The sequence below is a fragment of the Pygocentrus nattereri genome, chromosome 1 (assembly GCF_015220715.1).
Source record: "Pygocentrus nattereri isolate fPygNat1 chromosome 1, fPygNat1.pri, whole genome shotgun sequence".
NCBI classification, from domain to species: Eukaryota; Metazoa; Chordata; class Actinopteri; order Characiformes; family Serrasalmidae; genus Pygocentrus; species Pygocentrus nattereri.
Window position 1 is genome coordinate 6,367,204 of NC_051211.1, and position 109,411 is coordinate 6,476,614.

Consider the following 109,411-nt stretch of genomic DNA (forward strand, 5'->3'; position numbering starts at 1 on the left):
TAAAACAATTACTTACTCTGTCAATATTTTTATTTGATTACGTCAAAAATCTGACTTAAAATAACTTTAAAACAAACTTCAATAATTCTTGAATTTATTCCTTTTGGAAATCCAATATTCGAGCACTCATTGTCCATTTTTTCAGCTCAACTTACTGTATAGGAGCTCTTTGTAGTTCTCCAGTTACAGACTGTAGTCCATCTGTTTCTCTGTATATGTTGCACTGCTGTGGCTGATTCACCACGTCAGTGTTACTGCAGTGCTGAGAAGGATCCACCACCCAAATAGCATCTGTTCTGTGGGGGTCCTGACTATTAAAGAACAGGGTAAAGGGGGGCTAACAAAGTATCAGAGAAACAGTTGAACTACAGTGTGTACTATAAGATTGTGTAATGTGCACACACACACATATACACTGCTCAAAAAAATAAAGGGAACACTCAAATAACACATCCTAGATCTGAATGAATGAAATATTCTCATTGAATACTTTGTTCTGTACAAAGTTTAATGTGCTGACAACAAAATCATAAAAATCATCAATGGAAATCAAATTTATTAACCAGTGGAGGCCTGGATTTGGAGTCACACACAAAATTAAAGTGGAAACACACACGACAGGCTGATCCAACTTTGATGTAATGTCCTTAAACAAGTCAAAATGAGGCTCAGTATTGTGTGTGGCCTCCACGTGCCTGTATGACCTCCCTACAACGCCTGGGCAGCGCCTGATGAGGTGGCGGATGGTCTCCTGAGGGATCTCCTCCCAGACCTGGACTAAAGCATCCGACAGCTCCTGGATAGTCTGTGGTGCAACATGGCGTTGGTGGATGGAGCGAGACCTGATGTCCCAGATGTGCTCAATCGGATTCAGGTCTGGGGAACGGGCAGGCCAGTCCATAGCTTCAATGCCTTCATCTTGCAGGAACTGCTGACACACTCCAGCCACATGAGGTCTAGCATTGTCCTGCATTAGGAGGAACCCAGGGCCAAACCGCACCAGCATATGGTCTCACAAGGGGTCTGAAGATCTCATCTCGGTACCTAATGGCAGTCAGGCTACCTCTGGCGAGCACATGGAGGGCTGTGTGGCCCTCCAAAGAAATGCCACCCTCTGCTGGAGGTCATTGTGCAGGGCTCTGTCAGTGCTCCTCCTGTTCCTCCTTGCACAAAGGCGGAGGTAGCGGTCCTGCTGCTGGGTTGTTGCCCTCCTACAGCCTCCTCCACGTCTCCTGGTGTACCGGCCTGTCTCCTGGTAGCACCTCCAGGCTCTGGACACTACGCTGACAGACACAGCAAACCTTCTTGCCACAGCTCGCATTGATGTGCCGCCCTGGATGAGCTGCACTACCTCAGCCACTTGTGTGGGTTGTAGAGTCCGTCTCCTGCTACTACGAGTGTGAAAGCACCACCAACATTCAAAAGGGACCAAAACATCAGCCAGAAAGCAGAAAGGTACTGAGAAGTGGTCTGTGGTCCCACCTGCAGGACCACTACTTTATTGAGTGTGTCTTGCTAATTGGCAGTAATTTCCACCTGTTGTCTGTTCCATTTGCACAACAGCTGTGAAACTGATTGTCAGTCAGTGTTGCTTCCTAAGTGGACAGTTTGATTTCACAGACGTTTGATTTACTTGGAGTTATATTGTGTTGTTTAAGTGTTCCCTTTATTTTTTTGAGCAGTGTATATATATATATATATATATATATATATATATATATACACACACTGATATATACACTGTGTAGTTGTATATAGCTGAAATGACTATGAAATTGGAATTGAAACAGTGAGGATCAGTGAGTCAGGTATAAAGTTTTTTAAAGTTTCTGTGTGCTTTACGAAGATGTGTGGGAACTGTAGTCTTAAAGTATTCTGAATCTGTTGCTTTTTGATTACTGTACTTGAATGTGTTACTGAATACATTTAGGACATTGTCTAAGCTGCTTGTCCTCCTGGGACGGGGGGAAGGCGGTCCTGGAGACTGGAGTCAGTCATTGGGCAGAAGACAGAAATGCAAACACAGACATACACGTCGCCTGACTGCATGTCTTTGGACTGTGGGAGGAAACTGGAGCACCCGGAGGAATCCCACACAGACACGGGAGGAACAGAAGGGACTCTGTCGCCCAGCAGTCTGGGAACTGAACCCAGGCCCTACTTGCTGTGAGGTGACAGCAAAACCCACTGTGAGTGAGTGAATGAATGAATGAATGAACAAGTAAGTAAGTAAACAAATAAACACACACACACACACATGGTTGGATAGTGTTGTGGGTAACACCTCTACCTTCTACGCTGTAGACTGGGGATCAACCCCCGCTTGAATAAGCATCCTACACCATACCAGTAAGACTCCTTGGGCAAGACTCCTAACATTACCGTCACCTACCTGTGTACAAAATGATCAAATTGAGAGTGTCTGCCAAATGCCGTAAATATCTGTATATATGTCGATCAGGCATAGCATTATTACCAACTTCTCATTGATCCACTCGTACCAGCACAACACACACTAACACACCACCACCACATCAGTGTTACTGCAGTGCTGAGAATGATCCACCACCCAAATAATACCTGCTCTGTGAGGGTCCATGGGGGTCCTGACCACTGAAAAACAGGATAACAGAGTATCGGAGAAACAGATGGACTACAGTCTGTAACTGTAGAACTACAGAGTGCAGCTATACAGTAAGTGGAGCTGATAAGATGGACAATGAGTGTAGAAACGAGGAGGTGGTCAGAATGTTATGACTGATCAGTGTGTGTGTGTGTGTCTGTGTGTGTGTGTGTCTGTGTGTAATGTACAAACTTGACAGCTGTTTTGAAAAATGTAGTATATATTCCCTTTAATATGGGATTCAGCTTGTGTAACTCTTTTGTCCTCAGTTGTTGTTGAACTCTCTGTCCCTCTGCATGTCTATGTTACATTGTTCAATAAACAAAACTATTATTCTATGATTTTGCTGCATAAAAGTACCCATGAGTCAGTGACGCGCCTCTGAAAGTCCAAAAGAAAAAGCGTGTGAGCTTCGTTAGCGCGTCTGGTTAGCTGCTCTAGCGTCGTTAGGAGTGTAAAGCTTTGCATCGTCCAAAAAAAGAAAAGATTAGTTTCATTAGTTTGTTGAACGTGTGGGACGCCTCGACAGCTGAGTGTTTGGGAGTCAAATCGGTCGTTTCCACGGTAACAGGATCCGCTGTGGGCGGAGTCAGGGAGAGAGAGAGAGAGAGAGAGAGAGAGAGAGAGAGAGAGAGAGAGAGACAGAGAGAGGCTCTTACCTCCCGCTGCGAGCAGACAGCCTCCACATCAGACACCTGCAGGAGTGACCAGTGACTGGGAGCCGTTAGAGAGTCACTCAGCGTTCAGGGTCTCGTTGTGGTCAGACTATGTTCTGAGATGTCCGAAGGTGCTGGTTTGGGCGCCGGGAGCGCTCAGCGGCTGCTGCAGCTCAGTCTGAGGGCAGAATGGATCGCACTCGAACAAACACTCAAAGCCTTGGACAAGGGAGACCCAGACATCAGCCAAGTGGACGAGGTGAGTCTGGTGCATTCAGTTGTATGGAGCAGTTGACTGAAAGGGGAATTCCACCGACTTTTCAAATTTTCTGCACACTTCAGTCCTTGAGACGTAAACAGAGTGATTCAGAGTGGTTTGGTGTGGAACAGGTCATTGTAGAGAAACTTACTGACTGCTTTCTTTGCAGTGGCGGTGATAGGAACCAGGGGTCGCCATGTCTATGGTCATTTTATTTACTATGCCAAAGCCACCCCGTGAGCCTTCACCTGCTTGCTGGAGTAATATGTAATGTTGAAGATGGTAAAAAAGTCATAAACCTGAAAAAATAAGTTTTCTTTGGGGACTGTTTTGCCATCAGGAAGCATAGATCTAAATATATCTAAATATTTCATCGAATAACTTTCTGTGAGGGAGCTTTTAGAGATGGACGTCTTGTTCCTGTCACCACCACTGTGAACAAATCTGACTCAAAGTTTCTCTAGAACCGAGCGTTTCACACCAAACCACTCCGAATCACTTTGTTTACATCTTAAACATTTAATTGCGTAAAATTTTTGAAAATCTGACGGAGTTCCTCTTTAGGTAGGAATGAACTGATGTGGGAACTGTGCGCCGATGCTGATGTGTTGATGTTTATGTCTGTACCTGCTGGGACTAAATGAACTTGGATCAGCGTCGGGGAGATTATGGTTTTGCTCTGTAGGGTTACATATAAATTAATCAAATGCAGACATGTATGCTCAGTAGCTGAGCCTCCTCTAATGTTCTGCTGCTCCAGCATACACAAGAATACGCCATCCAGTTGTTAGTTTGAAATGTCTGTCAGATAGAAACATCAGCCCTATGCTGATTTTTTAAGAAAGCCATTATTTGCAGATCCCGTTTTTAAATTCTGATACTATGATTCAAGTGTCCTTAGATTTAAGCTATAATGAACAGCTGCCTTACAAGTAGCAAGGAATCTGCTTACAAACAGAGAGGAATGCAGATTAGCAACATTTAGTCTAAATAAACCTTAATAGGTCTATGCTTGTATCCAAAATCTACAAAAACAAAGTAAAAGTTGTAAATTGACTGTTAGTACCATAAATTAGTGTCGTTTAGTCTAAATAAACCTTAATAAGTCTATGCTTGTATCCAAAATCCCCAAAAACAAAGCCAAAGTTGTAAATTGACTAAGTTAGTACCATAAATTAGTGTCGTTTAGTCTAAATAAACCTTAATAGGTCTATGCTTGTATCCAAAATCCCCAAAAACCAAGCCAATTTAGTACCATAAATTAGTATAATTTAGTCCAAATAAACCTTAATAAGTCTATGCTACTATCCAAACTGGACTGAAACTATGTTGGTTTTATAAATTTGTGCAATTAAGTCTATATAAACATCCTTGACTGAACTTTGACTATGTTAATGTCATAAATAAGTCTAGTATCCAAAACTGCACTGGTAAGTTGGTGTTATAAGTTATAGTCATTTTGTATAAATAAACCTGAATATTTCCAGGCTGGTATCCAAAACAAAAAACTGAAAACTGGAATTTAACAAAGTCAGTGTCTTAAATTAGTGCCATACGGTCTAAATAATGCTAAATAAGTCCATACTGGTACCCAAAAATGGACTTTGACTGTGTCAGTGACATAAATAAGTGTCATTTAGTCACAATAACCTGCATAAATCCAGGCTAATATCAATAGCTGGACTTTGACTAAATGAGTTTCGTAACTTAATGTCATTTAATCAAAAATAAACCAAAAGAATGTATATGATGGTAACCAAAACCAAAACAAAAGTTAGGCAGCTGTGTACTTCAGTTTTGCTTGCCTCTAACTGCACTGACTTCACTGAAGTGCTGCTATTTCTGCCTCTTTCTTTAAGGAGTCAGGCTTGAGCCTTATGATGATTGCGGTACGAGAGAACCGTCTTGCTATAGTGGAGAGGCTTCTGGAGCTGGGGGTCAGTCCTGGAGAAAAAGCTAAGGTGAGACTGGTTCATTGGCTGCGTCCAAAATAACATCTTATGCTTATGCTATATAGGTTGGTAACCCAAGTATTAAGAAGAGCCATTTTGGCCCCTCGAGAAATCAAACCACTTTGTTAGCCTCAACATTTTATGTCCGTTTTACCATCTTGGCTGTAAATACGTCTCAGTATGTGCTGCCAGCATAGCCTAAAAATAAAAACGCAGACTTACTTTGCTCTGCTTTGAGCTTTAGCTCAGCTACAGCCACTTTTCTCACATCTCCAGCAGGAAACTTTTCAACAACAGTAGATTCGTTTCTCGTAAAATGTCTCTAAACATTAGATTTTGTACGAGGTCAAAGTCAGCTTGCCTTCACCAGCTTCACCACCTTAAATGAAGTTTAAATTGCATTACAAATTAACTGCCGCAACTTTTTAGGTGGAACGGAAAAATTCAAATAATAAGCTGATTCAGCTTCGCGCGTTTTAGTGTTTGACAGTTTCTCGATGCAGATTAAACATATCAGGAAACCAGCTGGAGTGATTATAGCTGTAAATAAGTCTTCATCTAAAATCTTTTTCTTTGCCTTTTCGTTAGCCGCTAGCTAGGCGAGACTTGTCTGCATTGCTATGGTGACCAGCAGTCTACGCGCCAACCCTTAGGGTTAAAGAGTGAAATAGCAGTTCTACATGAGCTCCAGCATTGAAGAGCATTTATTGTTATAACTGTGTTGAAAGATCAGCAGAGCTTTATTTTACTGTAAAGGAGGATTAATTTATTTTTCCCTAAAAATCTGATTCAGCTGTGGAGCCTCAACAGGCCAGCAAAAGAGCCACGTGCAGCTCTGGAGCCGCCTGTTGCTGACCCCTGTTTTACTGAACACACATGCACTTAATTATCAGGTAATTAAGTGATTTAATGGAAACAGCCTTTGAGGGGAAACTAAGCATCAGTCAGAGCATCTTTGTGAAGGAGCGAGTGCCCAGTTTTTAATCCACTGCACCTGTAAACACACCAGTACTTCCAATGTACATACTGACGCCCTCCAATGCAAACCGTAGGTGGACATTTATCACTGATGATTGTTCTGCTGTGCAAAAGCTCTCAGCACTCTCAGGCAAAAGGGGAGACCTTAACCCTCGTGTGGTGTTTTCAATGTTTGCCAAAAGAAAAAATCTGATTTATTATTATTTCAACCTCAGATTCTTGGCCTTTGCGCATTTTCGGCGAAGAACATATAAAATAACCCAGTTTCAGTGACTCCACACTGTTCACCCCCCACACATTTATATTACACATGTGGTGGTGGGCTGAACCTGCGGGGAATAAAAGAGTGGAAGTGCTCTGTCCTTCACTGTGTTCTCCTCCTACGTGGTCTGCTGTTAGTGTGTGTGTGTCTGTGCCTGTGCGTGTATGTGTTTGTATATGTGTGGGTGGAGAACATGGAGAGGCTGCTGACTGGCTACAGCTGCTAAAGGCGAACCTACGCTGAACAGTTGTGATATTTTGGTATTTGTAACGTTTGTAACTTGTAAAATCTGGTATTTGTACATCAATTTCTGTGGTTGTATTGATATAAACAACCAGTAAAGCAGTGGGTCCACCAGACCACTGAGTAACAAACACATCACCACCACACAAAGGTTAAAAGCTCCCTCACAGAAAGTTATTAAGCACTACAATAATGCAGTTTGATATTTGAAACATTGTTTTACAGTACTTTTGAGATGCTTTTGGCCTAAAATATATATTTTTTTCAAATCAGTTCATGGGTGAGAGGTACTGCAGGGCAAACCAGTCTCCAGAGAAAGCATTTTCCTTTGTTTTTCAGGTATTAACCACAAACACAATGACCATGTTTGTGTTGTAGACATAAAATATGCCAAAGTTTGTCCTCTGTAGAGGACGTGTACTTTGACTAGGTGTACCCAAACTTTTGCATATGGCTCTTTATGTAGGGTAAAGGTCAGCAACCTCGCTGCCGGGCTTTAGTTAAAGTTAGGGCATCATTCGCTTTCAGGGGGGGGGCAGTTATTTATCATCGACCACCTCTAATTCTTCAGTGACATGAAGTCAGCTGAAGTCAGATATTTGTCGGCTTTTTGTTGAAATTTTCCCATTCCACCTTAAATGGTGTAGCATTTCTGATGCCATTTAAGGAGGAACAGGGAATTTAGCCAGCTAGCTACTGAGACAGTAGCAAACTACTAGCATTTTTCTATGCTTGTGTAACGGTGGGGAGCGATGAGGCGGACGCACGTGCTGAGATAAGCGACTTTTGTTAAGGGCAAATCCAGGGTCATGGTCAAAACGGTTCAAATAGCCAACACAGAGAGAATGGGGGTCAGATATGACAAAGGAACACAGAAATCCAAATACTTCACACCAAACAAATATTAAACATAATCAAACGACAAAGAGTTCAAAGACCTGCAAACACACAGGGGAAAACACAGGGCTTAAATACATGAGGGCTAACAAGAGACAACAGGGCTCAGGTAGAAACAGGTGGGAATAATCAGGGGCGGAGTAACCAAACAAGGGGCCGGACTAAGATCAAAACAAAAAGCACATGAACCAGACTGGGAGGGGCCAATCGTGACAGCTTGTTATGAAGAAAAGGATCCTTATACATTTCAATGACATTAAACTAAGATAATACAATGATTGTCGTATTTTTAATCAAAGAAAATACTCGTTTTTTGGGGGGGGGGTTTGTCGCTTGTGCTGTGCTGCGCTTGTTTTTTTCTCTTAACGCTGTTTGGAGTGAGTCTCTGAAAATCCTCCGTTTGGAGGCCATGTAGCCTTAACACTTCACCCCACCCTTCTATCTCACTTGAAATCGAGACACCCTACCACTAGACATGAACGCGCATAACGGAGGGCCGAGGGCTAAGTGGTAGGGCTGAGGGGTGGAATGGGAAAGGATGAACCACCTCATATAAAACCACTGAATGACTTTGTTTGACTTCCCCTTTAGGTGTCTAGGCTTGTCTTTATTTGAATGCTCAATAAATAAATGCTGCCTACTCGTGTCTCCAGCATAGCAGTGATGCCCATAATTATATAGCGTTTCTGCGTATCATCAGGGTGTCCAAAGCACCAGCATGAGCAGGTTCAGAACAACAGCCAGTGTGTGTTAATGGGTAGACCCCATTAGCCCCCACTAGAAAGGGGGGCTGGTGGCAGTCTGGGAAAAGGTCATTTGCTTAGAAGGGTGGAAGACTTAACGAGAGTGGTGAGCTTTAATGCCGACCTTTACAGTGGAACCTCGCTGGGATGCCTCGTCCTCTTTTGTGTTGAACACCAGCGACCCTAACCTGGACCATTTCCAGCCACTAAAATCAGCAAGGATGTTGGCAACATGAGTCAAGAATGCTCTTAACAGTTTGTTTTGATCATTCTGTAAAAAATGTTGTACTACCTAGCAAGTTGTATTACACAGACACTATGTGGAAGGGGAATCCCACCCATTTGTCAAAATATTTGCTGAATTAATTGAGATGTAAACATATTCAGAGTGGTTTGATGTGAAATGGTTCACTACAGAGAAACATTCAGGCTCAGATTTCTTTACAGTGGCGGCGATAGGAACCAAAGGTCACCATGTCTGTGGAAACGTCCACTTCTAGGGACAGTTGTGAGCTGGAGGTTAGGGAACTGGCCCTGTGACCGGAAGGTTGCTGGTTTGATCCCCAGCGCTGACAATACATGAGTGAGAGGTCCTTGAGCAAGACACCTAACCCCCCTCTGGTCCCCGGGTGCTGTGGATAGGGCTGCCCACCGCTTTGGGCACACTGCCCCCTAGTGTGTGTATGTGGTGTTTCACTTCATGGATGGGTTAAATGTGGAGGTGAAATTTCCCTGTTTGTGGGAATAATAAATATCACATAAACTTTTCTGTCTCTCCATAGGGGTCACGGTTGTTACACACAAGAAAGGTAACACCGGAGACATTTTTGCTGCAGAGCATCAGACCACATGTTGTCAGTCATGGGTTGTCCACTAGCATGGAGTATGAGTGTGGATTTGAGTATGTCTGGGGCAGTCTGCCGATTTTTATATGACTCAAAGAGCCAATCGGGAATAAGCAAGGAAATATCTTCACACTGTAAAGCAAAATGCATTTTTGTGATTGGTTCAGAGATAATTTTAAAAATAGCCGTTGCTTGCATTGTGCTTGGGGGGGCAAAGACACAATTTGGGGGGGGGGGCAATGCCCCCCTCAGCCCCCCCTAGCGCCGGCCCTGGATAGCAACCAGATGTCCAAAAGCTGCCTCACTGGAAGGTATTACATCAAATGACTATGAATGCGCCTTCATTAATAATAAGTTATTCATGGCAGATTGGTGCATATAGAGCATTGTGAGGCAAAATAGTCCCCAGAAAAAAAACTCCTTTTACCATCATCATTCGTAAAAAGCTCAGAAGACACGTGCAGGTTCTCTGGTGGTTTTGGTTAGTAAATAAAGTGGCTGTATTTTGTTGTTGTAGACATGGCAACCCCTGGTTCCTATCACCACCACTGTAAAGAAGCCTGAGTCTCTGTTATGAACCATGTAACTTCACTCTAAATTACATTCTCAACAATGTAATTAGGCAGAAATTCTTAGAAATCATAGGATTTCTCCATTAAACGCCTATGAAAATGAACCATATGTGAACCATTAGGCTGTAAAATTGGTTTTGCAAGCACGTGTCGCTGCTCTAGAGGGTATAAAACCACTTTCCTTGTGATTAGGAAAGTACAGGGGTTACGATATCTGTGGGACGTCTATGAAACTTTTCAAAGTGGAACGTTTTTTCTGGATGAATGCAGACAGCTCCGTTTTATAGGAGCAAACCGGAGGGTGGTCTAACAGAGCGGTTTGGAACAGACAATTATACACTTGCTTCTATATTAAGACCATCGATTTATGCAATTTAAGTGCAGTACTCACAGATGCGGATTCAGGAGCCACACTTGTGAATGGCCATCATTAGTTTCTGCTTCATCATCAGAACATTTGATATGAGAACATTTGATGCTAGAGTGGTGTGCCTGAAAGCAATCTGACTCATGTGAGTCATTTCAATCAGAAGCATTTTAGTGAGGCAGCTAATGGAGGGTATCAGAGAATCTGCTACTCTGGATTGGCCACTGGGGGACAATTAGAGGAATATTAGACTCAGGAAATGAGAATTAGCCACTATTACAGAAGTCATAATCAAAGTGTTTGCTATAGAGGACTGAGGTCTGTTTACAGCATCTTATGAAGAGTGGACCAATAAAAATGCTCCAGAATTACTTGGAATAAAATCTCTTTACATAAACTTGCATTGAAAGCCAAGAATGTTTTAGTCTTCTCCTGTAAAAGGACCATTTTATAGATCATTTTTTTAATTATATACATGCTTTTGTTGTGTTTTTTTTTCTGTTTTTTTTTTTTTTTTGGATAGCGACAATATTAAGCTCTATTTTTAATCACATCACCATCCAGTTATTGATGTGTATGGTGCAAGTTCAGGGGACGTACCCCCTCCACGTTTGGAACTGATTAATCATAATTTTGAGGGTCGCGGGATGCTTCTTAAAAAAATTGCATGGCCACAAAAGTTACAAAAATGCTGTCAAATATGAATTATTATAAACAGTGAGAGGAAACAAGTAATAAGACATCTTTCTTTTTGTTATTTACTGCTCGTCTGCTGCGTATAACTGCGTATCACTGTTTGTGGAAGAAAACCATCCATCCATCCATTTTCTAAGCTTCTCCATCAGGGTCACGGGGGGGTGCCGGAGCCTATCCCAGCAGTCTTCGGGTAGAAGGCAGGATACACCCTGGACAGGTCGCCAGTCCATCGCAGGGCAGACAGACAGACACAGACAGTCACTCACACACTCACACCTAGGGGCAATTTAGCATGTCCAATTGGCCTGACTGCATGTCTTTGGACTGTGGGAGCAAACCGGAGAACCCGGAGGAAACCCACGCAGACACGGGGAGAACATGCAAACTCCACACAGAGAGGACCCTGAGGAAGAAAACCTCATGTCTCCAATTTGGTCACTTTACAGGAGAAGGAAAAACCTTCTTTACTTTTAATGGAAGTCAATGGAACCAGAATTTTTTACAAGTCATTTTAGGCCGTTTCTTTTGATCTATCCTGCATGTAATTTATAGACACTGTAAAGGCCAACAGGCATTTTCAAATTATGTTAAGAACCGAAAATCTGCAAAAGTGGAGATACAAGGTTCTCTTCCGACAGCAGCGTTGTTCAACCGTGTATATAAATATATATATATATATATATATATATATATATATATATATATATATATATATAAAAAAAACCAATTGCTGGACATTTGGTTTAGTAATATTGGAAAGTTCATGGACGGAAGATGTTTTAAGTGTTTTTTTTTTTGGGGCTGTATAGTTTGTTACACATCATGGCCACTCACTAACCTGGCTGCTTTAAGCTGCACGCAAACAGCACATGAAGCAGTTCTAAAAAATGCAAGTGGCGAGTTTATTTATATAGCTTTTTTTACAACAGGTGTTGTCACAAAGCAGCTTTACAGAAAAGTCCAGGTCCAAGCCCCCATGAGCGTCGCTAGTGGCAAAAAAAAAGAGTAGGAGGAAGAAACCTTGAGAGGAACCAAGACTGAAAAGGGAGGAACCAAGACTCCTGTGATCAACACCGGAGAGTAAACAGCATTTGTGTAAAGTATTATAGTACAAGACGGGGAAAACAGGCAGAGCAATGTTTAATTAGATTAGTTTTACTTTACGCAGCTGCAGCAGCATCAGGACGATCAGTTCATGAGGGTGAGGTTTACATAGCGTTGTACAGCATGAAGCTCAATGGTGGTCAAAGCCGGTGCAGAAGGCTGGCGAGCACTGGGCACCTGACCAAGGCAGAAGAATCAACAGTATCAGACGCACAAGATGGGCAGCTGTTCAACTCGGCAAAGAAAAGAAAACACACAGAGAGTTAGTTCTGTAAAGAGTGACTGATCACGGCTTACAGTATTCAAGTTGCATTCAACTAAATATCTAGATTGACCATAATTGTCTTTCACTCTAAACTGCTTTAATCCTAACCCTAACCTTAACCTCAACCCAAAGCCCAAGCCCAACCCTCACTCTGGTCCTACCCCTAAACCTGGCCCAAATCCTAACCCCAACCCCACCACTGTTTAGAATCAACTTTCAACAGAAAGAGATAGTTAGATAGTTAGAAAGATAGTTTGTTGACAATGTGAACATGTGGCTAATCTGTAGAGGACTATAGGACCATGATTCTCAGTGTATTGCTCAAGCAAACAGTTCAAGGATTTTCTTTCATTGTATCTGACATCAAATTGTCTCTGCGTGAAAACTTTGTCTAGCTTTCAGGTGTGAGCACGTCCTCTCCAGCATAACCTTGCCAAAGGACGCCTTTGCGATGACTGTGCCCTCTGACTGGCATCCCCTCTCAGTCCATGAATTTACTGGGTCTAAATAAAAGTTCCAACACAGTTCTGCCAGTGTTTTGATCCCGAGCCACTAGAGCAAAGAGCAGAGCACTGGTCGAAGCTTTCGGTGTATTTAAATGTGCTTTATAAATAAATTTGACATTGACATTGACTTTGACTATTGATAACATTCATTTCTTTTGAGGACATAACGCCAACGTTACTTCAGAAAATATCGGGAATCTTTTTTGCTCGCTGTCACTCACCGTTGTTGCTTGGATGTGTGGATGTGGCTTATTGGTTTAGGAGAACACATCCCTACTAAAACTCTGGTTCTACTCATTCTACACTTAATTTACGTTGTCAAATATTTTGATTAGATTTTTAAAGTTTACAGTCACTGTTGAGTGTGAGGAGCTGCAGCCTGCAGCCACCATAGTGGGCAGCCCTCCCCCCCTCCCCCCCCAGAAACATTGGAAGTAATTCAGCTTGTCATCTTTATAAAAAAGAAGGGTTGCATATATGATCACAAGAACACAAACTCCACAGTGAAGTATGGTGGTGGGAGCATCATGATATGGAGCTGTTTTGCTACAAACAGTACTGCAGCATTAAAAGAAATACTGAATTTCCTCAGTCTCCTTTATTAAACCTTCAAATCGTTGCTTATACCTATCAATCCATACATTTTATTCATATTTATAAATTTGAAGTGGATATATATGCACTTGAAGTGTACTGAGTGCAGATAATAGTGTCTGAAGACACTGTAGCTGCCAGTTGTTCTCATAGGAGTCTAATTAAAGGCTGAAATAGATTGTAGATTGTATTTTTTGTTAGTGATAGACAGTAAGACATGCTGACCGGCCCTGCCTGTATGTTACAAATGGAACTGTTGCTTTAATGTTTTTTACTGGACTATTTGTTGACTTATACAACAGCAGTTTTTAATAATATTTCATATTTATTCTTAATTACATCACATTTTATGTCTTTGATGTATGCTGCTCAAATATTTAAGCAAATCACACTAAGAATCATGACACTGTCACGATTGGCCCCTCCCAGACCTCCATGTGATTTTGTTTACCTCTGCTCTTGTCCATGTGCTGCCTTGTATTGATTCTTCCCTGTTCTGCCCCCTTGTTTCTAGACTCCGCCCTTGATTGTTTCCACCTGTGTCTTGTTTACCTCGTTGTTCTTGTATTTAAGCCCTGTGTTTTCCCTTGTTAGTTGCTTGTCTTTGTATGGTGTTGTTTCTTTTTGTAGTGTCCCTATGATCTCTCTGTGTTGGCTCTATGACCCAGGACTCTTTAGACCCTGATTATGGATTTGCCCCTAATAAATCTCTCTTCCCTCAGCATATGCGTCCGTCTCATCATCGCTCCCCCACGTTACAGACACAGTGGTAACAAAAAACACTGCATTTTAAATGACATTCAAATTTAATTTGTATCTGTGTGACATTCCTGCTAATCAGATTTTTTTCCATTGTTTTAATAATTACATAAAACGCATTCGATGTCAAGTGAATAACTTTAATTGTAGGTGCACAATGCCTAGTTTTACATTTGATTTGCTGTGTATGATCTGTAGTCTCCTGACATTAGCCCCCACCAACATTTCAGACCATATTTTTCTTCCAGTATAGGAGTCATATTAGAAAAGCAATGTTGAATGCGCAAAAACGTGACGATGCAGATGCCAAATTTCATCAAGCAGCATCTGTGAGATCTCACGCTTTTCTCCCACAAGTTAATGGCAAGACCCCCAGCTATGAACAGCATGTGGCACAACTGGAGCCATGCACTGCTGTGTGTTTTTCCTGGATGCTGCTTCTCTTTGTAATTATTGGATCCACTGCCAGTCATTTTGAAGCAAATTACCATAATAGGTAAAAGTCTTTATGGAAACTTAGATTTCCATCCCGCTCTGTTCACTTTGGAGACGTATCATCTCAAGCCCTAAGAAGCAGGAGACTCACTTTCTCTGGCTGCTAGGAATACCATAGGATACCATGCCAGGCTGTGCCTTCGAGCTCCGTGGCTTCCTTGGCATGCAAGAGCCCATTGGATGAGAAAAGCAGAGTAGATTATTTTTCTGTAAAGCATGGCCAGCTGCCCTTTTCTCAGTCTGGACTTACACTTTATGTCCAAAAGTATTCAGACTCCCTTGAATTCAGCAATTTGGTGCACTCGCTGATGCAGGCATTCGACTGTAAATGAACAGCATGTATAATGTACATAGAAAAGTACTGACCAGTAAAATGGGACACTGTGAAGCAGCCACGATTGAGCCTCAGGTCACCATGCTTAACTCTTGTGTGTTGTGGATGTGTTTGTTACTCAGTGGTCTGGTGACCCACCACATTTTTTTTAATGAATACAGCCATAACAATTTATGTAAAAATACCAATGTTTAATATATCACAAGTGGCCAGCGTAGGGTTCTCCTTTAGCAGCTGTAGCCAGTCAGCAGCCTGCATGTTGTCCACCCTCACACACACACATACACAAATAGCAGGCCTTGTGGGAGGAGAACCAAGTGAAGGAGAGAGCATCTCCACACTTTTACTCCCTGCGGGTTCAGCCCAGCACCACATGTGTAATATAAACGTGTGGGGGGGTGAACAGAGTGAAGGCACAGAAAATGAGCAAAGGCCAAGGAACCTGAGGTTGAAATAATATTAAATCAACTCATTTTTGTCTTTTGGTAAACATTGAAAATGAGGTTAATGTGTTGGCTAGAGAGCTATAAAGGCACCCAGCACTGGGCTGTGGAGCAGTGGAACTGTGTTCTCTGGAGTGCTGGCGCTCCATTCAATACCTTTAGGATGAGTTGGAGTGATTCAGAACTAAACATCCAACATCAGTCCCTGACCTCACTAATGCTCCATCAAATCCTTACAGCAGTGTTCCAAGGACAGCTCTAAAGTCAGAGAACTCCCTTCATTTGTTATATTTTCAGTTAAAATAGTCATTAAGTATTATACATTCATATTTCAGGAGGTATTTCTAAGGACATTAGATATAATATAATATAATATAATATAATATAATATAATATAATATAATATAATATAATAGTTTTGCATAAGAAATGAGAAAGTCAATGAAAAATTTGTGAACAAACAGGTGATTTTTGGAAAAAATGATCCTTACAACCCCCTAGAAGACCTGTTAGACACCAAAACTGTCCTCATCAGATAAACAGCACTTAAAGCTTTCAATCTTTGAGAAAGGAGAAAATCAAGCTGCTGTAGATCTGAAAACATCCACATCCATCCTCCCACTGTGAGAAGACTCAGCGCTATGGGTCTGAAAGGATGTGTAGCTGTTCAAGAAGAGTCCAGACCTCAGTGTCACTGAACGTGTTTAGATGAGAAGGTGAGAAGCAGAAAATGCAACCAGCTTTCTGTGAAATGTGTTGCTTTCAATGCTGAACATGCCACTCATAGATAGGAAGAGTTTTTCTTTTTGATGCCTGCTGCTAACAAGGAGAGCAACCACCTTTCCTAGCAGCCAATCAACACATTGATGCTGAGAGCTAAACGATCGTCTTCAAATTACACTGCGAGTGGCAATCATCGGGTCCAAGCACTAAACCCCTTACACACTCAGTATAGGCATGTTCAATATATACTGGCCGGAGTTCCTCTAATCAAATTTAAAAGTTGTAGAATTAATTTTAGAATTTATAAGCAGATGCCCAAATGTGTATACATTGACCTCATGGTAAGCAATAGGTTTTTAACAAAGTGTAAATATGAAAGCAGGACAATATATATGATGAACGGTGATATGATTAATTTAATCAATCTATTGCAATGACTTCATTCTTTGTTTTTCAGGAATTCAGGAAAAAAGTGTCAATACAATTTTCAACACAGTGCTCACTTTAGGTCGGCAAACCTTTGCACCCCCTACAGAGCATTGTTTTCTTGTTTGTTTTGCTTGCAAGTTTTCATGTCTGATTATGTTCATTTTTAAATGATTAACCTCTTAATTAGGTATTTTACTATATCTGCGACTGAATCATAGTGAATAATATATGGTGTAAGTAGAGTACTTAATGTTTAACAACATGTTCTCTTCTTAACAAAAACATCGCCAATTCCAATGAAGTTGGGACGTTGTGTAAAACATAAATAAAACCAGAATACGATGATTTGCAAATCCTTTTCAACCTATATTCAATTGAATACACTAGAAAGACAAGATATTTAATGTTCAAATGGATAAACTTTATTGTTTTTTGCAAATATTCACTTATGTTGAATTTGATGCAAGTAAGCGGCAAGGCAGAACAACATTGAATGTCCATGACCTTCGATCCCTCAGGCGGCACTGCATTAAAAACCCACATCATTCTGTAACGGATATTCCCACATGGGCTCAGGAACACTTCAGAAAACCACTGTCAGTGAACACAGTTCGTCGCTCCATCTACAAGTGCAAGTTAAAACTCTGCCATGCAAAGCGAAGCCACATATCAACACCACCCAGAAACGCCGCCGGCTTCTCTGTGTTGAGAATTTATTTGTTAGGCAGAGAATTTACTTAGAACACATGATTTAAAATACTAGTTAAAGCAACATTCATAAGTTAGTGTTAAGATTAACAGTTCATGTGTCAGATATGTTAATAGATTAAAAGGAGACTGTAGGTCAGTTTATTTGGGAATGTACATAGGAAATGGACTTCATTACCCACGGGACATTGCGCGTGTTACGTTATACACGCAGTGATTCTTGAGGGGCGGCGGCTATTTTTTCTGTTGTTAAGGATGCAGACATTTCAGGCCAACCTCCCGCTGTAAATATGTTAAGGTTTTCATTTCAGTAAACAGTTCAAACGAAATGACGTCTCACTTCATTATTCCAGTCGCCAACACGATTAGTTAGAACAATTTTTGGTGCCGAAACGCGGGAAGTAGAACAAGATGGCTGACGAAGAGAGTGAAGAGAGACCACTCGTAGCGGAGCAAGGAGAAAGGGCGACATGGAAACGTCGGACGATTCGGAGCTCCACTATGCGACTGATTAACCAGATTGATGTTGAATTGCGAAAGGAAGATGAACAGAGGGATCTCAACCGTGTGCGGGAGATGTTAGCAGTGTTGTTGGCAAAGGAGGACAGTTTGCGTGAGCTGGACAACATAGTGGAGGAAAACACTTCACTGGAAGACGTGGAGGCGGAGATTGAACTCGCAGAAGGGTACAGAGATCGCGTCATTGAGATAAAAACGTGTGCTCATCGAGTGATCAGCGAGACTGTGAGTAACCCCCCGCCTACTCGTCAAAGTGATGCTAGTAGTGCAAATAAACAGACAGTGAGACTGCCGAAGTTACAAATTGACAAATTCAACGGAGATGTAAGCTCATGGCAGGAATTTTGGAGCCAGTATGAGACTGCTATTCATAACAACAGTGCACTCTGCAAGAAAGAGAAGTTTACCTACCTGAAAACTTATCTTACTGGAACAGCTGCAAAGTCAGTAGCAGGGCTCACACTGACAGACAGTAATTATGATGCTGCAACTGATTTACTTCAAAAAAGATTTGGAAGGAAAGACCTCATTGTAAATGCTCACATGTCAAAGCTACTGAATCTCACTCCTGTAAAGAAATCCTCTGATGTCACTGCCTTAAGACAGTTGTATGATGAATGTGAAGTTCAAACCAGAAGCCTAGAATCATTAGGAGTGGTATCAGACACCTATGGTGGAATGTTATGCCCAATATTGCTCCAGATGATGCCAGATGACATGGCTCTTGAATACAGCCGTCAAAGAGGTGACAACGATGAGTGGAAAGTGGCTGATGTGCTTAAATTCCTTCAGACAGAGGTTCAGACTCGAGAGAGAACTGTACAAATGATGAAATCATTTAATCAGAGAGAAAACCAGTTCACCAACAAACTAAACAGTAAGTCACATTCATCTAGTGACATGAAAGTAAAGAAACCAAACATGACATCTGCAGCTTCGCTACACGTTACTGAACAGAAAGTAAACAATTGCTTGTTTTGTGATAGTGCTGAACATAAAGCTGAGAAATGTCCAGACCACGATGTACCAGCACGCAAAGGAAAACTGAAGAAGCTAGGCAGGTGCTTTGTGTGTCTAGGGTCCAAACGCATTGCCAAGTTCTGCAAGACGAAGGGCGTGTCATGTGCCACATGTGGTGGCAGGCATCATGCAGCCGTTTGTGAGAAAAATCTGGCACCCCCACCTGATGTGTCGACCAACAGAGACACACTCATAACCTCAGTAATTCCCCAAGCAGAGAAACAGAGAACACAGTGTTGCTACAGACCACCAAGGCATGGGCCATAGGACCCACAAGCAGGAAGATGGTCCGCTGCTTGTTAGATGGAGGCAGTCAGGGGAGTTTCGTGCATAAGAATGTAGTGAAGGAGCTACAGCTACCTGTTACCAGACAAGGAACGCTTACTCTTCACACATTTGGCTCCTCTACTCCAACGACGGTTAGTCGCAACATAGTGAAGCTCAGCTTGGAGAATGTGTGGGATAAGCAGCAGAGAATCGAAATAGAAGCTGTTGTGACCCCACAAGTGTGCACAGCACTGATGAAGGTTCCAGGTGAACACATACAGAAAGAGATGAAAAGAAGAGGTCTTCAATTAGCTGACTGTGATGGAGATGATAAACCTGGACTTTCTGTGCTAATTGGCTCTGATTATTACTGGCCGATAGTGTCAGGCCGAGTTGAAAGTCTGACCAAGAGCCTAGTGGCACTAGAGAGCACATTTGGATGGGCAGTACAAGGCCCAATGGCAGTGTCCAGCATGACAGAGTCAACGTGCATGAACATACTGCTCCGCAACGATGCACAGATGGACAAACAACTGCATGCATTCTGGGAGCTCGAGTCCCTGGGCATCACAAGTGAGAAGCCTGAGAGCCCAAAGGATGCGGAGGCATTGCAGCGGTTTGAAGAAACCTCCATTCTCAAAGATGGGCGTTACGAAGTGGAGTTGCCATGGCGACAAGATCATCCACCACTTCAAGACAACTACCGCATAGCCAAAAGGAGACTGGAGAGTTTAAAAAGGAAACTAAGCAAAGATGTCACACTGTACAGCAGATACAACGAAGTCGTGGAAGACTACCTAAAGCAAGGAATGGCTGAGGATGTGCCAAAGGAGCGTGTATCACTGCAGGACAGTCAGACATACTACTTACCCCATCATGCTGTACTGAGGGAAGACAAGGCGACAACAAAACTGCGAGTTGTATTTGACGCTTCATCCCACGAAGAGGGAAGTCCCTCACTGAACGACTGTCTCTTAACCGGTCCCAATCTGAATCCAGATCTGATGAGTGTCTTGATCAAGTTTAGACTGCATGAAGTTGCTTATATTGCAGACATTAAGAAAGCTTTTCTGCAGATTTCACTCACAGAAACAGATCGGGACGCCATAAGATTCCTGTGGTTCACAGGGCCACCAACACAGGAGAAGGACATGAAGCTGCGCATGCTCAGAATGACGAGGGTGGTGTTTGGAGCTTCGTCAAGCCCATTCCTACTCGCAGCCACCATTAGGAGGCATCTGAGACAGTACGAATTAGAACACCCGAAGGTGTTAGAAATAATCAGATCCTCACTGTATGTGGATGACTTTATTTCAAGTTCAAGTGAGGCGACAGAGGCCTACACAGTGACAAAAACGGCCAAGAACATAATGTATGAAGCAGGCATGGAGCTATGCAAATGGATGACGAACTCTTCTGTGCTCAAAGAAAAATGGCAGGAAGGCTCGATGGATTGCGCTGCTCAGCAAGAACCACCCGGGTCCATTCTGAAGGTGCTGGGCTTGGTGTGGAGACCGGCCACTGATGACTTTGTGTTCGACCTCAGAGGGCTGCTAGATATTCTGAAGGAAAGAGAAAACACAAAACGAAGTGTTCTGCAGTCTTCTGCTCGAATCTTTGACCCATTGGGATTTTTGACAGCCTTCACGATTAGGATCAAGTGCATGTTCCAAGAGATGTGGGAGAGAGGGCTCCAGTGGAACGAGGAGCTGCCACCTGATCTGACAAAGAAGTGGCAACAGTGGTGTTCAGAGCTCCCTCAACTGCACGAGGTGTCAATCCCACGATGGTACAAAACTACAGCAGAGCAACCAAGTGCTAAAGCTACATGTATTCTGTGATTCGAGCGAAAGACCTTACAGTGCAGTCGCTTACATCGAAGGAGAATCAAGGGAAGGAGAAGTGACCATAAGCCTGGTCGCATCCAAGTCCAGAGTGGCCCCGCTTAAAAGAATGACCCTGCCACGACTGGAGCTGATGGGTGCTGTGATAGCAGCCAGGTTGGGGAACACACTCATGAAAGCGCTGCAGCTAGACAAGACACAACTCAGACTGTGGACAGAGTCAATGATAGTTCTGCACTGGATCTGCAGCTCTGCTCATAAGTGGAAACAGTTTGTAGCGAATAGAGTCACCGAAATCCAGACTCTAACCGACCCACAGTCCTGGTCTCACTGCAAGGGGAAACTTAACCCAGCTGACCTTCCCACCAGAGGTCTAACTGTACGAGACCTGAAGCAGAGCACATTGTGGTGGAATGGACCTTGTGTTCTAATGACAGCTGATCACTCAGAGTACTCAGGAAGATGTTCAGGTAGAGGAGGTTAAATCTGAACTCCGATCCAAATACCAGATTGCGGTACAGGCTGTTCAGCAAGAGCCAGACTTCCTAAGTCCTGCCTTATGTCTAGAGAAGTACAGCAAACTAAAAACAGTGCTCCGAGTGACAGCCTGGATCAAGAGATTCATCACCAACTCACGCTCAAGATCCAAAGTGAGTGGTGAACTGACAGCGGAAGAGCTGAATGAAGCAGAAATTTATTGGACGAAGGTGATTCAGCGAGAGAGTTTCAGCTCCGAAATGGATCTGCTGATAGCAGGGAAATGCCCCAACACTGACTCCAGAATACGAGAGCTCAGACCATTTCTGGATGAAGATGCGTTGCTTAGTGTTGGAGGACGGCTACAACATTCTGATCTCTCTTACAGAGAAAAACACCCCTGGATTTTGCCCAGCAAACACAAATACACAGAGATGGTGGTGCAGAATCAACATGAGCAAATATGCCATGCAGGTGTACAAGACACTTTAGTGCAGACTAGAGAGAAATATTGGATTCTTAAGGCACGGCAGGTAGTAAGGAAGGTGGTGTCCGGATGTGTATTTTGCAGGAAATTCAAAGCAAAGCCTGGACAACAGACTACTGCACCGTTGCCAAGGGACAGAATAACAGAATCACCACCTTTCGCGGTTGCCGGCGTGGACTTCGCCGGGCCACTCTATGTGAAGATCCAGAACTCTATGGCGAAGGCATACATAGCACTGTTCACGTGTGCTGTAACCAGAGCAGTCCACTTAGAGTTGGTCTCAGACATGTCCACGGAGCACTTCTTACTAGCTCTGAAACGATTCATCTCCAGAAGAGGATTATGTAAGGTGATCTATTCAGATAATGCCAAGACGTTTAAGAGAGCAGATCAAGATCTGAAGGAGCTCTGGCAACGAATTAATGATCCACAACTACGAGAGTTCTTCTCAGAGAAGGGCATCACCTGGCGGTTCATCGCTGAAAGAGCAGCCTGGTGGGGCGGGTTCTGGGAGCGGCTTGTTAGATCAGTCAAAATCATCCTCAGAAAGGTGCTTGGCAGAGCTAAACTCAACTTTGAAGAGATGTGCACCATGCTGACCGAAGCTGAAGCCATAATAAATTCAAGACCGCTCACTTATGTGCCCAATGATGTGGACCAGCCAGAGCCACTGACCCCTGCCCACTTCTTGGTGGGTCAGAGACTGACGTGCTTGCCTCCTAAGTCATTTCCAGCTGAGATCAACCATCAAACAGCCAATAAGGAGGAGATGACCAAGAGGTGGCGCTACAGACAACGACTCGTGACCAACTTCTGGAACCACTGGCAGAAGGAATATCTGCTGGATATGAAGTCAGCCCGTCGCTGCGACACCCCACAGCCTTCTTCGCTGAAGATTGGCGATGTTGCACTCATCGGAGAAGACAACGCCCCCAGGCAGAGCTGGAAGCTGGGGAAAATCGAAGAGCTGTTTCCTGGTCATGATGGCCGGGTGAGGTCGTGTGCAGTCCGCACCAGCACAGGGACTGTTCTGCGGAGGCCCATCCAGCTTTTGTATCCTTTGGAAATAGTATAAACAGTAGTTTATGGGGGGAGGATGTTGAGAATTTATTTGTTAGGCAGAGAATTTACTTAGAACACATGATTTAAAATACTAGTTAAAGCAACATTCATAAGTTAGTGTTAAGATTAACAGTTCATGTGTCAGATATGTTAATAGATTAAAAGGAGACTGTAGGTCAGTTTATTTGGGAATGTACATAGGAAATGGACTTCATTACCCACGGGACATTGCGCGTGTTACGTTATACACGCAGTGATTCTTGAGGGGCGGCGGCTATTTTTTCTGTTGTTAAGGATGCAGACATTTCAGGCCAACCTCCCGCTGTAAATATGTTAAGGTTTTCATTTCAGTAAACAGTTGAAACGAAATGACGTCTCACTTCATTATTCCAGTCGCCAACACGATTAGTTAGAACACTCTGGGCCCGAGCTCATCTGAGATGGAGTGACGCAAAGTGGAAAAGTGTCCTGTGGTCTGACGAGTCCACACTTCAAAGTGTTTTTGGAAATCATGGACGTCGTGCCCTCCAGGCCAAAGAGGAAAAGGACTGTCCTATTACGTTCTGCACGTGTTACAACAGCGTGGCTTCGTAGTAAAAGAGTGTGGGTACTAGACTGGCCTGCCTGCAGTCCAGACCTGTCTCCCACTGAAAATGTGTGGCACATTATGAAGCGCAAAATACGACAGTGGAGACCCCGGACTGTTGAGCAACTGAAGTTGTACATCAAGCAAGAATGGGAAAGAATTCCACCTTCAAAGCTTCAATAATTAGTGTCCTCAGTTCCCAAACACTTACTGAGTGTTGTTAAAAGGAAAGGTGATGTAACACAGTGGGAAACACGCCCCTGTCCCAACTTCTTTGGAACGTGCTGCAGGCATCAAATTCAAAATGAGTGAATATTTGCAAAAAACAATAAAGTTTATCCGTTTGAACATTATATATCTTGTCTTTGTGGTGTATTCAATTGAATATAGATTGAAAAGGATTTGCAAATCATTGTATTCTGTTTTTATTTATGTTTTACGCAACGTCCCACCTTCATTGGAATTGGGGTTGTATATTTGGAAATATGAGATAATTATGGAGCTTTTTGAACTTGAATGCTTTTTTTATCCCCTCAACAAAAACTAGGGCCCTATTTTAAAAATTGAATTGCCACTGCTTGTTTATGAACACTGATGATAGAGAGCACAAGCAAATTGGCCAAGCTCTGTTTTTAATAAGACTGAGGTAGAAACGTGTATACTGAGGAGGATGAATGAGGGGGAAATCCCAAAGCTCAATAAAGGGTGCATTTTGCTGAGTGATGTTTTAGGTGGTCTGCGGTTGGCATTCTCACCAGCTCTCCTGCCCAAACCACATTCACCATCACTGATGTTGGCATGGTAACCCTGCTGGAATGCTCTCATGGAGAGGCTCAGCCTCTGCTTACCCTTCATAAATGGCTTAGATTGCATTTCAGTCCGGCAGTTGATCCATAGCACCTATTTATCAGGCTTCTCTGGACTGTATTTGACAGCAATGTAGCAAGATCATCTTACAAAGATTTCTGGGTGTTTTCTCTGTGGTTCACCTCACTATGAAGTTATATAAGTGAGTGAGTATACCTTTAGTGTTATAAATCATGAAAAGTGAAGTTCTACTGAGAAAATAATCAGAGTGAGACTTCCATTACATTACATTAAGGCACCACCTGCTTAGAGTAGCTTCAGAATCTGGGAATGTTTGAATATAGTCTAGTTACATATATCTGCCGTTTTAGTCTACAGCAGTTTAGCTCCATGCTTTTACACTGAAGTTATAAGGAGTGGTTCAGCCTGAATAATAGAGGGTGGCCAATTAGAACAGAGTTCAGTCACATATATTGGCAGGGTTGGAATGTATCAAAATACAAGTATTTGGAATATGTATTCAGAATCCAGAAATCAAGTACTGAGCTCTGTAAAGCCTGATTAGACTGATAAATCAATGTGATCGGGTATTAATCTCAGTGTTACTGAGCTCTGCTAAAGCCTGAGTAGACTGATAAATCAATGTGATGATCAGTTATTAATCTCAGTGTTACTGAGCTCTGATAAAGCCTGAGTAGACTGATAAATCAATGTGATCAGTTATTAATCTCAGTGTTACTGAGCTCTGCTAAAGCCTGAGTAGACTGATAAATCAATGTGATCGGGTATTAATCTCAGTGTTACTGAGCTCTGCTAAAGCCTGATTAGACTGATAAATCAATGTGATCGGTTATTAATCTCAGTGTTACTGAGCTCTGCTAAAGCCTGAGTAGACTGATAAATCAATGTGATCGGTTATTAATCTCAGCGTTACTGAGCTCTGCTAAAGCCTGAGTAGACTGATAAATCAATGTGATGATCAGTTATTAATCTCAGTGTTACTGAGCTCTGCTAAAGCCTGAGTAGACTGATAAATCAATGTGATCAGTTATTAATCTCAGTGTTACTGAGCTCTGCTAAAGTCTGAGTAGACTGATAAATCAATGTGATCAGTTATTAATCTGTGTTACTGAGCTCTGCTAAAGCCTGAGTAGACTGATAAATCAATGTGATCAGTTATTAATCTCAGCGTTACTGAGCTCTGCTAAAGCCTGAGTAGACTGATAAATCAATGTAATGACCATTTATTCATCTCAGCATTACTAAGCTTAGCATCCGCAGGGGGATGATGGAATTTTATGAGGGATAAGCTGAATATCAGTGTTGTACTGGACTGCATGCATTATGTGACACATTATATATGTCATCAACTGAAAATCATAAAGCTAACCACTTTATAGTCAAATTTGCCATATTCTGTCATTGTTATATGAGAAATTGTTTGCTTAGTTCACGAAACGGCAGTGAGATTATGGGAGCAGCCTAAGAAAGCCTAAATAATAGTGAGAATTTTAAGTAACTTTTTGCAAGAAAGATTCTTAACATTCATAAAAGCTAACATAGTGAGATATTATTATTTCATGGAAAATGTACTATTATTTTAGTACATTTTCCATTACATTTTCATATATCATATAAGACATTTTCAAATTATTAAAACAAATAATAAGAAGATTGAAAAAAATGACACAGATTTGATCTGGCAGTAATGCTATCAAATGATGACATCAATAAGCAGAAAGTAGAGCTTTAATCAGGCCTGAATTTTTGGTCTGTACCTGAATACAACCTGAGAATTTTCTGTCCGAGCCTGACCCGAACCAACACACACCATAACATTTTGACTCTGAATCCGACCCAGGCCTGACCAAACTGACCCAGCCTAAACCTGACATAAGAACAACAAAATACTATCCACAAATAACATGCCATGGTGAAAATGACCAGTTGTCCAAAATTGAGCTTATATCCTACTTTAACAAATGAAACATTAAACATTACTTTTAAACGTTAAACGTTACTTTTGAACATCCTGAACCTTTTTTAATCTGGATAAATCACACTCCACGGTTCTCGCACTACACATTCCCACTTTGACATATCATCTGTAGTAATATAAAGGATAAGACTTGTTTTCTCTAGCTGTTGGGAATCAGGATGGCATGTCTGGCCGTGCCTTGGCTTCCCTTGCACACTCAGACTCATGGAATGAGAAAAGCAGAGTAGATTCTTTTACTGTTAAAGCATGGCCAGCTGCCCTGTTCCCAGACTGGACGTATGCATTTGAGAATCAGGATGCCATGTCTGGCTGTGCCTGCAGACTCCATGGCCTGTCTGTTAGGGCAATATACACTTTATTTCCCAAAGTATTCACTCACCCATCCAAATCATTTGAATTCAGGTGTTCCAGTCACTTCCATGGCCACAGGTGTATAAAGCCGAGCCCCTAGGCCTGCAGACTGCTTCTACAGACATTAGAGCTCTCAGGAGCTCAGGGAATTCCAGCGTGGTACCGTGATTGGACACCACCTGTGGAACAAGTCCAGTCATGGAATTTCCTCACTACTAAATATTCCACAGTCAACTGTCAGTGGGATTATAACAAAGTGGAAGCGATTGGGAACGACAGCAACTCAGCCACGAAGTGGTCGGCCACGTAAAATGACAGAGCGGGGTCAGCAGATGTTGAGTCAATCGCTAGAGACCTCCAAATTTTAGTGAAGCAGTCTGCAGGCCTATGTGCTTGGATTTATACATCTGTGGCCATGGAAGTGATTGGAACACCTGAATTCAATGATTTGGATGGGCGAGTGAATACTTTTGGAAATAAAGTGTGTGTATATACATATATATTATATATATATAAAACCTTTATATATGTTTCCTTCAAATAAAGTGTAAGCTGGCACTTTGACATGGTGCCATTTAAGGTAAATAAAGGGTTAGTGTAGCTCCCTATAATAAGGATGGCTAGCAAACCTTCCACTTTTACAAGAGACTTAGTCACCCTAGGTCACACCACTGGAATGTCTGTTATGAGTGTGAGTGAGGTCCTACAGTCAGTATGCATCAAGTATCCAGTCGGCTTTGAAAAACAAACTGCAGATATGTTGGCAAAAGCATTTGCGTGATAACTGATACTCTTTCCGCCAAAAGCAATCATGCACAACTTCTGCAGACGCTGAATGACCATAACTGAACTGCATGGAGCTGAAAAAGAGGGAAGAAAGACTGAACAGTAGCAGGAATAGGACAGGTACCACTTTATCACACATACAATATGTTAAAAAAAACACAGTGGTTATTTTAACAGTTCCTAATATGTCATAGATCACACTTCATTCATTTCAAAACTTCAAAAATTCACAGAAGCCTCAATAACTTAATATCATTTGCAATTCTTCAGTATTTATTGTGTCCACCCTTTTATCTTTATTTCAACTTCCGTTTTTTCAGGCGACTCACTTTCAGTTTCTCAAAGAAATCTGAAGCCACACCTCCACAGTTCAGTCTTAGAAGTTGGTTTAGTATTTTCTGCTTCTCTCGATTCAAGTATCCCCAAAACACAGTTAGTGAGGTCTGGAGTGGTCTGTCCATTGTTCTGAGAACACCAGCAGCTTCTTTTCCTTTTCTCAGTGAGGTTCTTCTTGAACAGCTACACATCCTTTCAGACCCGTAGCGCTGAGTCATCTTCTCACAGTGGTAGGATGGACAGAAACTCCTGTGGATGTTTGCAGATCTGAAGCAGCTTGATTTTCTCCTCTCTCTCAGAGATGAAAGCTTTCAGTGCTGTTTATCTGGTGGGAGCAGTTTGGTGTCTTCCAGGTGGTTGTTAGGAGTCACATTTTCTCTATATCTCTTATAGCTTTTAATCATTTATTTCATTTTGGGAAAGTCTTGTTTTTTTTTTTCCTTTGGGCTCTACCCTTCCTTATGTAAGCAAATTATCTATCTATCTATCTATCTATCTATCTATCTATCTATCTATCTATCTATCTATCTATCTATCTATCTATCTATCTATCTGTCTCCCTACCTTCCTTCTACTATAACACATAGGATACACCCATCCAGAGTTCTGAGGTTTCTCTGTTTTTGTGTTGTACAGGACGGCAGGACTGCTCTACACATCGCTGCTGCCCACTCCAAAGACGACCTTGTGAAACTCCTGGCAAGAAAAGTAGATCCCAACAGTCCTGGAGGGGTGAGATCCCCCTCGTCCATTCATCAACTTTTATTTCTCTGCACACTCCTTTGTCCTTGTCCATCTCTCTGGCCTTCTTCTTTTTTCTCCTCTTTTTTTCGTTTTGTCTGTATGTTTGTTCACTGTGCTGGTAAGAAACGGGCACTGGAAAGTAATGCTTTATATTTACTTCATTCAAATGTCTGCATCATTTCCACGTTAATAAAAAATGTGTGCATTATGTCAAAATCTTGTCGTTACTTTTAGCAGTAATTATGTTGATTGTATTGTATTCAGTAATAATGTACACTATTGTAAATTCAATGCATTACTTTTTTCAGCATGTTCCTCTTTAATTGCTTGTTCTTTACTCTTTCTTGCAGTTTCTCTCTCTCTCTCTTCTCTTTTTTTGGTCACTGCCAGAAGACTCTCTTCACACTGAGAAAAACCTGTGAAGGATAGGATTCCAGCAGCTTTGTGTCATTGACCATTTCTTTACAGTTAAACACAGGCTGTAACTGAGCCTGTTATTAGATACAGTAGGTTTTGGCAGACAGCTCATAGAAGCTCTTTGATTGACAGCAACTTCTAACTGCTAAGGAGGCAAAAGAAGTTCTTTTCTTTGTTTGTAGTCAGGTTATGCTTAGAGTCATTTCTGGTGTTCATATGCACCGTTTTACAGCTTTGATTTAAAACATTGACGGACTGAAAATTATCATTTTTGCATTCATAAGACGTGTTTAAAAAATGAGGAAACTCAGAGAAAGAGAGTGCAGGGAGGGAACTAAGCAGGGGGTGGGTGACGGGTCATGTACAATGGGTCACTCAAACGGGACCTGCATGCAAAACGAATGGCGGGAAAAGTGCCGCCGAATCACCAGGCCAGACATTCTTATTCCTCACACAGGCAACTGCAGGGGGCGCTTTTTAAAATAATAATACTAATCATCGTGGGCAAATGTTTGGCCATCCCTGGTGAAATTAGGTGTTTTGTTGATTTTCTAACTGAAAATAAGTGAACACAAAGACAGTGAACACACCTCTGCACATTGTAACAAACAATCACAGTTTATTTGCTGAATTTAACATAATGGGGGGAAAATAAAATAGAAATGAGGCCAGTTCAAAAGGTAAGGCACATTTTATACGATATGTTTACAATATGTTAAACTTCACAAATAAGTAGAAATTTTGCGTTAAAAATTGAAAAATCAGGGATTTTGAACTTAAATTTTAGAAATGCATTTTACAATTAAGAAAGACCAAAAAAATTTGTGACATGTAAACTAAAGAAGAAATAGTCTGTACTATTTTTAGGATGCTGTCAAAATTTAAGCTTTAAGGGCCAAAAGTTGCGGAGTCCATTCAGCTAGAGTACAGAAAACAGACACACCACCAAATGCAACCTTGTTTCCAAGGATGTTGTGCAAAATGTCAATAAAAACAAAATGCAATGATGTGAAAATAATGTAATCCCTGTATTTAGTAGAGAATAGTACAGAGACAACATATCACATGTTGAAATTAAGTTTAATAGTTTTTTTAAGTATATATGCCCACTTTGAATTTAAAGCCAGCAAGACTTTTCAAAAACGTTGGTACAGGGGCATGTTCATCACTATAACCTCTTTTTTTAAATGAGGAGACCAACTGCTGTAGTTTTGAAAATTATGTCTTTTAATTCTTGCTTGATGTGAGATTTAAGCTGCTCAACAGGGGTCTCCTTTGTCATATTTTTGTTTCATAATGTGCCAAATGTTCCCAATGGGTGACAGATCTCGACTGCAGGCCGGCAGAATGCCATTGCAGAATGTGGCTTGACATAGTCTTGCAGAAATAAGCAAGGCCTTCCCTGAAAAAGACGTCATCTGGATGGCAGCATATGTTGCTCTGAAACCTGTATATATCATTCAGCATTAATGGTGCCTTCACAGATGTGCAAGTCACCCATGCCATGTGTGCTAATGCACCCCCAGACGATCACCAATACTGGGTTTTGAACTGTGTGCAAAAAAAATCCAGAAATGCGAATTCATACTTGTTGATACAGAGTGTAAACTGAATGCGAATGCGACTAATTCTGTAACAAATTACAGAATAAATGATTGGAACTCGGATGTTTAACAAAACAATAATAGCTCGCCTCCTGTAAGAGTTAAAGGCATTGATCTTGCTCAGCCTTTCAGTTTCTCTTGTCTTTAAACTTCAGCCCAAGTCCCAGCTGCCCCTGCACTACGCTGCCTCTCGCCCCACTGGTTCCCCTGCAGCTGTGCAGACGCTGCTCAAACTCTCCAACAAGGAGGCTCGCCTAACTCCAGACAAGGTAAAGCACTTACTATACTGCCATGAACTGTCTGAGCCGCTGGTCTGTTCCCAGGCCTGAATCTAATTACAACATAACCCAACCCTTCCGCACTGCCTCTAATAGCTTCTGCTTGGTCGAATCAGCCGCATTTGCAAATTAATTTTTAATTCTAGGAGGAAAATGTGGCTTCTTAAAGGGTGTTGTGATTAAATAAGGGGTTTGGTTATAGAAATGTGTTGGAGTGTGTTAGTGGAAAAGAATGAGAGAGGTCTAATTTTCTCGAGACTGATTTAAGTCCATAATGTCTTGTGAATTCTTCTACATAAGCTAAGCCCTACTTGAGGGAATTGCTAACTGTAGTGGTCCTACCTCCATTCAACAGTTAGTAGGCCAAAAATATCTAGCTATATATCCATGTTTTCCAAGTAAGGTATACAATTTTCCCCTTACCCCAAATTAATATGATCAACCAAGGCGTCTATTTAAAAATTGACAAGCGTGTGGATTAAATTCCGGCGGGGTTGCAACCCATATTGGGTAGGAGGGTTATGCTTTACAGATTGATAGTATTGTTTTCTGCCTTTAGCTACATTGTGTAAAAAAAAAAATCACTGTAAAATTACAGTAAATTACTGGCTGCTGCTGAACCATGTTAACAGTACATAGCAGTAAAAAATGACTGTATGCTGGGACTCCACAGTCATCAGAAGCACATGATTGCTGTCTTCTACTTAAGCTGTAATTAAATTACAAAAAAGGAATCTTCTGGATTTGTACATAGCAACTGTAAAGGCAATGCAGCTCAGTCGCCAGTAATTTACTGTAAATTTGCATATGTAAAAATGACTTAATTATAGACACTGTGTGGTAAAATTATGTTCTGTGTAGGCACAGAATCTTAAATATGTATTTTTAAATGCAATTTTAATTTTGGGGTAGTTGTGGGCTGGAGGTTAGGGAACCAGCCTCGTGATCTGAAAGTCGCCGGTTCAATCCCCAGAGCCGACAGCACGTGACTGAGGTGTCCTTGAGCAAGACACCTAACCCCCAACTGCTCCCTGGGCACTGCAGATTGGGCTGCCCACCGCTCCGGGCAAGTGTGCTCACTGCCCCCTAGTGTGTGTGTGCTCACTAGAGTGTATGTGGTGTTTCACTTCGCGGATGGGTTAATTTCCCCTTTGTGGGACTAATAAGGTTTCACTTAATCTTAATTTTGCTTGTAATTTGCACAAACATGAGCAACGACTAAAATCTGGCACAAAAATGGTTCTATATAGAACGATCACACTCACGGTTGACTCACTTGGCATGAATAAAGGGTTCTTTGCCCCTTAAAATGGTTGAAGAAAGTGCTCTAGATAGTTCTATATAAAACCAGTTCTTCTGTTTTAAGAAGCTTGTATCATAACAATAGCAGAATCCTTTTTGGTGCTATTAGGACCGCTTTTCCAAAAAGTCCTATATAGAACCGTGCACCACACGTTCTCCATCAAGTCTGAAGAACCATTTCACAATGCAAAGAATCCTTTAATCATGCCAAGGGTTCTTTGAGTGTTCACAGTTCTGTACAGAACCATTTTCCTTTACTGAAGTCGTGGCCACGACTTAATTATCTCATTTCCACGCTTTACTAAGTCGTGGCCACGCATTAGGATTGCATGCCCACTCCTTACTAAGCCGTGGCTGCACATTGGGATCTCATCCCCACACCTTACTAAATCGTGGCCATGCATTAGGATCTCTTGGCCTCACCTTACTAAGTCATGGCCATGCATTAGGATCTCACCCTCACCTTACTAAATCGTGGCCATGCATTAGGATCTCAAAAAGGTTCTATATAGAACCATGTACCACACATTCTCCATCAAGTCTGAAGAACCATTTCACAATGCAAAGAATCCTTTAATCATGCCAAGGGTTCTTTGAGTGTTCACAGTTCCATACAGAACCATTTTCTTTAAAGACCCCTTGAAGAAAAGATGTTTTTCAGAGTGTACGGAGCAAATTAGTGGCGTATAAGATTCTGTTACTCGTTAGCTACATTAGCCTTGTAGTATTTTTGCCAACACCAAGCGAGTCTTGGCTGGTGGGCTGTATTTGGGGGGAAAATTGTATGTATTTGATTTCTCATCAAATTACTTCAGCTGTGTTTATGGCTGTATGGCTAAGTGATTAGTCAGCAGAGGAGGTTCAGTGTCATATACAGAGCTTTTTTTCTGTATGTTCTCTGGCTTTGGCGTACTGTGGCTTTTTGCTGTGAGATCAAATGAACAGTGTTTCATTGTTTCCACTTCTCTGTCTTTTCCTCATCCAGGATGGCTGCGTTCCGCTGCTCCTGGCTGTCGAGGCGGGAAATGTTGGAATCGTTAAGGAGCTCCTCTCGGGCCAAACAGAGCCCCAACTCCACGCTCAGAGAACAGTAAGGCCGGCGAAGTGTCACAGAGAGCCTCGCGCCCAGAGATCACTTTATTCCCCTCAGATATAAGTGAAGTCAAGTGTGTGCATCATTGTCCATCAGGTATGAAGCCCTTGTAATGGAAGGCGCCTGAGGAGATAAAATAGATGTTTTTAATAACAACTTTTATTGATTTTCCACTCTGTACTGAGTCATACTGGTGTTAAATGAGTTAACCCCATCAAATGAGCAGATCTGCCTGAAAAGATTTGACCTTTGGTGATGAACAGCTGTTTTCTTCTCAGGACGGGCTGTAGTCGCGTATAAAAAGGCTTTCTGAATCACATTCAGTTACGATGAGGTGACGCTGCCGGCATAGTTCACAAGCACGTTATAAACAATGGTTTTACGTCAATGGAATAACGGATCGACGCTCGGTGTAATGTGTTGGAAAGCAACGTTTACCAAACCACTGAATTCTGGGATTGGTGTGTGGTTTTGAAGAGTAATATCACTCTTGCTTTTCAGTTTATGGCTTCATACTGGGTGAGTGATGAAGTTGCCTCCCGAGCCGTGGGAATCTAACACTTGTACCGCCTTCTTAGAGGAAAAATAAAACGATTCGGATTTGACTGTAAATGTTTCAAATGGCATGCAGTTAAATATCTATTCAGTGGTGATTATAAAAATCTTCAGTATGTTTTCATAGATCTCTTTCTTGGTGCATCCCATCAGCCCTCAGCCAGAGTTCTGGTCGTTGTGTTGTAGCCTGTGTGTTTGCTTTCGAGGTTTACGGATTTTCGGTCAAGGCTGCCTTGTGGCCTTGGTGACACTTTTACTACCGGAATAAAGAGCTGAATAAATGTATTTATTTGTTTATTATAAAGAGGTTTATATAGCACAGTATTATTTAAAAGTAAACTAGCTTTTCAGGGTGTTCACTGGAGGCGTACGCATTGGAGAAGGTACAACAGATGAAAATAGTCCAGGGACTAATGACCTGGTGAAAAAATCCGTTTTTTCTGATCATTATTGTGATTGTACAGAGCCCCACTGGCGACATCCTGTACAAATAAAAATAATGCACCTTGCTAAGTTGTGGCCATGACTTAATTATCCCATTCCCACACCTTACTAAGTCATGGCCACAGCTTGATTATCTCCTTCCCACACCTTACTAAGCTATGTCCATGACTTAATTATCTCATTCTCATGCCTTACTAAGTCATGGCCATGATTTAATTCTCATTCCCACACCTTACTAAGTCATGGCCACAACTTGATTATCTCCTTCCCAGACCTTACTAAGTCATGTCCATGACTTAATTATCTCATTCTTATGCCTTACTAAGTCATGGCCATGACTTAATTCTCATTCCCACACCTTCCTAAGTCATGGCCACGCATTAGGATCTTATCCCAACACCCTACTAAGTTGTGGCCATGACTTAATTATTCCATTCCCACACATTACTAAATCATGGACATGACTTATCTCATTCCCACGCCTTACTCAGTCATGGCCATTACTTAATTATCTCATTCTCATGCCTTACTAAGTCATGGCCATGACTTAATTCTCATTCCCACACCTTACTAAGTCATGGTCACAACTTGATTATCTCATCCCAACGCCCTACTAAGTCTTGGCCATTACTTAATTATTTCATTCCCGTGCCTTACTAAGTCGTGGCCATTACTTATTTCATTCCCATGCATAAATGCATTTATTTTCCTGTTTTTCACCGAAAAGATCAACACATCCATTTTTCAAGGCTTGAGGCTTGAACACTGAATGTGGCTCACAAGACTGCCAGTTCATGAACTCCATCCTTCCTGCATTAAAACGTTATGAAAACTTTGAATGATGTAGGTTAGAAATAAAATACCCTTAAGACTGATAACTGTTCAGCCCTAATCAGATCAGTTTACAGGGAAATCTTACAGTGACTCAGCATTAAAGCAGCAGGTCTTCATGTCTAATAAGACAAAGGTTTGAGGTAGCGCTACAGGACGGCAGGGAGGCAGACCCAAGTTCAGGGAGGAAAAGCTGTGAGAAAAGGCCTTAAATGAATTTATTGAGGTGATGGAGTGTGAATTTGGTGATTGTGCACGTCGGCACTGAGGGGGCTCAGTGCCAGGCTCCGATGTACTAACATGTACTAAGTACTAAGTACTGGTATACTAAGTACGCGGATGTACTGATTGGCGGTCTGATGAGTTATTCAAGTTGTTCAAGCCTTCTTTTGTGTATTAAATTTATTTGTGAGGCAATTTCTCTCTTTTATTCTCTCTTTTCTTTTCGCTTCAGTTCCCACCTAGGCTAATTTCAACCCTCTACAAAGGTGTGACAAAGGGCTGCTGTTTGGAACAGCCTTAAGCAGAGGAGTCCACAGGTGTGCCAGGTTGGGCCTAATCAGCCCAAGAGCTTCTGGAAATTGGAGTTCCCTGAACTTATGGCACTTTGCCGCTGTTGCCCTCTGCTGGCAGCCACCAGTGCAGGCTGGGCCCTTACAGCTAGGAAGACTGCCCTTAAGATGAGCGTGTGCTAAAACACAGAAGCTAGTCAGACCAACTTAAGATGCTGAGGAGGACATGGCATCTTTTACCTGGGATCTTTTAGCAGCAACCCCTCCCCGCCCTCCCATGGCTGAGAATCATTGGTTTGAACACTGTGTGCTTTTTCGGTCATTTGATAATTAATACTAAGTGCCCCCTGGGGGATTTAAAAGGCATAGCATTGACTTGGAAATCTGCTATTTGCTACATTTGTACGTTAATCATTTACTTAAAAGTTGGAATATATCTGGAAATTAGACTAAAAACAAGGGGAACATGTCATTTGTGATCCCATCTGACAGCCTTTGTGTGAAGTTGATCATATTGCTGAACTGAAATAGGTGAACAGGTCTGCTGGAGTCTAACCGCTGACTGTATTCTGCTCATAGGGAAGCGGAGACACAGCTCTGCATATCTGCTGCCGACGGAAGGATGTTGAAATGGCCAAAGTGCTGATGGAGTTCGGCTCAAGTCTTGATTCCCAAAATGTAAGAAGGCAGTGTTCACAGACACAGAGTCTATACACAGTCTCACACTTAAGACCCAATTTTTCCAAATGGCTTATCAGACAGATTAAATTCATTCATTATTAGTTACTTAATAAAGCTTTACTTGAGATTTCACTTTGGTCACTTTGATTTGACCGTAGGGGGGATAACGCGGAGGGATTTGTGTTGCTGAGAGGTGTGTATTTGGCTTTGACTGGCATCAGAACTGTTTGCATAATTTAAGCTTTGAGATGGAAATAGTCATTCAGAAAGGCCTGAAGTGAAATGGTTATTGTGGAGAAACTTACTGACCTACTGATTTCTTTACAGTGGTGGTGATAGGAACCAGGGGTCACAATGTCTACAACACAAATATTGCCATTTTATTCACTTTCCAAAACCACCAGTGAACCTACACATCTTCTGTATGCTGATGATGATAAAAGACAGATTAGTCTGAGAGAATGTGTAACTTGTCACCAGAAATCAGACGCTCGCGGACTGAAAGCACAAAGAAGACTTTACTCGTAGAAGTAGAGGCATAAAACGTAGTCAGACAACAGGCCTGGGTCAGTTCCATAAGGCAGAGCAGAGTAACTAGGGCAACCATAAACGATGAGGGCTGTAGAAATGTATTGCTCTGTACGGTGTTTAGTGTTGTGTTCTATGTCATTATATTCAGTATTGTGCATCCTCATTATTGTTTTTTTTAATTAATATAGCCATAAAAATGTATATAAAAATACCAATGTTTAAAAATATCAGCGTAAGGTTCAGCAGCTGTAGCCAGTCAGCAGCCAGTCCATGTTGTCCACCCTCACACACACACACACGCAACAATGGTTAATTATGGAAAACATGGTGGAATTCCCCTTCAATAAAATGCATTAGAGGTGAGCTGTCTGGTCTGGTATTTCATTCTTACAGGATGCAGGACAGACTCCTCTTCACATAGCGGCCTGGGAGGGCGATGAGGCAATGCTGAAGTTTTTCTACCAGAGCAAAGCTAACCCCAACATCGCAGATAAGGTGGGGTTGAAGACATATTCCTTATTGAGGCATAATAAACGTTTCGTATTCACAGACATAGCCCAGCCTACGCTGTCCAGGAGTTTTGGGGTTTTCCGGAATGACCATAACACATTAAATGCCATACAGATCTTTTTTGTAGACAGCTTTGTTGTTCTGATATCTGCTCTTCTGAGAAGGCTTCACATTTACATTGCTGTGAGGATTGGATTGAGCATTAGTGAGGTCAGATACGGGATGTTGGATGGTCACTTCTGGATCACTCCAACTCATCCCAAAGGTATTGGATGGAGCACCCCCCCCCCCCCCCCTTTTGCCAGTCAATTCATTTCTATTGACATTACAAGCTGTATTTGCACAATTGAATGCTAGTGTTACAGGTGGGTGCAACTGCTAGTATTACAGCCTGGAATAACTTGGAATTCTCGGTAAAGTTACAGCTTTAAGACCCTATATGTTTTCAAAGATCATTTATCTTCTGTCACACTTCTCCAGATGGATAGGTCCCCTCTGCACATCGCAGCAGAGCGAGGTCACACCAACGTGGTTGAGATCCTCACTGAGAAATTCAAGTCCAATGTGTTGGCAAGAACTAAGGTCAGTGTCTTATAGTCTGTTAACAGGTTGAATGTACAATACTTGGTTGTTGCCTACAAATTCCGTCTCTCTGGTGCAGGACGGGAGCACACTACTGCACATTGCATCCCAGTGCGGTCATCCAGAGACTGCTCTCACATTCCTAAAGAAAGGAGTTCCTTTACACATGCCAAACAAGGTACTGCAGCTTCATGGTCTTCCAAGACTGGCTGATATATTTTCTATACTGGAACATCCAGTGTTGGAATTATAACAGAACGTTATAAGGTGGGAAAAGTGGGTTCAGCAGCTAGTTGGACGTGAAGGTACTCCAACACATCGAACGCAACATGTATAAATATCAAACTTGGGTGGAATTAAAGGGCCTGTGTCTTACATTTACGTGCTTTATATGTTTTACCCTCAATAATATAATCTGTTACATAAAGTCAGTATTTATTTTTGCGTGAGCATTTTCTAGTGTATCTAGGTTGTTGTTGTTACTGTGCCTTTAAGGCTGATATGTGCATTGGTTATCCTGTATTATACCTCATTCAAAAAGCAGTCTGGACTGAAACGTTCCTTATATCTTCAGCATGATTGGGCAAGTCTAAACTGCTGTAGGCTGAAGACAGATATGTGTAAATGCGCATCACAAATACATGAACATGATATCAAAACGGGCTGCCTTTGTGGCTCACTTTTCATCTGAGGACTATACGGGCTTGGTCGATGGTATGTTCTGAAACTTTGTTGAAACATTCTTTATATACTGTATGAATCGTTTATTCTAAACAGAAAACAAGGCAAAGTGAGTGTTCCGTGAAATGGCCCATTAAAAATGACTAGTTTGTTGGCTTCATAGTATCTAGGGCCTGATCTAGTTTTCTTGATTCTTCATTTTGGTGTAGCCTCTTAAACTTCTTGGAACCACCGGTGGTTCCAAAACGCACCTCATCATATTCTTCATAACTTTCCTATTTCATAAGCTACATTCAGAAGCTGGGCGTCGTTATGAAGCTGTAACTGTTTTCTTTCCAGTCTAATAGACGGTGATGTCATTTTAAACCCTTATAATAGAAGAAGCTGAACCGAAAGTCGACCCGTTTTTCCACAAATCTGGGCTATAAACTATAAACAGACGGCGTCTCTTCAGTGATAAACTCTGTAAAAATGATTTTTATAAAATAACACAAAGAGCGTCCGAGATTTTTGGCGTTCAGCAGTAAATTGTAAGCATGTAGCGATATGTGTGATCATAACACATTCTGTTAATTTGAGGGGAGCTTTTACGAAATAAATAAGTAAATAAAATAAAAATGTACATTTAATTCTTGCAGGTACTGAATAATTTGCCTTACGATTTGGGCATGTAAACTCAGGTGGACAAACCAAAATATACCCTGGAGAATAAGTGGTTAAAAGAACAGTTAACATCACGAAAAATGAAATAAATAGTTTCTTTTCTGGAAAATGTGGTTTGTATTGGATTAACTTGTTCAATGCTGTGGAACAATCAAACCTGACAAGCTATGTCAGACTTTCTTTTAGCATAGAGTAGCAAATCTCAGGAAGCACCGGTTCATTGACTTTATTAATGCAAGCTTAAGCTCTTATATGAGGTCCAAAACTTTTATTACACATTTCTATAAATTGACAATAACTTGGCCAGTTTGCCTTGTAGCCCATATAGTTACTGAATAGGTTTTATGTTGTAATATATATAAACAGGATTTGAATGGGGTGAAATATCTCCACATAATGTGTGCTACATTTAATAAAATATCATGTTACTCTGATTTGTTATTGTTGTGTTATTTCTGGTAGTCAGGTGCGGTGTGCCTGCATGCGGCTGCAAAGCGGGGCCACGCAGCTGTAGTGAAGTCTCTGCTCCTGAAGGGGGCGCATGTGGACGCCACCACTAAAGACGGCCAGACAGCGCTTCACATCGCTGTGCAGAACTGCAAGCCTCAGGTGGTGCAGATGCTGCTGGGCTTCGGAGCACAGGTGCAGCTCAGAGGGGGAAAGGTAACCAGACACCTGACACCTGTCGAGTCAACTCAACTGAGTTCACCCAGCACAAACTTCGTAGTTTAGTCGAAAGTTCCCTTAATGTTCAGTTTTAGATATAAGGTATAAAGGTAAACAATATTAAATTTGTTCTCTTACTCAGTTGTCCCACCAGCTGGAACCCAATCCATCACACAGTCACCCATCAGGCCATTTTCTCCTCCTGGGCTCCAGATATTGACAGCTGGGGCTTTGCTGGGCTTCAAACTCACAAGTTCCTGATGCTGAATGGATTATTGGACAGTTGCACATGTGACACTGCTAGTTTTCAAAGTTTAAATAGCAAATATTTTCTACAGTGCATTCAACATTTGAGGATATGAAATCTGAGTGATTCAAAATTTTGACTCCAACAGGAGATTCTGAGTTTGAACCCCAATTGTGTAGCCATTCATAAGTGGGAGCCCTGGTGGAGAAAATGCCTGATGGGATTGTGTGATGGAAAGAGTAGCAGGGTAATTGAGTCAAAAATTAAATTCTGTAGCATTTACCAAACTGATATGCAGAACTGAAAAATTAAGAAAACTTTTTTAGTTATTTTGGGTAAACTCTAATGTTTTACATTTATGGCATTTGGCTGACGCTCTTATCCAGAGCAACTTCCAATTTGATTGTTTTACACAGGTAGGAGAAGGTGGTATTAGGAGTCTTGCCCAAGGACTCTTATTGGTGTAGTGTAGGGTCTTTACCCAGGCAGGGGATTGAACCCCAGTCTACAGTGTAGAAGGCAGAGGTGTTACCCACTACACTAACCAACCACAGTGTTCTTCCGGGTTCTCCTCCCGTGCCTAACACGCTCCAGGACTCCATCTCCCAGAATTCCTATTACCATGATGTCACCCCTTCCACCAGTCACAGGCCTCTGCCCCTAATGCAGCACACCTGTGTTCATTTGCTTCAGGCTTTAAAAGGATCCTGGTTTGCTCTCTTCTTTGTGAGGTATTGCTGCTCTACTGGTTTACTGAGCATTTCTCTTCTGATTCCATGACTAGTGAACTGAACACATCACCTGTTTTTTTGGACTGTTTCTCTTTTGGATTTGCCCTTTTGGTCTTGTGTTTTTGTATTTTCTGTTTTTTTGTACCTTTTGCCTGTCTTTGGATTCTGATTTTGGATTTACCCTGACTCCTTTCTCCCAAGTGCTCTCACATTAAACCAACTTTCGTTTTTAAGATCCGTGAGCGTCTTTCTGTGCTTGTTCAGTTTTACAGTAATCAGTTACCTTATTCATAATACAGCATCCAGAAAAATCTGAAAACACATAATTAACAGGAAAGATCAAATGTTTCAGTGTTCACCCTTTACATTTAGCTTCCATTCTCTTCAGGAGACTTGCTTTAAGTATTTCAAAGAAATCGGCAGGAATATTTTACACCTCCAATTTTCCAATTTCTACACGCGTTCAGTGAGTCTGTGATGTTGAAGTCTGGATTTTGGGGTGGTCAGTCTATTGTTCAGAGAACACCAGCAGCTTATTTGTTTGATTTACAATTCTCCTAGATCTGAAGCAAGAGTGAAAGCTTTAAGTGCTGTTTATCTGATGCTTACATTTTGGTGGTCGATCAGGTCTTGCATGGTTGTTAGGAGTTATATTTTCTCTGTGGCTCAAGTTTTGTAAACTCCTGTTTTTGCGCTTATTATTCATTATATCCTGGATGTCTTTTGCGTCTAATCATCTCTTCAGAAATATCACCAGAGTTATGAATTGCTTGTCAAAGAATCACAGTACTCATATTTCAGGTGATCCTGTGTCCTGTGTGTAGGACTTGGAGACACCTCTGCATGTAGCAGCCAGAGTGAAGGAGGGGGAAAAAGTGGCAGAGATGCTGCTGAAGAGTGGAGCTGAGGTCAACGCAGAGCAGGAGGTCAGAATAAAACTGTCCTGTGTAATTTTCATTTTCCTGGTTCTCAGCCTTGGCTCTGGAATAACCATGTCCTGCATATTTATATACAATATATTGTATACGCTATAGGTATTTAGTCACCCATCCAAATCACTGAATTCAGGTGTATTAAGCCGAGCCCCTAGGCCTGCAGACTGCTTCTACAGGCATTAGTGAAAGAATGGGTCGCTCTCAGGAGCTCAGTGAATTCCAGCGTGGTACCGTGATCAGACGCCACCTGTGCAATAAGTCCAGTCGTGAAATTTCCTCACTACTAAATATTCCACAGTCAACTGTCGGTGGTATTATAACAAAGTGGAAGTGATTGGGAACGACAGCAACTCACCCACAAAGTGGTCAGCCATGTAAAATGACAGAGCAGGGTCAGCGGATGCTGAGGGGCATAGTGAGCAGAGGTCACCAACTTTCTGCAGAGTCAATCACTACAGACCTCCAAACTTCATGTGGCCTTCAGATCAGCTCAAGAACAGCGTAGAGAGCTTCATGGAATGGGTTTCCATGGCCGAGCAGCTGCATCCAAGCCTTACATCACCAAGCGCAATGCAAAGCGTGGGATGCAGTGGTGTAAAGCGCCGCCACTGGACTCTAGAGTGACCTGTTCTCTGGAGTGACCAATCACGCTTCTCCATCTGGCAATCCAATGGATGACTCTGGGTTTGGTGGTTGCCAGGAGACGGTACTTGTCTGACTGCATTGTGCCGAGTGTAAAGTTTGGTGGAGGGGGGATCATGGTGTGGGGTTGTTTTTCAGGAGTTGGGCTCGGCCCCTTAGTTCCAGTGAAAGGAACTCTTAATGCTTCAGCACCAAGAGATTTTGGACAATTTCATGTTCCCAACTTTGTGGGAACAGTTTGGGGACGGCCCCTTCCTGTTCCAACATGACTGCGAACCAGTGCACAAAGCAGGTCTATAAAGACATGGATGAGCAAGTTTGGTGTGGAAGAATTTGATTGGCCTGCACAGAATCCTGACCTCAACCTGATAGAACACCTTTGGGATGAATTAGAGTGGAGACTGCAAGCCAGGCCTCCATGTCCAACATCAGGGTCTGACCTCGCAAATGTGCTTCTGGAAGAACGGTCAAAAATTCCCATAAACACACTCCTAACCCTTGTGGAAAGCCTTCCCAGAATAGCTGAAGCTGTTATAGCTGCAAAGGGTGGGCCAACATCATATTAAACCCTATGGATTAAGAATGGGATATCACTCGAGTTCATTTGTGTGTGAAGGCAGACGAGCGAATACTTCTGGCAATATAATGTATATTTCCAGATGTTACCTATCAACCAATTTATAAGCCCATCCTGAGAAGAAGTGAGTGAGTTAGAGCAGGGAAAACATTAATGCAGGACAGGGGTGTTTCAGGGTCAACTGCTATCCAGCTGTGCACTACAGTCCTCCACAGGCCACATTTTTGTTACAGCTATTGCACCTGAACCATTTATTCCTATATTGTCTATTGGGAGCTGGACCTAAGCAAACATGTAGGTAACAGTAGGCTGTTTCCACTGTGTTCACTATCTTGTCCACTATGTTTTCCTGGCCCAGAATGGTGAGACTGCAATGCATGTGGCAGCACGTCATGGAGCCCTGCAGATGATGAGAGCTCTGATAGAGGAGGGAGCCGACCTCACCTGGAGGTCCAAGGTAAGCAGTTACGTTCTTCAGAGGTCTGGCTCCAACCACCACCGCTGTTAACAATTCTGAGTGATAAGTTTCTCTAAAACAGAGCATTTGACATCAAACACATGAAAAGTGGAGTCAAGAAGTTGAGAGTTTAACCTGTCGACTCAAATATCCACTGTTCATCAGAAAAATCAGCAACATGGGGCATTTATGCTTGTGCACAGGACAGGGGAAAGTGAGGGGCAACATGTAAAGAAGAAACAGCCAAAGAGGAGAAGATTTAAAGAAAACATCTTGAGAAAAAAAGTTTTTAGATCAGGCCCAGAGAAGGTGCCAGTGTTTCTAGATCTGTTTATATATGGCGCTTTCTTTGCATGGTTAGATTTGACTTGCATTTGCAGATGCAGCAACAAACTGTCATCGTAAACAGTGTTTTTCAGAAGTGTTCCTGAGACCATAGCAGTGATTTCCACTTCAGAATCATGTCTGTTTTTAATGCAGTGCCCTTGAGAGCCCAAAGATCATGTCAGGCCAGTATTGGTTTTTGGCCTTTTCCCTTGCATACGGAGATTTCTCTGGATTCCAGCAAAGTTTTAATGTTATTATCTACCGTAGATGATGAAATCTCCAAGTTCTTTGCTATTTTATGTTGAGAAACGTTATTCTTGAATTGTTGCAGTATTTCATGGTGCAGTCTTTCACAGAGTGGTGGACCCCTCCTCGTCTTTACTTCTGAAAGACTCCACTGCTCTGGGATGCTCTTCACATATCCAATCATGTTACTGACTTGTTGCCAGTTGACCTAATCAGCTGTGAAATGTTCCACCAGATTTTTTTTGCATTATACAACTTTACCAGTCTTTTCTCGCTCCTGTCCCAACTTTTGTGAACATGTTGCTGGCATCAAACTCCAAATGTGCACATATATTTTTCCTTTTTTCTAGAATTTCCCAGTTTTCAAAATTTAATATGTTAATATGTAATTTAAATTATTTGCACATATTGCATTCTTTTTATGTACCTGTTGCTCAGCATACCAGCTTTTGTGAAAGCGGCGTTGTGTAACCAATGTGGACAAGCGCACACACACACACTACTCTGGTGGCAGATTTTGATGACTTAAAGGAAACAAAGTCTGTGAATGAATTGCCAACAAGACATCAGTTAAGACAGGATTAAAAAGTCAGAGGATGGCTTAGAATCAGGCAGCGCATCTATAAAGGCTTTTATCATGTGTCTGTGTTTCTGTATGTGTTCAGGCAGGAGAGAACCCACTACATGTTGCAGTGCGTCACTGCCATGCCCACATGGTGGAGGCGATCTTAAACTATCTGACCAACGAGAGGAGCAGAGAAGAGGCGGAGCTCTGTGTATGTCAGGAGAACCAGGTCAGCCCTGAGAGGAATGTGAAAATGTGGAAAAGTTTCTAGCAATTAAAAGAATACACACACACACACACACACACATTCTCTAAGCCGCTTCTCCCTCAGCATTTGGGGGTTGCTGGAGCCTATCCCAGCAGTCATTGGGCAGAAGGCAGGATACACCCTGGACAAAAGTCTAATTTGCCAGACATTCCCCAAATGTGTCCCAACAAGCAAGTCTAAAGGTTGCTCATTTTAGCACTGGAGCTACAAGGCCAAGGTAGCTAAGAAGTAATGGAAGCTATACCCCACCAAATAGCATGGTGCTGACTGCATGCCTAAATCAGATACTTGTATATAGTTGTTAAGTAATCTCTAATGAACTTGCTAATGTGGTTTTTGATACTGGCTGTGTTTACATGCAAAGATTTTAGCCAATTCCAATTTCAGATCATGACCAAAGTGTTTAGATGCTCACTCTACTCAACAGGGTGATGGAAAATCTCTGGTCATGTGTGCATGTGTAGAGTACCACTTACTGCAGACATTGTCATGACAACGAGCATCACATGAGTCCAGTCAGAGTGAGACGAGCAGCAGTAAGTTACCGGAGTTTTCAGCCGGCGCGTTTTTGTTCTTAATAATTTGAAAATCGTGTCAGACTCAGGAAAACGTCCTTTACATGTGCTGAGAGGAAGATGTGTTGTGAGACACATAGCCTGGACGTCCGTCCCACCGCCGTCTTTTAAAGATCGGAGCATAAACATCGTCTCCTCTGCAGACCAGTTTCTGCTCTGCCATGTTGAACGGAATAAACTCTCACTGTGACGCGACGCACATGCAGAACGGGCTTAAACTTTCCGATAGGGAATGTAATCGGATACAGATGCTTCCACTGATATTATTCTTCTATTTAATTGATTCTTTTTCAGGATGACCCCTCTCTTTCAGTTGGATAGAAATTGCATTCTGAATGGCCTCAATCGAACTAGTCTAGTCCGATTTTATTCTAATAAAGCTATTAGTCAGATTATTAATGGATTATCAAGCAGCCGTTTGTGTGACAAACTGTTAGCTGTAAACAGAAAAATATACCTTTTTAAATATATTTATATTTATATATATATATAATATATTTTTCACCTGGAAAAACTTAGTCAAGGTTCGCAATTGGACCTTAAAACCACTGTTGTACCTTTGAGGGAACATTTATGTTGTTTGTACCTTGATGAACGAAAAATGTACCTTTTCATACATGGAATAACCAAAAAATCCATCTTGAAAACTGAATTTTCTCTGTACTTTAGCCTATTTTTTAGCCTTGTATTTCCAGTGCAAAACTAAAGAAACTAACTTCAGACACCAAACACGTCTTGTTAATCGACTCCATAGAGGTTTTTCTGTACATTATTAATAGGTACTGTGTTAAACCTTCATAGAGTGGAGAGACTGCCCTGCATCTGGCAGCCGAACTGAAGAATGAGATGGTACACAGAGATGGAGAAGACGTCCTCATTATCAAAACTCTAATGGAGCACAACGCTGACGTCACAGCAGTTACCAGACAGGTACGTTACTCTCCTATTAACTTCTTCATTCAGAGTTACATGGTATTATTTCTTCATCGCAGCTCATAGAAACAAGTGGAGAGATGGTTATGAAAAATATCATTTACCCAGTTTTCCATTTTCCACTCCAGATGTTGTCAATCAAACACTTTGTTCTTTAGTTTTAAACTGGAGTTAGACTGATGTTGCTAACAATCACTGAAAGTCTGTGGTCACCCTAATCTTTTCTGTAAGTACACCCTCAAAACCTGACCCCCTTCAACCCAGTCGAAGCACATTTGTTAGGATCGTGCAGACTTTTCGATGCGGTTTAAGTTACAGTACGTGTTACTATGAACTATAAAAACAAACAAAACTTTATCGTGTAGCAGCAGCCACAACAGGCACTAGATTATATTCACATTCCCTGCTGTTTTTATTATTAAACATATGTCTTTGGGTGTCTGTAGCAGTTACATACCTGCTCGACGCGCATGTGCTTGACTGTGAAGACTCACAGTAAATCGTATTGTGCCTAAAACCACATCAATAAGTCTGTAAGACCTAAAGAAGAGCTGGATGCAGTTTGAGCCGGTTGAGACACATTTTGTGGATGAATTGACAGAAAAGATTTACGTGACTATTGACTTGTAGTGTTTATTAGCAATGTTACCCTCTTAGCCCCAGTACTGAACTAAAGGAGCAAAATTTAGACACCAAACATGTCTCGGCTGATTGACTACATCAAGGTTAAATGGATTTTTTTTACCAAAAATTGCTTTAAAAGGCAAAATGAATGTTCATCCAGAGAAAATAAAGCTGCTTAGAATGTAGAGTTTTCTTGAATGTCTGTGTCTTTACGCACTTCTGCTGCTCCTACAGATGGGAGACACTCCACTGCATTACTGTGCCAGAGTTGGCAATGCTGCGGTCCTGCAGGAGATGCTCAATAACGTCCCTGGTAGCCGTCTGCAGACAGCCATCAACAAGCACGCCAAGGTACTCACATGCTGAGCTCAGGCCTCTCTGCTAGAGCGATAGTGAGAGCTGAAGTTTGTGGTTAGAAGCAGTTGCTGCCGTTTTTCTGTGATCAGTCACTTTTTTGCCTTTAATCATGTAATCATTCTTTCTGTATATCTGCCAAGCGTTCTTAGTGTCTCACCACTTGACTCTCCGTCTGTCCAAACTCTTTTTCTCATGTGAAACAGAACGGCAGATCTCCGCTGCTGTTGGCAGCCGAGCGGGGTCACACAGCAGTGGTGAGGGTGCTGCTGGAGAACAATGCCAGAGTGGACGTGTTTGATGAGGTGAGGTAGTATCTCTGAAGTATCTCTCAGCCTGACCGCAGCCACAATTATAGGTTTTAAACCTGTGTGGTTGCCAGTGTTGAATTATTCTGGGCAAAGTCAGACAGGTCATATGATTTGACATGAATACTGGGCACTGAGATTTGACATAGCATGTTATTTATCAGTCTCAAGGGACAGAGCCTTCTCCCTGTGCTCAATTCAGGCAATACACGTGCTTATCTTACACCATACTCTTAGGTACTTCACTATCTAGTGCGCAGACATTTGTAGGGTAAGATCTCAGATAAGGTCTCAGATTGAATGCAAATGTTTTGCACTGAATGAAATGACAAACAACTGTGCAGTATCTCATGCCATTAAATCACATTTGAATAATCCTAATACAAATTTTACCTGCATCTGTTGTTCATTGAACTTAGTTCTGCTATTTTGAAATCTGAGCCAGGACCAAACTCCAATCTCTCATGTGTAGGGCTGGTCAGTTAAAACGTGTGAAGGCTACTGTAAAGGCTGCTGTTACAACAAATCTGCATCACCATAAGGTAAACACTATATGGACAAAAGTATTGGGACACCTATACATTACACCCACAGGAGCTTTTATGACATCCCATTCTAAACCTATAGGCATTAATATGGAGTTGGTCCCCCTTTGCAGCAATAACAGTTTCCACTCTTCTGGAAAGCTTTTGGAGAGTGTCTGTGGGACTTGTTGCCCATTTATCCAGAAGAGCATTTGTGGGGTCAGACACTCATTTTGGATGAGACGGCCTGGCTCACAATCTCTGTTCTAGTTCATCCCAAAGGTGTCTGATGGGGTTGAGGTCAGGGCTCTGTAAGGGCCAGTCGAATTCTTCCGCACCAAACTCACCCAGCCATGACTTTATGGACCTTGCTTTGTGCACTGGGGTTCAGTCATGCTGGAACAGAAAAGGGTCTTTCACAAAATGTTCAATTGTTCACTAGACCTAAGGGGTATAGGCCAACCCTTGAAAAAGAACCCCATTGCTGGCCCTGCTCTGTGAGTTTATGTGGTCTTCTGCTTTGTGGCTGAGCTGTTGTTGCTCCTAGCTGCTTCCATTTCACAATAATAGCACTTACTGTTGACAGGGGCAGATCTAGCAGGACAGAAATTTCAGACTTGTGTCAGAGGTTGCAGCCTATGACAGTGCTGTGTTTAAAGTCACTGAGCTTGTCAGTACGACAACATTCTACTGCCAGTGTTTGAGACTGCCAGGCTGTGTGCTTAATTGTATCCATCCATTCGCAACGGGTGTGGCTGAAACACCTGAACTGAATAATTCGGAGGCGTGTTCCAATACTTTTGTCTATATAGTGTATATGAATTTTCATTATTTGAAAACACCAGCTGCTCTTTACACTGTGTCAAAATGTCATGCCGACTGCACCAATACAAATGAATCAAAATTGTTTAGAATAAAATCTTGTTATTTTAACTTACATTAAAATTTACAAACCCGTTTTCCCTCTCCTGTAAAGTTAAATTTTTGAAGATTTTGTTTATAAGTAACAATATATTTATTAGTTTTTGTAGGCCTATATATGTAGAACTTGATCAGGTAATGTAGAGGGCCAAATTTACATACAAATGCAAGCGCAGCACACAATGTGCTACAATGCGAGGACAGTGTGCACCAACAATGTGCCAAAATTACTTATTACTTATTCAAAATGACTTAGTACCTTCAATTTACTAATTTACTTGCAGCTTATCATGCAAACTGCCATGCTGACAGTTTTAACTACACTCATGAGGTGCTGGGTTTAAAAGACTTAAATGTGACTGAAAATTACCCACTACCCGAATAATACCTGCTTTGTGTGGGTCCATGGGGGTCCTGACCACTGAAGTACAGGGTAAAAGGGGCTAACAGAGTATCAGAGAAACAGATGGACTACAGTCTGTAACTGTAGAACTACAAAGTGCAGCTATACAGTAAGTGGAGCTGATAAAATGGACAATCAGCGTAGAAACAAGGAGGAGGTCATAATGTTATGCCTGATTGGTGTATATTTGCCTATGTTTGGCACCGCCCTCCCTCAAGCGCATATACATATCCATATCCATGCAGTTTTCCATGCATAGGGCCCAAAAATTGCGTGTTCTGGCTCAGGTGCCAGATTCCTACAGAATGTAGGCAGAATGCAGCCAAGTTACAAACCTGAAACTGGTGCAAAAGGCTTAGTACTTTGGTCTCTGACTGTTTTTCAAAAAGCATGAAAAATATTTCTTGTGACAAAAACATCTGCACTTGTTTCACACCCAGTCAGAGACAGTATTTTCTATCAGTAAGTATAAGACTAGCTAATCAAGCCAAATTTGTACTCCTGTTCTCTCTTTTCTGCCTTGGTAGCTGTCTGAGCCTCACCTGGAAGTGAGCAGTACACTATGGACTGTGCATATGTAAGCTGCTGTTGCTAGTCCTGTGGTATCCATGTTACCAGTCATGTGACCTTTTTGACATACAGGAAGGCAAAGCCGCCCTACACCTGGCCGCTGAGCAGGGCCACAATGACATCGCTGACATCCTGCTGTCCCATAAGGCCTTTGTGAATGCTAAGACCAAGCTGGGCCTCACACCGCTGCACCTCAGCGCCCAAAATGGCTCTGCTCGCCTGGTCAGGCTGCTGGTGGAGACTCATCAGGCCTGCATCGACGCCCTCTCACTGGTCAGACTGCTAAACTACTCAACATGTTCTATCAGTCTTCTTAGCACTGTCGTATCTGTATATCAGATCTGTAAAGAGACACAGTGGAAAATGACCATGCCCTCTTTAGAGACACGCAGTAGATTTTCATCTTTATCGTCATACTGACCTTTACAGTACTGATACCACATCCTCCAGCCAATCACAATGGTTTTTACCATGAGCTGTGAGCATCCTGACCACCTTCTGATTTTTTTTTGGGTGGTTTTAAATCACAGTGGTCATGTGATCCACAAATGTAAGTGGTCAAAGTCATACAGGACACGAGAGTTCACATCAGTACTGCTCTGTGGTTTTATTACAGTGCAAGACGTAGACGCTGTATAGTGTTTTTTATATTGTGCAGCCCAGGGGAGATTATTTCTGCATAAATGTATGCATAATTAAACAGTTAAGATGTAAATAATGTCGTTCAGAGTGGTTGAAATGCATATGAAAGACTCAGAATTATTCACAATGGTGGGCATAGGAACCAAGTATCATTTCACATTAAACCCTTTTGTTTACATTGTAATGACCGAGTTATGGAATAATGAGGGAGTTTGTAAACAGTTTTTTGTGGGTTTTTTTAATGAGTAATTTTTCTCTCACAGAGTAAACAGACTCCTCTACACTTAGCCGCTATAAGTGGACAGTTAGACGTGTGCAGCAGTTTGTTAAACCTCAGAGCTGACCTCACTGCTACAGATATCGTGAGTATTTATTCGGCATCGTCTTTCCGTCTCTCTAGTACAGTTACCTTCTCAAATTCTTCTCAAATGTTTGTCGGAAGTGGCTACACACTGCCTTCAGCTACACTACATTATTTCGTTACTTTTTATAGCTTACGATAAGTCCTAGTGTGTCCTAAACAAGTCTGTACGTGTGTGTGTGTGTGTGTGTTCCTGCAGCATGGACAGACCCCTCTTCACCTGGCAGCAGAGAATGACCACTCTGAGGTGGTGAAGCTCTTTCTGAAGCACAGGCCTGAGTTAGCCACACTGGCCAGCGTGGAGGGAGCTACATGCACTCACATCGCAGCAGCCAAGGGCAGCGTGGCTGTCATTCGAGAACTGCTCAAGTTCAGCCAGGGAGGGCTGACCACACTGCACAACAAGGTCAGCAAGCCCCAAAGGCTTAAGGTCACTTAAAGCAATTGAATGATCACACAAACCAAACCAGAATGTTCTTTTTACAACCCCAATTCCAATGAAGTTGGGACGTTGTGTAAAACATAAATAAAAACAGAACACGATGATTTGCAAATCCTTTTCAACCTATATTCAATTGAATACACTACAAAGACGAGATATTTAATGTTCAAACGGATAAACTTTTTTGTTTTTTGCAAATATTCACTCATTTTGAATTTGATGCCTGCAACACGTTCCAAAGAAGTTGGGACAGGGGCAACAAAAGACTGGGAAAGTTGAGGAATGCTCAAAAAACACCTGTTTGGAACATTCCACAGGTGAGCAGGTTAATTGGAAACAGGTGAGGGTCATGATTGGGGATAAAGGGAGCATCCCTGAAAGGCTCAGTCGTTCACAAGCAAGGACGGGCGAGGTTCACCACTTTGTGAACATCTGCGTGAGCAAATAGTCCAACAGTTTAAGAACAACGTTTCTCAACATGCAATTGCAAGGAATTTAGGGATTTCATCATCTACAGTCCATAATATCGTCAAAAGATTCAGAGAATCTGGAGAAATCTCTGCAAGTAAGCATATTTTTTAATCATTTAAAGGGAGACAGATGCATCCGTTCTTTATTTCATTTATTATTCTTTTCAATTTTCAGAGTGTTGCTGTGTGTGTTATATAATGTTTATTAACACAAGTATTTATCCTCGTAACAGTTATTAGACACACCTGTTAAAATAGGATTAATAACTGTCTGCCTCCACAGGCTAATGGCTCGTGTCCTCTGCATTTGGCTGCTGCAGGAGGTCACACAGAGGTCGTCAAGGTTCTTCTGGAGGCAGGAGCTTCAGCTGCAGAGGAGGATTTAGTGAGTTCATACAGTATCAGTAACCAAACATGCTTATAGCGTCAGATAACAACTGTAGCATGTGTTTACAAAGTACCCAACAATATCAAAGCTCAACACATTGTCCTGTGCTAATGTGTGACTGCAGGAGGGAATGACTGCTGTCCACCTGGCTGCTCAGAGTGGACACACACACATTATGGAGGTCCTGAAAGCCAGCGTCTCTCTGAAGATCATCAGCTCCAAGGTGTGCGTGTGTTTGTTTTTTAATGGATTGTGTAGGAAAACCAGAGAAAACCAGGCTAATATGCTCCATGTTGTATTTTTAAAAAATCAAAACAACAGAATATACATACACACAGGTGGGCTCCACTTACCATATAGGAGTTTTTTGTAGTTCTACAATTACAGACTGTAGTCCATCTGTTTCTCTGCGTACTTTGTGGCCCTGTTCTTCAATGGTCAGGACCCCCACAGGACCACCACAGAGTAGGTATCATTTGAGTGGTGGTGACATGTTGGTGTGTTGCGCTTGTACGAGTGGATCAGACACAGCATTGCTCATATGTTTTTACCTCGATGTCACTGCTGGACTGAGAATAGTCCAATAACCAAAAATATCCAGCCAGCAGCGTCCTGTGACCACTGTGTAAGGACTAGAGGATGACCAACACAAACTGTGCTACAAGGTGGACCATCAAGGTAAGTGTGTCTGTTAGAGTGGGCAGTGAGTGGACACAGTGTTTAAAAACTCCAGCAGCACCGCCGTGTCTGAACACATCACCACCACATCAGTTTTACTGCAGTGCTGAGAATGATCCACCACCCAAACAGTACCTGCTCTGTGAGGGTCCATGGGGGGTCCTGACCATTGAAAAACAGGGTAAAATGGGGCTAACAAAGTATCAGAGAAACAGATGGACTACAGTCTGTAACTGTAGAACTGCAACGTGCACCTGTAGGGTTAGAGGTGCTGATAAAATGGTCAAAAAAAGTATTGATACAAGAAAGTGTGCTTAACAAAGAGGTCAGTTCAGTTTATATAGCACATGCATTTCTGTGCAAAAATCAGAGACCACCCTTCATTTAAGTTATTTATTTGATAGAAGTTATTAATGAGGAGGCTAAATATGTGTAACGAAGGAGAAAGGCAAAGAAAAAGAAGTGAAAAAACAGGAGTTTTGAAAAAGGATTAAAATAGAAAAACATAGAAAATGGGCCTCCTAACAACCATGCAAGACCTGTTAGACCACCAACACAGACCCCGTCAGATAAACAGCGCTTAAAGCTTTCGTCTTTGAGAGGGAGGAGAAAATCAAGCTGCTTCAGATCTGAAACAGTCCACATCCATCCTTCCACTGTGAGAAGACGACTCAGCGCTGTGGGTCTGAAAGGATGTGTAGCTGTTCAAGAAGAACCTCACTGAGAAAAGGAGACGGACACGTCAAACAAAGAAGCTGCTGATATTCTTAGAACAGTGGACTGACCACCCCAGAGTCCAGACCTCAACAGGTGGGTGTGGAAAAATCTCCCTGCAGATTTCCTGAGTCTTCAGAAAAGTATGGAAGCTGTAATCAAGGAAAAGCGTGGACACAATAAATACTGATATTGTATTTTGTTGTTGAGGCCTCTGTGAAATGTGTTTTCTGCTCTTTTTTGTCTCTGAAAAACAAATGACTTCTACTTATACCCAGTTTGACTGGAAATAAATGCACATTGGTCTTGTGGTGAGTGGGCCCGTGTCCTCTGTGTGGGCTGCTCTGTGGCTTCTGGGAGGGATAGGACTTAGTCACACATCCATCACACACCCATTGGATGCTGGTGCAGTAAACACAGTGGGTGTTAACAGAAAAGGAAATTAAATCATTTTTACTGTGTCTGAGTGTAGACGGGGCTAACGGCTCTACATGTGGCAGCCTGTTTCGGACAAGTGGACTTTGTGAGGGAGATTTTGACCAAAGTCCCAGCAGCTATCCGCAGTGAGCTGCCCACGGGGAGCAGCAGCAGCAGAGACAGCACGAGGAAACACCAGCTCTCCACTGAGGTGACCCCAGTCTGGACTTCCACAGCATACACTAAACCACTAATATCACTGATAGCAGGTCAAATATCAGAATTCATACTTCTGTCTATGTGTGCAAGCATGTATTCCTGGTTATCGAGATATTGGCTTCTACGGTAGCGATATTACAGACGTCTGCTAGGTCTAAATGAGCCTCGTACCATGCTGTGAGCATCCTGACCAATCAAAGCTCCAGATGAGTGTTTTGATGAGTCTGGATTGACTTTTTTGCATATTTGCCACAATTAATTATTTAAGGTATTAAAGCATTTTTTCAATGATTATTTTCATTTTTTTGAAGGAAAAAGGTTATCCAGCACCAACCTGCACTTTGTGTGGAATGTTGTTGATAATTGGGATCAATTAAAGTCGACACGCCCAAGTGTGAGTGGAAGAGGAAAGAAAGAAGGTTATATGAATATGTTGGTCTGGAAAGTGTTACAAAGCTTTGGCACTCCAGCAAACCACCGTTTAGACTGTCATCTCCACATAGAGGGATCTTGGAACAGTGATGCATCTTCCCAGAAGTGGCCAGCCTAGCAAAATTCCTCTAAGACAACTCATCCGTAAAGTCACAAAAGAGCTCAGTCAGTCATCTAAGAAACTGCATTCATGATTTCACTATTAGAAAAAGAGCTAAAATGGTATCAACAGGAGAGCTGAAAGGGGAAAAACACTAACCAAGGGGAACATTAAGGCTGGTCTCTCAAGCCTTTTGGAATAATATTCGGGAATAATGAGGAGTACAAAGTAGAACTTTTTGGAAGGCATGGACATTACAACTGCCGTAAAGCTAACTCAGCACTCCACGATTTTCTGTAACCGATGGATCCATGAATTCTGCGCTCCACCTGATAATCCAGCTGGAGAAGGTCCGGTCATAACTCTTCGATCCAGAGCAAAAGACTAATCCCAAAAGTCCAATCCCATTTCTTATTTTTACCCCAGCTCATTGTTTTCAACTGTCACCTTGCCCCACCATATGCCTTCAGAGGGGGGCCGGGGGACGGGGGTTATTTATTATCACCCACCCCTAATTCTTCAGTGATATGAAGGTGAAACTAGCTGTTCGCTTACTTATTCGAATAATCAGCAGCCTTTAGCCTTTAAAGCTGAATTTAATACCTGCACAGCTATGTGCAAGACTGACCTCCTGTTGTAGAAACATTTGGTTGCAGTTGTTGGTGCTAAAGGTGGCACAACCAGTGATTAAAATTTAGAGGGCCACAAACTTTTACATTTTGGTTTTCTTCAATAAGTGAAATTTTCATTTAGAATATTTAGTGCTTTTGCATTTCCTCATGTTCGCTGTGTTTTGTATGACATTTCGTATGGGGATCGTATGAGAACACTTTTCACAGCGCTGTAGAAATAGACTTGCCTTTTTTCGAAAATGGAAAAAGTTGCTCAAGCAACACTTCTATTAGTTTTGAAATAAGCACAGCTGATGTTACACAATGTTCTGCTCGTCGCATGCGATTGCACATTTCCAGAAAGAGGGCTCAAATTTGACATCACTCTAATTTACCTTATGTACGAGTGCTGTCTTTTTGGTTTATTTTTTGTTTCATTTGTTTTATATTTTCTATATACATATATGTTGGTTTCTCAGCCTTATATTTTGCAGTATATGCACAGTAGTATTTTTTCCATATGTAATATGAGTTTATTTATTTTCTGTGTGGTTGTGTGCAGTCAGGATATACTCCCTTGCACCTAGCAGCTCAGTCTGGGCATGAGAACGTGGTGCGCTTGCTTCTGAATTCATCTGGAGTGCAGGCTGATGCTGAAACAGACTCAGAGGCAAGTCCCCCTAGATACCACCACTTAACATACACACAGGCATACACAAATACACACAAAGTAAGGTGCAACATAGAGAATGAGAACTAAGACTACAGCACAGAAAACTGGAACTTTAGTCCTCTAGTGCTGTTCAGTGATTTTGCTTCTCTAACTGGGATTCGTAGATGTGTTAAACCTGGGACACCACAAAACTATGCTGGACCCCTGGGGTTTTAAGTTCTAGGGTAAAGTAAGTCTAAAATTACAAATAAAAGAAACAGGAGTAATACAGGAATGATAATTCTTGTGTTTTCAACTAAATTAATTAGTATGAAAATGGACAAAATTTGATATTTGATTGTTTTTGTGACATATATTCTGATATACATTCAAAGTTCATTAAGGAAAAACTGCAGATGACATCAGCTGTAATAGAGTTCTGCTGTAATAGATCTCTGCTGTAATAGAGCTCTGCTGTAATAGATCTCTGCTGTAATAGAGCTCTGCTGTAATGGGTCTCTGCTGTAAAAGATCTCTGTGGAATAGATCTCTGCTGTAATAGATCTCTGCTGTAATAGAGCTCTGCTGTAATAGATCTCTGCTGTAATAGAGCTCTGCTGTAATAGATCTCTGCTGTAATAGATCTCTGCTGTAAAAGATCTCTGTGGAATAGATCTCTGCTGTAATAGATCTCTGCTGTAATAGAGCTCTGCTGTAATAGATCTCTGCTGTAATAGATCTCTGCTGTAAAAGATCTCTGCTGTAATAGAGCTCTGCTGTAATAGATCTCTGCTGTAATAGAGCTCTGTGGAATAGATCTCTGCTGTAATAGGTCTCTGCTGTAATAGATCTCTGCTGTAATAGGTCTCTGCTGTAATAGAGCTCTGCTGTAATGGGTCTCTGCTGTAATAGATCTCTGCTGTAATAGATCTCTGCTGTAATAGAGCTCTGCTGTAATAGAGCTCTGCTGTAAAAGATCTCTGCTGTAAAAGATCTCTGTGGAATAGATCTCTGCTGTAATAGGTCTCTGCTGTAATAGAGCTCTGCTGTAATAGATCTCTGCTGTAATAGAGCTCTGCTGTAATAGATCTCTGCTGTAATAGATCTCTGCTGTAATAGATCTCTGCTGTAATAGATCTCTGCTGTAAAAGATCTCTGTGGAATAGATCTCTGCTGTAATAGATCTCTGCTGTAATAGAGCTCTGCTGTAATAGATCTCTGCTGTAATAGAGCTCTGTGGAATAGATCTCTGCTGTAATAGATCTCTGCTGTAATGGGTCTCTGCTGTAATAGAGCTCTGTGGAATAGATCTCTGCTGTAATAGGTCTCTGCTGTAATAGATCTCTGCTGTAATAGGTCTCTGCTGTAATAGAGCTCTGCTGTAATGGGTCTCTGCTGTAATAGATCTCTGCTGTAATAGATCTCTGCTGTAATAGAGCTCTGCTGTAATAGAGCTCTGCTGTAAAAGATCTCTGCTGTAAAAGATCTCTGTGGAATAGATCTCTGCTGTAATAGGTCTCTGCTGTAATAGAGCTCTGCTGTAATAGATCTCTGCTGTAATAGAGCTCTGCTGTAATAGATCTCTGCTGTAATAGATCTCTGCTGTAATAGATCTCTGCTGTAATAGATCTCTGCTGTAATAGATCTCTGCTGTAATAGATCTCTGCTGTAATAGAGCTCTGCTGTAATAGATCTCTGCTGTAATAGAGCTCTGCTGTAATAGATCTCTGCTGTAATAGATCTCTGCTGTAAAAGATCTCTGTGGAATAGATCTCTGCTGTAATAGATCTCTGCTGTAATAGAGCTCTGCTGTAATAGATCTCTGCTGTAATAGAGCTCTGCTGTAATAGATCTCTGCTGTAATAGAGCTCTGCTGTAATAGGTCTCTGCTGTAATAGATCTCTGCTGTAATAGATCTCTGCTGTAATAGAGCTCTGCTGTAATAGATCTCTGCTGTAATAGATCTCTGCTGTAATAGAGCTCTGCTGTAATAGAGCTCTGCTGTAATAGATCTCTGCTGTAATAGAGCTCTGCTGTAATAGATCTCTGCTGTAATAGATCTCTGCTGTAAAAGATCTCTGTGGAATAGATCTCTGCTGTAATAGGTCTCTGCTGTAATAGAGCTCTGCTGTAATAGATCTCTGCTGTAATAGAGCTCTGCTGTAATAGATCTCTGCTGTAATAGATCTCTGCTGTAAAAGATCTCTGTGGAATAGATCTCTGCTGTAATAGAGCTCTGCTGTAATAGATCTCTGCTGTAATAGAGCTCTGCTGTAATAGATCTCTGCTGTAATAGATCTCTGCTGTAAAAGATCTCTGTGGAATAGATCTCTGCTGTAATAGATCTCTGCTGTAATAGAGCTCTGCTGTAATAGATCTCTGCTGTAATAGATCTCTGCTGTAATAGATCTCTGCTGTAATAGAGCTCTGCTGTAATAGAGCTCTGCTGTAATAGATCTCTGCTGTAATAGATCTCTGCTGTAATAGAGCTCTGCTGTAATAGATCTCTGCTGTAATAGATCTCTGCTGTAATAGAGCTCTGCTGTAATAGATCTCTGCTGTAATAGAGCTCTGCTGTAATAGAGCTCTGCTGTAATAGATCTCTGCTGTAATAGAGCTCTGCTGTAATAGAGCTCTGCTGTAATAGATCTCTGCTGTAATAGAGCTCTGCTGTAATAGATCTCTGCTGTAATAGAGCTCTGCTGTAATAGGTCTCTGCTGTAATGGGTCTCTGCTGTAATAGATCTCTGCTGTAATAGAGCTCTGCTGTAATAGATATCTGCTGTAATGGGTCTCTGCTGTAATAGGTCTCTGCTGTAATAGATCTCTGCTGTAATAGGTCTCTGCTGTAATAGATATCTGCTGTAATGGGTCTCTGCTGTAATGGGTCTCTGCTGTAATAGATCTCTGCTGTAATAGATCTCTGCTGTAAAAGATCTCTGCTGTAATAGATCTCTGCTGTAATAGGTCTCTGCTGTAATGGGTCTCTGCTGTAATAGGTCTCTGCTGTAATAGATCTCTGCTGTAATAGGTCTCTGCTGTAATAGATATCTGCTGTAATAGGTCTCTGCTGTAATGGGTCTCTGCTGTAATAGAGCTCTGCTGTAAAAGATCTCTGCTGTAATAGAGCTCTGCTGTAATAGTTCTCTGCTGTAATAGAGCTCTGCTGTAATAGAGCTCTGCTGTAATAGATCTCTGCTGTAATAGAGCTCTGCTGTAATAGAGCTCTGCTGTAAAATATCTCTGCTGTAATAGAGCTCTGCTGTAATGGGTCTCTGCTGTAATAGATCTCTGCTGTAATAGAGCTCTGCTGTAATAGTTCTCTGCTGTAATAGAGCTCTGCTGTAATAGGTCTCTGCTGTAATAGGTCTCTGCTGTAATGGGTCTCTGCTGTAATAGATCTCTGCTGTAATAGAGCTCTGCTGTAAAATATCTCTGCTGTAATAGAGCTCTGCTGTAATAGATCTCTGCTGTAATAGATCTCTGCTGTAATAGGTCTCTCCTGTAATGGGTCTCTGCTGTAATAGATCTCTGCTGTAATAGAGCTCTGCTGTAATAGGTCTCTCCTGTAATGGGTCTCTGCTGTAATAGATCTCTGCTGTAATAGAGCTCTGCTGTAAAATATCTCTGCTGTAATAGATCTCTGCTGTAATAGAGCTCTGCTGTAATAGATCTCTGCTGTAATAGAGCTCTGCTGTAATAGAGCTCTGCTGTAATAGGTCTCTGCTGTAATAGGTCTCTGCTGTAATAGAGCTCTGCTGTAATAGAGCTCTGCTGTAATGGGTTTCTGCTGTAATAGATCTCTGCTGTAATAGATCTCTGCTGTAATATGTCTCTGCTGTAATAGAGCTCTGCTGTAATAGGTCTCTGCTGTAATAGAGCTCTGCTGTAATGGGTCTCTGCTGTAATGGGTCTCTGCTGTAATAGATCTCTGCTGTAATAGTTCTCTGCTGTAATAGGTCTCTGCTGTAATGGGTCTCTGCTGTAATAGGTCTCTGCTGTAATAGTTCTCTGCTGTAATAGGTCTCTGCTGTAATGGGTCTCTGCTGTAATAGATCTCTGCTGTAATAGAGCTCTGCTGTAATAGATCTCTGCTGTAATAGAGCTCTGCTGTAATAGATCTCTGCTGTAATAGAGCTCTGCTGTAATGGGTCTCTGCTGTAATAGATCTCTGCTGTAATAGATCTCTGCTGTAATAGAGCTCTGCTGTAATGGGTCTCTGCTGTAATAGATCTCTGCTGTAATAGGTCTCTGCTGTAATAGGTCTCTGCTGTAATGGGTCTCTGCTGTAATAGATCTCTGCTGTAATAGAGCTCTGCTGTAATAGGTCTCTGCTGTAATGGGTCTCTGCTGTAATAGATCTCTGCTGTAATAGAGCTCTGCTGTAATAGGTCTCTGCTGTAATAGGTCTCTGCTGTAATGGGTCTCTGCTGTAATAGGTCTCTGCTGTAATAGAGCTCTGCTGTAATAGGTCTCTGCTGTAATAGAGCTCTGCTGTAATGGGTCTCTGCTGTAATGGGTCTTTGCTGTAGTAGATCTCTGCTGTAATAGATGTCTGCTGTAATAAGTCTCTGCTGTAATGGGTCTCTGCTACTACCTACTTTACTTTTAATGTAAGTCAATGGAACCAGACTTTTTTCCAAGGCGTTTTGCACCGTTTCTTTTAGTCCGATCATCATAAGATTCACGGACATTGTAAAGAGCAAACGGCGTTTTCAATTATGTCAAAAACTAAAAAATGTTAAAAATGGAGATACAAGGTTTTCTCCCGACAACAGCGATATGTTGGGTTCTTAATGCCTTTGCAATTCAGTGGAGGCAAGATATAACAGCTTAGAGAATTCGGTGCTCCTAATATGATGCTGCCTGCAGAGTAACAATACAACATTAAGAGTTCGGTAGTCCTGGTTAGATGTCCGATGGTCTTATGTGAACATTTAACTATATCCAAGTATGGAAAGTGACTAGCGTGCACATTTGTGTTGCAGGGTCTGACTCCTCTGCACCTGGCTGCTCGGAGTGGTCACACGGCTGTGGTTGGTCTGCTGCTCAGCAGGTCTGCCTCACTGCTGCACCTCAGGGACCGCCGAGGGCGGACCTGCCTGCATCTGGCCTCCGCACATGGGCATGTGGCCACAGTGAGGGTCCTGCTGGGCCAGGGAGCTGACATTAACCACACTGACAAGGTCAGACATCAACAACATATTACTTACATCACAAAATTTAGCCATGAGTATTTTTACTAGTACTGTTTTCAGCTATGGCGCGTCTATTTTTATAGGTAACAGTGTGTCACACAGTGTCAGAAACCACAAAGGCAAAGCAATTAGAGTTTACATAAAGGGCAATTCCACCAGTTTTTTTAATGTCAGCATATTTCAGTTGTTGAGATGATCAATAATTTAATGTATTGACTCTTGCAATTAAGTATAGGGTTCGTTGATATAGGAAAGCGTGTGTAAATTCCAGGTGCCCCCTTGTGCAGTGTGCTCAGCCTCTTTATTTTGGCCTCCAGGGTGGCTGGACTGCTCTGCACTATGCGGCTAAAGCCGGCTGTCTGCAGGTGGTACGTTTCCTGGTGGAAAGCGGAGCGTCTGCACGGGCTGAGTGCCACGCCAGCCGCACCCCGTTGCAGTACGCGGCCGAGGAGACCCACCAGGCCACGGTCAGCTTCTTGCTCCACCAACGGGACAACAACACGCTGCGTCTTCTAGAGGACAAAAAGGTGAAGCGAACATCACTCATACCCCCTTTAGCCGTGTTTTTCATTCTCCATAAAGAAATCAACTTCAAATATCTCGGGTCAACCATCCAGAGCAATGGACAGAAAACAGGTGAAGAAGAGGGTGCAGGCAGGATGGAGTGGGTGGAGACGGGTGTCAGGGCTGATGTGTGACAGAAGGATAGCAGCAAGAGTGAAAGGGAAGGTTTGCAAGACAGTAGTGCGTCCTGCTATGATGTGTGGTTTGGAGACTGTGGCTCTGTCTAAAAGACAGGAGGCTGAGCTGGAGGTGGCGGAGATGAAGATGCTGAGATTTTCGTTGGGAGTGAAAAGGATGGACAAGATTAGAAATGAGCAGATCAGAGGGACAGTGAAGGTGGAGCAGTTTGGAGATAAAGCCAGAGAGGCCAGGTTGAGATGGTTTGGACATGTGTTGAGGAGGAATAGTGGATATATTGGGCAAAGAATGTTGGAGATGGAGCTGCCAGGTAGAAGCAGAAGAGGTAGACCTCAGAGAAGGTTTATGGATGTAGTGAAGGTGGACATGGAGATGGTTGGTGTGAAAGTAGAGGAGGCAATGGATAGGGCAAGACGGAGGCAGATGATCTGCTGTGGCGACCCCTAAAGGGAGCAGCCGAAAGAAGAAGAAGAAGAAGAAGATAAAGAAATCAACTGATGTTTGATTAGTGTGCGGAAAAACAGCTTAATTGTCAGACCAGGGCAGAAAAATAACAACAACATGGGCATTATGTACAACAAAAGTTGTGCAACATATAATAATATACATATATCTTGAAAGAGTAGAGTAATAAAGTATTATTACAATAATACACTAATAAACATTTGGTAACTCCAACTCTGCGTTCAGGGAGGTCCAACAGCATTGAAAAACAGATCTTTAGTCTTTGTCCTCTAAATTATTATCAATATATTATGTTATAATCTAATCTTTTCGAACCTCTTCCTCACTTTTAATATTTGACATTAATTCTGTTTCCCTGCTTTCCATCCTGTCAACCTAAATCCAAGCAAATACCTGAAATGTTGCAAAATATTATGCAAATTAGACAGTATTTCCATCAGTCTCTACAAAAGAATAAGACTTTCATGGTGATTTTATTTGATATTTGCTTTTTTTATTCAGTATGTCAAAATGCACATGGAAAATGTGGATGGAAACCTGGCAGTAACTGTTTTTTTGCTTCCTCTTGCAACACTAGAGGGCAGTATTGCACAGTATGTACCCGTGAGTGTTTCTGTTTGGTGGAATTTTGGGTTGGAATAGGGGCGCATTCAGAAAAACATTCAGTTGTGCAACATTGGCCCACACCTGCTCAGCTTCCTTCTACTACTCCTCAACTACACAGCGTACATTCAGTCTTTCAGTGCTGTCTCAGTCCACAGCGTGCAGCAGTGTGTTGCTGCTGAATGTGACCCTGTGGAGGTGTGCTGTGACTGACATTGGTGGTTCTAGCATTGTTATATTTACCTGTAGTTTGTATTTGGTGTACACCGGCCATTTTTCTCTGACATTGGAACCTTTAGTATCAGCCAGTTTTGATACCGGTCCAATATTTTTCTGTTCTTGTATTCATTTAGCTTGTTTTTGATCTGATGCTGTTGCTTATTTACTGTCTGATGATCTTCTGTAGTGTTGAATTTGTTGCTTGTAGTTTATATTTGACTGTGTCATGTTTACTGTGTTTGTATTTAATGCTCACAAAGCACATTCAGCTACATCTTCGCAAAACCTGACATGGAAACGTGGTTAACTTGTTTCGCAACACCAGTTAACGACTTTCTCTGTTAGACTAGAATTAGAATTAGAATTTACAACCATTACACACTGTGAAATTAGACCTCTGCATTTAACCCATCCGTGCAGTGAAACACCCAAATACATGCACACTAGTGAACACACACACTAGGGGGCAGTGAGGACACTCGCCCGGAGCGGTGGGCAGCCCTATCCACGCCGCCCGGGGAGCAATTTGGGGTTAGGTGCCTTGCTCAAGGGCACTTCAGTCATGGACTCTGAATGGTCAGATGTTTGCCCTGATTAGTCAAAGAGCTGTTTATGATGACGTCTTAACTTCCAAACTTAATCAGCGCTGGAGCAGGTTAGACGTGCATCTTAAGTTGACCTGGTGATGGAGCCCTACACTCAAAAAAACAAAAAATGTACATCGCTTAAATGTGTATGTCAGTTCCAATTAAAATGAAAGGCGACAGGTTTAGTTTAAATTAAGTCAATGAAGTAAGTACTTACACATAGTGATTATGTTGATGTAACATATTCATATGGAGTCAATGTACACATTTGAATTAAGTCAGTTTTAAGCAGCCTTTGAGCAGTTTGTTTTATTTTGCAGTGTGGAGGTGAACAAAATATTATTTTATTGATATTGTGATCATCATCTTCACTTAACCCCTTAAAATCCCAGGCTTATCACATACTAAGGCTTATCATTCAGTAACTACAGGGACTTCAATACAAACTGGCTGAGCTGTTCTTAGGTTATAGAATGTGTGTGTAATAAAACCTGTCTGATGGCAAGGCTTGTTAAGTGGTTAGAGAAGACTGACCAACTGTATATTTTATTAAAAGGGAGCGTCGTTAGTCCTGCTTAATTGTGTTTAGTGTAGTACAGTATGTGAAACGTTAAGTCCCTAATCATACATGTGAAATAAAAATCATTGTGTATCAAAATGTGTATCAAAATATTGTGATATGTGTATCGTGAAAGTGTCTTTGAGTATTGTGATATATTTTGCCATATTGCCCACCCCTATGGGGCCTCATAACAGTGACCAACCATTGTGAAACAGAGTTATATTGAAGTCTACAGCTAGCTAAGCCATATGTCCTGCTTTGTAAGACAGATCCCTGATGTTGTGTTTATTGCCTGTAGTTCGTGTTTGACCTGATGGTGTGCGGGAGGCTGAATGCCAACGTAGCTCTGGAGGAGCTGGTGCTTCACGCTGCCACTCCTCTGACCATGGCCGTGCGCCTGTCCCGGGCCCTCAGCCTGGCCGCTTTGAGGGAGAAGGAGCGCTCTGCCCATCTGCAGGCGGCCGCTCAACACTGCGAGGCCATGGCCTCTGATCTCCTGAGTCTGGCCTCCTCAGCCGAGGGCCAGGGAGCTGGAGTGGTCCTGAGGGCAGTGGACCACCGGGGAGCCAGCGTGCTGGACTGTCTGATAGAGGGGAGGCAGAAGGGTGTGGTAGCCCACCCTGCCGTGCAGAAGTACCTGACTGAGGTGTGGTACGGCAGCCTGCAATGGGACTCGTGGAGGATCTTGCTGCTGTTCTTCAGTCTGCTGCTCTGTCCTCCACTCTGGCTTGTCCTCTCACTGCCTCTTAAACACAGGTACTCTCAATGACCTGAATCCAACATTGATATTCAGTAGGGGACGGGCCAAAATTGAGCTTAAGTTGCAAATAAGGTGTATACACAGATTAGGCATATCATTATGACCACCTCCTTGTTTCTACGCTCATTGTCCATTTTATCAGCTCCACTTACTGTGTAGCTGCACTTTGTAGTTCTACAGTTACAGACTGTAGTCCATCTGTTTCTCTGATACTTTGTTACCCTGTTCTTCAGTGGTCAGGACCCCCATGGACCCTCACAGAGCAGGTACTATTTGGGTGGTGGATCATTCTCAGCAATGTAGTAACACAGACGTGGTGGTGTGTTCCTGTGTGCTGCGCTGGTCTGATTGGATCAGACATAGTTTTAAAACACCTCAGTGTCACTGCTGGACTGAGAATAGTCCACCAACCAAAAATATCTAGCCAACAGCCTCCTGTGGGCAGCGTCATGGGGGGTCCTGACCACTGAAGAACAGGGTGACAAAGTACCAGAGAAACAGATGGACTACAGTCTGTAACTGTAGAACTACAAAGTGCAGCTATACAGTAAGTGGAGCTGATAAGATGGACAGTGAGTGTAGACTGATGTATTATGGAGCAGATTATTTCTGTACAAATTTATTGACTGTTATTGAAGCAGTCAACAAGCAGTTTCTTCTATTGTGATGCACAGAAATAACAGATGCTGGTTCTCTTTATTCTTCCTCGGGTGTATTGTATCATGTGAGCATTGTAGAGCATTATGTCATCGACCAGAATTTACCTACTGATCATTGCAGCCATGCCATACTTTCATGCATAGTCAGTCAACACATTTACAACAAAGATTTTACTTTTACTTAATGATAAACATTGATAATGATCTTCCCTAATATTCACTTCCAGCTCCCATAAATTTGCTTATGATCAGAAGAAAATCAGAATCATTTATAATTCTGTATTATTCACATAGCTTGTAAGTAATTTGTTCCAGGGAATATTTCATATAAAGACAGAAGACAGACATTTTCAGAATATAGCAGATGTTTCCACCCAGTATTTGATCATATTCACTGAACTCCAAAGAACAGAATGTTTAAGTGATACTGGTTTATTGTGCTAAAATATCTGCATTTCGTTCATTTTACTGCATTTCTAACACTCTACAAACTACTATTACATTTCTCTGTAGTACTTATGTAGGCAGATTTAGTCCCAATTTCTAAATTTTATTAATGTGTTTAGTTCAGCATTGCCAGTACACATTGGATATCAGCATCAGCCCACAATTCCCATATCCATGCGTTCCTAGTTTAAATAGCAGTCATACTAAGTATTCTAAGTATACTAAGTGTTCTCTGTGTGATGGAGCTCCACCCAATACATTTGATATGAGTTGGAGGGATTCACAGCTGATTATCCAACATCAATACCTGACATCACTAATGCTCTTGTGGCTGAATGCAGTCAAATCCTCACAGCAATGTTCTGACATCTAGTGTAAAGTCTTCTTAGAAGAGTAGGTTCTTCTGTTGCAGCAAAGGAGGACAAACTCCCCATTGATTTCCTTGATTTTGGAGAAAACATAGGATGAGCAGGTGTCTACAAACTTTTGGACAAATTATGTATTTCATGGTACTGTGTCATTTCCAGTAAGAAAAGCTTTGCAAGGTATATGACTGAATCCACATTCTCCACAGGTTCAACACGGTCCCAATTGTAAAATTCATGAGTCATCTGGTGTCCCACGTCTTCCTCCTGGCCCTCTTCATCCTCACCGTCGCCTACCCACCCGTGAATCCTCTGTCAGAAGGCCGCCTGCTCCCAGGATGGTGCGAGTGGCTCTTGCTGACCTGGCTATGCGGGATGCTAGTGTCTGAGCTGAGCCACCCTGGGGAGCGGGCCGGTCTAGCCTGGGTCAGGCTCCTTCTCCTGGGCTTCTCTGCTGCCGCCCTGCTCTGCCACCTGCTGGCAACCGCTCTCCAGAGGTGGCCCTCAGCTCCCATGCATTGCCTGTTTGCCCGCAATATAATGCTAGCAGTTGCCATGACACTGGGCTTCATCCAGCTTCTGGAGTTCCTAACGTTCCACCACCTCTTCGGTCCATGGGCCATCATCATCAGGGACCTGATGAAGGACCTGTGCCGCTTTGCCGTCATCCTGCTACTCTTCCACACTGCCTTCTCACTCAGCCTCACTGCCATCTGCCAGCCTGTATACCCAGTAAGTGACCTTCGGAGAAGCAGGGGAAACGATAGCAGTGTTGAAGAAACCAAGCATGATATAGAGCTAAACCCCCTGGATGTCTCTGTGCTGCTCTTCTTCGCTCTGTTTGGCCTGACCGAGCAAGAGGACATCCCTCCTCTGGACCGCTCCCCCGCTGCGGCGGCAGTCTTGGCTCACCTGGCCTTTGGGGTCTACCTGGTGGTGACGGTGATCGTGCTGGTTAACCTGCTCATCGCCATGATGAGCGACACCTACCAGCGCATCCAGGCCCAGTCGGACACCGAGTGGAAGTTTGGGCGCGCTGTCCTCATCAGAGACATGAGCCGCAAGTCTGGAACACCGTCCCCTTTCAACCTACTCACCAGCCTCTTCTTCTATATCAAGATCCTCTGCAAACATGGAGGTGAGGATTTACCTTATGTTTATGCATAACTGTTCATTTTGTGGTTGGGCTGGAGGTTTCAGAACCAGCCTTGCAATCGCAAGGTCGACGGTTCAATCCCCTGAGCTGACCGTAGGTGAACTTGAGCAAGGCACCTATCCCCCAACTGCTCTGCGGATAGGGCTGCTTACTTTCCCCCGACTCACTGGCCCCTAGTGTGTGTCTTTACTAGTGTGTGTATGTGGTGATTCACTGCATGGGTGGGTTAGATTGCAGAGGTGAAATTTCCCCATTGTGGGACTAATAAAGGTGACTTCATCAAATTAAATCAAATTAATCATGAAGTAATGTCCATGTGGATTGTTAAAATTATTCTATAGTGCTTTGGAGTTTTCATATGACATATGCAGCCATGCTGACAGTGCATCACAGAAAGCTTAGGGGGCATATTTATCAGAGGTGGGAACAAGTCACTAAATTGCAAGAAACAAATAAGTCTTAAGTCTTCACGTTCAAGTCCCAAGTCGAGGTGGTCGAGTCACGATGTAGGTCCTGAGTCTGTACAAGCGAGTCTCAAGTCATGTCCCAAGTCAATAGTCCTAATCTTTGAGTCCTAAACACGTCAGCCTGCATTCTTCAGCTAATTTTAGGCCATAACACTGAATAAGGGTAACAGTACTATAGCCTTTTAATGACAGCACATTAGCAGTGTATGGCTATATATTACTCCATTATTATTTATTTAACTCTTCCAAATAAAATACAAAATTCATGGTAGACAGATAAACATGACAGGCATACTAGTGCACACAAAGAGTAGTGCAACTACAAATGAAAAGCAGTTTAAAAGTACTACTGAACATAAAAAAAAAAATTTATTTGAAGATAATTTTCAACGATTTTTGGAAACATTGGGTGGCCGGATTAAAATAAAACTAGCCACCTAAAAACAACCACTAATTTGAAATTAATTTTAAAAAACATGATGGTGAAGGTACGAAGCTGAACTTGACTTTTTTTTTTTGCCAGATTCTTATTTAAATGGTGCAGCAGTTACGCTGCAGTATCTGGTTGCTGCACCATTTAAGGTGGAATGGCAAATTGCAATACGAAGCAAGCGAATAACAAGTCAACTTCAGCCTCGTGGTTTTCCCTGCAGAAGCTGTTAAAATAGTTAAAAATGGGAAAAATTTTGTTAAAACTGACAGAAGTATCATCAATCAGTCAGGAGAATAAAGCAAGCTGAAATATGATAAGGGGGTTTTGCCGTTAGTTACCCTATAATATTAATCCCCACCTGGGCAAACACCTACACTATACCAATAAGAGTCCTTGGGCAAGACTCCTAACACCGCCTTGGCCTACCTGTGTAAAAAATGGGAACCAGGCAACATGCCTATAGGCGTTTAGAGTCAGACGTCTGGTACCTATCAGCCACCATTGTGAACAACTGCGATTCTGTTTCTCTAGTTGCTCTAGAGTGGAGCATTTCTAGCCACTCTGAATGACTTTGATTGCGTTTTAATTACTTAATTGTGCAGAAATGTTGAATGTGGAATTCCTTATTAATGCACAGAGAGAAATTTGAATAGTAGTTATCTTTTTATTTTTGTGTGTCTGATGCGTTTACTGTTCTGGGGACTCCACAGGGAAGCTGTGCTCAGTGGAGCGTCGTGATCTAATGGGTGAAGAAGAGGATGCTGAAGGCTTACCAAATAACCGCTCTCTGGATGCAGTGGCACACACCTCCACCATCTGGCTCAGAGGAAACAAGAGAACCCAAATCCTCCCTGAAAGTGAGTGCTGGGTTTATGTCCACGAAACACATTCAGTAAATAAAAATGAAATGCGTGTAATGGATTGTTATCTAACTATTTAGAGCACTGTGCAAAAGTCAGAGACCACCCGTCACTAATTCAAATGGGTGTTAAAGTATGAAGTGATTCATTTTTCAGTGTCAGAACAAAAAGCAGAAATCACAGAAGTTTCATCAATTATAACACCATTTCTTCTGTATGTAGTGCGTCACTCTTTACCTCTATTACAGCGTCCGTTCTTTTCAGGAGACTCGCTTTCAGTTTCTCAAAGTAACACCTGTGGATTTTTTTCCGATCTGAAGCACGAGTGGAGCTTGTTTGTAAAGCCGTAAGCCACAACGGTCATGCGTTTCTGTGATTTTATCATAGGACGGGTGTTCTTAGGCACAATGCCAAGAAAAGTAGTTCCTTTAGCGTATGGCGCCATTGCAAAGCAACCATGGACCACTGTTTATACCAATCCATGAATGTTTTTGTTGTATAACATTGAACATATGATAACACGCCACAGTTTAATCTAGGAACATTAGCTTCATAAGCACTTTCTGATCGCTAAATTACCACCTCAAGTCTTTATTTAGCACCAGCCCAGCAGCGCAGCCCTTCTCACAATGGGGCTGAATCTCCAATGGCTCCCTGCTCCCTACATAGTGCACTACATAACAGTTTAAATACTGGATTCTGCAGCCCGACAGAGCAAAATACAACTAAGAAATAGTCGTTTGGGATTCAGACGCATCCACACTCAATAAATGATGCACTGTTTGGCTGTAGGGGTTAGAATTTTTAACTTTCATAGCTGGTACTCTGTTTAGGGAGCTGTTTGGGATTTAGCCTGGGTTTGACGTGACGTCTGACAAACACAGACATTTGAAGCGTGTAAGACGTTCAAGTGACATTTTTAGACTTTTGTACTGTTTTACAATAAATCAAACTGTAAGTAATTTAATTCAAGCCTGTGATGTTAATGATGGAGCTGTTTAGGCTCTTTTAGCCTGTTAACTAGCTGACCAGCCTGGTTCTAGTTAAGAACATAAGCCGCCAGCCCCTCAGTTTAGACAGAAAACGGGTTCTTATTTCGTCAGTACACTCGGTAGTCCGTACGAGCAGCATTAGTGTGAAAGATTAATCCATTAAAGGTTTTTTTTGTGCTGTTTCATAGTATTGAGTAGATTTCAGTCGGTGTGAGGTGGACATAGGCGTGCATAGATGTATCCCGATGTATAAAGTGATATGTATTGGGGTGATATAGTAGAGGCACTCATTCAGTACAGCAGCAGAGATAAATAATACAACAGCGTGAGTAAAACATGAATAAACAGCAGCGTCAGTAATTAAAGTGGACATGAAGTGCCATTGCAATGATTGTCTAACTGGAATTTAAGAGTTTTACTGCTTCAGGGAAGAAGCTGTTTCTCAGTCTGGTTGTTTTACTCTTAATGCTCTGCAGCATATATTGTGGACTTTACAACACGGTTGTAAAACCAGGGGACACTGGGGACAGTTGTGGTGGTCTACCAGGCCTTGTTGTTAGGAGTCCCATTTTCTCATCATTTCAACCACTTTTTGAAAGTTTTATTATTTAGGCTAATGTAAATAACAAGTAACTTTAGGAGGCTTTATTATTACGCAATTGCATGTCAAGATCATGAAACACATACCTCAAACTGCGTTAGGTGATCTCTATAGACTTGCTTATGTCATTTCTGACAATGTATGACACGCTGTTATGTATAAACACAAAAAAGTGCTCATCTAGTTGAGAACAGCAGTAGCAGCTGTCTAGAAGCCTGGATTCTATCTGCACGTGTGCTTTTTTGGAGTATCGTAGATGCAGTTTGATGTCGCGTACTATGCTCTTTGTCTAATTCTGTCCTGTGTGTTTTGTTTAGGCAGCCCCTTTGAGATGCCCAGAGTGGGAGGACAAGTGCGAGTAGAGAACGTGACTGACTGGGCAGTGGTGGTCCAGCGTTTTCTAGCCTTGCAGAGTCAAAAAGACAGAGCACCAATAGAGACCGTCAACCATCTAACCCCACTTCATCATGAGTAACGAAACAGACCCAGCCCTACACCCTGGCCATCTAGAACTAACAGCATCATGTCCATGTTTCTGCTTGCATTCATGTCATCATTCTTGCGGTTTCAGGGTTAAGCATGAGTTTTGCATCTTTATAGACTACATCTGATCCTGACCATCCACTGGACATGTTAGTGATAGGCTGAAACTCCAAGCCTGGAGGATCGCTATGTTATATCCAACCATGTAAACACAGGTGCTTTTTATGGAACAACCCCAAAGCACTGCCTTTGATGAAATGGTGATGAAGTAGTAATATTAACAGTATTATATTCGTTTATATCGTGAATGTTTTAAAATTAACTTTGTATTATTGATGTTGTCGCTTATGGAAAACTGTTTCAGACCTGAAACAAAGACCATTGTAAAAGCAGACAATTTGCATTAAGTAAACTGTATGTATCCTGACATGTAACAACAACAGCGTTTGGGACACTTTGTGAAATTTCTTTCTGAGTTCTAAGTGATATTTCCCTACTGTTGTGATGTCATCATGCTCAGAGATGTGATGGATCATCTGTCTTGAGTTGGTTTCACTGAAAAATAACATAAAAGGGCGGATTAGGTCAAAGAGGCATAGGAGGTAAAGTTGCACTATGTAAGATTTTTTTTGTTAAAACTGACAGAAGTATCATCAATCAGTCAGGAGAATAAAGCAAGCTGAAATATGATAAGGGGGTTTTGCCGTTAGTCACCCTATAATATTAATCCCCACCTGGGCAAACACCTACACTATAACAATAAGAGTCCTTGGGCAAGACTCCTTGGCCTACCTGTGTAAAAAATGATTGAATTCTAAGTCGCTCTGGGGGCAGAGCGTCAGCCATATGCCATAAATATAAATGTAAATGTAAATGTAATGTCACACACAGGCTCAAAAAAAGGATGTGCGGCTCAGTGTTCAGGTTTCAAATGCAAAACCAACATTATATTCATGAAGATGTGATGACAGTAGTAGATAATTTACTCACATCCTTGAAACATCTTTCACCAATTTTGACTCCGTTCTCTTTGAAAACCTCGCTGGCCGGCATCAGATTAATCTGTTTGGGGAAGAGGTCCGAAGCACAACCCACATTGTGTAATTGCATGCAGTTACACATTTTGACCAGAGGGGTCTCCAAATCCCTCAAATTTAAATGGTACAGCTTTAATCGACAATCGTCAAAACACCTTGCACTGGTTGGGGTGGCCAGTGTAACGGCTCATCTACTAAGAACTTTCCATGAAAATGAAAATGACACCTTCAGTATAAAGTGTTACTATAACTTACAAACCCCTGTTTTTCTCACAGCCGTTTTTGTATGAAAGGGTATTTCTGCCAGGTGGGAGAATCTATTGATGAGTATGTTGCCATAATGAATCATCACTCTTTCAGTAAGATTAATCATTATTTTGAGAAAATAAATTAAAAACAGCAGGTGACGCTATTTCACCTGGACGTGGCTCAACAATAGTGGCATCCATGTTAGCAACAAAAATAAGGCTTTGTATTCAGATACACATGAAACGTTCAGTGAAAAATCTAATTTACACAATTTTCCATTTACTCCAGATGGAATCGTTTGGCCAAAAAAAGCTTGGAGTCCAAACATTGCTTCTTTACTTCAGCACTGGGGCTGTGAGACTAATGTTCCTATCACTAGAAGTCAATACTCACCCAAATCTTTTCTCTAAATACTGTACATTCCCAAAACGTCTCTCAACCTGCTCAAACCACATCCAGGTTTTCATTAAGGACACAGTATGTCCAAAGAAAAAAGTATTTCCAAAACGTTAACTTTACAGGAGAGGGCAAAAACGGCCTTAACCTTTAACGTAACTTAGTGTAAAGAGATTTAATTCAAAGTGATTTTGGGGCATTTCTATCTGTCCAATCATAATAAAATTTTCAGACAATGGCAAGTTCAAATGATGTAGGAAAAAAAAGACAAAAATGGAGGAACATGTTTTTCTTTGGACAGCGATGACAATGTGAGTGATCAAAATGAACAAAACTTCACAGTGTAGTTGCCATTCTGTATTGCCTCCGATTTGTATGCACTAAAGTCACAAGATTGTTGTTGTTGATGTTGTTTTCTTAATAAATAACTATCAAATTTTTCTAACTATTTCTTTGTAAAGAAAAACAACAGAGATCATAACCATAATCTAGCATCTACTATGTCCACATGATGTGCAAGCGCAAGAAGAGGAGTCAGATTCTGCAGGGGGTGTCAGAATTCGGCACAACACCTGTGTCTGAAATTACTGCTTGCTGTGTTCAGCAGTCGTTATAGTTCACAGAAAGTTACACCACGTCCTAAAACACATGAACATGCGGTGTGAGTGGGTTGAATGGTATTTTAGGGATGTGTTTACAGAAAGGATTTGGGTGACTATTGACTTTCAGTGAACAGCAACATTAGCCTTTAGAAATTTAGAAATTTTGTAAGTGTGAGTTTCACCAAACCATTAGTTTAAATAACACATACATTTTATTAGGTACACCTGTTCAATTGCTTGTTAACACAAATAGCTAATCAGCCGATCAAACAGCCGCACTCACTGCATTTAGGTATGTAGAGGTGGTCAAGACAACCTTCTGAAGTGCAGACTGAGCATCAGAATGGGGAAGAAAGGGGATTTAAGGGGCTTTGAACGTGGCGTGGTTGTTGGTGCCAGACGGGCTGGTCTGAGTATTTCAGAAACTGCTGATCTGCTGGGATTTTCACACACAACCATCTCTAGGGTTCACAAAGAACGGTCCGAAAAAGAGGAAATATCCAGTGAGTGGTCAGTTGTGTGGATGAAAACGCCTTGTTGATGTGAGAGGTCAGAGGAGAATGGGCAGACTGGTTCCAGATGATAGAAAGGCAACAGGAACTCAAATAACCAACTAGAATCTCTGAGGAACGTTTCCAACACCTTGTTGAAAGTCTGCCATGAAGAATTAAGGCGGTTCTGAAGGCAAAAGAGGGTCCAACCTTTTACTAGCAAGGTGCGAGTGTAATCATCAGGTCAGTCCTTAATGTCAGCATAAATCAGAGTAGGTGCTTCATTATCATAATCATCTTCCAGCATTTTGCAATCCATACATGAACAGAAAGAGGCAAAAACTGAGCAAATGCCGCTTTGGTCTTATTATGAGTGCCACTGCGCAAGTCGGTGCTGTTTTATTAATGACAAAATATGATTTGTGCAAAACTCTGAAATTACAGTTATGTAAGTTTTTATGTGACCAGGCTCAAACAGCCATTCCTTACTGTAAGGACAGCATTTATCTTCTGTTTCTGGAAACTTGTCCTGATGATGTTTGCATTTGACATGTGGAACAGTAGATGAGAAAACACAGTATTGTCGTTTGTTTATAAGACCCGTTTGTCTGCATTCCTGCCTGGGCCAGGTCTCCAAACTTGATCCAGTCTTGAAATATGAAGAACTTTTCTGAAAGCCATGTCCCATTGTCCACACCCTTAACATCAGATGTGCAAGATGTTGGAAGACAGCGTTGTACTGACCCCCCTCGTGATACTAAACAGGTGCATGTGAGTGTCCAAAACCTTGAGGTCAGATATACGATGTCCCGCACTCTCATCCATCCCTTCGGCCCCCTCAGCAGGAAGTGCTTTCTGTCTAACCGTGATGAAAGCTGAATGAAAACAAGGTGTCCTCAGCTCACTCCTGAGATTAATGGCTCGGACGCCTAAAACGTTTCATAAGTCACAGGTTTGGACCCTCTGTGGAGTTTAACTTTGGACAGGGGGGTGAGCTGTGCGGTAAACACTGATGATGAGACTGTATTTTTCACTTTTATGAGGACCGAGTTTTTAAACCGTGTTTATCTGGACGTCATCAAAAACCCAGCTTTCTGTTTTATTACAAATTAATAGCATCGGTGGATGCTCCGTGTTTTGGAGAGTCATTGAATTATACATGTTTGAATGGAGCGGCCAAATTTTTTGCTTTTTACGACTGAGGCCTCAGACGGCCTTGAATCTGTTGTTTCACATCTTCAGCGCTACTTCCAATTTGATTCTCTCTCTTTTTCGCTCTTGCTCTCTACGTGATTGGCTAATGATGACAGTCTTTTTTACCCAAATTTATGTGGCACAAAACTTCAAGAAATAAACTGCCCAGGAATAAAAAGCAGAAAATTTTGTTCAGCAGCCAGATAAAGTCAATTTGCTACAGATGCACTGAAATGATGTTCTGGATGCTTCTTTGCTTTGTCCAGCTGGGCCTAATTCAACCGGGTCAGTGTGGTCTCTGTACCACATATTTCAGACGTGTTTGTGCGCAGATTCACTCAAAGCCATGGGAATGTAGCATTTGTGGGAAAATGACAGCCTTTGGATCATGTTTGGAACATCTCCCAGTGCAGCGATACTCTTTTGAAAAGTGATGTCTGAACACAGAGCAGATAGTTTTAAGGCTTTTTTCCAGCTCCCTCAACACTCCACTGATAACAAGAGGATAGTGGGCCACCGTTGGTCCACTGATGGCAAAGCTGGTGGTCCACTGGCATTTCGCATAGCGTTTTTTTCTGGGTGGCCCACTAGTGGTTTCAGACAAAATTCCACTTTTCATCGTTTATTTTCCTCACAGACCAATTTGCTTGTTTTCCCTTCCTTCCTTTCTTTAGTTATACCTTGTAAAGTAGTTTAGTAAGTCTTTTTAATGTAGCACAGTGTCATCAACATTTTCTTGTTTGTAATATTTGTCTTAGCGTTTTATTTTAGAAACCTTTAGAAAGATTGAATACTAGTTAGACCTTGGATGCAGAACAGTAATCTGGGTGGTCCGAGGGTGGACCAGCAGTGGCAAACAGAGTGCCTACCTTATCAAGCCAGCGGACCTGTATACACTTGCTATACAGGTGCTGTCTGTTGTTGCAAAGCATTTCTAATGATTTTGCTTGTATAAGAGTGTTAGAGGCGCCTTGCACTCCCACCCACCTTGCCATTCACCACTGTGGGCCTCTGAGATCATATGTAATTCTGTAGTCGGCATCATGCCTATATTGGCAAATATCCGACCGAAGTAGATATTCCTTAAGGGAAAAATGAATGGCGTTTTGAAAAATTGCAGAACCTGTGGCAACCGAAAATGCACCCAATACATCCCCCACACCCCCCACCCCGTGTCTGAATTACAAAGCCATTGAATGTGGATAGTGCTATATACATGCTAGCTAACACTCCTGCTCACTGAAAATACTTCCATAGTACACCAGCGACTCAAACAATGGTTTCTAATGCCAAAGCCTCCAAACTACCACATTGGGCTAAGATTGCTGAATTGTGTGATGTATTTCAGTGAGGTCAGTGTTATGATGTCAGCAGTGGGCTACAGCAGTGGGAGGTCACACGTAGCAGCATTCATATTTCAGCTTCTCAACAACTGCATAACGGACACTTCTCACAAAGAGTCTGGCTTCTGGTTTAAGTAAGTAAGTAGTAAGTAAAGTTGATTTATATAGCGCTTTTTACAACAGGTGCTGCCACAAAGCAGCTTTACAGAACAATCAGTATTACAGAAAGAAAAAGAAAAGAAAAATCCGTGTCCGAGCCCCCATGAGCGTCGCCAGTGGCAACAGTGGCAAGGACAAACTCCTTAAACGAGGAAGAAACCTTGAGAGGAACCAAGATTCAGAAGGGGAACCCATCCTGCTCTGGCCGACACCGGATAGCACACATTGTTAGTATGACGTATTGTAGAATGAAGTGGGAAAAAAGCAGCGGTTAATAGGATTAGTTTATGATTATGCAGCAGCATCTGAGGGTGAGGACGGCACAGCGTTGTTCAGCAAGACGCTCAGTGGTGGTCAAGCCGGTCCAGAAGGTTCCCTAACCTCCAGCCCACGACTGCCCCCATATAATAATGCTGCAGGCAACAAACTGGCAACAACAAATGACTTCTTACATGTTCAGCTTGGTGTGAACAGCTTACGTTAGCTAGCACATTATCTCAGACACACTACAAGGCTCTTCTCAGATCACAGACAACTAGCAATGCCAGAAAATGGAAATCAAAATGTCACAGCATAACCGCGACACTAAAACAGGTTAGCTGTGAGTTGCGTGACAGGTGGGCGTTATCCAAAGTACTGCTTCAAAACCTGGTATGAAACTACAAGGATGATGCCGTTTGGCAGATCGCTAACATAGCTAGCCAGCTAGCTTTAAGGTTTGCTGCTCATATGAAGCTGGTGTTTCTTAAACTGCTTGGGGGCAGTCGTGGACTTGAGGTTAGGGAACTGGCCCTGTGACTAGAAGGTTGCACTATACACTACACTATACCAATAAGAGTCCTTGGGCAAGACTCCTAACACCGCCTTGGCCTTCCTGTGTAAAATGATCAAATTGTAAGTCGCTCTGGATAAGAGCATCAGCCAAATGCCGTAAATGTAAATGTTGAGCAAGACACCTAACCCCCAATTGCTCCCTGGGTGCCATGGATAGGGCTGCCCACTGCTCCGGCCAAGTGTGCTCACTGCCCCCTAGTGTGTATGTGGTGTTTCACTTCACGGATGGGTTCAATGCACAGGTGGAATTTCCCCAGTTGTGGGATTAAAGAAGTATCACTGAATGGTAGGCTGGCTAATTAGCAGCTGAGCTACACCACACATAGAGCATTTTAGCTCTGGTTATAGTTAAATCAGTGTTTCTATTCTCACTATGTGTCTCGACAATGCGCACAAACTAAAATATGGCTGGTGTAGCTCAGCGTTTGAGCGTGATGGTATGTTACAATAACATTTGATAACCCATATGCAGTAGTGATATGAAGCAGAAGTGAGTTCCACAAGATGTTGGAAACATTCCTTTGAGATTCTGGTCTAGGTTAAAAGGATTGCATCATGTGGGACCTGCAGTTTTTTTCAGGTTCACTTTCATGCTGCGACTCTCCCATTCTACCACATCCAGATGTGTTTTTTACGGGATTCTGCTGGATTGCTTTTGTTTCCCACCACTGAATACATACGATATATGAAATAATGTAAATACAAATCGCTGTTGTCAGAAAAATGGTAATTTACAGGAGAAGGAAAAAACCTACTTTACTTTCAATGTAAGTCAATGGAACCAGAATTTTTTCCAAGTCATTTTAGGTCATTTCTTGCAGTCCGTTCGTCATGAAATTTTCATATTATGTAAAGAGCAATAGGCATTTTCAAAAGATGTCAAAAACTGAAAAACGTCAAAAACGGAGATATGAGGTTTTCTTCCGACAGCAGCAGAATACAAATCCACAATACGAAACACAGCTAGAGCAGACGTCTCATATACACTACAATAATACAGTGTTTAAATATGTCATTTTAGAAAAATAATCACACCACACAATCACATCATTCTAAGACTTGTTGTGTATTTCATATTTTGTGGCAGTCGTGGGCTGGAGGTTAGGGAACCAGCCTTGTGACCAGAAGGTCGCTGGTTCAATCCCCAGAGCCGACAGCACATGACTGAGGTGTCCTTGAGCAAGACACCTAACCCCCAACTGCTCCCCGGGCGCTGCAGATTGGGCTGCCCACCGCTCCGGGCAAGTGTGCTCACTGCCCCCTAGTGTGCTCGCTAGAGTGTATGTGGTGTTTCACTGCACGCATGGGTTCACTGTGGCACTAATAAGGGTCTCTTAATCTTAATTTTATTCTTTCCAGTTGTCGAAATTTTAACACTATAAAGTTTGGTCAGTAGGGGGAGCAGTGTACTCACTTCACCTCAAACTCCGCCTACAAGCACAGCCATTGGCTATCCAGCAGCTGAATGCTGTCATTTTATTGGCTGTCTAGCCAAGAATCTGAATAAACTAGGGCTTGATGTAAATAATAATAATTACTATAAAGTGTTTTACAGCTAGGTGATAAACCAATTATACAAGAAATCATTAGTATTTAGAATCAGAAGAAAATGAAACAGATCACATTAGAGAGAGAAACACCACGAGACGTAGAGTTTTCATGAAATGCTAAGTTAAAAAGACACATTTTAGATGTTTCTTAAAAGTGAGCACTGAGCTTGACCGTCTAATAAAAAGTGGAATTGAGCTCCACAGTTTAGAAACAGAATAACTGAAAGAGGCTCTCCATGTTTCAGGTCTTTTACAGAAGGTATTTGTAGAAGGCCACTATCTGCAGATCTTAGATTACGTGCCGGAACATAAACAGCGGTGGTGGACAGTAACTAAGTAAATGGCCATTCACTACATTCTGAGAAATCTGTCGTTCCTTTTGGTTTCTGTGTGTATAAAAACGTAACATGTCAAAACGAAAGAAGCGCAAAGCCAGAGCACCAATCAGGGCCCAGCGGTCACTTTGTTTAGAGCTGGTTTTGACCTGTTGGTCATACCGACCCAGTGCAGCACGCGGTTCAACGTCAACGCAGCAGCGTAAAACTTTGGGAGAGTCTGTTCAACATAAATGATGAACTAACCTAACTTTGTGTAAATAGAGCACAAAATAGAAATATGTCCACATATGCAGTCGAGACTGACTGGAGTAATATTTCACCTTGAGTATCTTTACATTAACTCAAGTACATAATTTGTGCACTTCATCCACCACTGGTATTTTTGATATCTGCACTAGTTATTCTTCTCAGCTCATTCATTCTGTTTTTTCCTTTAGTTTGTCACTCATGTGCATGAATTTGAAGCTGATTTGTGGCACACAGAGGTGTCGTACTCTGTTAGACTCAAAAGAATAATAAAAGCCCTGGATTTAATGGATAAAGTACAGTAGACTGGCCCTTCAGAGAGGGTGCTTTGTTAGCTGACCAATACGACAAGAGCAACTTTTAAACACAGGGCACAGTTGCAATATGTCCAAATTTACAGAGAACAGACCCCTGAGGCTTTCTTCATGAGTCTTGTTACAAGCATGATAACAGAACATTAGAGTCGTAATTAAACTTTTAGTACTTTTACTTTATACTTAAGTGCATTTGAAGGCAAATACTTTTGTACTTTTACTCAGGTGGAGGTCTAAAGGGAGGAACTTCTACTTTTACTGGAGTAATATTTTACCTTGGGTGTCTCTACTTTAACTCAAGTTCATGATTTGTGCACTTCGTCCACCTCTGATAAACACTGTGCCGTAAGCTGGAGCTTTAAGGTCATTTTGAGCTTTAAAAACTAGTAAAACTTTAAAATCTACCCTGAATGATAAAGCCAGTGCAGTTCTTTGAAAAAGGGGAGTGATGTGATGTCTCTGTTTTGTTGTTGTTAGGGTGCTGCCGCATTCTGTACAAGTTGTAAGGGATGTGTAGTTTTCCTAGGAAGTCCAGTAAGAAGACCATTACAGTGATCAACTCTGCTTGTAGCAAACGCATGAACAAGTTTCTCTGAATCGCTCCGAGAGAGAAAAGGCCAAACTATTTCTCAAATGCTAAAAAGCAACTTTAAAGAAGGGTTTAAAGAGTTTCTCATAAATCATTTTCCTCAGCGTTTCTGTGCCAATAATCAGTATTTCTGTTTTTTCATGATTTAATTGTAGAAAATTTCAGAGAGATATCTGACACACAGCTGGTTAGCCTGTCTACAGAGCAGCTTGAACATCATTAAAAACGGTCAACTCTGAGAACTCTTTTGAATGTTGATTCTGAAGAATATTAGCGTGATGTGCTACAGTCTTAGCCAAAAGCATTCAATATAATACCAAATAAGTGTTCTTTGGCTTATAACGCAGTGGAACCCTTTTCGAAAAGGTTCTATATAGAAGCATATACAACACACATCTTCTAAGCTGCTTCTCCTTCTCTGTTGCGGGGGGAGCTGGAACCTATCCCAGCAGTCATTGAGCAGAAGGCAGGATACACCCTGGGCAGGTCACCAGTCTGTCACAGGGCAGACAGACACATTCACTCACACCTGGGGCAATTTATCAAGTCCAAATGGCCTGACAGCATGTCTTTGGACTGTGGGAGGACATCAGAGAACCTGGAGGAAACCCACGCAGAGAACATGCAAACACCACACAGAAGGGACTCTGAGAACTCCCCGGCCGGGGAATCGAACCCAGGCCCTTCTTGCTGGGAGGTGACAGCACTACCCACCATGCCACCATGCCACCCATATACAACACATCAATTTGAAGAGCCCTCTTACAATGCAAAAAACACTTAAATGATGCAAGAGGTTCTTTGAATGTTCATGGTTCTATATAGAACCATTTTTTACTAAAGAACTCTTGAAGAACCATCTATTTTAAAAGTGTAGTCTAGCATACTAGTAGCATGATATGTTTACTACTCCTGGGTAAGCGTTGCTAACCTGAGCTCTCTAATGTTTCAGCAGCTAAGAAGGCTTCACTCTTAGCCAAAAGGGTTCTATACACTACCAAAAAGGGTTATTTGGCTTGTAACAATAGTGGCACTTTTTTGGTGCTCTATAGAACCCTTTTCAAAAAGGTTCTATACAGAACCCTATACAACACATTCTCCATGAATCCAAAGAACCATTTTATGATTCAAAAGAACTTGAATCATGCAAAAGGTTCTTTAAATGTTCATAGTTCTATTTAGAACCATTTTCTTTCATAAGGAACCCCTGAAGAACTATCTTTTTCTAAGAGTGTAGTCATAATATTGCAAAAAAAAAACAGACTATGGCTTCAAAACAAGGCCAAAACATTCAGAAACATTTCTAATCAAGAGGGCTGTCACCGATCACTGATGTCAGAATTAAAGGCTTTGTAAACTATTAAACTCTCAGGTATAACCATTGATTTTATTATTAATTTATTTATTTGTTGTAAGTTTATTTATCGTAGTTATTTATTTATTTATTTATTTATTTGTAGTTCTACAGTTACAGACTGTAGTCCATCTGTTTCTCTGATACTTTGTTAGCCCCCTTTTACCCTGTTCTTCAGTGGTCAGGACTCCCATGGACCCTCACAGAGCAGATACTATTTGGGTGGTGGATCATTCTCAGCATTGCAGTAACACGGATGTGTTGGTGGTGTGTTAGTGCGTGTTGCGCTGATCTGAGTGGATCAGACACAGCAGTGCTGTACGATATGTTCTTGTCGTAAAGAGACAGTGGACCCATATATTGATTCACAAAACTCAATACCAAACTGTTCATATGTGCAATAACAACAATTGTGTGTGCAATAACTCAAGAGGGACACTAACTTAATTTAAATAATTTAATAATTGTAATTGCTCTATACCTGATGTTTCATATTACTATCAAAATCACCGCCACCTTATTATATTCTTGAGTACTTAAATCTGGTGTACATACTGTAAATTCTCTGTAAAAGTGTTTATTTTTACATAAATGGCTGCAACTGTAACAACTGCAATTTCCCCCTGGGATCAATAAAGGAATCTGAATTTGAATCTGAATCTGAATATGGACACCTTCAGTATAAGAGGCCAGTGGACGTTTTTGAATATGATATGGATACGTGACAAGCGAAAGGCAGGACATCACAAGGGTCAGGTAAAGCTCTACTCACAACTCACTAATGGACAACTGTAAACTCTCCAGTGTTATTAGATGACGGACCTTCAGGATGGCCACCATACAGGCACACCTGCGCACTCCTGCTGTTGGTCCCACTGTGTATGTGGAGAACTGGATGTTTTAATACAGTTATTTTACAGGGGTTTAAAAGGCCAATGCTGAAATACAGCGGCCCTCTGGGCTCCATCACGGTGACACATGTTTAAAACATGAAGCCCGAGGGGTCCAGTCCAGCGCCAGCCTACGTTATAGACACAGCAACAACGCTGGAAGTGAGAGAATTACTGCGTGTTTGACAAACCCTGTCAGCATTCGAACAGCCTCGTGTTCATTTTGAATGGAGTGAACAGAACCTGCGAATGTACCACCGCTTCCAGAGCTGTGATATGAAGTGACTGACCGTGATGGCTTTCTCTCATAGCAATATTATTGTGAGGCCTGCGTTTATCTTGCACTACAGGCCGGAAATATAGAACCATGGTTTTTAAAGTGTCAAAAATATTAAACTAATTACTTTGCCAGCAACCAATACGACATCTTTACTGACATCTAGTTTAACCAAAGTTGATTGTTACAAATTCTTCCATTGGTTTGGTTTGAAATGCTGTACTCTTACTTTTGTGTCCTTCAAATCCAGACCTTTAGTGCAGTTTCCAGCCCAGTATTTTATAATCACTACTCACTAATTCAGCTTTAACTGATTAGACACTTAGTGCCCAGTGCTAGGACTCCAGGACCTCTAGTGTACATTCTGACTTTAACATTTGCAGAACACTTTTTGGAGCTATATAGAACCAGTTTTTCAAATAACCATTTACAGATTTTCCATCATAGAGTGGAACCATTTAACCTTCAAAAGAACCACTTAGTCATTCAAATGGTTCCTTGAGTTGTCATGGTTCTACACATGACAAGAGCCTTTACTAAAGAACCCTTGAAGTAGCCCCTTTTTAAGGGTCTAACAATAGCAAAACCTTTTTTGATGCTACATACACTGCTCACAAAAAGTGAGGGATATTTGGCTTTCAGGTGAAATTTATGGAAATCGTAAAAAGTTGACGCTACAGTGATATTATATCATGAAAGTAGGGCATTTAAGTAGAAGCATGCGATGATGATTTCCTCATCTCAAGCAATTTATAACAACAGTGGTGAGTAAACCCCAACAGAAAATCTCAATGTCTCAATAACTCGTCATGCGCCCTCGAGCATCAATTACAGCTTGACAACGACGTCTCCTGCTGTTCACAAGTCGACTCATTGCCTGCTGAGGCAGGGCGTCCCACTCTTCTTGAAGGGCAGCCCTCAGATCATTGAGGTTCTGGGGTACAGAGTTACGAGCCTCTACATGGAGACTCAGCTGATCCCATAGGTTTTCTATGGGATTCAGGTCTGGAGAAAGTGCAGGCCACTCCATTTGTGGTCCCCCAGTCTCCAGCAGCCGTTCCCTAATGATGCGACTTCGATGAACTGGAGCATCGTCGTCCATGAAGATGAAAGCCTGTGTTTGTTCATGCAGAGGCACAATGACTGGATTAATGATGTTATTCAGTAGTTTGGGCCACTGGGTCACTGCACCATTCACAAAGTGTAGGGCAGTTCTGTATTGACTAGACACACCTGCCCACACTGTAACACCACCACCACCACCACCACCTCGCCGTTAAGCTCCTTGTTAGAGAACAGCAAGTTGTGCAAAAAGAACTAAAACATTGAACAGCTGGACATGTGCATTCAAAAGTTTAGAGAAGGTCACATTAAGTTCACCTGCAAAGGTTAGAGTGCATTTTCGGTTCATCCTGAAATTTCACCCAAAAGTCAAATATCCCAAACTTTTTGTGAGAAGTGTATAATCATTTAAAAAAACTATTTTTACTTTTTATTGCACAATGACATAATACAAATTCAGTGACAATGAAATGGTTAATAATGAAGAGAGGAGATTTAATAAACCAATAAAAATTCAAATTCTATTAGTTAATACAATCTAGTCTATTGTGGTGGTGCTTGTGGACAACACATTACACTCCAGACAGAAAAGCAATTTTTCAGAATTTGTCATCAATCCAAAAATGCAATTCACATCTGTTACAATAAAAAAAAAAATTTTTACCATTTAGTATCATATATAATTATTATTATGTTATAAGAACTTTTCTTCACTACATGTGTTGCCTACAAGCAACATTGTGCAAGCACCACTTCAGAGAACACCACAGGTTAAAAGCCATTTCTCACTTGAAAATTATTTGATTAGTTTTATGCTTTTTACACTTTAGCATGGTTGCAATTGGTATTTATGGTATCAACTATGAACTAAACTATTTAAATTAGCAGAAGGTGTGCGATTACTTTACGTGACATGAACATGAAAACATGAAATCGAATGTATCTGTTTTTTCAGTGTTTTTAGTTCAAAATCAAAGATCAACAAAAGCAAGTAGTCACTGACTTTCATTCCAAATGTTTAGATTAAAAAAGATATTTTTCATGTCACACTTTATATCATTTCTTTACACGGTCGCTCTGTGTTGCCTCAAGCCAACGTACCGCAAAAAGACCAGCAAGCACACTCTCCTTGACAATTTTCTGATTTGAATCATTTAAGTTTATTTCACACAGAAAAAACTGAATCAGTCATTCTTTATCATGATTCTCATAATGCAAGCAAAAGGGTTCCGAAAAACATACGTATATAAGGTCCAGAATACGTCTACAGATTACGTTCACTTGGACTGGGATGGCTGTGGCATCACCACTCGTGATTTCTTCACAGTAGAGCAAAAGCTTTGAGGCTTTACTTTTAAATCATTTTGGTCAAAATAACGCAGAGCAAACCTTAACCATGTTAAACGTGTTTGTAATACAGTGCAAGTCATTTTTCATCGTATCATAATTTGTAGCACTATAATCCCAACATAGCTTTTGTGTATATCATGCAGCCCGAGCCTTTTTCTAGACAAGCCTGTAGTGTTGGTGACATGAAAACTCCACATCACCTCATAAAGCTGTACCTATACCTAAGGCATCCAACAGTGACATAAGAGGTGGCACAGCAAAGAGGCCCTTAGAGATTTAATCATGGCAGAGCAGAGCATGATGGCAGACCACGAATGATCCTGCGTCCCTTTTTATCCAAACGTGCTGCATCAGAGCTGTGAAACATGACCTTTCAAAACAATGGCCTGCCGCTTAAGCCCCCTAACAGAAACACAGGGAGGAGGGAATCATGCTGGAGAACCTCTCACCCTCGCTCTCTTCAAGGCTACGTCTGCGAGGTGGAATGCAGAGACCCACCAGTGACAAGACCACCATTAATTACACCTCGGGAGTTATTTTCGAACCGTTATTTGTTATTTGTGAAGTTGGTGTGAATCAATCTTCCCTGATAGAGGATTAAGCCATCGAGAGAATGAGACCCTGCAAATTCCGAAGAGTAAACTGTGTGGGATAGCGAAAAAGGTGGAAAGACTGGGCCTGCTGAAAGTCCTGCATTTATCACTTCTTATGGACCCTTTGAAAGCCTCAGGGGTCTGTTCTCTGTAAATTTGGACATATTGCAACTGTGCCCTGTGTTTAAAAGTTGCTCTTGTCGTATTGGTCAGCTAACAAAGCATCCTCTCTGAAGGGCCAGTCTATTATACTTTATCCATTAAATTCAGGGCTTTTATTATTCTTTTGAGTCTAACAGAGTACGACACCTCTGTGTGCAGCAAATCAGCTTCAAATTCATGCACATGAGTGACAAACTAAAGGAAAAAACAGAATAAATGAGCTGAGAAGAATAACTAGTGCAGATATCAAAAACGGGGTACTACGTAATACCAGTGGTGGATGAAGTGCACAAATCATAAACTTGAGTTAAAGTAGAGACACCCAGGGTAAAATATTACTCCAGTAAAAGTAGAAGTTGCTCCCTTTAGATCTCCAACTTGAGTAAAAGTACTAAAGTATTTACCTTCAAATGTACTTAAGTATAAAGTAAAAGTACTAAAAGAGTAATTCTGGCTCTGATCTGGTCCTGTTATCATTTTTATAACCAGACTGGCTTCATGAACTCATTTCAGGTGAAAGTCCTCCAGCGTCTCTCTTGGTAAACCAGTCTTTTAATAGAACGTCATTAATTAGTGACGCTGACGTCTATTAAAATGATCAGAAGCACAAAACACTGAAGGTAAACAGTTTCCATCAGGGAGAACCGAGTGGCTCTGAAATCACTTTTTACACACAAGCAAAGTTTCAGTTTCAGATTTATTTACAACTTAGTTCCAAGTTTAAGTTTAATAAAAAATGGCTTTAAACTCAGGATCACAGATGAGCTCCTTTACTATGTTGATCTGTATGTGATGAGGAGCGATGAGGCGGATGTACCTGCTGAGATAAGCGAGTTTTATTTTGGGTAAATCCAGGGTCGTAGTCAGAACAGTCCAGGTTCAAATGGTCAATACGAACAGAACAAGAGTCAAACATAATGAAATAAACAGGATCCAAACACTACACTTCAAACAGAACAAGCAAAACATCCAACACAAACAGCATATCTAACATCAAACACTTCAAACAAATCAAACAAAGACCAGCAAACACAGGGCTTAAATACAAACAAGGACAACGAGGGACAGCGGAAAACAGGAGGAAACAATCAGGAGCAGAGTCAGTAAACAAGGGGGCTGGACTAAGAACCAAAACAAAGAAAACATGTGGACTAGACCAAAATACAAACACAGACACATGGACAGGACTGGGAGGGGCCAATCGTGACACTGTAGGTCTCTGTTCATAAACATAAACCAGCCCAAGCTCATTTACTATAAAATGAAATGGTGTTTGTAGAAATTCAGAAAAAAGCCGCGTCAGTCTCGACTGCATATGTGGACATATTTCTATATTGTGCTCTATTTACACAAAGTTAGGTTAGTTCATCATTTATGTTGAACAGACTCTCCCAAAGTTTTACGCTGCTGCGCTGACGTTGAACCGCGTGCTGCACTGGGTCGGTATGACCAACAGGTCAAAACCAGCTCAGAACAAAGTGACCGCTGGGCCCTGATTGGTGCTCTGGCTTTGCACTTCTTTCGTTTTGACATGTTACGTTTTTATACACACAGAAACCAAAAGGAACGACAGATTTCTCAAAATGTAGGAGGAAAAAGTCAGATATTAGACTCTGAAATGTAGTGGAGTGAAAGGAAAAAGTCGCCCAGAATGGAGAAACTTCAGTACAGATACACCAAAAAATACTTAAGTACAGAAACAAATTACATTTACTCAGTTACTCAGTTACTGTCCACCACTGCATAATACATTTTGAACAGTTACCATTGTAGCTACAGTTTTGGATCAAGACAGCAAGAGGAACAGATCTTAATGGCTTTGAAAGAAGGTTCATTATTGGGGAATGGATGGCAGAAGCTTCAGAAACAAAGACTGCTCTACTGGCCAGTGACTCAGTAGGCACATTTGAGAGTTTAGTGGTATTAAAACCATCTGCACTGGTCTACAGAGATAAAACAAGTGATATGCTAGGATGAGTCACCCTTCACCATCGTCTCTACAAGTGGGCAAGTGCATGTGAGGCGCACACCAACAGAACAGTACAGACCTTATTGCTTGACCTCTACAGTGACGGAGCCCGGTTGCTCTGTTATGTTGGGGTTGTATTTTGCTATGCTATGGCTTATGCTGTGACCTTTGCAGTCACCAACTGGACACCTATGGGAGATTTTGGCCCAATGTGTTGGACAGCGCTCTATTAGAACACCATTTGAGGGAATATCTTTTGGAAGAACAGTTTTACAGCTCCTCAGACTTGTAGAATCTATAGCGAAGCACATTGGCAACTTTTTCCACTACATGGTACCAGTTCAATTTGACTCAACTCGACTTGACCTGCCTTTTTTGGTTTTCCACTAGACAAATCTGGTACCAAAAGCGAGTCAAGTCGAGCCCGTAAAATGCAGTAGAACAGCGTCTAGTGAAGCTGTTCTGGCAGCTTGGGGTGGATCATCATCTTACACTTGATGTTAGTTTTTCCTGTAGTTATTGTCTTAGCCTCTTTTTGCAGGCCCCCTAGTGGCCAATGCACCAGGAGAAGGGAAAACACAATAAAATTACTTTTGTAAATGTTGAATCACTTGCTGAAAAACCAGTTTGCCACTGGTTTTGTAAATCATACACTTTTCCATCACGCAATTGTATTCCATCAATGTATTGAAGCAGAAAAAAGCATGGTCCAACTGAGGGTCCTCAAAATACAGGAAAACTGCATCTATGGTGGTAAAGAGTTCATTAAAAGAACAGAGGTGTAGACTATGTGATATGCAGGCATACACCATAGAGGAGACCCCTAGACTTTGCCCTTAACAGCTTAAACATGCACCATAATAAGTATTTGCTTGTTGCTGCCAATGAATGTGAAATTTTCAAAGTTTGAAAGTTTCTCAGTGGAAAGTAAAACTGTCCCTCGCTTTTTTTCAAACTGATGAAAGCAAAAACCTTAATGTGTTACAAATGCAAGCCAGATTTAAAATAAACTGCTTTAACTAAGTGTTTGAGTTGCGTTGTTGGCTAGGCTAGTCTTGCAAATAGTCTCAGTATACCTGTGACATTACTTCAGACTGGACTCCACCTCTGACAGTAACCCTTTTCTCTGCGGTGAAGACTCAGAATTGGCTCTCGCTCCTCTGTCCTTCTCATCTCTGCTCATTTCAGCTCTGAATCTGGTGCCATGAGTGCATTTCAGTTGGAGATGATGTGATCCACAGAGTGAGCCACACTTGACCTGAATTTCTCTGATTGCCCCATCTGAACGGAAGACATAAAGCCTTGATTTACATTAGTCCGTTTGGAAATGGACTCTTGCCAGGTGACTTAGGGAAGATGTTCCTCTAGCAGAACTGGATGAATTTAAAAAAAGGTCTGTTTACAGTGAGATTGGAGTCATTTTAACACCCTGCACGCTGTCCTATCTCTTCCTGGAATAGATCCAGAACTGTAATGTTGTCCATCCCTGTGATATACAGGAAGCTGATGTCTGATCCCATATTTAACCTAGAAATCTGTGGATCTGTCCAAAAGTATCCAAACAGCCTTTCTTATTAGTGAATACAGCTACTTTAAGGTGTACCAACTAAAGCCACCATGCCCAATGCTTAGTGTTGGCTAGAGGGATATAAAGACCTCCCTCACCCCAACACCGGGGAGCTGTGTTCTCTGGATTGAAGGAGCTCCATCTAATGCCTTTGGGATGAGTTGGGGTGATCCAGAACCGATGCTTCCACGTCAGTACCTGTCCTCACTAAAAAACACATAATTGAGAGAAACCAACAAAACAATTAACAATGCATGGAAACTCCTGTCCGGTACTGAAATAATGGCTCAGCAAAAAAATCCAACTTGTACAGTTTTCCTCTTACCCCAAAGTTGATTTAAGCCAAATTTAGCTTCTTTAGTTTAGTGCTGGAGCTACAGCCTAACTTTGTGAGCACACACTAGAAGTCAACAGTCTGCCAATTTTTTTCTTTAAATATGTCCTCAAAAACTCAAAACCTCAAACTGCACCCCGCTCTTCCTTAAGGTTGTGAGTACTTATGGATGTGTCCACTGCCACAGATTCCCGCGGGAGCAGATTTCAGTGTTGAGCAGGCCAAACCACGCATGAAGAGAAATCTCACAAGTTAATTAATAATGTAAACGAAGTAAATTGATTACTAAATCATACATACAGTGCTGTGTGAAAGTTTTAGGTGTAACGTGGAGCGAGGAGGCGGACGCATACGCTGAGATAAGCAACTTTTATTGAGGGCAAATCCAGGGTCATGGTCATGACAGTCCAGGTTTAACGAGCCAACACGGAGAAATAACATAAAGAAAGACTTAACAAGATAAACACAGAATACAGAGACCCAAATACTTCACACAAAACAAGCAACAAACAGCAAAGACCAGCAAAGACAAGGGGCAAACACAGGGCTTAAATACAGCAGGGATGATGAGAGACAGGTGGAAATAATCAGGGGCAGAGTCACGAAACAAGGGGCCGGACTAGATGGAGAAACAAAAAGCACGTGGACTAGACCAAAACACAACACGACACGACTGGGAGGGGCCAATCGTGACATTAGGCATCTAAGCACATTTTTAAACAGTTGACCTCAACAGTGAGTTTATCACAATATACATTAGAATAAAATCAAATTCATAATTTAAATAAACATGAAAACAATAAAAAGTAACAAGAATTCCTTGAGTCCATATTTGTCCTTGACACCTTCACAGCTGCCACAGAGACTCGTTAATATTAGATCATGAGTTCAATTTACTGAAGCATTGATTGGTCAAACCAGGAGCTGCTTTTTAATTACATATAATACTGGGCTTCCTACATACATCCATCCATCCATCCATCCATCCATTTTCTAAGCCGCTTCTCCGTCAGGGTCGCGGGGGGGAGCTGGAGCCTATCCCAGCAGTCTTTGGGCGGAAGGCAGGATACACCCTGGACAGGTCGCCAGTCCATCGCAGGGCAGACAGACAGACACAGGCAGTCACTCACACACTCACACCCAGGGGCAATTTAGCACACCCAATTGGCCTGAACATACATACATACATATATATTATATTATATATACATACATATATATATACATATATATATATTGTTTTTCAGAAAACTTTAAAAACTAACATGGGCAGCCACTTTGGACAACCACTGTGCGACCTTAATGAAGACCTGTTTGCGGTTTGAGCCGATTCAGAAAAGTCTTAGAGACAAATTTACAGAAAAAAACCTGACGTCTAGCATTTGTTAGCATTCCAAGTCTCATGCTAAACTAAAGAAGGAAGACTTGGAGACATGTCTTGGCTGATCAACTACATGTGAGCCATTGTTGTCCATGTAATAATTGAATAATAACCCCAGGATGTATTAAGCCTGGAAATTTAGAGGGTTGGAAATCCACCTCTAGGTGACCAGCAATGAGAAGATGATGATGACTTTACCCTCATGAGGGAGTCCACAAGTTTTACAATTTGGTTTGTTTCCAAACAATGACAAACTGCTGAGGGGATAAGGGCCATTCAGAGTGCATGTGGGCAGTTGCTATCCACAACAATCTCCTGCTAAGACTAATTTTATTAGTGTCACATCAAAACAGTTCTGCGAAGAAGTTGCATATAAAATCCATTCGCATAAGACAAAACCACAGATAACAGTCGTAATCTGCACTATCCCTCTTTTCATTGTACGTTTATGAGACCTGTCAATCTTGTAGGTCTTTTCTGGCTAACATTGACCAACTTCAGCCCAGAGTTGGTGCTCTTGCTCAGAACACCCACAGCATTCGATTTACAGGTCTGCCTTAATCAAATTGGACCAGATGGTTTTTCTTTCCTTAAAATACTGCCATCGTTGCCGTATAAGGCGTTATCACAAGCTTAATCGTGTGATGAGGTTTGAGCCCTTGATTCGCAGCCAGTCACGTCAGAGCAGGAGCAAATTTGGGAAGGTCCCCCCCCCTCACCCCCACCCCCACCCTCTTCCGTCCAAGCTCAGGGGAAAGAGGGATTTGGAAAGAGAGAGTGAGAGAGGCCCCAAAGTCCAGCGCACACTCAGACATGGTGCAGGACTCAATAGCAGAGGCTTGCAGAACGGAACGCTTGAAGAGATACAGCCAACAAAAAATAATCAAGAAAGAGAAAGTCGCTTTTGGAGATTATGTGATCTACAGCAGTCAAAGAGGAGCAGTGGTCATCAGGTCGAGATCCGAAAATCAATCACTTCAAGACCTTCAATTTACATGTGTCTGCATGAATGATGCCTGTTGAATGCTAGCCTCTTGGTGACTGACCAGTTGTAAGGAAGCTGCTTCAGAAAGCCTACAGAGATCCTCCAGACCATCGCCTCTCAAAAGTAAGGTTCTTCTTCAAGATATTAAACAACTCAAACCTTTCGTTTCAGTGTTAATAGTGTGTGGTTTGGAATTGTAGTGACTACAATTCCACTACATTATTGCAGTTAGTAATGGTTCAACCTTCCCTATGTTTAGCTCCAATGTTCCATCACCCAATGGAGAGTTATTTAAGGGAGCACATATTAAATTTGGAAAATTTGCACTTCACGCTAGTGGAGCAGACACGCCATTGAAGCTCATTAGCACTGACATTCTGTTGTTATGTAATCTCAAACCATTTGACTGTTCAAGCCACGTATTTATAGAAGTACAATGTGGTTTGCTGTGCAAAAGTCAGAGATCACTATTCATCTATTTTCCATTCATTCCCAGTCAATATGACCATTGAATGCGAGTGATTCATTCTTCAGCATCAGGAAAAACACAAACAATGTACATAGAAGCCTCAACAGCTAAATAAAATATTTTTTCAGTATTTACTCTGTCCACTCTTTCCCTTTATTACATCTTCCGTTCTTTAGGCTTGCTTTCAGTTCTTCAAAGAAATCTGCAGCCAGACCTCCGCTCAGTCTTAGAAGTTGGTTGAACATCCAAATAATCCCAAACACATTCAGTGATGTTGACGTCTGGACTCTGGGGCGGTCAGTCCATCGTTCAGCTTCTTTGTTTGATGTGTCCGTCTCCTTTTCTCAGTGAGGTTCTTCTTGATCCGCTGCACATCCTTTCAGACCCATAGCGCTGCGTCATCTTCTCACAGTGGAAGGATGGGTGTGGATTGTTTCAGATCTGAAGCAGCTTGATTTTCTCCTCTCTCTCAGAGATGAAAGCTTTAAGTGCTGTTTATCTGATGGGGGCAGTTTTGCTGTCTACCAGGTCTTCCAGGTGGTTGTTAGGAGCCCCAATTTCTCAGCAGCTTTTGCGCATTTTTAACTCCAATTTTGGAAATTCCTGTTTTTTTTATTTCTTTCTACAAGACTAATGTAGTTAACAAGTAGTGGAAGCTTATACCCAACAATTGCTATCAGGAGAACTGTATGCTATAATCACTGTTTGAACTCCACTATTTTTCTCTGACTTTCCTCTAACTTATGGACGTGGATTGTTTTATGTCGCCTCAGAAAATGTGCTGAAAAACAGATAACTTCATTTGTTCGACGCTCTTATCCAGAGCAACTTACAATTTGATCATTTTACACAGGTAGGGGAAGGTGGTGTTGGGAGTCTTGCCCAAGGACTCTTATTGGTACAGTGTAGGGTGTTTACCCAGGTGGGGATTGAACCCCAGTCTACAGCATAGAAGGCAGAGGTGTTATGCACTTCACTAACCAACCACCAGATAACTTGTACTTAATGGTTGTTTTAACTGGAAATAATAAAAGAAGCAATTTGCACAGTACAGTATTTGCTAAAAGTAATGCTTATAATGGTTTAACATTATCTAATAAATGTTCTTTTCCATCCCCAGAGTATCAATGCTGTCAAAACAAAGCCTTGTATCTCCAAAATGGTCATTTTACAGGAGAAGGACTTTTCTTTTAATGTATGTCAATGGAACCAGAATTATTTCCAAGTAATTTTGGGTCATTTTCTTTCATCCATTCATCTTGAAATTTTCACACTATGTAAAGGGCAACAGGCCTTTTCAAATTATGTCAAAAACAGAAAAACAACAAAAACGGACATGCAAGGTTTTGTTCCGACAACAGTGATATATTCTTAAACAAGATCAGGAAATTTTACTAAGTACTGTTAAAATATGAATGCGCCATGCAGATGCACAGTGCATGAGCCCCAGTAAGTTTAACCATGTATTTCCCAGCGTTTAAATGAGTACATTCTAAATCTCTTTAGAAGACTGATGTTTAAAAAGAGTCACTGCCTGTCAGACGAAGAGCTTCACTGAGAGGGTTCACCAGAAAAGCCAGCACAGAAAGAGAGACAGAAGGAGGCCTTAATGAGTGCTTGCAGTCTCTTAACGAAGGAAAAAGTCAACATACTTTCCGTTTTTGGAACAACTTCCCTTTTGTTCTGGAGCAGAGATGATAATGTTTGCATTCTAAAAGGCCCATATCAAAGAAAATCATCTCTTTTTGTTAAATAAATGTTGTAAATGTTGTTAAGGTTTCTACGTGTACTGTTCACTCTCCAATCTATACAGTCCATAAATAGAAACTAAGCTGCAAAAACAGCCCATTTTGAAATAATGGGGTTTGTAATGTCAGAAAAACGACCCCTCATGACCACCTCCTCATTTCTACACTCACTGTCCACTTTATCAGCTCCACTTACTGTATAGCTGCACTTTGTAGTTCTACAGTTACAGACTGTAGTCCATCTGTTTCTCTGATACTCTGTTACCCTGTTCTTCAGTGGTCAGGACCCCCACAGACCCTCACAGATCAGGTACTACTTGGGTGGTGGATCATTCTCAGCACTGCAGTAACACTGACGTGGTGGTGGTGGTGTGGTAGTGTGTGTTGTGCTGGTACAAGTGGATCAGACACAATGGTGCAGTTTTTACACACTATGTCCACTCACTGTCCACTCTATTAGACCCTCCTACCCTGTCAGTCCACCTTGTAGATGTAAAGTCAGAGACGACAGCTCATCTGCTGCTGCACATTTTGGGTTGGTCACCCTCTGGTCCTTCATCAGTGGTCACAGGACTCTGTTGGCTGGATATTTTTGGTTGGTGGACTGTTCTCAGTCCAGCAGCGACACTGAGGTGTTTAAAAAATCCAGCAACACTGCTGCGTCTGATCCACACAGACCAGCACAACACACTAACACACCACCACCATGTCAGTGTTACTGCAGTGCTGAGAATGACCCACCACCCAAATAGTACGTGCTCTGTGAGGGTCCATGGGGGTCCTGACCACTGAAGAACAGGGTAAAATGGGGCTAACAAAGTACCAGAGAAACAGATGGACTACAGTCTGTAACTGTAGAACTACAAAGTGCAGCTATACAGTAAGTGGAGCTGATAAAATGGACAATGAGCGTAGAAACAAGGAGGTGGTCAGAATGTTATACCTGATCTGTGTAAGCCCATTTAACCTAGAGAAATTTGACCTTGTCCATGGCAACCTGTTAAATTCAGGCATAGGGAAAGGTCTGAAAATGTCACGCGCATGCAACATAACGCATTTTTAACATCCCGTCCTAACTGCCCTCAGTAGCTTTGTTGTAATGCATGGTGCTTACTCTAGCAAAACTTCTTTCCATCCTCAGAATCATTGCATAAGCTACTGTCAACGAAAGCAGGGCCAAGATAAAGAAACTTGTCAAGCACAAACATTCCCATAGCATCCGTCCAAGGATGCTTCCAGCTATTTCTTTCAAGGCCTCTAAGTCTTAAATGTGAGAAGTTATTTGAAGGAACGGAAGTCATTTGAATTTAAAGGCAAAGCCCAGCAAAAATTCAAATGTCACATTTTCTCCCTTACTGCAAATGCATTTGATCAGCCAAGCCACGTTTGGTGTCCAAATTGTGAAACTAAAGAGATAAACATCTACCATGTAACATGACTCCTCTGATTGTTTACATTTGAGATTAGGGGAATATAGTGTACATTTGTTCTCTTGCCAAACTGTTCCTCTACATGATAATCCTGTACTTCTCTCATTACTAGGCCTGGCTTTACATGGTGAGACTTTCATGCAACTAATTGCTTGTGAGTTGCATGCAACTTAATTTTCACGCAGTTCAAGTTGCATGCAACACATTCAGTTACTAGCTTTTGTTTTTTAATACACTATTGTTACATAACAAGTAGTCTGCAGTGCGTTAGTAATATTCATGTTTGCAACATTTTTATCATTATACAATTTTTCCAGCTGTTCGCATTAACTGGCTAGTGAGGCCTGATGTTTGTAAAAACACTAGCTTTAAGAAACTCATTAGTCTTATGTTTTGTTTTTCCCTCCCTTAAATCCAGTGAAATGAAGAAATTTTAAAGATGCTATTTGATATGATCACACAAAGCTTTACTGCTGTTTTGATTGGCTGTTGGCATGAAACTTGAGATGCTTGCAGCTGTTGCAGCTGAGTTTCTATGAGTTTGCAGGATGCTTTACAGCACGCAACACAAGTGAAATTTAGAATTCAGTTTCATGTAAGTTTCAGGAAACTTAAGTTGCATGTAAGTTTCACTGTGTAAAGCCAGCCTGTGACTTCTGCTGACACCACAGTAAATCATTTCTTTTTGTTTCTTCTTCTCACAGCCATGGAGACCCTCCTCCGAGAGTTCTTCAATATCACTCCTGACCCTCCGGTCAACATCTCTCAACGCCTCTGGGGAGTTCCATACCTGAAACGACTGGGCCATCTGGACGAGGCCCTCTATCAGGACTTCTATAGCCTGTGGGTCATGCTCATGGTGGTCAACAGCCTCATGTTTGTAGTGGGCCTGTTGCTTAACAGCCTGGCCCTCTATGTCTTCTGTACAGGCACCAGGTCCCGCACGGCGCCTGCCATCTACACCATCAACCTGGCTGTGGCTGACCTGTTGGTGGCGCTGTCGTTGCCGGCCCGTGTGGCTCTCTACTACAGTGGTGGCAACTGTTTGGCCTGCTCCTACGTGCACACCTTTAGCTACTTTGTCAACATGTACTGCAGCATCCTCTTCCTCACTAGCATATGTGTGGACCGCTACCTAGCTGTGGTGTGGGCAGCAGCTAGCCGCTGGAGGAGCCCAAGCATGGCTAAGGGCATTAGTGCTGCCATTTGGCTTTTTGCCATGGTGGTCACTTACTCCTTCCAGACCACGGCTCTAGAGTTCAATGGCTCCTCTTGCTGCCAACTGACTGCGCTCTTCGCCCTCACCGTTCTGGAGTTTGTACTTCCCCTACTTGTCATCGTCATCTTCACGGCACGAGTGGCCTGCGCACTGACCGCTGGTCGAAGCCTCATGCCTCAAAGCTGGGGCCGGCGTGCGCGGGCTGTGCGCCTCCTGGTGGCCGTGCTGGTGGTGTTCACCATCTGCTTCACGCCTTTCCATGTGCGTGAGGCCATCGTGTATTTCCGCCTAGGGGGCAGCAGAGAGCAGCACGTGGTGGCCTACCACACTACGGTCACCCTCAGCAGCCTCAACAGCTGTCTGGACCCTGTGGTCTACTGCTTTGTGCCCGACAACTTCCGGTCAGCCTTGAGGAGGGCGTTCCACAGGCGGGATCCACAGAGGGGTGGAGCCGGGGAAGTGGCCGGGCCCTGCAGAACCTCTAAAGAGTCAGGCGCTGCTGTGGCCCTTGTCTACAGTGTGGCTACTCTGACACTCAACCCATGTAACCTGCCTCCTAGAGAGCTGCCCGCTTAAGAGACAAGAGAAGAACATTTGAGGATGGACAGCCTAAGGGTCATATTTTCTTGCATTTTTCTTGAAAGTCCACTTAAAATGTGTAATTTTATCAGTGGTATCACTCATGGCCATGACAGCTAGGCCTTCAATACAGGCCTTAAGTGACAAAACTTGGTCAAAAAACAAGAACAAGCCCACCTCTATGTCAAGGCAAATATCTGTAAGATCTTATATAGTATGTTAGCACTGAGCTAATGCCAGTGCACATTTTTCTGGCTGTTTTATATTAAGCATGGACATTTGGAGCTTGTAAAAGACGTTTTATTTAAATACATGAAATACACATTAGTATATTTTTTTACTTTGTTGCAGTTTTACAGTGACTTACTCAGCAATGTGTCCTGGCTGCTGTTACTGTATTCCCTATATAGCAACTGACTGAAACCTGGTTAGGCTACACCTCATGTTTGCAGTCAGTGATGCAAATAAAGCTTCCAGAAGGCCAAAAGTGTTGTTTATAGTTAAAAAATTGGGCCCAAACGTTGCAAATCAAAATGTGGTTGGTTGATTCCAATTATGTTCATAGTTAATTTAACATGTAAGGCCTTTGATTAAGCTCCTGAAGACCTAACCAAAGGGAAAGCTCGCTTGATCGCTGTATCTACCTAGATACAATGTTTGGACTTGAATTCTTGACTGGACAATTTTCCTTTTGTCATTTCTAGAATGATGAAACAGTGAAAGTCTTACTAAAATGAATTTTCTTGCAACACCTGCAGAAGCACAATGATTCTATTAAATGAAAATCAGCTAAAAATGACAGAAATGTGTTTTTTTTAGTTCTATGAAATCAGTAGGCCATCCCTGAAAGCCTAGAAGGCCCTGAGGGTTCACCAATGAGTTTTATGTAAAACGCATGCTAATCCATTTTTAAATGACCATTTTCTGACCTCTCTCTATCCCTTAGAATTACATTAAAGTTTGGGACTTTGCCTTAAAGACTGATATACCGTATGCAAATGACCTCCAATGGACAGATATACCGTATGCAAATGTCCTGAATGGCTGTCCAATATTGTGTCTCATTCAAAAAGCAGTCCAAGCTTAAATGTACGTAAACAAACTGTTCACATTGAAACTTCAGGGATGTTGGAAAAACATTTGTATTCCAGCGGCCAGGAAGAGCACAACGTTTCATCATTTTCACTACAATAACTCTATAGACTCTCTGCAGGAGCAACACTCCATGTCACTTCAGTGTGACTGGGCAGGGCTAAACTGCTGAAGACTGAATGATCAGTCATATGGAGATGTGTCTATGGTTGTGACCTCAAAATCATGATGAATTCTGGCTGTTTTTTGCAGCTTAGTTTCTATAAATGGATTTCGTGAGCTTTGAAGTAAACGGTGTGTTTATGTATTACACAAAAGTGTTTATGTAATCCATCAAACTTGGATTATGGCCCTGGATGATGACTGAGAAAAGAATTCACTTCACTTTGGCCTTGATGGACCACACTGCTTGAGAAAATGGAGAGTTTACATAACGCAGCCATACCCAATCACAAATGTGCCTGTAAAGCTATCAGAGTAACTTTGCAGAGTACTTTCTGGTAAATAGCAGTGAGTCAAGTTTCAAGTTTCAAGTTTCTTTGTCATTTGCACAACATGAGGACATTTGAGGACATTTATGCACTGAAGTGCTCGTGGTGAGGCTCAGGTAATCACTCTAGAGAAAGTAAATAAGTAAAAGTCAAATATAAAAAAAGATCAATTGAAATATATTAAATATACACAAAATCTAGAGAAATATATACAAAAAATAGGGAAATATACACAAAATATAGAGATGATATATATTTTAAAGTGACTTAATTGACTCAGTGTTATTGTTCTTTAAAGTGACTTAGTGTTAAGATGAGAGATGTACATTCTTCATTTATTTCATTTCTTGTCAAATTACATTTACGGCATTTGGCGGACACTCTCATCCAGAGCGACTTACAATTTGATCATTTTACACATTTATAGGTGAAGGTGATGTTAGGGGTCTAGCCCAAGGATATAGTATAGGGTGCTTACCCAGATGGGGGTTGGACCTCAGTCTCCAGCGTAAAAGGTAGAGGTGTTGCCCACTACGCAATACCAACCATCACAGATTAAACATTATGAACAAGTTATTATTTTTCAGGAGATGTTTCTAAGGACATTAGATATGAGATAATCCACGTGCATAAGAAAGTAGGAAAATAAGTGAAAAACAGGAGTTTCCCAAACGACACTTCAAATAATGATTAAAAGCTACAAAGAAAATGAGACTCCTAACGACCACCTGGAAGACCTGGTAGACACAAAACTGCCCCATCAGATAAACAGCACTGAAAGCTTTCATCTCTGAGAGAGAGGAGAAAATCAAGCTGCTTCAGATCTGAAAACATCCACAGGTGTTTCTGTCCATCCTTCCACTGTGAGAAGATGACTCAGCACTATGGGTCTGAAAGGACGTGTAGCTGGTCAAGAAGAACCTCACTGAGAAAAGGAGACGGACACATCAAACAAAGAAGCTGAACAGTGGACTGACTGCCCCAGAGTCCAGACCTCAACACCACTGAATGCAAGATTACTTGGATGGTGAGAAGTAGGAAATGCAAAACCAACTCCTAAGACTGAACTTTGGAGGTGGAAAAACATCCGTGCACATTTCTTTGAAAAACTGAAAGTGAGTCCCCAGAAAAGAATGAAGACTGTAATGAAGACAAGAGTGGACACACTAAATACTGAAATAAATATATTTAGTTTTTGAGGCTTTAATATTCTGTTAAATACAGATGCTTTTCATCCTGATGCTGAAAATAAAATGACTTGTTTTGGCTGGAAATTAAATAAATGAAGGCCGCTTTCTGACTCACACACAGCACTGTATACATATTTCTATTACTGTGTAAATAGGAATAACAAGCAGCAGGTCAAAAATGACTGCCTGAACAATAAACTGACTTCTAGTGTAACTATACCACACAGCATTTTGGTGCCTCAGCTGTAAAAGTAAACCTCTCCCTTGTGAAAATGATGCTTAGATTGCTATAAGCAGTGATGGACAGTAACTGAGTAAATGTAATTGGTTTCTGTACTTTAGTATTTTTTGGTGTATCTGTACTGAAGTTTCTCCATTCTGGGCGACTTATTCCTTTCACTCCACTACATTTCAGAGTCTAATATCCGACTTTTTCCTCCTACATTTTGAGAAATCTGTCGTTCCTTTTGGTTTCTGTGTGTATAAAAACGTAACATGTCAAAACGAAAGAAGCGCAAAGCCAGAGCACCAATCAGGGCCCAGCGGTCACTTTGTTTAGAGCTGGTTTTGACCTGTTGGTCATACCGACCCAGTGCAGCACGCGGTTCAACGTCAGCGCAGCAGCGTAAAACTTTGGGAGAGTCTGTTCAACATAAATGATGAACTAACCTAACTTTGTGTAAATAGAGCACAATATAGAAATATGTCCACATATGCAGTCGAGACTGACGCGGCTTTTTTCTGAATTTCTACAAACACCATTTCATTTTATAGTAAATGAGTTTGGGCTGGTTTATGTTTATGAACAGACGCCTACAGATCAACATAGTAAAGGAGCTCATCTGTGATCCTGAGTTTAAAGCCAGTTTTTATTCAACTTAAACTTGGAACTAAGTTGTAAATAAATCTGAAGCTGAAACTTTGCTTGTGTGTAAAAAGTGATTTCAGAGCCACTCGGTTCTCCCTGATGGAAACTGTTTACCTTCAGTGTTTTGTGCTTCTGATCATTTTAATAGACGTCAGCGTCACTAATTAATGACGTTCTATTAAAAGACTGGTTTACCAAGAGAGACGCTGGAGGACTTTCACCTGAAATGAGTTCATGAAGCCAGTCTGGTTATAAAAATGATAACAGGACCAGATCAGAGCCAGAATTACTCTTTTAGTACTTTTACTTTATACTTAAGTACATTTGAAGGTAAATACTTTAGTACTTTTACTCAAGTGGAGGTCTAAAGGGAGGAACTTCTACTGCTACTGGAGGAATATTTTACCTTGGGGGTCTCGACTTTAACTCAAGTACATGATTTGTGTACTTCGTCCACCTCTGGTTATAAGACAGTATAAAAGTGTTATACAGCTGTGCAGAGATCTCATACTTTTCTATACCAGTGTTGTTTCCTAAGGCCTTTTTATATTACCGGCAAAACGTATTATGTGACCAGGCTGCATTAAAATAAAAGGGAAAAATGAAAGTAACGGTAATAAAGCTATTACTGAGTCATAATGTTCTGTTTCTGTTGAAATTTACTCCCAAACTTATTACTACCCACCAGAATTATTCTAAACCAGTTCCATTTTTCCATTACAAGACGTGAATGGTTCATCTCCTCCGAAAGGTCATGGCAAATGCAAACTTACTGTATACCCTAAACGGAATTTCATTCGCCAATTGTCTATTTTCTCCCTTACTTGATTTAATGGAGAACTTAGCTCATGTGTTTATGTCTGGAGGAGTGGAAGAGGGACTGCACAGTTAAACCTCTCCACGTTCTCCACTCTGACACTCAGCCTGATCCCGTCTCCAACCTGCCTGCAAAACCAGGCCTGGCATTTGAGAGATAAAATCCTCTTCATGATTTGTTTTAGCACCATTTTCCATTGCGGGGAATAGAAGACAGGAGCCTGCCACCCGCCAAACTGTTTGGATTGCCTTTAACTTCTTCTGGAGTGCTGGAGGATCAGCAGGAAAGCCCTAAAAAAAGACTGGAGCTTTCAGGACAGCTGCGTTTGGATGGCACACATGAGAGTCTGGATTAATGACTGGCTGTTAGAGGGAAGTGCTCAGTGGCCACTTTATCAGAAACACCTCACTTGTAGCTCCACCTTGCTGGCGTACAATTAGAGACTGTAGACCATCTCTGTTAGACATCACCTAGTGTTCATCAGTGGTCAGTTACTGGCTGGAGATTCAAGTTTGGTGGACCACTCTAAGCCTAGCAGTGACACCCCAGCACAACCCATCGATCCCAGTGTCTGGTGCACTCAAACCACACCGCACACAATCTCAGCGGCACTTCTGTGTTGAGAATGGACCACACCCAAGTGACAGCTGGTCAACAGGGGGTGCTGATGAACTGTGCAGAAACAGATGGGCTGCAGTCTGTAACTGTAAAGTCATTGAGTGGAGCTATAAGGTAGGTGGAACTCAGTTAAGGCTAGTATATATAAGTATAAATGAATATTGAGTGCAGAGTGAATGACTGTATCACATACTGAGTCATTTACATTCTATTTTGCAATATTGAATTCTTAAATACAGATTTAATGCAAAATGTGAATGTAAGAATATTTTAAACCTGCGCAGGATAAGGCCTGGTCGCATTTTCAATGGAAAAGATCAGATTTGCTCGAGTTTATGGCTTTTGGTTTGGTCCACCACAAGAGGGCAGTGTTCTCTAAAAAGTTGAAGGACTAAATAAAAGCCAGGAAAATGGCCCCAGGAGGGGTTTAACACGACCCCAGTGTAACCATAACAAAGTACACACAGAGTCGGTATTAAATGTGAAGTGGTTTGCACTGTTTTGAAAGATGGTGCAGTCTTACACCTCAGTTTGGTGTTATAAGTGTTTTCATGTTAAATAAAGAAATATTCTCACATACAAAACTGGAATGAACAAATTTAATCAATGGTGAATGTACATTAGATCAGTAAAAGGCCAATAATGAGCAGTAAAAGCCCATATTTACATAAAAGGACTATTACTTAACCCCTTAAATAGCCAGGGGCCACCAGGAGGCCCAAAGTTTCATTACACACTTCTATAACTGAAGAAGAGCTCAGCTAGTTTGCATTGAAGTCGCTGTGGTTACTGAATAATAAGCCTTTATATATAATAAACCTGAGATTTTAAGCCAGTTTGGGCATTTTTTGTATGCATCCTATTTTCCATAGTGTGGAAAAGGGGTGTGTGGCCGAGCGTCGAATGTAGGACGGAGAAGCCAGACTGGCTAAACCAGTGGGATAAGTAGCTGATGATGTTCACATCTGCCTTGTTTCTGCCAGCCTACTTATAGTCATTTGTTCCCTCAGTTGGAGGCAGAGCCCAGTGAGAGGAAACCCATGAAGGTGTGAGAGCCAAGCTAAACTGAACTGAGCTGAGCTGAGCTGGACTGAACTGAACAAGAAAGAAAACAAGGACTGAAAAGTCCCAGTGAGCATCTTGTCTTAATTTGTCTGTGGGCTGAAAAGCCAAGTGGTTTTTGCGCTGTGTATAAATAATAAAAAGCTCTCTGTCTTCACACCTGCCCCCGGCGTCCTCCCTCCCCCCATTATTAAACTTATTTTGGCAATGCTGTGTAAAAGTCAGAGACCACCCCTTCATTCATTTAATATACTGTCAAAATGGCCTTTAAGTATAAGTTTAATTTCAATAGATTTTTCTGAGGAGATTGGATATATGCACTCATATAAACAAACAAAAAAATGATTACAAGCTAGAGAGAAAATGGGACTCCTAACAACCACCTGGGAGACCTGTTAGACAACCAAGCTGTTCCCATCAGACAAACGCCACTTAAAGCTTTCATCTTTAGATGAAAGAGGAGAAAATCAAGCTGCTTCAGATTGGAAACAAGCCACATTCATCCTTCCATTGTGAAGACAACTCAGTGCTATGGGTTGCAGCTGGATGGCAGAGTTGAATAAGATTGTATGGACTGATGTGAACTGGGATCAAGAGAAGCAGAAAATGCAAGAACTTTTAAGACTGAACTTTGGAGGTGTGGAAAAATCCCCTGCAGATTCCTTTGAAACACTGAAAGTGAGTCTCCTGAGAAAAAAGTAAGTGTGATAAAGGAAAAGAGTTTTAGAAGACAGGAGCCTGCCACACACCAAACTGTTTGGATTGCCTTTTGCTTCTTCTGGAGTGCTGGAGGACCAGCAGGAAAGCCCTAAAAAAGGACTGGAGCTTTTAGGACAGCTGCATTTGGACAGCACACATAAGAGTGTGGATTAATTACAGAGGGAAATGCTCAGTGGCCACATTATCAGAAACACCTCACTTGTAGCTCCACCTTGCTGGCGTACAGTTAGAGACTGTAGACCATCTCTGTTAGCCATCACCTAGTGTTCATCACTGGTCAGTTTCTGGTGCAAATGTTTGTCTTTTTTTGTCTATTTCTGTTTCTCAGTAAGGCCTACACGTCCTTTCAGACCCACGGTGCTGAGTCGTATTCTCACAGTGGAACGATGGGTGTGGATTGTTTCAGATCTGAAGCAGCTTGATTTTCTTCTCTCTCTCAGAGATGAATAAGATTGTACGGACTGATGTGAACTGGGATCAAGAGAAGCAGAAAATGCAACAAACTTTTAAGACTGAACTTTGGAGGTGTGGAAAAATCCCCTGCAGATTCCTTTGAAACACTGAAAATGAGTCTCTCCTGAGAAAAATGGAAGCTGTAATTAAGGAAAGGTTTTGCTGACTCCAAAATTATTTAATGTATTTAATGGCCATAACTATATAAAAAAGAATCTAAATAAGTGAAAGGGTGGTCTCTGACTGCACTGCACTGTATATTTGTGAAAGCTTTTTCTTAAATATTTCTCTTCCAGTAAAACTGAAAAAAGGCTATGACTGCCACTCGTGTTTAGTGCCACCTGGTGTGTGCGTGTGTGTGTGTGTGTGTGTGTGTGTGTGTGTGTGTGCGCTTGTGGTTTGGTCAGTGTGTGAGACATGCTCTCTGAGGATGTGAACACGACTCAGTCTGAGCTCCAACATTCTCTCTCTTGTGTGTGAGAGCCTGCTTCCTCCTGACCTGAGTGCGCTGAAAATATGCAGGCCAGGAGCTTTAAACCAGCATCTGCCCACATCAGCGTCCTCCTGCAAAAATACGGGAGATCCTGCAAGAGGAAACATGCAAACAAATATACACACACACACACACACACACACACACACACGCACACACACGCACACACACATGCATGCACACACACACACACACATGCACGCACACACACGCACACACACACACGCACACACACACACATGCACGCACACACACGCACACACACACACACACGCACGCACACACACGCACACACACACACACACACATGCACGCACACACACACACACGCACGCACACACACGCACACACACACACACACATGCACGCACACACACGCACACACACACACACACGCACACGCACACGCACACACATGCACACATGCACACACACACACACGCACACACACACACACACATTACTATTCAAAAATGTAGCAAAGTGCTGAACATTCATATATAAAATGATTCTAATATGATTTTTCCCACAAACTAAATTGTTCAACGCTATAAATAATGAAGCAATGTCAGAATGATGAACAGAGCACTGCAGAGGACTGTAATGACTGAGAAAGCTGCAGAACATTCAGAATAAAGTTAAATGAAGCTAAATTAACACACAGAATTAAGCAGTAGTAAAATTAATATGCATAATCAAGTTCCACAAAACCATAGCAACATTATGTTATATTCAGATCAAATAAATAAGAAAAAGTTCATTATATTATTATAGTATAATTATAGTATTTTAATTCTATCTGTCTGATTATCTATCTATTCATAGCTTAGTGTAGATAAATCGACAGATGGACGGACACAAATAGCTAATCAGCCAATCACATGACCAACTCAGTGCATTTAGGCATGTAGAGGTGGTCAAGACAACTTGCTGAAGTGCAGACCGAGCATCAGAACGGGGGAGAAAGGGGATTTAAGGGGCTTTGAACGTGGCGTGGTTGTTGATGCCAGACGGGCTGGTCTGAGTATTTCAGAAACTGCTGATCTGCTGGGGTTTTCACGCACAACCATCTCTAGGGTTTACAGAGAACGGTCCGAAAAAGAGGAAACATCCAGTGAGCGGTCAGTTGTGTGGACGAAAATGCCTTGTTGATGTGAGAGGTCAGAGGAGAATGGGCAGAGTGGTTCCAGATGATAGAAAGACAGCAGGAACTCAAATAACCAACCAACATCCCTGAGGAACTGCCACAAAGAATTAAGGCAGTTCTGAAGGCAAAAGGGGGTCCAACCTTTTACTAGCACCTAATGTACCTAATAAAGTGGCCGGTGAGTGTATATAATCATTATTTTTTTTTTTATATATACAGCATATCTTATCAGTTTGACACAATTCACAATGTCCTTGCAGTTCACAGCATGCATTATGCAAAAATGTCATACAACCGTCACCCCCTCCCCCACCCACCCTGATAAAGAAACCCACTGATGCGGTGACTAACACACAGGTGTGCTGTTCAACTCTCTAGCAGCAGCATTAGCTTTCTAAGCAGCCCTCGCGCAGTTCTAGCGTGCCAAATATTCCTCCAACCTTCAAGATGCGTCATCAGAAGGTGGTCTTAAATGGCAAGGGCCTGTGGTCACTTCCATAGTCCAAGGATAGCTCAGCCAGTTTTCATCAAAGTCCCTGCAATTACTGAGTAATAAGCCTTAGCATGTAATAAGCCTGGGAAATCTCGTCCTAAAGACCAGAGCAGGAGGCCAGTAAGCAAGCGTACGTGCACATGTTTAGATGTAGCAGTGGTTACATTTTCATTTTGGTTGGGGTGCCCCTTTAAAGAATGAAGATGTGAGAATTTCTTTAACGTCTTCAAAGACGCTCGAAAGCAAATCTCAGGACAAGCTTCCTGCAGGTCAGATGTGTGGAAAGCCACCACAAGCAGCTTCAGCAAAGTCCCTCAGACGACTTCTCGGAAACTCCGAGCCAGAAACCTCCAGTAGCTACAATAAACTATGGTGAGAAAAAGAGCAAAACAAAAAGAAGAAGTATAAGCAAGCAGGAGGAAATGGAGCAGGATAGATAGGGCTCGCGTAATGGTCGAAACGTGATAGCAGGCTGGTAGCTGGAAGGATGTGAGTTGTTTTTTTTTTTTCTTTTTCATATTGAAATGTCAACACTACAGAAACAATGTAAAGACAATACACAGTTTGTGGGATTACTGGATGACCTGTGCGTACGCGCTCTGGGAACAGGGTGATTGGTGTAATATTTTGGTGGTCTGGGGGGAAACTAACACACAAAATGAGTCAAAGGCGCCGGGTACGGGTTTCCTGGTATAATACACACATAAGAATAACAAACAGTGGGAAATCTCACAGAAGGCTTCCTGCTGCATGGTATCATGGAGCTGGACGCTATCACGCAATCTCCGGCCACGGGCGTCTGTGTGTCAAGAAGACTGCGTCAATATCTGGCGGTACATTCTTAAGTATGGTAAGAGCCGTGACCCCCCGAGGAGAGCCTTTAATGGGGTAATTACATGTGTTTCTCAGCCCATCCATTTAAACTTCCGGCTGTTTTGAGCACATGGAGCCCTGGGTTTCAGTGGTGGCCAAAGTTACACAAACTCAAACGTGCTCTGCCAGCGCAGAAGCAAGTGGCAATGATCCTGATGTTATTATAAACACCTGCACAAAAGAAAAAAACACCCTTTATTTCAGTTCAGTCCATTCAAACCAGCCATTAGGGACAAGTTTCATTTTTCAGCACCAGGAAAAAAGCAGAAAATATACACTCACTGGCCATTTTATTGCTAGTAAAAGGTTGGACCCACTTTTGCCTTCAGAACTGCCTTAATTCTTCGTGGCAGACTTTCAACAAGGTGTTGGAAACATTCCTCAGAGATTTTGGTTGGTTATT

The 109,411-nt window shown here is 41.9% G+C and overlaps 2 protein-coding genes across 2 annotated transcripts; both read left to right on the plus strand.

Annotated features, from left to right (window-relative positions):
* The first annotated feature begins 3,273 nt into the window (after positions 1 to 3,273).
* Positions 3,274 to 74,046, plus strand: trpn1 (transient receptor potential cation channel, subfamily N, member 1). Its single transcript, XM_017700601.2, has 29 exons — positions 3,274 to 3,538; positions 5,398 to 5,499; positions 28,631 to 28,726; positions 30,915 to 31,028; positions 33,325 to 33,429; positions 36,354 to 36,452; positions 37,380 to 37,481; positions 37,977 to 38,078; positions 38,158 to 38,256; positions 39,885 to 40,085; positions 41,891 to 41,992; positions 43,579 to 43,677; positions 44,916 to 45,044; positions 46,460 to 46,588; positions 47,450 to 47,566; positions 47,776 to 47,874; positions 50,368 to 50,568; positions 51,201 to 51,299; positions 51,498 to 51,704; positions 52,494 to 52,595; positions 52,723 to 52,821; positions 54,463 to 54,618; positions 56,332 to 56,439; positions 61,410 to 61,607; positions 61,937 to 62,146; positions 65,056 to 65,513; positions 67,198 to 68,126; positions 69,755 to 69,901; positions 71,815 to 74,046. Exons 1-29 carry the CDS (start codon positions 3,401 to 3,403, stop codon positions 71,970 to 71,972), a joined length of 4,905 nt encoding a protein of 1,634 aa, XP_017556090.1. The 5' UTR covers positions 3,274 to 3,400; the 3' UTR covers positions 71,973 to 74,046.
* A 19,127-nt stretch (positions 74,047 to 93,173) lies between these two features.
* LOC108429047 (G-protein coupled receptor 20) lies at positions 93,174 to 98,688 on the plus strand. The gene is made up of 2 exons (XM_017700520.2): positions 93,174 to 93,369; positions 97,598 to 98,688. The coding sequence occupies exon 2, from the start codon at positions 97,600 to 97,602 to the stop codon at positions 98,686 to 98,688; it is 1,089 nt and encodes a 362-aa protein (XP_017556009.1). The 5' UTR covers positions 93,174 to 93,369; positions 97,598 to 97,599.
* The last annotated feature ends 10,723 nt before the right edge of the window (positions 98,689 to 109,411 follow it).

Coding starts and splice junctions, on each gene's coding strand:
- trpn1 (XM_017700601.2), top strand. CDS start 3,401: ATGTCCGAAGGTGCTGGTTTGGGCGCCGGGAGCGCTCAGCGGCTGCTG. Junction 33,430..36,353: donor AACTCCACGCTCAGAGAACA/GTAAGGCCGGCG, acceptor TTCTGCTCATAG/GGAAGCGGAGACACAGCTCT. Junction 52,822..54,462: donor TGAAGATCATCAGCTCCAAG/GTGTGCGTGTGT, acceptor GTCTGAGTGTAG/ACGGGGCTAACGGCTCTACA.
- LOC108429047 (XM_017700520.2), top strand. CDS start 97,600: ATGGAGACCCTCCTCCGAGAGTTCTTCAATATCACTCCTGACCCTCCG.